Here is a 121,896-nt window from a genome sequence, read left to right as displayed (position 1 = left end):
AGAAGCAAACATCTGTCAAAAGTAAAAGAAAAACAACTTTTCCATGAAGCTTTCCATGAAGTTTTTTTTTTTTTTTTTTACTGTTGAAAAGGACCATCAGGGTTTAACTGGCTGAAATGATCATAGGACCTTCCACTGCTGCGATCAAAGATGTAGCTCAGAATCAAGCATCAACATCCAGGGCTGAAAACTGAAGCCAACATGGAAGTGCCATAACCTGCAGTTCCTCTATTTGCCACTAGAGTCTGGCTCCAACAGTGAGTCAGTCCCCATAGACTCCCATGTTAAAATGTCCAACTTTACAGCAGAAATAAACATGTTTACAGCCTGGTACAAAAACAGTTTTGGTCTTTAAAGCTAATTTCCTCCTTCATGACAACTGTTTATATAACTCACCTGTTTTATTTTATTTTTATTAAGGCTTAAAGTTGTGTATAATTGAGGCCATGGCCTTTGAGTGACAGGTGGCTGAGCATATGCTCGCCATAAACCGGTGTCACCGAAGTCTCAACGTCTCCTCACACGCCCCACCTGTTTGCCCATTTTTGGATGAGCTGGGAGTTCAAGGCTCACTCTGAGCTTCAAAACCACTCTTAAGAAACCTGTGGGTTACATGACGGAGTCAACGTCCATCTTTATTTACAGTCATAGGATCAGAATATGTTGTTTTCATTTCATATTGAAGATGTTCACCCTCAAACATTTTCAGGGCATTTCCAAAGAAGGATCAGATCTTTCAGCTACTCAGGGATGGATATCAAATATTTTTCTGTAACAAGTGAAATGTGTCCATAACATCAAACACTGAAACTGAAAGGAGAATTCAATTAATAAAAATCCTCCATGTTTACTATTTTTCATTTAATAAAAAAAAAAACTCACTTATTGTTTGGAATGCAAAACTTTGGCTGCTGTTAAGGATAAAAAAAAATATCAAAACATGTAAAAATGATATTGGGTTTTCAACATTAGATGAACATGTACATGTATCAGAATGTAACATTGATATTTACACCATTTCCTTTATTTTCAGGATATAAGATGATGGTGTCAGAAATTAGCAGAAGCTAAATGTTAGCAAATGTTGTCAGTGTCTTGTAGCTTTAATGACTCTTTCAGTAAACTGGGACAGGAAACACAAAGTTAAATAAAGCTCCAGCTCATTGAAAAAGCCTTACTGCTTCTTAACACTGAGTCTGGCTCAGGATCTTTTCCTACCTGCAGTATCAGGAGTTTCAAAGCGTTCACGCTACTAGCGACAGAGAACAGACACCTCTGTCCTAAACATTATTTCTCAGTCTTATATGAGTGGGGGGACATCGGGGTCGTCCACGAACCCTTCAGAGGAGCTGCCGTGGCCTGAGGAGGCAGGTGGAGCCGTTCTGGATGCTTCCAGCGGGCCTTCGTTGGTGCTCTGGCGTGGCACGATGTTGGCGAGGTCCAGGGCCATGTGCTTGCTGTGGTCAACCTCCAGTCGCTCAGGAAGGTTATTTCTCCTGCAGAGTGAGCGAATGAAAGACATCAGAGGTAAATAAGTGACCATGTCTATGTGAGGACAAATGACATTAACATTTGAATTCATTTTAATCAACGTTAAAATTCTGGTCAGTTTAAGCCTCAGTCTGCTGGTTCCTTGTTGAGGTTTTCAGTAGCAGAGTTGTGTTGTGTTTCATGCTCGTACAGCACACACATGAGCACAGTGATGAATCCAACATGTGCATTATGCTGGGGTCACTCTGTGTGTGTGTGGCGTGAGCGTGGCGGCTGACATCGCTGAGCTGCTGCGGAGAATAACGCGTGTGTGTTCACACCAGTTACTCCTCTGCTGCTGCAGCTCTATCTCTCTACATTGAGTTTACAGGCTACTGGAATGTTGGATTTCTCCTCATTAAAAATTAATTTCTGATTTATTTTTGACAGAAGACGTCAGTAAAATGTTTCTGTCTCCACATGCAGCTACTAAAATGGTCAAAAAAAAATAATTTATAGATTTTAGATATTTATATTTTTAATGTTTGTGTCATATTCAGATTCAGCCTTGACAGAAAGACAGAGTCAGAAACTACTACGCTCACACCACTCACTCATCCAGTGTGGCCCAGGGCCGGGAAGAACACTGGGTGCGTCATGTGTCAGTGGTGGCAGCAGAATGAGTTCTAGTGGTCATTAAAGGAACTGCCTTTTTTTTCAGCACTTTAGTGTCGGCTTTATGTTTCAGGAGGTTGCTGCTTGGCTGGGAACCACTGGTCCGTGGTATGACTGGCAGGTAATCTTGAGTTCTGGTTCTTGGTGTATGATTGTTGTATGTTGCAGGTTGTTTCAGTAGCTTTGGTATAAAAACTAGAAATCTGTTTGCAAATCCACAGACTACCTGTATGTACCTCTGTATCTCCACACAGGAATATTTACTCTGCTTATAGTCACTTCTCTTCTAATTGAATTTAACCAGCAGTTGCTCATCATCAGAGTGACGCTAAGGTTGAGCACAGGGTCAGTAAATCTGCTGTCATCTGCTAATGTTGGCGCCAGATGCCACAGTTTTCCAGATTTAATGTGACTGTACCAGGTCAATATGGGACCTGATGTATAAGTGATATATGTTACGAAGGCAGAGCGGTGCAGGATGTGCAGTTAAACCCCCCCCACACTATAAATATGTCTGTGTATACGAGCGTTCCAGTTTATGTGCTATATCACCTGAGGCCTCGTACCTGCAGATAGCGGGATGCTCTAATAAACAAAGAGATACATTCAGATGTTATGAGAACACGTCAGAAAGAAACGTGATCTTAGTTCGTGTTCAAACTTTTACTAGATCACTGCGTACTGAGTAAATTTATCTGTAGCATCAAAGAATCAGATAAATAATCTGGTTTACTAATTCTCTGATCAGATACTTCCTTATTTTAATTTATACTTTTTTACGTTGATAGGTTTTAGATCGGATTTTAATTAGACAACGTTCTTGTCCAGCTGCTTGTGTTTCATTATTTAACATTTGACAATTTGAGATCTTTTACATCATAAAAAAACTTTTTAGAAAAAAAACATTTACATTTACAAGGTTACATTTTTTACCTTTAAATCACATGACTACTGAAAATGACCAAAACAGATTTATAAGAAGAGCCCAGTCAAAAGATCTCACTTAATTCTTTAATATTAAAACTTGATACAAACGTGGTCCGCAGCTGTGTTCAATGTGACCTGGAGAAAAGAGCGTCTATAAACTCATCTCCAGGGAGATGATGCTCCAACAATCTGTAACCATTAAAGCAAATTGATTCCTCTCGTCCTCCGAACTCATCACTTCTGTACGACAACAATGAGCGATCAGTCCATTTACAATGAATCCGTTTATAATGTTTAAACTGCTGTGAGCAGAAAATGATTGTAAAATCATCTCTGGGGACCTGGTCTGATTACTAAATGTGTGTGTGTGTGTGTGTGTGTGTGTGTGTGTGTGCATCTGAACCACTGAGAGATCGAAATCCCCTGATGAACACGTGATTCATTTTTCAAAATAAAAGATCTGAAAGATAAAGGTAGAAATCCCCCCCCCCCTCTTATTCACAATCTTAAGGATGAAAATGTTTTCATCAAACTTCTTTTGACTCTTGACGGTGACTGTAAGAACAAGGAAGTCACTTGATAAATGTGTCTTATTGCTCACACTCAGACAGCAGCTGTTTTACTTTGAACCTGGTACTTTACTGTCACTCCTACAGGTCTGAGAAATAGACTGTAAAAAACACTCTTCACTTCAGGTATAATAACATATTAGAAAAATCGTGGTATATGACTGAGGTAGTTGGCATCAAAGTGTAAATCAAGTTCAGGAAATGTCATGTAAAGTGATTTTATATGATGAGAATGAAGCTCTCAGCTTGTTGTTGGTCAGATGTACAAACACACATTATTGTTATGATGTTATCCCATGTTTATTTATAGGATATTATCTAATGATGGAATATGATGACGACACTGAATTCACTGGTTTTTAGAAGTTAGATCACTGAGGTCAAAAAAGTTAGTTTGTCACTAGTATGTGCAGTTAGTAAGATAGTGGACTTCATGGGAATTAATCAATGAATTAATTAAATTACATTAAATGAAATAAGTAGATTAAATTATAATACTTTATGAGGCAAAATGTTTGTTCCACTGTCTTCTAAAAAGAAAACAAAAAGTGATATTGGAAGAGCTTCACTGTACTATTGTACTATATATGTGGAAATCAGGGGCACATTGTCAGGAGAGGCAAACCAGACAAACGCTTGGGGCCTCAAAGGGTAGAAGTGGCCCCTGATGGCCTCTCATATTGAAATATTTTGCAAAGACAACTATAAACCCCTTTAAACCTCCCATAACGACACTATACAGTCCACTGCTGCTGCCCCAAACACCCCTTGTACTGTGTACTGTACCCAGCATTCACCTATTGCCTACCTGTGAGGCATTCAGGGAACATCTGTAAATTGTAGTGTCTACGATCGTCTGTATCCAAGTAAATTATTCACCTGCAAGTAAGTGGAAAACTCAATATGACAGATAAATGTAGTGGAGTAAAAAGTGCTGAATAAAGAAGCATGAAGAAAATAGTCATGCTAGTTATGTTCCACAGCTTCCTCTGTATCTGACATGTGACATTTACTTCATTACTCAAACTGTAATTAAAAATACATCAATGTTTATTTTAATTGCCTAATTAATTATTGCAACAGCACAAACAGGCTGTGACCTTTCACCTTTCCACAATAATAATTTTAATGCCAATGACGCCTCCTTTAATATTCGTTGAGTAGCGTCAGTCTAGCGTGCAGCAGCCGACAATAAACAGCAGCAGGGAGCAGGAGGAGGAGGAGGAGCCTCTTCATCACTCTGCATTCTGCTACTTGGTTAGTGAGAGAGCAATAAAGCACCAGAGGACGTATACTGTACACGCTGAGCTCTGTGATATACAAGCAAATCCTCAAATTGAGAGACTTTTTGCTTAAAGTTTCACAAAACTGATTAAATAACGGTCTCAGAACTTTTCTCTCAATGTTCCCTGTAAGTAGAACCAGATTCCATACAGTGGTCCTTTAGAGGAGAGTAGTTATTATTAATTATTAGGTCATTACAGGCATGTAAAATCAAGAAATATTTGATTTCCCAGTAAATAAACCATTACTTTATTTATTGGATCTAAAGGTGGTTTAATTCAGTGCCAATACTGTGCCTAAAATACTGGAAATATAAACTAGAAAATACCAAAAATGTTCACAGGTCGTCTAGATTGTTTAAGAATCCAGCAGCTGTTAAATCCACCAGGTTTAATTATTTCAACTTCGTTTCTGAGAAATCATTCTTTTTCCGTCAGTTTGAGTGGGTTAGAAGCTCTAAATACTACAATACACACGAGCCTCTCTTCAACAACCCAGTCAGGGATGTAAATTAGAATAGTAGCAAACTCAAAACAGTTTGTTGTTGTTTGCCAAATTCATCCAACACTGACCAGGAATGTGAAGGTGAATCAGTTAAAGCTGCCGACTGTAAAAAGCTGTTTTCATATCAGTTTTTAGATGCCAGAATACCAGAATCTTAATATCTGTGACTGGATGTTTCTTTTTGAAATGTATCTTGGGAGTTGCAGTTGACCTCAGCTGAGCCTCAGTTTCTATGTCCACAGTCTTGTACCTTTTGTCTTTTAATGAAAGAACCAGTTATTTTCTAACACACTTGTTCATCTTCTTAGCTGATGGTTCGACCTGGGTGATGCATGTGTAGAAGTTCTCCAGCTGTCAGATACCTAACACTGTCTATAGAGAAAACCAGGCACCTGAAACAACTCCGCCCACTCTGCAACTATCATGTTTTTACCTGTAGAATATAAAGAAGTGAACTCACTTCTAATGCAAGAGCAGGCCTCGTGGATATCTGATAACTGTGACTAAGCCCCTGTAGGGTTATCACTCTCGGTTCAGTGATGGGGATGTAATTGAATATGTAATCAGCTGCTGTAACAACATCAGCAGCTTCTGTTCAGTGTCTGCAGCCACCGATCCACAGAGGATCGGGGTTGGAGTGGATGTGACATGATGCCACAGGTCTGATCTTAATCCCATCTGCTCACATTGAGATAAGAACCAGACTAAACAAGTCACATGGACTCAGGAAAGGTTGATGTCATGTTTAGCACTGATGGAGAGATGAAGAGGTTGATGTCATGATACGGAACTGCTTCCTGTTTATCAGCTGAAGCTCCACCCTGCTGCTATGACGACGTGTACTTTTGGATTTCCATCTGAGAGTCAGAAGCAAAAGAAAGAAATGTATTTAAAATGTATGTAAATTGGCGATTCAAATCTATATCAGTACTGAATCTGCTTTTTGCATGTGGGCTCAAGAGAGTGCTACAGGAATGAGACCTAAAACCTGGACATTAGTTAGCATTTTAGCATTTCCAGTCCCCTGTACCTAAAGCCTCTGGGTTGACTGAAATAAGGTCTGTGGTTAACAAAAGCTCAAGACATTTTCACATTTTACTCTACAACATAAAATACCTCAGCAAATACCTGTCCTGATTTCTTTAAGCTTTTATTCGGGTTGACGTGTTTTATGTTGTAGAATAAAAGGTGAAAATGTATTGAGCTTGTTTTAACCACAGACCTTATTTGAGCCATCTAACCAAACCCATTCAAACCAGAATCACCTCCTGGTGTTTGTCTGCCTCCTCCCCTCAGACTAGTTTCAGGTTACATCCCTGTTTATCCATAGTCAGAGAAAATATGAACCATTTGTGTGAAATTTTGTCATAATTGCTGTGAAGTCTTGACTTATGGCTAAGAAGTGTTTTCTGAGGTCACACTGATCTTGACCATTAACCTTTAGCCACCAAAATCTAATAAATTCATCCTTGAGCCCAGGTCATTAGACGGACAGACAGAAGGACAACCCGAAAAGTACTACGAGGGAACGGGAAGTGTTAAAATGCTAATGAATTCCAGGTTTTAGGACACTCTATAAAAAAATGTTGTAAAATATTTTGTTTTTGAAATTGAAAAGTTTCACCAAAGGTTTGGCTGATAGGGAAAAAAATATAAGGAAGTTAAATGTATGTAAATTATGTTAATGATGAGGAGATTTACGACATCTCGGAGCCCGGTCTATATTTAGCTCTGACACTTATCGTGGTAAACCTGATGGTCAGCACTTCCCTATGCGAGATGGATGAAGTCGTTAGTCCAGGGCTCTTCTCCTCACACCTTCCCTGGTTAGGAAGTCCAAAATGGCTCCCTGTAATAGGTCACCCAAGGCAAAGGCCCGCTGGTCATCATATCTCACAGATAATGAGGTCTGTGAACAGTCAACAGAGGAGCAGACCTTCTTATCAGACAGAGAGCGGGTTGTAATGAGAAAGCTGCAGACTGATGTAACTGCAGAAGGTGCAATATTGATAAAATCATTTATTGTAAAGTTTGCAGTCTGCAGAGGGTCAGAGGGGGGCGGGGGAGAAGGGTGGGGGTCAGGGGTTGGACGGTGAACACAGCATTTTTTTTTCTTTTGTAAACAACAATAATCAGATCAGTCCTGAGGGACAAGATCACCGGGTCAGTTAATTATGAGCAGACTGGAGGACGTAACACAGAGGTTGTAGGACTCGTCTTCATGATGGACAAAGTTAAGAGGTGAGATCTGGGAACACAGTGATATTAATAAACAGAAGGCAACTGTTTTGATTAATTGTTTGAGTCATCGAGTAGAGATGTTGGTTCTAGTGTCTGAAATGTGAGAATTTGCAGCTTTTCTTTGTCACTTGTGACAGTTACATGAAAGCTTTGGAGTTTCGGGCCTGTTGGTTAGTTGTTTGAAGAAGTCATCTGGTGCTATGGGAAACTGTGATAAGCATTTTTTTTTTTACTATTTTCTGAGTGAATGGTTGATCATGAGTAGATGAGTTGACGAAGCCTGACGGGTCAAGAAACAGATCAAACTTCTCTGTGAGAGAGAAAGAAGATGAGCAGTAAAATTACAGCTATTCACTGTAAACATCCATCACACTGGATCAGCTGTTGGCTCGTCTCCAGCCCGCCTGATCGTCTGACTGCTTCTGTTTCTCCGGGTGTAGGAGTTCTTTTCAGTGATGCCATTGTGCTCCAGAACGAAACTCTGTAAATTATCACCCTTATAGCCCTATTCTCAGGTCATTTATACCAAGCAGCAACCTCCTTTAGCACTAGTGCTAAAACTGGTAGTTCCTCTAATGACCACTAGAGTCTCTCTCCAACACTGAGTCAATCCCCATAGACTCCCATGTTAAAATGTCCAACTTTACAGCAGAAATAAACATGTTTACAGCCTGGTACAAAAACAGTTTTGGCCTCAAGAGCTAATTTCCTCCTTCATGACACCTCTTTATATAACTCACCTGTTTACATTTTATTAAGGCTTAAATATCTGCATTATTGAGGGCGTGGCCTCTTTGAGTGACAGGTGGGTGGGCGTATGCTTGCCACAAACCAGCATGCAGCAAAGTCTCGTCTCCACACTCCCCACCTCTTTAATCCATTTTTGGATTAGCTGGGAGTTAGAAAGCAGAGTCAGGCACTGCCAAGATGGCGATGGTGGATCAGCTCACTCTGAGCTTCAAAACTGCTCTTCAGAAACCTGTGGGTGACGTCATGGAGGCTACTATGTCCATCTTTATTTACAGTCTATTGTTTGTACATACACACATACTTGAATTTTTTTTGTTTCTAATTTGTTGTTTGTTTTGAAAAGTTTTGACATCATTAGTCGATGGTTGATAAACAAAAAATTAATTGCCAAATATTCTCTAGTTTCAGCTTCTAAAATATCAGGATTTGCTGTTTTTCTAAGTTTTTTTTATAAACTGAATCTTTTTGGGTTTTACACTGTTGGCCAGATAAAACTGAAATCTGATAGTATCTCCTTGAGTTCTTTGAACTTTTAAAGGATATTTCTCAGTATTTTCTGAAATGATCTAAACAGAGTAATCATAATGACAATAATTCTTAGTGCAGCCCTGGTTCTGAAGCATTTGAACTTCAAGCTGCAGGAAATATAAGAACACAGATGTTGCTTTGCAGTTAACCCTGAAATCTGACCTTAAAACACCACTGGCTTTGGGTTTAGATAATGTTTGATATTCCATTTCATGACGCTATTCAGACATTGCTCTGCCGTGTGTCATCAAGAAAATACATTTTAGACCCGATTACGGCCTTCAGATCCATTTCCACCCACGCCAGAGGCTGAATGTAGAATCTGTGGGTAAGCCTGGGGTCAAAGGTCGGCCCTAATCATGTCCAAATGATGCAGTAACTCAGCAGCCAGCGGCGCTGCTCACCTGTCACCTTGCCGTGGTGCAGAAGCAGCTTAGCATTTATATCGAATGTTTAATTTGAGGATGCAGGATCGCACTGGGGCTCTTCAATGTGTTTGATGGGGCCAGCTGAAGGACAAGAAGCAGGTCCCAGTCATAAAATGGTAATGATGACGGTGCGGTGACGAGCGCACCCCCAGGCAAGGAGAGGAAACGGAGCTCAGTCAAACAGCACTGCAGACTAATATGGTCATTAAGAGGCGAAGCTGCTCCGCTCTGAGCGATCCTGAACCAACCCTCACTGAGCCAGTCATCGCACTTTAGTCTGCTCCACAGACACAGAGGGACTGCAGTCATCACATCTGAAAACATGTCCCACAGTATCTGTGTTCATTTGGATCATTTCACATGTTTCAAAAGCTGAAAACATCTTTAACGTCAAAATCTGTGGAGCTGAGACATGGACTACTTTTGTTGCACAAAATAACTTCAAATGTTTTCTTTAAGGAAAAACGTTAAGGCATTTGCAGCAATGAAAGAGATTTTTAAAATTTTTTAAATTCTCTAGTTTCAATGGAGTTACCAGTTAACATCTCACCTATATCATCTCACAACGTTGGCCAGAAGAGAAACATGGCAGAAGAAAGAAGGCAAGAAAACCAAATATCTCAGAGGAGGAAAAGGCAAAACACATCCTTAAAAGTAAATTTGATCCACAAATAACATCCAATCATTAACTGTAGAGGAGCTGGAAGAGCACAGCTGAGGAAAGTGGAGTGATCAGCTCAAAATGATCTGACAAATCATAAAGTGACTGCCGATTAAATCTATAGAGCAAAATCAATTCCTCTGTGTTAAGGGTGCATCAGGTTCTTCTGATCGTGGAAAACTCTTGTTGGGATGTTCATCCTCTTCATTTATCACCATAAACCCAGACATGATGAGGTTAAGAAACAATCAGAGGTAACTAAAGTTTTTTTTTTGCTTAGTTTGGTCGCTAAGTTCTTTTGTACAACGGCTTAACTGACTTTAAGTGATTCCTTAAGTATAAGAGTTAGATAAGGAGGAAACCTTAAATACTTAAATAAAAATTTTATGGAAGCCTTAATTTGGACTTTAAGGAAAATCTTAACATAAAATGCTTTTTAGAAACTGGCCCCAGAGCCTTGATCTGAAACAAGCTTACATTAGTGACAGGTCTTCTGTTGGAATTTCCTGTTTTATACATAACGTTTTCCGTTGTTGAAATGTGGTAAAGTGTTGAATTACTGGCTTAATTCGAAAAACTTCAAAGACTGTGAGGTGCAGGTGAAAGCTCCAGAAGAAGCAGGTAAGAGGGCCTTGAGTTGTGATTCTTTTGTTAAACTACCATTTCAAAAGTAAAGACTGAACTTTCATCCTCAATATGTTCCCTGATGGGAAAGTACGGGATTAAACTTTTTTACCTGATGACAGTCACCAAAGTTATTAGGAGACATCATCTGGAGACCATGAACGTTCGGAAAATGTCATGACAGACCAATCAGTAGTTAAGATATTTTACTCTGGACCAAAGTGGTGAACCAGACTCTACAGTTGACATTCACAGAGATAAAGTTGAGCTACTTTGGAAAATCATCGGCTGTCAGTTAAGTATACATAATTTGTAAAAAGTGTGCAACTACAACTTGTAAAAACAAATAGCATGATCCTTGAGTCCTGATTCGTGTTCTGTTGTTTTTTGATCAGTGTCAAGAGTAAACAGCTCCAGATGCTGAAGCAGGTGACTGAATGTAACCTTAGTTCAGAACAACTCTGAGCAGTGATTGGACGACGAATGCTGAACAAGAATGTGAAGAAAACCAAACAGTAATGTAAGTTTTGGCTGCAGTGAATCGGCCTGATCTACTTTTCTTCATCACAGTCTGTTGGTATCAATATGGGTCACATTCAAAAATAGAAATGAATCCTCATCCAAAAAAAAAGAAGAAAAAATCAGATAACAGCAGCTTCTGTGTTCGCTGGTTTGAGCCTGAAGCTAAATGTGAACAGTGGTGTAGAAGACTTGTTCAGCTGAGGATCTGACTGTGGTGAGTTATCCTCCCTGTGCGATGCTGCAGCTCTGGTCAAGGTTATCTATGTCCACTACACAGCAGGGAGAAAGCTACCATCAACATGGCTGATAAAATGAATCATCGCCAGCGTTTCATATACAACAGGTATCTGTAATTAGGACAACAGGGACCTGATAAGCCAGGGGCAATTTGAATATGTTTGTATTCAACTCAAGGCCAGACAAAGAACCAACACCACAGCCAACTGCAACCAACACTTGACTCTGACAAATTCCCACAAACACACAGAACATGCAGCTGCCTGCAGGCTACAGCAGTGCTGCTGGTTACAAACACGTTATTTCTTACTTTGTTATTGTCTGTTACAACAATCAGCTGCTATAAATATAGAATCTGTAATATCTGATGAAATGTCAGGTCAGTTGGTTTGAATGAAACCAAGAGGAGGAACAGGTAACTCACTCATGGGACAGTTGTAGTTACATCATCCTGCATCAAAAAAGAAACTGACTCTGCTGTCACAAAGTCACCTCAGACAGTCAGAAACAGTCAAAATATATGTCTGTTATCCAATCTGTAATGTATATTACAAAAAAAACCAAATTCAATATAGATCAAACTGCCTCTGTTCATTTTTGTTTATATATGTTTATAGAAATATGGTGATATCTGTATGAAGCAGAGCTATTGTACTGTAATTAACACATGCAGCTCAAACTGGCAGCAACAAATATTATGTTTCAATTTTGAGACCAAATGTCATCCAGAGTCTCAAACGCTGCATATCACATTTAAGAGGCAGAATTTAGTTATATAAACAGAAGACTGAGGAAATGTATTATGTAAAACTAAATACAGTATATTCAGTTCACACCTGAACTTGTTTAACAGATAGAAAAAGCACAACAACTTCTTCAACCTGAACAACGCTGTGACACGGCCCATAGGAGTTTCTCCTGAAATAGCGCCCCTATGGCGGCAGGCGTACTGCACTTTGGTTGTCATGGTTACAATAATAAACACACTGATTATACCAAGAGCGGTGTGCCTACCTTCGTCGCCATGGTTACTATAATAAACGATTGTGGCTTGGTTAGGTTTAGGAAAAGATGCTGATTTGAGTTAAAATAAGTGCTTCCTCAACATTAGACGATCTTTGTTGTCATGGTTACAATAATAACAACGATGTAGAAACAACATAAACATGCTCTCCTGTGTCATATGCATCCATCTACCACAACCTCCTCCCGACGTGGACTTTGTTTCTCTTTATACTACGTCACCAACACTTTTCCTTTTGCTCCTGTCATCATTACTACAACCACTAGATGTTGCCTAGCAACAAAACCTAACTATGAGTCATAATAACTTGCTGCACAGACGACCTATGGACTTTTTTTTCAGGAGGGCAAGTTCAAAATGCATGTCACAGTAAGCAAATTTGTACCATTGTATTCTGTGCTATTTTTTCAGCATCGTTGTTTTTTTTGTAAAAATCTTGTTCAGTTTTGTTTTTATCATATTTCCACCTTCGAGTTCTGTTGCTTACATTGTCAGATATCATATAACCAGAGGTGGACAAAGGTGGACACAGCTCCATCACTTGAGTCAGAGTACAGATCAGACATGACTCCAATACAGGTGAAAGTCACACTTTTACGTGATTAAAGTACTGACAGTACCTCACATTAAAAATACAAAAAGTACATTTTAGCATTTTTGTCAACGCATTGTTATATTGTTCCACATTTACAGAACCTGATGACTCTGAAACAACCTGCTGAATGACTGACTGCAAAACCTGTAGAATAAAATGCTACAAACGTTAAAGAAATGGCCATAAAGTACAATAGTATCAATAGGACATCCATTGTTGGTTTCATATTTAAGTCTTTTGTAGGCAGTGCTGAAGTTGGGTCGTGGTAAACACAGCAAACATTTAAAACAAAAGGAATCTTTCTTTATTTCTAAAATTTCAAACATTTTTAGAACTGGCAAAGTTCAAACTGAGTTGTTTAAGAATGCAAATGCAGCAGCCCAACATGACTGACAGTGGAGGAGTTGGCTGTTATTGGTTTTTCCTCTGTGATGAACACAGTGTATGGTATATCACATTTTCAAAATAAAAGAACATAAATTCCACTGACTAAAAGCACTGATTCAAAGTAGGAGTACTTCATAGAACTGCAGTGGAGTAAGAAGTACAATATTTGTCATTAAGTGTAGTGGAGTACAAGTCGGAAGTTTCCAAATGAAATAATACTCAAGTTAGGACAGATACTCGGAAGATAAACTGAAGTACCGTTCTCAAGTAACAAGTAAATGTTCTTTGTTACTGTCCACCCCTGCATATTACCCAGTCAGCAGTAAATTGAATTAAAAAGTCAGAGTAATGACTTAAATGACAGGCTGAGGAGAAAATATAAAACTGTCTTTTTTAGGATGTGATTCAGAAGCTGGGGATGAGCGTGTCTGAAGCAAACATGTTTAATTTTCCTTCCTGTCCACACATTATAAGAACCCGTATTATCAGCTCTGCAGCTGCAGTGGGTGTAATGAAAATCTTTACCTCGTATTGTCGTGTGACGAGCTGCCGTGTGTGTTCTGACACGCTCTGGGTGGACGTGGGACGGTCTTTGTCACTTTGATTTCACCTGCAGCCTGAAAGACACATCAGAGGGGGAAAAAAACCTGTTTATTCAGATTCTTTGTAAAAAAAAAAAAAAAAAAAGCTTGTGCACTTTTACTAATTTATTTGCGAACTGTTTATTGGTGCTCTGGTGCAGGATGCATCAGGAGCCATACGGAGGATTAATAGCAGCAGCTCTGACTCTGCAGTATCAGCACCTGTGTCTCTTTATAGACACTATAAAAAGTTCCTTCATTAAACCTCAGAGAGAGAATAACAGAAAACAGTTAACAGCCTGAAGTACATCAGTGAAGGCGTAATTTAACAGAACTAATGACATTTCTCCAAAGTTTTTATTTAAAAAGATGTTTTTAGGAGTTGGTGTCAAACTTCTGGATCATATTTCATCGTGTGATTTGGTTTTCTTCTCTGATGTCGCCACCTACAGGACATCATGAATGCACAGAAAAACCTTTTTTTGGACACACACAGTACATGGGCAGGACGAGAGGGTTTTACAAATTGGTTTACATGACTGGTAGTAATTTTATCTTTAAGCGTGTTTTAATTGACAGAGTGTTTAGACGCGACACAGATCTCAGAGCCTGGAGATAATCTTCTGTCGTATTCAGCTCAAATTGAGCTCAATTGACGGGTAAATTGGGGTTAAATGCCTCACTAAGAGCTGCAGTTACAATATTCACTTTATAATTCAAACACCAGAAAACCAGATTAGGGTTTTTCACTGTTGTTTAGTTTCCATTTACGTAACTGTGTGGAAACGTGTTTCCACAGCAGATTTCAGGTAAACACCGCAAAAGCTGCAAAAGAATATGACAAATGAGAATACTGAATACAGTTATGACTTTTATTGAAATTGAAAAAGAGGCGAGAAGTAGGCAATGCAATAACAAACAAACTCCATCAAACAACCCACTAAAGGTCAAACGTGAGCTGGAACAGTAAAGACAACTTGACAACTTATCATGTTAGGCAATTTCTCATTTCTAATCAAATACAAGCACCATCTGTTTCTCATGACAAAAGCCGAAGCTCAGCAGCCTTCTTCAGTTTCACTATCTAGGACTGGCAACTGCTCACTCTTTTCCTTTGCTCGTCTCCTTAGTGTGTTTGATTTTGTTATTGTTGTTGCCGTTTTGGTCCCTTCAGTATTTTCTGCTTGTTCTGCAAAGTTGTCTGCATCTTTGTGGAGACTGTCGCACACATCTTATGGAGATTTTCACCTCTTCTTCAGTTCTTCCAGGGTTTCCTCAGCAGTCTCTCTCTTAAGCTTTTGCTCATCACTTTCTTTTTTGCCTTTTTCATGGTCAAGGTAAGCTCAATACCTAGTGCATGCAGTTGCACTGTAGCTCAGCATCTCTTTTGAGTGCTATGTTGCATGTTTCCTTTGTTTACAGAGAACCCCCCTTTGACTTCTGCTTGCCCGTGGGACAAGAGCAGCAACTTTCTGCAAAAACCGGCAAAGTTTACATCGTGCCTCACATGGATCTTTGGATGGTTTCAGCCAGCCTCCACATTTTTCATCCTCCAACCACTTCCTCGTTGAATTTGCATTTACTCATTGCTTGCTCGTAGCTTCGTGTTCATTCTGTTCTCGATCTTCCCCCTGGTTTTTTTGTTTTCCTTGCCACCCTCAACTCCTCACCGTCTCCACCAATTTCTTCCTTCTCCGTTCTTGTTATCCACTACTAAGTTTAGTTCTTTGTTTCCTTCTTCCCGCCACAGCCCTTACAGTCGGAAATTTTTTCTTCTTCTACTAGGTTAAAATGCCATAGCCACACAAGGCGCCACGACCACTACCTACCTAGGTAAGATTAAACACGGAGGACATTCCAGAAATGATCATTTTTCTCGGATATAAAATACCAAAACACACACACAAGAAAATATAAAATAACATAAACTGAACTAATATAATTACACTCATTCACTCTGCCCCGGCTGAAATCAAATTTAATGATTTAACTCCTACAATTTTCTACCTTGAATATCAAAAACTAAATTTAAGACATTTTAAGACTTTTTGAGGATCCACGGGGACTCTGTTAATATTCACTGTACATTTAAGGCTGATTGGAATTTGAGGCTAGACGTACCCGATGATAGCGCCAGTGTTTAAAAGTATGTTCTGGGCTTCTTCAGCCTTTACTGCAGTGGGCCAACAGGAAATGAAAGTTGGCATCTTAACCTCTGAGCCTCAGGGACGCCTGAGGTGTCGAGTTGAAAGTGTGATCTGATGCCAGAGGAAAAGTCAAAGGATTGCTGAAGTGACAAGGCTGCATCCTCTGTGGAACACGAATCTCTGCAGCACAAACAATAAAACTAACAGTTTGTGTCTGATGTTGCTAGTGTGGCTAAAAGTTCAGTTTGTATTTGTAAAAAAAAAAAAAAAAAGCTCAAACAAACCTTCGACTGGAAAAACTCATTCACAGAGATATCCTGACATAAAGAAAGAAGTACTCTGGCTCCGGAAAGTTTGACATGAGCACCTGTCTTGCACACCCACCAGCTTTTAAACTCAGGTGACTCAGGTGTATGTGCGTTTGATTGGATGTGTGACTGTACGTACCCTGGGCATGGTGAGGACCAAGTGTCCGGTGGTTTGGGACCTCTGAGCTGTCGAGCTGTCGGGCTTCACTTCGGCGGGCAGAACCATCTGAAATATCTGCAGAGTAAATTATTCATAACTTTAATTAGCAAGATTAATGCGCTGATCTGGCACTGACGCTGTCCCAGTGTGTCAAATGACTTTAATCATTAGTGGGTCTTTTTATAGGTACACTTTCCAGAAAAGACTTTGGGAGAGTGACCAGAATAGGTCTGACTGAGAGCAGCGGCAATCAATCACTGGAACGAAATCCTACGAAAACCAGAATGATCCATGTGGAAGGACAATTTATGCCCACAAAATGGGCATAAAATTAGACTTCATTTTTCAATCTACTTTTATTTGATAGTGAGGGGAACTTTAGGGGAAACCGTGCGAGCAGGAGGTAGAGGGGAAGGAAAACTCCAAAACTGGAGCTGACTCCTGCTCAGGCCCTGCAGCTGTCAGATGTAGCTCTTGTGATATACACACCTCACAGATGACTCCTCCAGTCAGTTCCCCCTGCTACTCTGAATGACTTCATATTAAGGAGGAATTTTAAAGGCCTGAGTTGATGTATCACTGCGTAAATCACCCCACCCGTCCAATCAGGCTAACCACTGGCATAAAACAACCATCCATAAACACGCTAACGGCTTGAAGCAGAGCCATGAAATTCAGGACTCTGGCAGCAAAGGCTGAAGAACTCTGAACTCTGAACCAGCAGGGCTCTGTATTTATCGTTTGTATACCGGAGGGTAAAAAACAGTGACAGGAATAAAAAACATTACACTTCTTGAATTTATGTGTGGCCAAACATCTGTTTAATCAGGCTTAAAGGTCGCTGCAGTCTGTTCGTGGGAGATTAAATCCTCCACACGTTTCCCCGGTGCTGCTGAGGGAAATATGGCAGACTGGACACACGGACGTAATTAACTCTGCGGTAACGATGACATGCAGAACTGTGCCTCCCTTCACAATAAACCACAGTCAGACTTCAGGAGATCTCACGCAGGGCGGGAAATGAACACCTGACAGGAGATAAATACGGTTTGTTTCTGCTGACACTGAATCTTCCTCTTTTGGCAGGAAGCTCAGCTGATTCCACTTTGTTGATAAATGTCAGGATTTACCAGAGAGAGAGAGAGAAAGTGTCCGTCCTGTCCCGGACAGCTGCCGTTCTGTTAAAAAAAAAAAGTCTCAGGTTCACAGGCGGGAAATGACTCCACAGCCGGTGTAATAAACTCTCTCCATAAACGTATCAGAGTATCAGAGTCAGACACAGGTCTGATGATTCAGCTGCTTCTGACGGCCTTTTATTTGCTCTAAATCTGACTCTTCATCCATCACACGTCAGTCTGCTCCCAACTCACCAGCAAGCATCATCTTCATCATTTCACAGCAGCCTGTAATCAGGAGACTCACTCCATACTGGTGACAGATCATGATACAGGCTGTTACAGGAGTGTGTGGAAACTGTGAAGAAAGTGAGAAGAGTCTGAGAGTTCAGACTGAACGCAAGGCTAATATGAGATCACCGATATACACACTGTAAAGACATGAGGACAGCACAAACTGAGCTGAAGATGTTTTAACTAACTAACAAAAGATTCATGATGATCCCAAAGCAGTTCGACTTAAGCTGCGTCACAGTGGCGCAACAGACTTTCTCATTTCAAAGGCTCCTTCAAATGTGTCTTTCTTTTCCTGGACAACGAAGGCTCCAACAGGTGGATCCTTCGTGGCCCAACACCAACGGAGAGCCTGAGGATTAAACTGTTAAATGTAAGTGTTGGGGTTCAGCTCAGTTCAACAGCTAACAGTACAACTGTTAAAGTTTTTGTGAAAAAAATGTAGGTGTTCTCAAGGTTGCAAGGGGACAGGAGCCACGCTTTGTGACTCAGTAGTGACGCAAAGTGGAAATCCTACGTAGGACAAACCGTCTCATTTTGTTACGGCCTTCGTGGTCTACGACGGCTACTAAGGACTACATCTTCGTAGACTGCGCCCTCCGTAGGATGGGACACAACTAAAGTCATCACATTTTCACATTTCATCATTTTATCCTTTCTTGTAAAACTGTGTCATAATTAGCCAATTAACCAATTTCTAATCAGTTCATCATTTCACATCATCCTTGAGTGAATGTTTGTGCCAGATGATTTCCCTCTTACTGATATATCGCATTCTCAAGAACATGAGGTCACCGTGACCTTTACCTTTGACCACCAAATTCTAATCAGTTCATCTTTCAGTTCCAGTGAACGTTTGTGCCACATTTGAAGGAATTCCCTCAGGGTGTTGCAGAGATACGGGCACTCTGCTGAGTGTGATGTGTACACTGGGTTGTGAGGCTGCTGTGGCTCTGGCTGAGTGCCCGTTGTTGCCGCCACCTTCAGTCTGGGAGAGAGAAGATCTTTGACTCGTCAGCTGCGTCAACACCTCGCAGGAAGAAACCAGAGCTGCAGTGTAGCAGCTGTACTGCATGTGAAGTGTTCCTGCAGGCGTCTGTAGAGTCACACAAACTCCCCTACAAACTGTAAATGTCGCCTCAGCTCAGCTAAATATATGAAATATAACTTTAACCCATTAATGTTTGTGCTGGTGGAGGATGAAGGTCATGAGTAAGAAATGTTTCCTTGACATCTACTGCCGCATTGCCCTTGAGCAAGCACCTTCGCTGGCTGACAGCAGCGGTCTGTGGTTAAACTGGACAGCTTCCAGTGTGAATGTGTCGGGAGTCAGAGCGAGGCTGCAGCTCTGAGGACCTGAATATAACACCTCTCTAAACCGTGGGAGAATGTTTATATGATTTTCTGTTTAACTGAAGTCATCTATAGACTGAATTAAGTTTAAGGCAGCACTGATGTTTCCCTGGTTTAATATATTATTAGATTCTCTGGAGGTTTTCATCAGGAATGAATCAGCACAAACTGTAAATATCACCATTGTGTAAAAAGTTGCTGAGCAACAGCCGGTCCTTTAAACCTTAGAAGTCGACAAAGATTTAAGAAGTGTGTAAATCACTGCTGCTGCCCTTTAAAAATCCTGAATTGATGTATTTGCTGGAAAATGCAGCGTGTGCAGCCAGAACAGTATTGAAACACTTAAAATCATGTGTCACCTAATCCTAAGAGTTATCATTTCACCTCAGTTTTAGCTTCACTCCACTGGCTCCCAGTATCTTTTAGAATAGATTTTAAGGTCCTTTTACTTGTTTTTAAAGCTCTTCATGGTTTGGGGCCTACACTGCAGATTCTCTGTCTCTGTCTCCGTCTTATAATCCTTCACAAGTTCTCAGATCTGCTACTACCAGGATTTTGAATACACACAATTTTAAACACAAGAAAATAGGCAGTGCAGCTTTTTTAACTATACTTCAAAACTATGGATAGCCCTGCAGAGCTATAAGAGATACTCAGTAAACATCTTTAAAGGACAGCTGAAAACCTATTTCTTGGCTTTTAATTCATTCTCTCATATTTTGCTATTCTCACTGGTTTCTGTTTTTATTTTCATTTACATATTTTATCATCTGCTGTCTTTCTAATTGTCTATTTTCATTGTCCTTCAATCCTCATTTATTTTATTGTACAATTTGATTTTTTTTATTGTAAAGCAGAATCCAACCTGCTTCATCTCTTGTATGAAAAGTGCTCTATAAATAACGTTTATAATTATCATTATTATTATTATTATTATTATTATTATTATCAACTGTTCCGACTCTTAGCTCCACAGCGTACCTTTCCTTTGACGGTGACTCGGGCGTATGTTGGCTGAACATCCACATCTATCAGGGAGGTGTCCATGTGTCTGAGGAGAGTGAGGCGGAGGTACAGGTCAGTTTATATGAAGAGACACAGGTAGAGTTGTGTTTGAGCCATGAAGCTGAGCTGGAGAGCAGCAGTCTGACCGTATCAGGACTGTAAACATTTCAATGTTCATTTAGATCAATTAGATTTGATGAGACTACAGCTTCACATCAAGTTAATATTTCATTATCAGGATCAAGTCAGTGGGTCAAGTTTGCTGACATGTAGAGACACTTCGACCCTGGTTCTCAGTAGCTGTCACTGTGCAGACAACAAACACACAAACAGGAAACCAACACTGACAACAAGCTGAACAAAAATAACAAAAGAGCACAAGGTTAATCATGTGTTCTTCAGGTAAACTTGATGAGTGTGATGTCTTTCCAGCATTAAATGAAGAGCCCAAATATCTGTAGAAATGTATAAAATATTGTATTTATATTATATGATAAACAAACAAGCCAGGCTGCTTAATATCAATTAAAAATCCCAGTAAATATTTATTAAAATCATACTTCTATAAATTGAGCTGCTGAGTTTGGGCTCGTTGTTCCTACCTGTACACTGCCAAGTCTAAGACAATGGTGTTGTTTTCTTCATCCTCAGTCAAAGAGAAATCCAGCCTGTAAAGAGCAAAGGGCAGAAGCACTCACACAACTGGTCAAACTGTAGAGCAGCTAACACTGTTCTTTAAATATTTAGATAAAATTAACACAGAAACAACTGCTGTCAGTGCCTCCATACCAACAGAAACTTCCACTGTTCGCAGTGCAAACACCAAATACCAAATACCATACACTGATAATCTCATGGTTTTAATCTTTAGCTGACACTTGATTTGATTTTACTTTTCCACTGACACATCAGCTGTTTACAGAGAGTTGAAGCGTGACTTTGACTGACACTTCAACTACTTTCAGTGCTTACATACAAACTATTAGACAATTTACCTACACACAGGGTGTGAACTTGAAACTAAAATATAAAACTCTCTGATTGAATATTTACAGTTGAACTGACACCTACTCCTCTCAATGATTCCCAGACAAATCCTCATTCATGTAACTCGCATTTTAAGACACTTTTCAGCATAAACACACACCATTAAAATGTCTTTGGAAAATACTTTACCTTTTGTGGTTAACACATAAAAGTCTCAACATCACACCACTCTGTCTTATAGAAACTGAGCTTTGCTGAACTGGAATGATTTGCTTTTCTTACACTCTTGCATAAAAATACAGTAAAATGTAAACACCCATGTATGTAATGTAATTATACAATATACTGTCATATTTTGTCAGTTGATTCATTCTGTAAATACCTTTTCTAATAAGAAATATTGTGTTATTGTAGCATCAATCTACAGAGCATGACTTTCCAAGGCGTTCATGAGAGGACAGAAAAAACATTACTGATGTGTTTTGACTGTTATCACCAGGCTAGAGTGAAGCACAGCGTCCTGTCTCCCTGCTCATGTAAAGTGATATTTCATATAAAGGATTCATTCCTGACCTGAGTGTGTCCTCAGCTCAGATTACAAATGAAATCAGCCATGTTTTAAGGCCTCGACCCCGTGGCCTTGCTCTGGTTACAAACCTATGGCTAATGGAGGGAGCCCAGGGTGGCCCACAGCTATCAGATTGCCCCCCCTCCCACCTCCCTTGTAGCTCTCTGACGGCAGGAGAGCCAATACAGCACCAGAGATCAAAACCTGAAGGCTGCTAATATAGCAATCACACAGCTCCCGCCTCGCTGTCTGAACAGTTGGACCGAGCGCAGAACAAGCTAATGGAGGGTCTCTAAGAAAAAAACATTATAGATATGAAAGACTGTGATTGGAAGCTGAAAGACTGTGATCCAAAGTAAGATTGAAGCAGTTGATTGGTTGTGTTTTGTTGCTCCGACTGAACAAAACTAGAACCAATTATGTTGCTTTCTGCTGCATTCGCTGTTGTAGCCGAGTGGAACGGTCAATCTCCCTCACAGTCAATCACAGCTGGTGATACTGTACCGCTGCTATTACAAAGCTGCTGAGATGGTGGAGTCTCAGTCTTCTGTACCCAAAAACCTGCTTCAGTCCACATGCAGGTCTTGTAGAGACCCTGTGTGCTGTGTGTGTACTACTTAAAGGTCCCATACAGTATGAGTGAAGATGTCATGTGTTGTTTGATTGTAAAGCAGGTCTAGGTTCTATATTAATACTGTGAAAGTATCAAAGCCTCAGTCCACAGAAAAATGCACACAGCCTGTATTCAGAAACTGAGCCTTAAAACCAGCCGTCAGGACTTCTGGAACTTTGTGATGTCACAACAAAACAGTCACCGCTCTCAGCCATGTCCCAAGCCCCGCCCACCTGGACCCACCATCCAGACTTGCAGAATTTGGTTTCTCTGAGTGTTTACCTGAAATCTGCTATATTTTTATTGGATCACTCAGAAAACAGTCAGCCAATCAGAAGAGTCAGCCAATCAGAAGAGAGGAGGCTCTGAGCCTCTTTTCTGATTGGCTGACTGTTTTCTGAGTGATCCAATTACCGACCTGTTGTTACTAAAGCTCCAGAGAGAAGCCTGAGAGAAGAGATGTATAGCTACATTGAGATGGTTTTTGGTTCTTAAAACCACAAATATATCTTCTTATGGATCAACACTTCAAATAAAACACAGGGGAAGTCAAATAATAACATTTTTAAGGGGGAAACTGTTAGATCAATTAATGGATTATAACATATTAAGGTGATATCAGTTTTCAGAGGAGAAAGAAAAATGACGATCAAACATTAAAGTCACTCCTGAATTTGTACTTCATGTCAAATTTAACGCCCCGGGAAGCTACAAATGTTTTTTCATATACTTTAAATTGTTACATGTTAATGGCTTAATGATGGGTGCTTAACTATTTTAATTTGTTGTCTTTGTGGTTTTTGGGGTTTTAAGGGAGAAAAAATATGAAAAATGACCAAATAAAGCAATTACAGCTGTTACAGATATTTTGGGAAAATGAACAACATAAATTAATCAATTATATGAACCAAAACCAAAATTAAAGTTACCACTGAATCTCAGCCTGAATTAACAATCACTCATTAAGGGATAATTTTATGGCTTCAGTGTTTATAATCACATGTTCGGGTAATTTATTTTTAGCCTGATTTAAGGGGTTTTAAGGAGAAGAGGAAAATATAGAGCTTTAAAGGACCACAATTCAACCACACACTCAGATTATCCAAAATACTTGGAGTTACAGGAATTGTGTGACATGTTGGGAAAAAGCAGTTTTTGCTTTTTTCCAGAGACCAATCTCATGAGATCAGTCTCATATCTGTGTTGAGTCAGGATGTAGTTAGCCTAGTTTAGCATAAAGCCAGGATGCAGGGAGAAAAAAGCTTGCCTGGTTCTACCCACCCACCTCTGCAGCTCATTAGGGAACTCTGTGTATCTCACTGTGTGTTGTAACTGACAAACAAGAGATGAGCACAGTTACTTCCTGAAATCATCCTGTCACCATAACGTTGCCAGGTTTGGTACCTGCACAGAGATCAACACATGCTACAGCCGGAGATGCTTGGCAGAGGTAATTCAAATAAATGTTAAGAATAATTGAGTTTAAGTGAGGTCTTTGTGTTGTTGTGTGAGTGGCTGTTGTGTTTGATATGTTTTACAGAGTCTCCACATCAGCAGATCTCAGCAGTAGAGTCAGGAATGGTGGTAAAATCTACAAGATTAAACGTAGGTTGTAAAAAATTAGCTTTTGTTTAACTACTTTAAAGTTGTGCAGGTTCATACTTGGCCTCATTGACGTTCATGACTCGTCCATCAGCAGTGATCAGGGTCCTCGAGGCCTTCGGTTTCTTCTTCTCTTTCTCTCTGCAGTAAAACAGCACAGCATGAGTGGAGTACAGCATCTGCATGTGTGTGTGTGTGTGTGAAGGCTGGACTGACAGACGACAGTAACAGAGTTATGGGGTCTGAGGGGTGAAGGAGAGAACCACCTCTCCCTCCAGGAGCATCCATAAGGTTAATGTGCAATGGACGGTGTTACTGTAGGACACACACAAACACACAGACACACACAGACGCAAGCAAACACACACACACACACACACACACACACACACACACACACACACACACACACACACATACAAACAATGTAAACCCACATACACTGGAATCCGCCTTTCAAATAGATTTCTTTCCAACATTTCCAACCAAACATTTTAAATAAAACCAAGTTTTGATTGGACATGAGGAAAAGAAAAAAAAAAATTGGATCTAAGCCATTTCATTAAACTTCGTACAGAATATGTGATAGTCGTATAGAAGTCGTCTCTGCTCAGGTGCTCACATCATCTATACAAACAAATCCCCAGTAGATCCCAGTAGAAAATAAAGTGGTTATTCTTCCAGCTCAGTGAACGTGTGTGATGATTTTTTTAAGAAGAACCTCTGTGTGCCCCTTCGCTTTGAGCCATGACACATTAATGCCGCACAACATTAAGGACTATTTCTTATTTCAAATCAAAGACATTAATTCAAAAGAAATGTGCAGATTTACAAACTGTTACTTGGCACAGAAAAGATTCTCCTCAAAGCTCTGATTGGTTGATTGTTTGGGACGTGGGTGCAGACTGAGAGGTCTGGAACCAGGTCACAGTCATTTATTAGCAGCTACAGTTGTTACCTAAACCAGTGACCCATTACACAATGAAGTCTAACATGCCACACACGAAAACAAACATCATTTTAATTGAAAAAATATGTATCTCTTATAATATCTCTTTAATCATCTGGTACCACCTCGGTGTTGGAACCACTTGCCCAAACTGAGTGTACCTGTAATGGGCTACAAGAAGAGGATCACGATGTTAAGTATTTATAAAACAGCTGTTGATGCAGCTGAATTACTCAGATTGTGTGTATTTTTAAACTGAAACCACTCGGAGCATTTTCCTACATTTACTCTGCTCCCAACACCATCTGCTGTACAACCGGTCACTCCATTAGCCACATTAAGCAGGCCGTGACACCAGCACAGGCAGGGAAACACATGCTGCATGTACATGCATCTATTAGGCCCACTGGGCAGCAGACGAATGAGTCGGCGGGCGAGTGTTTAACGCTCAGTGGAGGGTCCGCCATCGCGTCCTCTGCCGCCATACATCAGCCGCAGAGAGGACGAGTGTGACAGCGTGTTTCAGGAGCCTTCAATCTGCTGAAATTAAGGATGTTAAGTTCATGTTTTTATTAGAGTGGTGGCCTGCAGAGAGCCCCGTAATGAGTTTAAGTGGTGCTGTGGAGCCGAGCGGTCAGACGAGGCACTAACATACAATTACGTTAACAGTGTGGTCATCCACGTTAGACTCATACAGTCAGTGAGTGAAGGGGAAGCAGGACTATGTCTTCTTTCTAATTTTTCTAATGATGCTGTAGTGAGACATATATCACTCAGAACAAGAGCTCCAGTTCAGCACACATCTCTCTTCAGTATGACCAATAATTAGTCAGCTGTTTGGGTTCCTTTGGGATAGCAAGGGAGGATTATTGACATATTGGCATTTACAGGGTTTTTTTATTACTGGACAAAATCGAGTGCTGTAAGTTAAATTTAAAGTAAACACTAGAATAACTGCCTTGTTGTAGTTTCACATAACATCCCTGTTTATCCAGTAATGAGTTTAATATAAAATATTAACCATTAGTGTGAAATTTTGTCATTATTGCTTGAGTAATGACTAAAAGTGTTCTGTGAGGTCACACTGACCTTGACCTTTGACCACTAAAACTGAATCAGTTCGTCCTCAAGTCTAAGTGAATGTTTGTACCAAATTTTAAGGCATTTCTTTGAAGAGTTCTGGAGATACTGTGTTCACAGGGCCAAAACCATGTTTTGTGAGGTCACCACAAACTTGACCTTTGACCTTTAGCCACCAAAATCAGTGTAGCCTCGAGGTTAAGTGGAAATTTGTGCCAAATTTGAAGAAGTTTCTTCAAGGCATTACTGAGATATCGTGTCCATGATAATGGGACAGACAACCCGAAAACAATATGTCTCCAGCTCTGACTGTCGCAGAGGAATGATTAGAGCCAATAGGCCTCCACTTAATATTTACATTCTTTAAAATAAACAACAAACATGTTAACATTGCTGTTGTTTTCCTTGCTGTACTGAAAATGAACTGAAATGTGACTAAAGACTCTGGTTTATCTGGTAAATATGCAGAATTTCAGGTTTAGGTTACTGTCAATAACACTTTGTTGTGTGTGAGGACTTAGATAGTTAGATAAGATTAGAATCTTTATCTTTATTATCTTATCTGGTACAGTTTCCTTATTGGTCTGAAACTATAATACCCAGTGGTAATTCTGGAGTCAGGTGGGGCTAAAACAGTTGTGTTAGATTCAGATGCACATTGCGGAGCTGCTTGAAAAAAAAAAGCTAATTATATAAGTAGTAACAGTCAGTTCAATTTAATTGTCTTTAGATTGAAAATAATAATAATAATAATAATAATCTTGTATGTATGTAGTTGGCAACACTGCTTCTTAGATGTTGCAAATCGTTGAGGGAACATAGGGCCCCTTTAGGAATTTATTGTAAATCATCCATTGGTTGTTTAAGGGGGAGGGAGCAGCATTTTGAGACATTGCTGTGGAGTTAAGTTCGTCAGACCTCGGCAGGGTGGCCCCTACCAGCCTGTATCCCTGAGCAGTTGCCTGCCTTGCCTGTTCACAAGCTGCAACCTCTGATAATACCGATAATAATACCGCTACTGCAGCAGTCAGTACTGCTATAGAGTCATTAGAATCAGTACCTGAACCTGATTCATTCATTCAACACTCCACATTTACAGTTTGCATACAGTTAAATTAACTTTTTCACAATGTGTTTCTACACACTGACCATGGATGAGTACATCACGGTTGTGTTTATATTCTATGAACTGCATACAGGTTAGAAGAGAAGGCTAACTGTGTCCAGGTGAGGGGGTAACACTGCACCAAATTGGACAATACGCCATAAATTTGTGGTGTTTTGGATTTTTATGAGATTTGCCCAGCTGAACATCAGCACATGTTAGACAGCTCTCTCTATCACCATCATCAAAACACTAGATGAGGAAATATGTTTTAGAAGAAAGGTGTTCATCCCTATAGTAGATTTTCCTACAATTAGAGAATCCATGACACCGTGCTAACACACTTTATGTTGACGTGTCCTTTATTTTGTCGCCCACCTGTGCTTCACTACTTCTAGATAAAGAAACATAACTATTGTGTGTGTGCGTGCGTGCGTGTGTGTGCACGCGCACGTGTGTGTGTGTGTGTTGTTGGGGAAGAGTCGGGGTGAGATGGAGGACAAGTATCCACTTCAAAAGATCAAAGTGAAAGAAGCATCTCCATCACTATGCCAGTTCAAACAGCAGCTTTCATCTCATTCTATGCCATATACAGTTGACTTGCCAAGGTCACAGTGTGGCTCTCCGCACTATAAAATCCTGTTCTGTTGCTTTTTTTTTTTTTTAAGGGGGTGTGATGGGGCGTCTATCAAACAGCTGAGTCATGGAGACATCAGTGGTGACAGCTCCATTGCTGGTTTCTGTGGAGTCCAGAGGTGAGGACGATCTGTTCAGACAGCTTTCAGTTAGCCATGTTCACATTTAAGTCAGTGGAGAGAGAGAGAAGTCTTTATCTGTGCTGGGTTTAAATACAGAGCTACAATCACTGCACAGAGGAGGTTCGTGTAGCAGGGCACCTGTGATTGTAGCTAGATTGTACCTTCTGCAAAGCCTCTGTCTGCTGGTGTATAACAGTGATATAATCTTTGAAGTTATCTTTTGGGTTAACAAATACCAAATATTTTCTGGTTCCAGGAAAATTCATTTATTTTACATTTCATTTATTTTAAAAAAGCTATTTGCAAGTTCTGACGTTGCTACATAGCTAACATTATAATTAACAGCTGTTGACATACTAGTCTAGAAGAAACGTTGTGAGCTCAGCATCAATCATTTCATTCCTTTACTCACCAACAGCTGTCTCCAGAGGTGGAAAGAAACCCTCTTGCTTCTATTTCTATCACTTCTTTTCTTCTACTGAAGCTAGCATGCTAACTAGCTAGCTCTATCGGCCTGTCTTGTCACTTTCCGATAGCGAGTCACTGTAGCGTCTCAGAGGGGTCTATTATGACCTCTTATATTTTAAACGCAACAATGGCTGAATCTCTTGGCAACACTGGTACGTAAACAGCTGCTAATGCTAACGTTGGCTAAGTAGCAATAGCAAAACTTACAAATGGCTCCTTTAAGCTACAACAGGCTCTATTTAGCTATGTGATGATGAGATTAGAACAGGTGTTTAGCAGAGACTTGTATCATATGGTACATGTTATTAGGATCGGACGTATTCAGGAGCCGGGGTGGTTGAGTTGCATCCTCCTGCCACCCAATCAAAATACAGAACAGTGATATCATCAGGCGATAGATACAATTTTTGTATTTATTTAGAGTTGTTTCACACAAATATGTGAAAACAATGTGAATCTCTACTGCAGTTGTGTTAATCCATCAAAAAATATCTTATATTATCTACATCCAAGGAAATATTTTAGACTTTGCATAAATAATGTATCATCAATCATGTTTAAACAGCCGGTGTCACTTTATAAAGCGTCCGTCTCATTTTAAACCAACACGTCTTTTTCTATGAACTATCATCAACACACCACGTTATCTCATGTAGACAACCCTTTATGCAACCCCCCCCCCCCATCCATTTCATCCACGTCAATTAACTGCATCCATTTATCAGCCTGCCGTTTCTCCTCGACCTGAAGGCTCGACCGTGTGTTTAAGTTCAGGCCTGCAGACTGCAGGTTAGATCTGCTGTTCGTCTGGTGTTTTCCCTTCTCTCAAGAGGAACAGAGCAGCCATTAAACACAGAGCCGTCTCCTGGCTGACCTTATCACACAATCCACCTCAGGAGCAGGAAATTCATCTTTCCTGACAATCCAGTGACGGCACGACTGCATGCATCAAGTCAGCGCACTCTGACAGCCGCGCAAAGGGAAACGATAAAAACGGCAACACCATATCACCCCGATTTTATGCTTGGACAGCATGCAGGCCTGGGATGTTTTTGTAATATGGATTAGGAAGCGAACTGTCACCGGTTGGCGTCTCAGCCATCACACTTGGTTTCTTCAAATCAAGCTTATCTGGGGTATAACCTGACTTCTTATCAATAGAAAAGAGCTTTTATTGTGGTTCTTAGTGAGTCATTTCTGCCATTTCACATCAAATAGAGAATCCTGGTTCATTTTAAATGAAGTATTTCCTGTGAATGTTCACCACAAAACTCCCATACAGGGATTCATGGACAGATGTGCCACATGCAACATGATAAATGGAGTGTTACAAATGGAGCATCCTTTTGCAGAGTGCAGGGATAGACATCCAGCAGCAGATGACAGATGGCTGATTAAACTAATCTCACAAAAACACAAACACTGAGGTACCTTCGGGCTAATGTAAAGAGTTTCCTGTGGGCAGGAGATTAAGCACTAAAACAACAAAGCGTCACACACTGCTCAGCTATTTGTGACAATGTGGCTTGAGGTGGTATGAAGACTAAATGCTGTGAGTCAGCGCTGTGTCCACAGGTCAGTTGGGTGAGGGGGGGGGGGGGGGGGGGGGGGGGGGGGGGTAAGAAATCAAAGAGTAGCATAGATCTGCCACCTCACTTTACAAACAACGTGTACGCCGTACAAAAAAACAAACAATAATAACAACAGACCAACTACTGCAGTCTGTTTCAAAACATAGCTACTGAGCTACAAAGCCACATGCATTTCCAGGTAAACCTCTGCCCTCTCCTCCAGCAGCCTGACCCACAGTGACCAGAAGGCTGATGGTTTAATAGCTGGAGAGTTTATCCCCCTGGATGTTGATCTCACAGAGTCCACTTCCACTGTCAGAGTGCCCCTTGGACATAGCTGAACACTGGACCGACGCTGAAGTCTCAGAGGAGCTGGATGAATGTAGGAGGCTTCGTGTGATTATTATTCTGAAGATGTATTACATATCAGGTTTATTTGTATGGTCTTTAATCATGGTTACAGTCACGGCTTCACAACGCCCACATCACGGAACGACAGAGGAAGGCATGAAGTGAAAATAAAAAAACACACTCGTAAAACTCAATGACAACAACAAAAACTTCTACAGAGAAAAAGGAGGGAACCTTTATGGTGAGGAATCCCCCTTCAAAGATACTGCAGTCAGGCTGAGAAAGATTAACAGCTCAAAACTAGACTTATCGCATCAAATGTTTTGTTAAAATACATAATAAAATTAAACTTAAATTACGGCATTTTAAGCCTGCAGTTTCCCTTGGAAAAATCAAAATAACATCACACCATGATGAGCCGGCACAGCTGCCAAGGTGCACATTATGCCAACTGAGTTGAACTATTGTAGCCAAAAACAACATGTGTGCAGGCGCACGAGTAGAAACACTTCTCGAATAATGACTTCAACAACAAGTACTCGAATACTTGAGTACTCGTACCCATCCCTAATGACAAGTCTTGAGTAATGGCTAAAAAGTGTTTTGTGAGGTCACACTGACCTTGCTCTTTGACCTCTGACCACCTAAATCTAATCAGTTCATCATTGTATGAAGTGAATGTATGTCAAATGTAAAGAAGTTCCGTCAAGGTGTTACTAAGATATTGTGTCCCTGAGACAGGCATACAACCTGAAAACAATATGCCTCCGGCTCTGACTGTTGCTGAGGCATAAAAATGATCATAACTATAATCCACACAGGAAACAGCAAGATGCCTGTCACACCTAAACTGTAGCATGGAGCAATACTGAGCACGTGTCTGTTGAAATCAGACGACTGGTCAGAGATAAAAAAACAACAGTTTGACAGCAGATGCTCGTGGCCAATAGAGACGACCCGGGACAACTTCATAAGATTTCTAATCTTGCAACAACTTACATGTACAGTCACGCTCAAACACGTTTTACAATTTGAGGGTGAGATGCTTCCACTGATCAGTGAGCTTATATTCAGGAGAGGAAATTAACTTGTCAACTGGCCGCCTAACAGCTTTTCATTAGCCACTTTTTAAAGTTATTTTCTTTTTGGGCTTTTTGTCTTTATTACAGTGACAGTGAGAGAGATTGAAAGTTGGCCACAAGCCAGACTCAACCCAGGCCGCTGCGGTAAAGACTACATCTACATGGTATGCACTCTAACAGGTGAGTTGGGTGCACCAGTCACTTTTCAATGCATACATATGATCTGAAATACAAAATTAATATTGTTTTCTTTTCTTTTCTTTTTTTTTAATATGAAAATTCAATATAAAAACTACAAACATGGAGGTGGAGTCTGGACTGTAAAAAAATTGTTTTTACGATTTATTAATTTTTTTTCTGTTGACTTAAAAGGCAGCCAATCTGCAGCCTCACCAGTATTTCTTAAAGCATTTTCCTTTTTTATTTTTTAATCAGTGGAAGCACATTTAGTTCTGTGTTCACCAGTAGCAGCTTGTTCACAGTAAAGTGATCTGAGCAGTAACTTGTGACAACAAGTAGTGCATTTTGTATTTTTTATGCCTGGAAACATCAAATATGAAATTTGTTGATGAGTATTGGTTATAAAAAAAGGAACAATAAACCATATAAACACTTGAACCTCTGATGCCCAGTGGTTCATAAAGGTTTTTTTTTTTTGTGTTCATGTGTCAATTGTAACTTACTGCTAACTCATTACAGCTAATCAGTGTGTTGTGTGGGTCTGTTGTCCTCATCAGTCCATTGGCTGCTCTGACTGAGCGAAACCTCACAGCTGCCAACTGACATCACTGTCCTGACAGAGAGAGGCGAGGTGTGTGTGAGTGTTGGTGTGTTACAGAGAGAACAGAAGCACAGTGAGAAGTGGACGTGCAACACACACACCCAATTAACACCCCAGCAAGAGGGTCACCTTAAGGGCGAGCACTAATTAGTGCTGGCATGGCAAATGGTTTGCAGACATTGCCATTTGATTAGTGCACAAACACGGCTGACTTACATGTAATTGGCTCAAGAGGGTGCCAGGCATCACCAAATCTTTAAAGAAGCATTGAGATTGTCCTCCTGTAAAAACGAGTCCATAGGTAAACTGTGCAGCAAGTTATTATGATCCATAGTTTTGTTTTGTTGCTAGGAGACATCTAGTGGTTGTAATAATTGTGACAGTAGCAAAGGGAAAAGTGCAGTGACGTAGTTTAAAGAGAGACAAAGTCCACGTCAGGAGGAGGTTGTGGTGGATGGATGAATATGACACAGGAGAGCGCTGTTCCATTCCCATGTAGAGGTAGCAGTTTATGTTGTTTCTATTAACCATGACTGTTGTTATTATTGCAACAAAGATTGTCTATTGTTGAGGAAGTACTTATTTTAACTCAAATCACAATCTTTCCCTAAACTTTACCATGCCATGACCGTTACTAAAGTAACCATGGTGACAAAGGTAGGTACGCCATTCTCAGTACAGTCTGCGTGTTTGTAATTGTTTATAATTGACAACCAAGGTCTTGTAAGCCTGCCGTCGTAGGGATGCTATTTCAGGAGACACTCCTATGGGTTGTATCGGAGGGTTGGCGGTTGCTCAGGTTGGAGTAGTTGTTATTTGTATAGAACCTCTCAGCAACAAGCTCATACAAAGTGTTTTACGACATAAGAGGCATTAAGACAAATAAACGTCCATAGATTCAGATCAACATGATGTGGAGACGTCTCGTGTCCACCTGATCAATCTAAATCCAGTGTTCCCTCTTTGAGCTCTGTGTTTAGTCTCCACCAGCTCCTAATGGAAACATCTGGCTTTTTAGCTGCTAAATGCTCCACTATGTTCACCAGCTGCTCTCTACCTGTGTCTCTCTGCTGTTTGCTGCTGGGCCAATTGTGGACAGTGGCTTTATCAGAGCTTGTTTAATGAAAACAGCTGCTGCTGCTGCTGCAAACACTGACACTGAACTAGACAGAAAATGTGGTGCAAAATTGAGAGTTAAACAAGGCAAAGAAATGTATCAGAGCTGTAGAGTTGATGGGAATTAACCATACCCTGTAAATAAAGATGGACGTAGCCTACATAGTGGACATAGTGACATCACCCACAGGTTTCTGAAGAGCAGTTTTGAAGCTCAGAGTGAGCTGCTCCACTGTCGCCATCTTGGCTGTACCTGACTCCGCCACTAACTTCCAGCTAATCCAAAAATGGGCAAAGAGGAGGGGCATGTGTGGAGCTAAGACTTTGGTACATACTGGTTTTTGGCAAGCATATGCTCAGCCACCTGTCACTCAAAGAGGCCATGCACTCAATACACAACTTTAAGCCTTAATAAAATGTAAACAGATGAGTTGTATAAACAGTTGTCATGAAGGAGGAAATTAATTATAGAGACCAAAACAGTTTTTTGTACCAGGCTGTAAACGTTTATTTCTGCTGTAAAGTTGGACATTTTAACATGAGAGTCTATGGAGATTGACTCACTGTTGGAGCTCTAGTGATCATTAGAGGAACTGCAGTTTTTGGTACTTCAGTGTTGGCTTCATGTTTCAGCTCCGGATATTGATGCTTGGAATTAATTACAAGACTGACTCATTGTTAATATATTAACAGTGAGTTTAAATATAGTTTGTTTTAATAAAGACAAGAACATGAGGTGAAGCATTCACACTCTTAACCTCTTCTGTCCTAAATTGCTGCTTTTTGACTCACAGACAAATACAAATAAAATGCACAGTTTCACATCCGTGATGACACTCTCTGACTTCTTCTGCCAAACGTGTTTAAGGAGAATTAACATGGCACACTACACAACAGTTCTTGACAATGTCTACCATGAAAAAACATGAACATGTCAGTAACAATTTTGCCCTGAAACACTTCTGTGGAAAGTGCTCCATTTATGTCCTGTCAGTGTCATATGTGTGGTAGCTGCACACAGTTTAACCTTCATTGTGTCATGTCCAGCTCTTATGTAGCTCTAGTCTACATCACTGCTTTTATGACACTGTTCATAAAGATTCAGCCTCAATGACTCTATGCTTTTAAACATTTTGATATGGATCCGTTTCATTTGTTAATTTAAAGACACAAGACTCAGATGTTTGTGTTTATGGAGTGAGATATTTTACAGTGTAACTTGACAGTGTTCTCTGGAGGACAAACCAGGTAACTATGGAAACACTAAATCATCTCAAACATATCTTTGGCATTTTTCTACTGTAATTTGTTATTTCCTATCGGCCCACATACAAACTGACACAGACATACAGATAAATCTGCAGTAACTATGCTCCACTGGAAACCAGTTCACTCAGTCACTTCTTACTATGAGCAATGGGCTCCAATTGGTCCTTTCTGGTTATTTATGTATTGTGGTAGAGCAGTTAACTTAATGTTTCTCATGTTAATGAAAAAAAGTCATCAATCTAACACTAACACTCATGAGTGTAGCTACAGAAGCTGTGTAGAAAGATACCTCATCTACAAATCTCTGAGTGGCTCATTTGTTTTTCCAACTTCAATCACTGAACAAATCAGAGAGGTGGCTGGTGATTCAGAGGTCATTTACACAGTCCAGATGAAGCAGAGTAGCTGAGATCTTAAGTCTTACAACGCTTCATAAATGATAATTTTATCTAACTTTGATCTTTGCATATTTAATCATATTAATTGCTATGAAGATAAAGTTAAAACGTTTTAAATCCAGTAAGGGAGACCGGGGATGGTTATAACATGGGTCAGTTGTAACATTTCCAATTTCTCCAATCAGGAACAAGTTACGAATCACCTGTGAGGAAGTAGCTCCCTGTGATAGACACAAAATATTATAGACGGAAAAAAATAATTTTGAGGTAAGAAAGTTTTTGTTTTGTACTTAATCTATTTTGTCTGCTCTGTAGTTAAACAGTCTATGTAGATATTGTTCATGCTAGTTGTCAGTGCTAATGTTTTAGCTGTTAGGTGTAAGTTAAGCTAAAGTTCAAGCTAGTTCATGGCTAAAAGAGTCTGGGTTAAGTAATACAATAATAACATAACATTACACACACACACACACACACACACACACACACACACACACACACACACACACAAATGTTCAATTATTGAAGCTTGTGAACAGTGGTTCAGTTTTATTATTATGTTCAAATGTCATTACCATGACTGACAGTAACTAACCAACTAACATATTTGGCTCACACTCACACTCACACACACACACACACACACATCATGATGTTACACTGGGGGTATATGTTCCAAATAACCCGGACTAAACCAGACTAAACCATTCATTTCCTGTTTGTGTTGCAGAGGTAACACCTACACCATTCAATAGCAGACACATGGAATTAGTTTGTATCACATTTTGAACACACTGGCTTAAAAGATCTCCAAGACACAGACAGAAATGTCAAAGATGTTACAACCCAGGGCCCCAATGGGGGGAGGGCCCTCGAAAAGCCTGGGTTGAAAAGTTGTTTTGTGTTTGCAATTTTCTTTTTCTAAGTCATTAATGTCTTTAGTAACTTTGAATTGGCTGAATAAAATGTTTGAGTGACTGAACTTTATATACAAAAAAAAATAGTGGAGGCTCACTGTACCTAGCAAAGCTTAACATCATGAAACACAGTGCCCTCAGTTTCAGAAACAGCCACAGACAGTGGAGCAGCGGCAGGTCCCTCATCATCTCCTGATGTTACTGAGGATGTGAGACAAGGTGAGCTCATATAGTGACATATCACAGATTATTATTACTTGTTTAAATGGGGTATGAACAGTTCATTAGTGACTATCCTAATAACCACTGCAGATCCATGTGTGTCACCCAATTATTTGTAAAAGATTTTTTTTAAAGATACGTGAGATACATGGATCAAGAGAGGAAGAGGGCCCAGAGACTGATTTTGCATAGGGCTTAGAGTTTTGTGCTGCACCCCTGGTCACTGAAGTATTCTGTGCGCCTCAGTTCTGACACCTGATAACACTGTCTGTAAATCATTCAGGACTATTGGCACCCTCCAGCTGATTCATTAGTCACAAAGGTATGAGTGAGACTTCAGAACTAAATCCTCTATGACCCTGTGAACTGGCTCTCGGCTCCTCCAGCCTTCAGCACTAGCTCCTCGCAGAGAACAGCTTGTTCCTACTGCAGCGATGTGGCCTCATCTGTCCTGCTAATCGCTGTGTCAAACGTAATATTTATGTCGCATTTCTGCTGTTCAACTGAAAACAAATTGTACCGACCTCAGCCGGTCATTAAAGTGATTGACTGATCTATTCCCCTGGTGATTGGCTGAGAAGGCAGCACATGTCTTCACCTGTGGCCTCAGCACATTTCAGAGTCAATATCACTGAAAAATGGTTCAAAGCCTAAATTCAGCTACTGGGTCACTTTACACTACATGGCCAAAAGAATGTGGACAGCTCTTATATTTCAGACACATAGTGTTTGTCTCTCTGTTTCACCTCCAGAAAGAAACAGTTTTCTCAGTTTGTTGTGGAATATAGCTGCAACAAATGATTGTTTTCATTATCAGTTAATCTGCAGATAATTTTCTTGATTAATCGATTAACCTTTATTTCTAATGTCAGAAAGTAATTTACTTATTTATAGGCGCCTTTCAAGGTACCCAAGGACACCTTACAATGCACAGTAAAAGATAAAAAACTAGTACAAGGCATAAAATACAGAATAAATTGAAATAAATGTAATTGTATGAAATAAATATGATTAAGCACTGGTGCTGGAGTTAAAGAGAGTAAGCAAGTTTGAAGAGGTGTGTTTTGAGGTGGGATTTGAAAACAGGAAGAGAATCAATATTACGGATGTCTTGTGGAAGAGAGTTCCAGAGTCGAGGGGCAACAAGGCTGAAGGCTCTGTACCCCATGGTAGTAAGACAGGCAGGACGTACAGAGAGATTAGTGGAGGAGGAAGATCTAAGAGCACGGGCAGATGTGTACGTTTGGAGTAGATTGGAGAGATACGGAGGTGCTAGGTTGTGAAGTGACTTAAAAGTGAGCAGCAGAATCTTGAAGTCAATGGAGTGTTTAACAGGAAGCCGGTGAAGTTGCTGAAGAACAGGAGTAATATGCTCTATTGAGGGGGTTCTGGTAATGATATGAGCTGCTACATTCTGAGCCAGATGGAGTTTATGGAGTAGTAAAAAAGTGCCTGCTATGATCTCCCAAAGCCTAAGATGAAATACATAAAATAATTGCTTGTTTTATTCCAACAGTCCAAAACTGTATTATTAAAAAATATTACGTTCACAATCAGATCTGACAAAGAAAAGCAGCAAATCATTACATTTGATAAGCTTTATCCAGATGTTTGTAAACTCTGGTTGAAAAATGTCTAAAACGATGAATCGATTATCAAAATAGATGCAGCCTCAGACCAGTCATTGTGGTCAATAGTGTGGAAGAACTTGACTTTTTGGGTTTTTCTGGGGAGAGTTTTTCCTCACTTGAATTGAGCATCTAATGATTTAAATATTGGGCTTTTTTGTAAATTCAGAAATTTTTTGTACATTTTTTTTTAACAATTTCATGTAATAATGTAAATAAAAGTGAAAGAAATACTTCACTCATATAAATAAATTAAGAACTAGAATCACCTCCTGGTGGTTGTCTGCCTCCTCCACTCAGACTAGTTTCAGGTTACATCCCTGTTTATCCAGAGTCAGAGAAAATATGAACCATCTGTGTGACATTTTGCCATACTTGCTGTGAAGTCTTGAGCTATAGCTAAAAAGTGTTTTGTGAGGTCACACTGACCTTGACCTTTATCCTTTGGCCACCAAAATCTAATCAGTTCATCCTTGAGTCCAAGTGAATGTTTGTGTCAAATTTGAAGAATTCCAAGGCGTTACTGAGACATGGTGTTCTTAAGAATGGGATGGACAGACGGACAACCCAAAAAGAAAAAGGTTTGTTATATCACACACACACACACACACTGGAATCTGACATACAGATGGCCATGAACAACCTAATCTACAAATAAAATAAAGAGCAACACACTTATTGACTATGTTGTTGTCAAAAACTCATTTTTAAAGCACTTTTCTAGTCTTATTGACCACTCAAAGTGCTTTACAATACATCCATACATTCATACATCCCATACACACACTCACACACTGATGGAGCAGCCGTCAGGGGCAAATTGGGGTTCAGTATCTTGCCCAAGGACCTTCTGATTGGTGGACAACCTCCTGAGCTACAGTCACATATATAAGCCATGCATCAGTCAGAACCACCACCCTCAGCCAGGACAGACCAGCATGCAGTCCCTAAAGCTTCCTCATCCGTCACATATGGGTGGAATATCCAGGTGTCCACATGATTTTGGGCACGAGGTGTGTGTCAGCAGATAATGACCAGTTTATAGCCATGTTGTATGTGAAAGATTTGCTCTGTTTAAGTGTGAGGAGAAACTGAGCCTTTCCCCTGAATGTGAGTCAGTGTGAGTCAGAGAGGACAGCGCGCTGTGCTGCATCAATGCTTGATGTTATTGTGACACCCAGTGGCTCAGATAGTGAACTGCAGTCAAATAGTCTAAGACCCCAAAAATTGTTTTCTATTTTTTTAAGCTCATAAAATAAAAAGTGACTGTTAACATCTGGAGAAAGGCTCATTTAATGCCTGTGGCAGGGGTTGTATTTACTAAATTTTTTATTGTATTTATTTTTATTTTTATAGAGCACATGTACAGAACAGCCTACATTGACATTACATTGTATATTGTTATTGTACATAGTATTTCTAATTATCTATTCTTATTTTATTTCTTATTACATTTTTCCCCTTGCTCTGCTATTCTTTCGTGCTGCTGTGTCATTTTGAATTTCCTCTAAGTGGGGGTCAATAAAGGTACATCTTATCTTAACTTATCTTACCTTCACTTCAAAAATCAACAATTAACAATCAATAATCGGTAGAGGTTGAGTTTTAAACAGCAAAGTTAAATTGTGTGTTTTGTCCAACTCATCAGTGCTGACACTGAGGACATAGTTCAGGCCTTTCTGTTCAGGGAATCTTCCGTCTTCAAGTAGTGGATGGGCTTTTGTTTACTGCTCAGGCTGAAGACGAGTCATGGTGAGAGTTTGCTTCACTAAACACCACGTACTTTTAAGCGGGGACGTCTAAAAGGTTACATCACCTATATGTGGTAACCATGGGTGTGTGGGGCTTTAATGAGATCAATCAAACTCAATTTAAGGGACAAAATAAAACATGGGGTGAAAGTCAAAAACACTTACTTCTCCTTCGCCCTCCTCTTCTCCTCCAGGTGGCGGTGAGCCTCTAGACGAGATTCAGGGGTGAAAGAACATGGTGTGTGCCAGAACTCCCTCTCCTGTTGCTCCTCGTCTAACTCAGAGCTCCTGAGCGGCAGCTTTGTGTTCTCCTCCATCTCTTGGTTCTCCTTATTCTCCTCTGACCCTGGACTACAGAGATGGAAAAGATCCAGCAACTTCAGGTTGACTGTAACATTTCGGATCATCATGATTTAACTTGAATCTTTCAGGTCAGTGCAGAGCTCAATGCTTTAGGGGCAGTTCAATAAAAGAATCACTTCCTGCTCTAGTTGTTTACTTTAGTTTCTGTACCTGAATAGTTCTGTTTTTGAAACATTCTACTTTTCCTCACTTTATTTCAGAGGTTATCAGGTCAGGTCAGTTTTATTAATGCAGCCCAAAATCATTAATTCCTCAACCTGCTTTAAGATCTTTACAACATGGGACACCTTCTGTTCTTAGAGCCTCGAGGGAAATATGTTTTTACTCTGGATAAATATGGATGCTGTCTACAAACAGCTTTTTATTCAACTCAATCACACAATAATCTTTACATAATCATGTAAAATTTGTTAACTTAGACAGGCTGCTGTGGAATAATCAGATTTGTTGATCACAAAAATATTGACAAACACTCTACAGCAGCAGGAAGTTGGCTGTACTATGAAGCTGTTTGGACTCACACTGTGCTGCTGATGTCACTGTCAAAGCCTTCTTTCTTCTCATTGTTTCCTGTCTCCTCTCCTGCAGCCTTCCTCTGCGCCTCCTCTTTCTCCTCAGCTCTCCTCTTCAGGTATTCCCTCTCCTGCTCCGAGACCTGCCTCTTCACCTCCTCCAGTCCCTGAGCAGCTCGAATCCTCTCTGAGCGGCTGATCTCTGTCCCGTCCAGCCACTGAGAACATGGACAAACAGCTCGTTGAAGATTTCTATGCAATAGTTAATTCAAGTCTATCACCAGTAAAGTCTCATCTTGTAGTTTTGGCTGCTCTTTCTAGTATTTATTGAACACTGTACTCCCCGCTCGTGTTTTTTGTCCTGTTAAACTTTTGAAGTTATTGACTTGGTGAGTTCAATGTTATGGTCAAAACTAAAAAAGCAATTAGGATATTTAACTGTTTCAAAACCTGCTGGGCCAAAAATATGAGTGAACTGGTATTCTGACTGGAAGACTGACAGGCAAACTGTTCTCTCTGCTCTTTCTTTCATTTTTTATTGTCAATTTATGAAATAAAAAACTATAACATAAAAGTGTTGTAATCCATACTGAAAATGTATATGCTACATTTTCTCATTGTCTTTATCATTTTGGTTCAACAGAAAAACTCTGTTGTATCTGCAGATTAATTGCAACTAAAAATTATTTTCATCTTTGATGTATCTGCAATTTATTTTATTAATCTGTCAGTTATTTGGTCTAAAAACTGGTCAAATTCACATTTTCTCAGAGCTGACGATGACGTCTTCAAACTCCTTGTTTTGTCAAACCAACAGAACAAAACTCAGATATTTAGTTTACAATGATATGAAAATAAGAAAAATCAGCAAATCCTCACATTTCTGCACATTTTTGTCAGTTTCTCTTGATAATTCGTTTAAACAGTTTGACAATTGTGTAAACTGATAATCGTTTCATCTTTAAATTGTCATTACATCCTCCCAGTCTCTGATTTTCTAGACTTCAGGGGCAGGAACAGACAAGTTACCTTGAGTTGGGGCAGAGAGGCCACCACATACTGCCTGTAGCCCTCAAACTCAGTGCAGGGGTTCCCCACGAGGAACAGCTCTCTGAGGTGGATGTTGTGCTTCAGAGACTCAACGCTGCTCAGACGACCAACGAAGTTCACCGTCAGGTCCAACTTCTGGAGACTCTCGCAGCCTGAGGATGCGAGACAGTCATAATTGTAACTGAAACATTTGGTTAATCAACAGGAAATTACATAATTAATACCTAATTCTACAACTGACTAGAAATTGATGTAATGTATAGATTATATTCATCATGATATTAAACATTGATGAATTATCTGTAGAAATTAGCATAATAAACAGTAAATTGTCAGAATGCTTTAAAATGATAAAGGTTAAAAGGAAAGGAAGATTCATTCAGCTAAATCTCACTTTAAAAAATAACCTCATTCATCTCCAGCAATGTGGAACCAAATACACCGAAACACCACTGTCTGTGTTTTACATACTGACCTTCAAGGTTTTCAATGACTTCAATGTTGTTCAAGGCCAGATTCAAATACTCCAGTTTCTTCAGGCGACCAAGATTCTCTGCATGAACAAATAAGATATTAAAGAAAAGACAGAACACAATCATGTCAGTGGAAAAGACGTCCGTTAAAACTAGGTGAATATAACTGAATTTAATGTCTAATGGTTACATACAGCTGTTGGTTCAATATCATTTGAATGAGTCCATTTCAACACGTGGTTAAGACCAGTGTTAGATTAAAATACAGTAATTTAAATATACAGCTTTATGTAACCTAGACGTCCAAAATCTTCAATTTTTCAATTAAATTTTACCCAGAAATCTTTGGACCTGAGCCACAGTCTGATGTCTCACCTATCCTGGGGACGAGGTTGTTTTGCAAGTAGAGGATCCTCAGGTCCCTGCACCACCTGTCCAGGTGTTCGATCCTCTCGATGTCCTGCTGATGCAGAGAAACTTCCTCCAAGGAGAAGATCTCACACTCGTTGTGCTCAGCTCGCCGACGGACCATGTCCTCTGTGACTGGACGACAAAAAAAAACAAAAAACACACAATTCATGCATAAGGTCAACACACAACACAACACACAACAAAACATCAGCAGGGACAGAGGTGTCACTGTGTTTCTGAGGTTGCATTATTACTGCTATTATATCACTATTGCTGTCATCATTAGGGCAGCAGGAAGTGCTGTTATTTTTAAAAGCAAATTTAAGACCTTCCTTTGTAGACTATTGAATTTTATTTATCTATATTCCTATTTATGTATATATTTTAAGCTGTTTTAATAGTTTGTACTTTTATTATTTTTTATTTTCTGGATTATTTCCCATAATACCCTACTTTTATTTTTGGTTATTTATTTTATTTCTACTTTCATTTCTGGTTTTACTCGCTCCCAAACATTGTTTTAGCATTTTATTATTTCATCTTTACTATTTTGTCTTCATTTTCATTTGATTTTTATTTCTGGTTTGACTCACTTCTTTATCTTTGTTTTCCAGAGTAGTCAGTGTTTCCTCAGTTCCTGTCTTATTTTTATTGTTTTTTATTATCAGTAATTTATTGTTTTGTGCGTAAAAAGGAGTGTGTGTGAATGTGTGTGTGTGTGTGTGTGGGGGGGGGGGGTAACACTTTGTGTTACATTGTTTGTATGAAAAATGCTATACAAATAAATGCTGATTGATTGACTGATTGGTTGATTGATTGATTGATTGATTGATTGATACTGATGCTTCTGGATTCCTTTTGCTACAGATATTCAACTATATCTAAAACTACTTTTGGCTGAAATCCATATTAAGTAATATTTCAGTAACTCATGGGGCATTTTCAATAATTAGTGTTACCCTTATCCAAAGAAGAAAGACTACAAGTCAGTGCTCACTTGAAAACACTGATGTTAAAGACCACAAAAACCAAGCCAGAAACATTGGTGTCAATAATTTTAACATGGTTTGTTTAATCTCCACATAGAGAGGCATCATTCAATTTATACCACACGTCATGCACACAAACTACTAGATTAGAGATTTGCTCCAACTCTGTTTAATACAACAACATCTTGGGCTGTCTATTCATATATATCACTGCACTGTCACTATTGTATTTAAAAGTGTCTTATGAAGTTGATATTAAAGTCGTGTTTTTAGCGTGTTTTAATGAAGTATTCGTGGTTTTAATTGCATTTTAAAATGATCTATTATTGTAATGTACTGTATTTTATTTGTAATGTTTTGTACTTGAAAACCATGAAGCTTTGTGAGTTATCTTTCCCATTATTTCAAATTTAAAAGCACTTTAAGCTGCGTTTTTGTATGAATTGTGCTTCAAAAAAAAAGATTATTATGATGATTATTATCATTAATATTATTTTGAGTGTCTAGCCTTAAATCATTTTGAATTAACCTGCTGCTAACAGGTGATGTCAAAATAAACTTGCCTTTCCATCTATATTTAATAAAGATAGTCAACTTTCAAATCGAGATTATTATTGGTAGTGCAGTAAAACAGGAGCGTTAGTAGTTGCAGTAACTAGTGTGTTAAATGTAATGGTGACTGGCAGTAGTGGTGGTTCCAGGTTAAGTTAGCAGCAGTAACAGCGATAGTAAAACAAATATAACTAACAGCCAATAAGACCTACATTATAGATAACCAACAAATGTTACTAGCGTTTGTTAAGCTGGCACATTAACTGTCGTTAACGTTAACGGCTATGAAGAAATTAAGCCAAGAGTGCTAGCTAACTGACCGACTCTCCGCTCAGAACGGTAACTGCGGCTCCGAAATTCCCAAACTACAAACTTCACTACCAGGAAAAAACTGACAAGAAAGGTGTTTAATTCACATTGATTAACAGTAAACACGTAGTAAAAATATTATGTTTTTAGGAGGAGTTTTTATGTTGTTTTTTAAACTTACTGTAAACCATCTTCGTCTGTTGTCAGTCGTTGCTGTAGAAACCGACCTGGTGCTGCGTTCCGGTGCTGTGGGAAACTACTACATAGCTAACAGGTGACCGACAAGAACAAAAACACAGCGATTATTTTTGCACGTAATTAGCGTGGTACATTTCAATTTATCATTGGGAAACGTTTCCTTTCCTCCAAAGCTATACGTCACAAAGGTCATGATCCCAGTATTATTCTTTTCTGGTCTTTTCTGAGACTGAGAATTTGGAGTTGGAATGCATTTGTGTTCTGCATTTTTAAAAGGCTGATTTAAATACTTTTACCCCCAGAATATTTAGGCTGAGGTTCTGGATCTGACCTGATCTCTGTCAGATCAGGTCTACCTTTTTGTCTGTTTAGGATCAGTTTCAAACATTTTGAGGGAATCCTGTGATCTCAACATCATCTGGGTTGATTCCGTCATATTTAGGTTTGTTAATAACACTCCAATATGTCACAGAATAGTAAAATGTATCAGACTTTGTTCTTAGTTTCTAACTGAAATTATGAGGCAAAAGTTTTTCTTTTAACAGAGTGGAAATGATGGAATCCAAATATCAGAGAGAAAATATTGCTTATACTATCAAAAATAATAATATTAAATATAATAAATACTCATCTCTATATAATCTATTGTTTTGTGGTGTTGCTTTTTATTTGCTTATTTTTAAAAATCGAAACTGTAGTTTACAAGGAACACAAGAAGGCACCACTCGCGGTTTTAGCATAGTTTTTACTCTGACCTTTTATTTTGAAAGTAGCTTTACGGAAGTTGCTCAACGACACGCGGAGGAGGGGACAACCGACTAACAACAAACAACAACGGGTAACTGCAGCATCCATCCGCGTCTCGCAGGCGGACCAGACACTCACTGCTCGGTCTAAACAAGGACTAATTCACCGCGAGCAGCACAGCGGACGCTGATCTCCTCTTTGCACGCGCCGTGTTTTGCTGATGTTGATTTAATTCACGTTCCGGGCGATTGTTGACTTTACACATCGGCTCAAGATGACGAGTTACAAGGCGTTCCATGCTCAGTTGACGTCCATCATGGAGGCACTGGCCAAAGCGGCCGTGGCGGAGATCTGCGAGCTGGTGGATGAGAGCTACGCCGTGTTGCAGCTGGAGATCAACCGGAGCCACAAGGAGAACGAGGCGCTGAGGAGGAAGCTGGAGATGATCGAGACCATCATCGCCCGGGGACACCGGGGCAGCATCGCGATGCTGGATTACGGCGAGCCGGTGGTAGAGGCCGGCGGGGGGCTGATGGATTTCACTGTCGGTGAGTTCCCGCCGGAGGAGATTCACTCAGGTTCACCCATCGGTGATGGTGGCAGGATGTGCACTGTGATGAATGGAGTCCTCATCGCTGCCGTTGTTCCGTACACACAGAGCGCACACAATCCCCACAGGAAAACTGTTGAAAAACGTTTCTACTCAGCAGTGGTGTCAAGAATAGGGATATGTTATTCTCAGCATCACATAATTGCTCATTTGCAGGGTCATTTACAAATTCGGCTGCACCCATTGTCAACTTTTTCAACCGTTTTATCTGTTCATTACCGCTGTCTTCTGATCCACGCAAAGCATACAACAGTAGAGACAGTCAGCAGTTATCCAAGTTACTAATTTTATTGAACAAATTGTTTCCCCCTATATGATGACTGCCGAATTGAAGACTTGATCTGAAATATTCAGAAAACGCATCGAGACAGTTAATTTATTCCGAGCATATGATGTAGAAAATTAAAACAGTTTAACAGTAAGAGTACTGAACCTAGTCTGTTATTTCCCACTATAAAGAATATGAATATGCTCAAATAATTCACCTACACAATACAACATGAACCATCTCTCAAGAGGTGACCAGAGGTGGAAAGTAACCAAGATTTAGTCAAGTACAATTTGGAAATACTTGAGCTTTACTTGAGTATTTCCATTTTCTGCTAGTTTACACTTCTACTCCAAAACATACATACATATTGTGCATTTTTTGGAGTATTACTCAGAGTAATTATACAAAACATAAACAACAATTAAATAATGTATTATTACAAGTTAAGGGGAGACCATTGTTGATCCCTGGGGAGAAATTCACACATCACCCAACAGTATAGTAATTAAACTTACCAGCTGAAAGTTAAGTGATTGGTACTGTAATTTTGCAGTTTTTCTTTCTTTGCACTGCCACTCTGCTGGAATACTGCTAATTTCCCCACTGTGTTACTAATATAGGAATATCTTATCTTCATAATCCAATAAAATAACAAACACTATTCCGAAATAGCTGCTGTGCAATATGAGTACTTTTTACTTTTGGTACTCTAACTATATTTTGATGCTAATACTTTTTAATTTTTAATGCAGAACTTTTACTTGTAACAATCCCTATGGGATAAATAAAGTATCTGTCTATCTATCTATCTATCTATCTATTTCTTCATGGTGGTATTAATATTTTTTAGTAAAATGTCTGGGTACTTCTTCTAGCAATGAAAATGAACATATAAGAAAATTTGTACTTATGCCCAGCAGTAAACTACACTGACACCTGGAACTACAACAGTCAGCCACACTCATCCCTCTGGGATCAGTCACACTCACCTAGAACCCCTTCAAAGATGCTCAGTGCTCCCCCGCATTTAATTTGATGAACCAGTATAATAAGTGTCTTTTGTTTTTCTCACCCAGAATGTGCCTTACCAACTGCAGGGGCTGTCAAACAGCCGAAAGCCTCGGGTCTCAAAAGGCATGGACGGGTTCCCGCTTTAGAGGCGGCGACAGACGTGAAACCTGTGACTAAAGAGGTGAGAGCAAGTCAACACAGCACAGGTCCAACATGAGGCTTCCTAACGTTTCCTCTCAGCTTTGACAACCTCTCTCCTCATGGGTATCATCTCTGATTGACAGCCCAGATGACTACTCACCAAACCATGGTGAAAATGTCACAATACTTCATGTATTACAGCTGAAGCTTTTGTTAAATCTTAGAGAGGTTGGGGCATAAAATCCCTAAGTTAAAGTTAAAGTTAAATTTCCAGAGAGATTTTTCAGCTCACTGTAATGTAGCTTTAAGTCCATTACAAGAAAACTATTAAAGGTCCCCTATAGTATAAAGGCAGGTGTCCATGTATTGTTTGATTATAAAGCAGGTCTAGGTTCTATATTAATACTGTGAAAGTATCAAAGCCTCAGTCCACAGAGAAATGCACACAGCCTGTATTCAGAAACTGAGCCTTAAAACCAGCCGTCAGGACTTCTGCAACTTTGTGATGTCACAACAAAGCAGTCACTGCCCTCAGCCAAGTCCCACCCACCTGGACCCACCATTCAGCCTTGCAGGATTTGGTTTCTCTGAGTGTGTACCTGGAAACTACATTGAGATTGTTTTTGGTTCTTAAAACCACAAATATATCTTCTTATGGATCAACACTTCAGCTAATCTCTCATCATAAACTAGATTCAAATATTATATAGTGTATTTGACTGTAGTTTTCTCCACTCAGGACACTGTGACAGCTGCCCAGGAGGCAAATGATCAGGATGTAGTTCTGATAAAGGATGAAATGGCAAAAGAGGAGGTGAATGACAATGACGCCACAAACGAGCTGCTTCTCAATGAGGACGGTAAGAGAGGAAACGTTAATAATCCAGCAACAGACACATTATTCAATGCCACACTCATAAATCAGACTACAAAATAAAAGTATGTTCACAGGTATCGCAATATGGTATATTTTGCATATGGTGCAGCCCTATTTCTAAACTCAGTGTTTATTGGTGTGTTTGTGTGAAGGGACAGAAGTGCAACCGTCAGAGGAGGGGCCCTCTGGGATCATGATCTCCCCCTCAGCGGCTGACATGAGGCTGTGGGATCAGAGCAGCGACGGACTGTCGGAGCGAGTCGAGCATCAAGACTCCCACAGTGCACCGGGGTCCCCGGGTCATGTGGGGACCGCTGAGAGCAGCTCGTCAGATGTCATGTTTGATTTGGCGTCAGAGTCGGACTGTGAAGCTCCGTCCTCAGCCCCCATGAGAAAGCAGTTCCTCCTGGGGTCTGGGGGAAGTCCGACCTCCCTGCCGGGGACCTCTGAGCTGAAGCGGGGAGTGTCTCTGATCAGCTCCCTCCCCTACGACACAGATCTGGATCTCTGTTCCTCATGGACCACTCAGGGTCTGCCCAGCATGGTGCCCGTGCCTCAACGGCCGTATCTCAAACCGGACCACCGGCCATCGCTCCTGGACAAGGTCTCCGACTTGAACGCTGCAGGTTTCCCCTTGGCGCTGGGCCTCGGCGGCTCCAGACTAGACCCTCATGAACTGAACAGATACTGCAGGGACAGGCGCTTCGTCTGCAGCTACTGCGGGAAATGTTTCACATCGTCTCGGAGCCTGGAGACACACGTGCGCGTGCACACGGGCGAGCGGCCGTACAGCTGCGCTCAATGCGGGAAGCGCTTCACGCAGTCGGGTCACCTGAAGACGCACCAGAGCGTCCACACCGGGGAGCGGCCGTTCGCCTGCGAGCACTGTGGGAAGAGATTCGCCGGGAAGCAGAACCTGAGGATCCATCAGCAGAAACACCACCCGGCCGAGCAGGGAGCAGGAAGCTCCACACACGAACACTGACTGGAAACATCATGGTACTGTGAGGTACCAAGGACACTTGATCTCTAAACTGTGACGTCCTGCTGTTACTGTTACTTGACTGCTCATTTAAACCAATCGGTTTAGGGTAAAGGTCTTTTAACGAGGTTTTAGAGGAACTTGTACTTTTACATAGGAAAAGTGATCAGTAGCTCTTACTGTTTCAATTTCAGGCCTTACTTATTTTGAACTGTGAACTGCCTCTGCACAGAAGCAAAGTGGGACTACAACCTCATCCAGATCCATTCTTACCTCAAAAACAAGGTGGCCCTTTTGGAGTCCACATCAGTACTTTACAGGAATCGAGCAACAGCTGCCCGGTGAGAACAGATTCCTGCAGCGCCTACACCTGTAAGAAGCATGAGAATGTTCACTGGTTGGTGTATATCTGGAATTAAACACGTGCAATTGATGAAGAGTTTGCTTCGTTCAGTGTCACAGGTTTTGCTGTGGGAGGGGGGCGGGGCCTGACATCTGGTTGTAGAGTGTAAAAAGTCCCTTTCAGACACAGGCCACCAGGGGCCGGTCGAACAAAACACATCAAGTTAAGATTTTTGGAGAACGCACCACTTTTGTAAACAGCATCGAATCCATTATTCTTTCATTTGTATTTGTTTATTTCTCAGTGTTTTTATTATTGCTGCGGGATGTTGCGCATTCGTTTTCACCTGCACAGACAACCAATCGCTGTGGTTTCTGCAAGCAAGCTCGTCCATTAAAATTGACGTCAGCCATAGTAACAGAGTCTTAGCGACAGACTCTTAACTTAGGAGTTTTTACTTTTCCTTAGTAAAAGTTGGTCTCAGCAGCTTTGTGAAGAGGACTTAGGAGGAAACTTTTAGCCTGACTAAGGAGTACTAGTGATAAGATAAAACGCTTTGTGAATACTGGCCCAGAACTATCCCTTTAAGATCTCCTTAAAATGTACATTTAAGTATTTAGGGATTTCTCCTTATCTTAAGGGATCACTTAAAGTCAGTTAAACCGTTGCCCAGAAGACCTTAGCAAGCAAAGTAAAGCAAGAAACTAAAGGTACGTCTGATCTGTCTTAACTGCAACATGAGCTGAGTTTATAGTGATCAATAAACTCATCCCAAGGAGAGTGTTCCTCGACCAGGAGAAACCCTTAACGATGCAGTAGAGTTTTACTGCTGTAAAATCTTTCACTGCTGCAAATGCCTTAACTTTTTTTCTTAACTAAGGAAACCGTTTTAGAAATTATGTGCAACAACCTTAAGTAACTCCCTCAGCTAAGGAGAAATTAAAAAGAAAACTTAAGGTGTTTTGTGCAACCAGCCCCAGACATTTGAAGACATTAGGCTGTGGGAAATAATATCAGGCATATTTTCTACACTTTCTGACATTTTAGGGATTAAATGAATAATTAATCAGGAAATTAATTGATGATGACAATGACTCCATATGTTTATATTTATATGTGGTAACATTTGAAATCTTTCTTTGAAAAATTTTGATTAATTTCTCAATCAATTATCAACAATTTTGATAATAATTTCAGTTATTTAACGAGTGAAAAAGGTGAAATTTTGTGCTTTCAGCTTCTCTCAAAAATGAAATATCACTGTAAGCTACGGTGTATAATTATATAATTGAAAACTCCAGAACAGCCATTAAATGGATCTTGTGGTGAGACTGTTTCGTTTGCTCCAGAGATTTCTGTATTTTGAAATTTGAAGATTACTGGTGCAAAGATAACGACACGAAGATGACTCTAAAGTGCCCATAGGTGTGAATGTGTGCGCAAGTGGTTGGTTGTCTCTACATATGTCAGTCCTGTGAAAGACTGGGGTGTGTCCAGGGTGTATCCCGCCCTCGCCCAATGTCAGCTGGGATTGGCTCCAGCCCCCCGTGACCCCTAACCCTACAAGGATAAGCGGTATAGATGATGCATGGATGGTGCAAAGATGTTTTCTGACAGTTTTTTTCTTGTTCATTCAGTAAAAAGCCTCTTACCAAGTGACACATGAAAAGTCATTAACTGATGAACCTGAAAAAATGCAGCTACAGTGCCTTCACTTAAGTGCTGAGTGCATCTCTCTACCAGTTAAGTTAGTTTCATCAGTCACTTCAAAGTTAACAAAGTCCAAAAAATCAGTATTGTTGCTATGGTTACCTGCAGGTTAATAAAGTGAATTGATTTTTGACAGCCAATCAGACGTGAGGATTTTCTGTTGCCAGTGAGAAAGTCAGACATGGTAAAAGGTCGATTCTGAGCCCATTTATCGTGAAGTGAGTAGTATGGCTCCACCTTTGTCTTCTGTTTGTTTCCCATTTACAGTCTAAACAATAGCAGCACACATGAGCTGCTGCTCGCCATTCAGACAGGAGAGAAACAGCTTTTCACTCTGCAGACAAAAGAATCTATTTACAAAACACACACACAGGCCACGGGCCTGCTGACTGCTTCACCAAGCCTGCTGGAGTCAGTGTGGAAGAAGCAGGAAATCATTGTTCTCTCAGACAGGTTTTACAGGCCAACTGCAAAAATGAACTCCGTTGAATTAAGTGCTGATCCTGGAGGAGGCTGTAGTTATAATAAACATGAGAATATATGGATATATATATATCTGTGTTTCACAAACACTGTGGCTACAGAGTACTGTGCCTTCAAACATTCAGCCTCCTCAAGTGAACATTGAAAATACAATTTTTTATGATTTTGGGGATCAAAAGTATTATAATATTAAACAATTTTTTCCCACTTTTACTCTATTTCTTCTTATAGATTGTCTGCAATTTTTTCCACCAATTTATTTAATTCATTTAGATCTATTTAATTTAATAATTTCTTAAACTACTTATCTGCTCTATATATTTTGATCTTTTTATATCTTTTTAATCTATTTAGTCGTTTTTTTTAACCTAACTATTTTAAGATTCTAGCATTCTTTAAATGTACCTACTTATTTTTTTAACCTATTTGTTAACCTACTTTTATTCTATTTTTTTAAAATATTTTTCCCTTTCTATTTTTTTTATTCTTAATGCATTCATTTACTAGAATTTGTATTTACTCTTTTTTACTGTAGTTTAGTTTATTTACTTTAGTTCATTTTACTTTACAACAGCAGGCTCTTATTTTGAAGTCAGCGGTGTTTTCCCGGAAGTGCGAGTCGGGCGGAAACAGAAAAACATAATTGCTCATCCTTTGTAGTCGCAGACGGGCAGCATTAATGTCCAAACAGATTTAGTCTGCGGCTCCTTCATCGACGTCGCCGCGTGTGTTACAGGCTGTCGGAGCCCCGTGCGGTCCGTTAGGAGGAGTCTGAGCCCGGCCCGGTTTCCTCTCGAGCAGCGGGAATGGCCGTTTTGACCAGCAAGGCGCTCCACGAGCAGCTGTCTATCATCATGGGCGCGCTGACCAAAGCGGCGGTGGCGGAGATCTGCGAGGTGGTGGACGAGGGCTACGCGGTCCTGCAGATGGAGATCACCCGGAGCCACAAGGAGAACGAGGACCTGAAGAAGAAGCTGCACCTCATTGAGTCCATCGTAGTCCGGGGGAGCGGCGGGGGAAAGGCCGAGCTGGAGGTCGTAGTGGCTGCACAGCAAGCGGAACTCCCGCAGCAGCAGCAGGAGGAGGGGGACGGTGACGGAGGAGACGGAGGAGCTGCGGTGGTGGTGCGGGAGGAGGTAAACACACGGCGGTCTGGCTTCATTATCTCATGTCTTAACGGTTCTTATCCACACCCCTTGATTAAGTTGTATTGTCACACTGTCAAAATACTCCATTAAAAGATAAAGTCAAAGGAAAATGTACTTGAAGTAGTAAAAGTATCATGTCCCTGTGGCTGTCGTGTCATTAGGTCGATGTTACTCATGCACTAATGTGTCAGGGCTGTAGGTTTGCTCCATATCATGTCTGTCCGCATAATCTGAGTAACAGCGAATTATAATACAAAATCTATAGAAGTGTAATACATTGATGTACGAAAAACAAATCTTCTCAGTTTTCCTGAATTAACAAGATCATTATTTCAGGATTCTGATATAATCAAGTGGATGCGTTACACTTCCATAAATATCAACTATCACATCCTCCATCTTGTGGTTGTGGTCCTGACTGTGGTGGCAGTTTCTGTCATTTTTGTCCCAGTTTTACACGTTTCACTCAGGTGCATCTAATCAAGTTGTGACATCTCTGAGCAATAGATGTTGACAAGAAAACACAGGAGAATCACAACTCCATATTTGGTAAAGGGCCTTGAAAGGCTACAGGAAGAACTCTACTGGGTTCTGGGAGAGGCCTGTAGAAAGTCACTTTCCAATCTAGTATTTTTTCCAAATGTAGTTTTAAGCTTTTGTTTGGAGGCAGAGAAAGTCCGTACTTGCTAATGTATTTTTTTTCCCATTATCTCAACAAAGCTCGCTATCCCAATAACGATTTTGTAAAATGTTTTTGTTATCTCAAGATAATGAGATATTATCAGGAGAAAATGACATTTTGTTATCTCGAGATAACGAGATATCATCAGGAGAAAACGTTTTTTTGTTATAGCGAGATAATTATCCTGTCATCTTGAGATAACAAAGCTTGTTTTCTTATTATTATGACTTGGATCATCAGAGATCAGATGGAAACTTCTAGAGCTGTAAACTGAAAATGTCACGATGATGCATTGATCAACATCAGAGAATATTTCAATCAAGGGCAGAAATCACACCGTGTCTTTTCATACAGCTAACGAGTTACTAAGGAGTGTATGAGGTTCAGTCTAAATGGTTTTATCTAATATCTCGTATTCTCGGGATAAGGAGCTCTGTTATTTTGAGATAACGCGATAAAAAAATATTTATATGTATGTCCTTTCTCTGCTTCCATAGTATTGAGGACTTTGGCAGGTGTTTATAGTGTTTAGATCGTCTGCGATAGCGTCACAACACTTTACAGATGTGTAGTTGAGCTCAAAATGAAGTCATGTGACTTCAAGGACGGCTGTGGCCTAACCCATGAGTCCTCAGTCGGAATGTCAACATGCTGACGGCGTCGCAGCTGCTGTATCATATCTAGTTTTATGTAGTTGAATCTATAACAATGCATTACTCATTGCTTTTTGTGTAGTTAACTACTGAAACTACAAATCTAAGGACAGGAATCATTTTTCCTTTTTACATTATCATTGCTCCTCTACTGTAACTGAACCTCCTCTGACCAGCCCCGGAGGCTGTGAAGACATGTCCGGACAATGCATTCATCAGACAGTCACCACCACACGCTTGACCTTTGTGTGGCGCTGTGCAAAAGCCGAGGGCTGGCGGCGCTCAGTGGTCACACAGCGATGATGTCATCATGTATAAGCCTCCTGAATCTCAGGCGGAGGCAGAATCACTGTGACCATACTGAGGCAGTTACTGTTCAACAAAACCAAACCTGGCCTCCCAGCACTTTCCCATGAATAGTGGAGTATTTTACCTGTTTGGTTTTTGTTAGAACCTGTGAACAAGTCGACACTTTTTGTATTAAACTCAACTGATTGGCTTTTTTTTTTCGCTTTTTTTTTTGTGACTTTTTGTTCTTATATTTTGTTATAATTCCGTATATTCCGATATGCAGTTCAAGTAGTTAACAGCTTTCGTTAACTAAACTTGATGTCTCTTGATAGCTCTGCTGGGCGGCACGGTGGTGCAGTGGTTAGCGCTGTCGCCTCACAGCAAGAAGGTTCCGGGTTCGAGTCCCGGCTCGGACGCGGGGTCTTTCTGTGTGGAGTGTGCATGTTCTCCCCTTCTCTTGTGTGGGTTCTCTCCGGGTACTCCGGCTTCCTCCCACAGTCCAAAGACATGCAAATGGGGTCTAGGCTGATTGGTTACTCCAAATTGACCATAGGTATGAATGTGAGAGTGAATGGTTGTTTGTCTCTGTCTGCCCTGTGATGGACTGGCGACCTGTCCAGGGTGCACCCCGCCTCTCGCCCGAAAGGATGCTGGGATAGGCTCCAGCCCCCCCGCGACCCTACTAGAGGATAAGCGGTAGAAAATGGATGGATGGATAGCTCTGCTGTTGTTCAGCTTCTTCAACTGTGAAGTAACTGGTGGCTGCAAAGCTGTGCTTTCCAAGTAGCTTCCTACGGTGGCTCAATGTGCTGCAACTTAAGGAAACACATGCAAACAGACAAACACAAACAACTTCAGAAACTCACAACAACTTCAGGTTAGGACTACACCTTCATGGTACGCACTGTACCAGGTGAGCCACCAGGGTCACCTGGAAACACTTCCGTCGTGTTGTGAGTATTTGCAGCACATGTTTTGTCAAATCGATGTTTTCTGAATCTGTTTGTGTTTCTTCCGTTTGCATGTGTTTTCTGAAGTTGAGTTGAGCTCTCTGGCTTCCCCAACACGGCAGCTGACACAAGACAAAACAAAAACCTCTCATCACCTACAGCAACACCCAAGGACAGTATTAATTATACTAAATAATTAAAACAAGTGTATGTACACTGTACATGTATATCATATCATTATATTATAATACTCAAGATAATCAGGCTGTAATTTGAAGTTAAAAGAAAAGGGAACTTATGTGTGAAGAAGATCTAATCTTTTTGGAAATTAGTTCATACAAGCATTGCTTTCACACTGTTATAATTTTAGATCATCATCGATTAATCTGCTGTTTTTTTTTTTTTTCAATTGAAACTGACAATATTCAGTTTACTGTCATCAAACCCTCTCATTACTTTACTTAAGAAATGACAAACGATTACGTGTGTATCAGAGTAGTTGGAGATTCATTTCCTGTTGATCATTTTTATTGATTAACTGATTAATAATTGAAGCTCTGTATGGTTTATTCTCACAGTATAAAGCTGTTCATTATTCCCACGTTTACTACAGCACTGTGTTTTCTCAGTAAAAACATCTGATCATGTTGACCTTAGTGCTTCCCCATAGTTTTTTTTTATTTTTGCTTTAGTAATAATATTGATAATATAGGAGCAGGCACAAGTCATTGCATCTTTTCTTTTAAAAATACACATTAGCTGCCGTTGTGCCCAGAGCAGACGTGGATGCAATTATATTTTTAATCCCATATAATCTCCAGATCAGCAGTTAATTATGTCCTTATCTCTGCTGTCACAGTGATGTTGATCCTTTATCTCAAGATAAATGTTTTTTATTTATTTTCATCTCAGGCTCGTTACCTCAAGATGAAAGCTGGATTTTGGTGATAATGTGTTAATTATCTCGTTATCTCATGAAACCAAAAGGTCGTTCTTGAGATAATGTGTTAGTTAACTTTGAGGTAATGGGATTAAATCAGAATCAGTAACTGTGCATTGATATGTAGACTTACTGTTGGTCCCTCAGTGTTGTTAACAATTGTATAGTATTAGTGAATCATTGGCTGGAGCTTGATCTTGGTTTGAACAATTGTTGGATCTTAATCCCTGATTTCATCTTTTTAATTAGTTTCTCATTAAAATTTAAATTAACTGTAAAGACGAGTCAGCCAATCAGGACTCAAGGGACATTTTATCTTGATTAATTAGCTGTTTTTAAAAAAATTTGTCTCGTATGTAGAGATAAAACTCGTATGACTGTTCGTCTGCTGCAGCTTCCTGAGGTGGTGCTGATCAAAGATGAAGACTCGGACAGTAATGACACCTTTGAGGAAGGTGAGTGGAAACCACACACTCACAGCCAGGGCTTCTCAACCTCTGGCTCAGGGCCTCAAATAGGGTCACTGGTTAGATAAATGGGTACACGTGCACAGCATGAAAAGCATGAAAAATGATGATGATGATGATTACTGTGTTGGTTCTGTGAGGGACCCACTGCAAAGGACCTCAGCAAAATAAGTTAAGAAATATCAAAGTGTTTCTTTCCACTGAAACATTAGAGGGCTTTAAATTTGAAACAGTTACAGGAAGTGTTGAGTTTGTATTGGCGCGTAATGTACTGACTTGAGAACAAATCAGTGTTCAGGTTCATAACAGCCTGGTTTAGATGGACATTTTCAGGACTGGAGACTGTTGTTTTTTTTTTACCTTGGTGAGGATGTACTCTTGTCTTTTCTTTCAGATCACCAAACCTCTGCTGATGGAGGGACGGCTGCAGCCAGAGAGACCGTCACGTCTCCCATCAGCCGGAGTATGAAGAGACACTGGCCGGGAAACGATGAGGCTGAGAAGAAGTCGTCCTCCGAGCAGGTCATGCTGAAAACATCCAAGCTGACCACAGGGACGCAGAAGAAGAGCGTGTCCGTCTACACTCTGGACTCTCCTCGCAGCGAGCCGGGCTGCTCCGCTCAGCTCGGTGGCAGCGATGAGGTGGAGGCCAGCGAGTCGGTTTGTTCCTACTCCTCACAGCTGGACCCAGACATCCATCTGGTCCACCAGGATTGCTCGCTGGTTTCTCCGAACAGACAGACTTACTTTGGCGCCAGCTCTCTGATGGAGTCTCAGTCTCCTTCAAACAGAGCAGAAATGGATCTCAGTCTCACATGGACCAAACAGTCAAAAAGTCAGATGTCTTTTGCTCAGTTTCACCAAAACGAAAACATGGACGGTGACGCTTTCGGGCTCAAGCTGATCAGCGTGTCGGGCTCGACCTCCACGGACTGCCAGCTGTCCGAGAGCAGCAACTCGGCGTTTGAGTACGAGGACGCCGACATGATGAACTTCGCCCTCTACAGGGACCAGTCGGGCCGGTCTCAGCTCTGTAACGGGCAGCCGGGCGCCGGCGCCCGAGGGAAACGCTTCATATGCTCCATCTGCAACAAGACGTATGCCACATCTCAGAACCTTGATGTTCACATGCGGATCCACACGGGCGAGAGGCCGTTCAGCTGCAGCCAGTGTGGCAAGAAGTTCACCCAGTCGGCTCACCTGAAGTCGCACCTGAGCGTGCACTCCGGAGAACGGCCGTACGCCTGCACGCTCTGCTCCAGGAGCTTCATCGTCAAATACAGCCTCAAGTTACACATGAAGAAATGTCACCCAAACATCTGAGGGAACGAGTGTGTTTATGTTCTGTAAATATCCGGTTTTAAAAAGAAGAAATGTCACTTAAAATTCTCAAGTACAATTTTTTTTAAATGGTGCATAAAGCAAATTGAGCCCCAATGTTTGTTTTAAAAAATATTGAACAGTTCAAGTTTTATGTTTAAACATTAGCCCAGAGATCAGTTAATTTATATAATTTAATAATTTAATTATCATTTTAGTCTTTTACAAGATAATTTCCAGCTTCTTATATGTGATAATTTGTCTTTTAACATGACAGTAAACTGAATATCTTTGGTTCTTGTTTTTTGGTCACAGAAAGCAAGACATTTGAAGATGTCACCATGGCATTTTTCTGTTTTTTTGCCTGTTTTTGTTGATGAAACCTCAAATTTTCCAGATTTCTGTTGAGTTCTGTCTCTCCTTTTTAAAGTCTTGTGTATAGATCAAAAATCATTTCATATGAAAGGTTGATGGTTGTGTAAAAAGTAAAACACTATAAATGAAACCCAGTTTATGTGCCCTTCTTGTTAATAAAACAAATTCTCTAATTGTTTTGTATCAGTTATTGCCTTTGTGAATATAGATTTGTGTTTGTACACTCAGGATTAAAATTTCACACAAGGAATTGAAATGTATTTAAATACAAAGTTGAAGGGAAAATGTTGATGAGTATAGTCGCTGGAGCAGTAATGTTTTTTTATGCTGTTTTCATATGAGAATGTTTTCCAGAGAATTCAAAGAATTGTTTACATGACATAAGACAATATTTGACCTAGAGTTGGGTTTTTTTATGATGATATAATTAGCTTGTTCTAAAAAATAAATTCAAGATTGTTTTTTACAGATAAGATTATTTAGTTGTGGTGTAGCTAACGTTTATAATGAAGCCACATTAAGGCACACAGCAGAAATCACCATGAAGTAAACATTCAAAACTAGCTAGAGCTGAACTTTAGACCTCGTTTTCACACAACATGAAGACTGTGGATTTTGTCCTCCATCTCTTACTCTTTGTGTTGGGAAGGGATCAAAAGACGAGCTTGAATTGATGTGAACATATCCTTTAACTATCATTTAACTATCATCTGGCCATTCAACATGATTCTCATTGTAAGAAAGGACGAAAAACAGCATGGTTCAAGTGATAAAAGGAAGGACAACAACCACAAAACAACTACAAAGAGACGCACAGCGGCGAAAGAGATGCAAAACAGCCACAAAACGACAAAAACACTAAGTGATTAGTAATGATAATGATGATAACATTAATAATAATTATAATAACGTCATCATTATATAATAACAATAATAATACTTATTATGACTATTATTATTATTATAAAAAGAAAAAAAACTATCCAAATCATTGAGCGTCTTCATATTTGCATGTTTTCATCTGTAATAGCGAACTGAAATCTTTGGGGTTGGTTGCACAGAAAATAGCGATGTGAATACGTTACTGAGGTCATTAGTTGTAACTCTGAATGCAAATCAAACTTGTCTGACGTCACATTTTCAGTTACAAGATCTAAAATTTTAAACACGTCTGTTTTTTGGGTGAGTGAATGTTTTCAGGTTTTCATAAATGGAATGTTTTTGGAAACTTGCACATGCGCACTTTGGGTTGTGTCTAGTCGTTTTTCGCTCCTCTCATCACTTCCTGGTTTGTGTCGGGACTGTTTACGCCAGGTAGGATCACACATTCAAAAACGCGCAGCGGGCGCGCTGCGGTTCCGCCTTTATTACCTGCCTAGAGCTGGTGATTTGGGTTCTGTTCAAACAAAGAGGCGCGCGGTGGATTGAAAATGTCCCCGGCCGCTGCCTTTCACGCTCAGCTGGCCTCCATAATGGAGGTGCTGGCCAACACGGCGGTGGCGGAGATTTGTGAGCTCGTGGACAGCGGATACTCGGTGCTGCAGCTGGAGATCTCGCGGAGCCGCAAAGAGAACGAGGTCCTGCGAAGAAAACTGCGGCTCATGGAGCTCCGCGCCGCTCGCGCCACCGCACTGCGAGCCGCGGCCACAGGCAGCGGCACCGCGCTGCTGCATGCGAGCGGCCGGGCTCGAGCTCAGCTGCCCGCTCATCACCCGGGCAACGACCCGAGGAGGAATCGAACACCTGCAGGTAACCGTTAAAAGAGTTTAATTTATGGAGAGTAAAGAACGCAACAAGTAGAACATTTTTCTGGAACGTGAGTTGTGTTTACTTGCCCTCCGTAAAACTGCGCATCTTGCGTCTTGATTATCGCAAAAATACACCAAATGAAAAAAAAACAGTATTAGGAAGTTTATTCTGCGTTTTCGCACGTAACGGAGTGACCCAACAAATTCCGCTAACATTTTAAGGTTCAAAGCCACCAGAGAATAATGGTCAAAAGTGGGAAAATAATCCCCAAATTGTGAAATAAAAGGACAAAATGTTCCTTTAATAGAGTTGGAAAGCTCACTCTTATAGTTACAAGTAAGTAACTAAGATATCAACTCAGTTTATACTTACTAGCTTCTGTCAGAGCTGTCAACCTTATGTTTTGCTCAGTTTTTCAGTTGACATGGAAACTGTTCTTGGTCTTCCTCAGCATTACTTTCAAACTTCATCTGCTGAGGAAGATCAGGAGATGCAGTTGAAAGCTCTAGACTCTACACAATAATAACAGGCGTCACAATGAATCATGTCTTCTAGGTGAGCCGGTGCTGTCCAGAGTGCCCCTCCAGGAGCTGCCTCAGTGCGTAGACCCCAAGCCGCCCTCTGACTCTGTACCAGAAACAACACAGGTAACGGTAGGTAGGAGAATGAGTGAATACAGCGTTCCTTCTTTAACTCCTCCAGTCCTGGTGTTGTCCCTCACTCAGTGTTCCTTTTCTGCTGTGATTACAGCCTGCTGCAGGTGAGTCAGCCAACCTGACAACCACAGTGATCAAAGTGGAGGACGATGACGAGTCCTGGTCCCAGTCTGAGCAGGACAGTAAGTACAGGTTTAGTGAAAAAAACAGGGCACATACACTTTATTAAAACATACTGACTGAAAACTGTCCAAAACTGCAACATGTGGGCTAGAGGCATTTGTGGGTTAACTGGGTGACTACCATCTGAGAAGCAACCCTCAGACCTAGTCCATCTGCTGCCCCCGACTCAAGACCTGCTGTATTACTGCAGATCTTAAATCAGGGTGTGTAATACCTGAGAGGATCCGAGGTGACTCGAGAGAAAATCTGTTTTTGAGGCAAACAGAGAGGGAGGTGAAAGAAATTCTGTCCAGGTCCAACACATTCTGGATCAGGTCTACTTATCCTTGTGTCTGTTCAGAGCCAGTCTTGCTGTCCTCGGGTTCTTTTTGGGTTGGGTCTCTGTTTTTCTTTTACTTAAAATACGTACTTTGGGTTTGGGTAGGTTTTCCTCAGGTGTGGTTTGGTTCCGGTCCAAACATTTGGACCTGTGAAAACCTTGAATGTGGCCCAGGTAATGTGAGACCATTATAATTAGTTAATTTCTTTTTGTGAGTTAATTGTAGCTGATGTCCATGATGTCGTGAGGACTCTCAGTGGTCCAGGTCATGGTATTTCTAAGAGCTATACAAAGGCATCTGGACTTGCTTGAGGTTCTTGAAGTTCGTTCACAAATGTTTGTATGTCGTAAATGGCTTCTCTCACTCCTCTCTGAAACCGTCAGTCTTCTCTGGACACAGTAAACCATAAGAAAGTCCAATTGCTTTCATACAGCAATTAGACCCACGTCCACAGTATGGCTCAAACAGGCGGCCAGGAGTTGACTGACAAAGGTCCATCAGTGCATGTTGCGTATGGACCTGACCAATATGATGAAAATGATAATGTTAATGTTAATTATTGAATATTTCTGATTTAAATTTTCCACATACATCACTGTAGTTTAAGTGAACCTGTGGAAATTTGTACACTTGTGTAAAAGGTGTGATATTCTGCTTTTCTTTCTCTCCAGAGAGTTTCTCTCGTGTTGTTGAAGGACAGACGACTGAGACAGAAGCTCCACCCACGGTGACCAAACAGGAAACAGTAGATGAAGGCGGCGATTCATCACGATCCTGGATGAGTGGGGAAGTCAGTTCCACTTCTGTGTCCGTCCACAAAACCCTGAACACCAGCCAGAGGTCGGACACCAGCAGTTACGAATGTCTGATGTATGAGCCGCAGCTCCAGCACGGTTCCCTCCCTACCCAGAATCCTCTGAGCGATGATCCCTGCTGCTCGTACGTGTTGAATGCCAGTGTGTTAAGTGTTTCAGCTGATTCAGGCAGCAGCAACAGCAGCAGCAGCTTCCCTTTCACCGTCAGTGAGGTGAGTCTGTCTGCAGCAGAGCACCAGCAGCCTGCAACGTTCACAGACAACCAGCAGAGGGCGCCACCTGCTCCAGATGAGCCTCAGCATCCAGTGAGGAAAGAGGTGACAGGAAGACAAAATGCTTTCACCAGGAGGGACGGGTGGAGACATCAGGATGGAGTCAACAGAGCCGCCAACCACAGCAGAGAGGATGGCGGCGGGAAATCGTTTGTCTGTAACTGTTGCGGCAAAACTCTGGCCTGCCTGAAGAACCTGAAGACCCACATGAGGGTTCACACGGGCGAGAAGCCGTTCGTCTGCGTGCTCTGTGGCAAACGCTTCTCCGACTCCAGCAACCTGAAACGCCACCAGAGCGTCCACACCGGGGAGAAACGCTACGGCTGTGTGCACTGCGGCAAACGCTTCGCCCAGTCAGGATCCCTGAAGGTCCACATGACAGTCCACACGGACTGTAAACAGTTCAGGTGTTCATACTGTGGCAAGACGTTTATATCAGGCAGCCACCTGCGGCGGCACATCACAGTCCACGCAGCGGAGAAACGATTCACTCCCACTGTACAGTGACAGTGCCGACAAAGCTTCAGGGGTCAGATCCCACCAGCTGAACAGCTGTTGACTTTCTCCTGCACTTTATTCAGTTCTGCCTCTAAAAAAAAAATATCACTGCAATGTTTTTTGTTGAAGTCTCCTCACGCGATCATGTTGGTGATTTAAAATCTTAATAACTTAGAAGAGTCATCATGAAACCATGGTTATAAATTAACTCGCCAAACTTGAGATTTGGAGGACTGGACTACCAACCAGACCAGGTCCCAGTTGGTTTTAGTATTTTCATTACCTTGAGCTAATTTTGTGGCCCTGTGACCAAATAAGGGAGAAGATGAGTGAATGATGAATGAAAGGATGTTTTCTGTCTTTTCATCTTAATCTAATACACTAATCAACCATTGAGTTCACTGAGCAGCTCAGAGGAGTGACTCCAGAAGTTCTATTCACAACACAACAAACAGCTTCATAACAATCAGCTGATTACAGTATGTGTGTGTGCGCATGTTGCAAGCGTCAGTAATATGTGATTATATACATTATTAAACTGGCAGGCAAATTAAATTTAGTATTAATTTAATAATACAAATAATAAGTTACTACATAAAGGGGAAAAATAGTCAGATATCATCTTGACATTTGCAAAGACATGAGCAACCGGCAATGGTTCTGATGATCGTCCATCACTGTTATCATCATCCATTGGCACAACCCTAGTTGCAGTTGCCTTTAATTTAGTTTATGTTGTGCTAACTTGTTGCATAATTGTGATTAATCAAAATACCACACAGTAACCTGGGGGTAGGACCTTCAGTCAGAGTCTCTGGGATAATAATGAAGCTGCCATGTGTCGCCTGCTGTGTGCACCAGACTCATTGAACGGGAACTTCAAGTAATTTATTATTTTTAATCAACTGATTATGAAAATAAATGTAGTCTGTGAAATGTCAAACACCAGAAATGATCAGTTTACTTTAATTTAATATAAACGGGAGAAAAGCAGAAGCTCTTCACATTTAACAACCTGGAAGCAGCAAATATTTGTCAATGTCCTTGATTAAACGAAAATGTATTTTCTGTCAGTCGACTGTTTGATGAACTGACAAATTGTTTCAGTTCTGACACGATGCTCAGAAAGTAGCATCGTGTTAGGGCCCCAATAACAAAGGGCCCTTTAAATGTTACATGAGTATATTTATGGATAGGAGACATAAAACAGCCCAAGGGATAAAATGTTAAAGTGAAAATTTCAGTATGGTTCCAAAATGTTAAAAGACTAAAACACAAGACATGTAAATAAACAATAAAATACAAAAATACAAATTCAACAAGAGAAACAGTAAAGAACAGAGAAGGTTTGATGGCTGAAGTAAAGTGTTATTATAAATATTCATTAACATGTCGGCGGGGAAGACACGAGGCAGCTTGTATGAGTGCTGCTGTTTTCCTGAATCAGTTTTAGGGGGAAACGAACACAAAACAACAAACTTGACTTTTTTGTCGGTGTGGATTCAGTCACTTAAATTGTTATTTGTTGTTTCATTGAGGAAATGTCCTGTGAAGTGATTTTAAGTCACATTCCCTTTTACTAATGCTGTTTTTCATGTTTTGTTTTGTTTTTTTGGCTTTTTTTTTCTCTCTGCCATGTGACATCATTTCAGTCTCTGTTTATTTGCCATAGAAACTTTCAAAAGTGGCAAATTGTCTGGATTCACAGACTTGATTGTTCTGTGCTATTTTATTTATAATTTTTTATACATAATGTTAACCAGACAGTGATGCTACAGTTATAACCACCTTCACTGACAAAAATGAAATCCAGTTTTTGACATTTCTAAACCACAGATAATTATTTTCATTACCAATAAATCTGTTGATTATTTTCTCATTGTTTTTTTTTTGCATAAAATGTCAGAAAATAGCGAAAATACCTGTTTATAATTTCCAACATCCTTTGAATGTGGTGTTTTGTCCGACCAACAGTTAAAACCTAAAAACATTCATATTATTATCATGTACAACAAAGAAAATCGTCTGTCAATCGACTGACTGTTGTTGACTGTTTCTGTTTTAGCAGTTCCTCTGTGTTAGAAAATAAATCTGCATGTTTGTCTTAAACAGTTAAATCTGCAACTCTTCTCCATGAATAACCAACAGCTGTTTGTTCAGTATTTATCAGTTTTGATTTTTTTTATCGCGGGATGAGTGAAGATGAAGCACAGTTGTCATGTTTGCATTTTGTGATACTGTCACTGACTGTTTTTTTTTGTGATCATGTAATTTTGTAATAAAAACAGCTGCTGTCTCTGTTCTCTGATCTTGAGTTTCACAAAGAATAAATAGATCTTTTTCATTGTTAAAAACTGTTGTATTCTATTCAAAGACAGGTTGTGATCTGTTTCTGATGCATTTGGTGGATTTTTAAAGATCCAAGGATCCAGGATTTTCAAGCACAGGTGAAAGACGTACTGTAAAAGTAGTGTTACACCACGCCAGTGTAGCACAGAAGCCAGATTTCTGAGATAATGATCTCGGTAATTCAGAAAAGCAGAGCAGATTTCTTTTTCTCAAGTGAATGCATTACACTGCTGTAGTGTAAATACTCGGTTGCAAATAAAAGTATTAGCAGCAAATATATGCTAAAAGTGTCAAAAGTAAAAGTTGATTCTGCAGAATGGCCCATTTTAGAAGAATCTATATTCAATTCTAATTATTGATGCACGAATGAATAAACATCAATTTAAGAGATGGAGCTAAGTTAAAGTCTTAACCTGTAGTGACACAGTTACTTTGCTTAGTAAGACAAGACAGTATGTTTTCCACAGGACCGGGACCCTCCCTGTTTGTAGACTTAAGTTAAAGATCCTCTGGAGAGGCTCAGCCAGCTGGGCTGCACAGTCCTTTAACAGCCTCGGACACACACCTTCCAGGCCTGCTGCTTTTCCAGGATGTAGCCTCTTGAGCTCTGCCCTCACCTCCTCCGCTGTAAAGGACAGAAGACTTGACCCCAGTGTGGAGGGAGTTGCAGCTGCAGTGTCAGGTTGTGGAGGAGATGCTGTAGGAGAAGCTGCAGCTGAAGCAGTGGGAGAGAGAACAGGTGAGGCTGTGTCAAACCTGTTGTAGAACAGGTTGACCTCATTGACCTTGTCCACATCACCTGATGTTGCCTGGCTGTTCTTCTCTTTATAGCCAGTGATGGTCCTCATCCCCTTCCACACCTCTCTGGTGTTGTTGTGCTGCAGCTTCCTCTCTACTTTCTTATACAGAAGTATTTCAGTAACTTAAAGTGGAAACTGTGTCATTGTGGATTCTGAACAGTTTACATTTTTTGTCTTTTAGTCATTCCTTCAGTGTATTTCTACCTTTTAATTCGTCGTCACCTCCATCAGCTTGTTTCCACCTTCAGGCCCCTCTTCAGTCAACTTCACCTGAAAACTGATTCCAAACCCTAACCCTTCTGGAGAAGTGCAAGTCACAGTGAAAAAGACAGAAACATGCAGGTTACACTGAACACAAATACACTGTTGGTCTTTATAACAGGGTTTAATGGACGATAAACATTCACTTAAAGTTTCACTCTGTCAATATGCCAAATACTGTAAAAATTAAATCTTAAACACAGCGCCACCAAAAGGCCGAAACGGGAAACTACCCATCATCCAAATCACTGAATTTCTTTTTGTTCATTTAGAGTAGACCATTTTACTGACGGAGACTCAGCGATCCACACTGCTCTTTCAAGTGTCGTTTTGGAAGCAAATACATCAGATTTATTAATATAAAATTTGAAATCTGGTTGGCATCTCATTTAAGGCTTAATTTTGCAGTTTTCAGAACAGCTGTTGAACCAGACTTTAAGGACATGAATACAGTACAGGACAGATAAGTGCTGTCACAAGCAGAGTATCACATTTCCACTTTTGGAAACAAGTGCAGTCAATGATAAATAAAAAAAATCTATGTACAACATCATTAACACCATGTACAGTAACTGCTTCACACACAACAGGAGCATATCTAAAGGTGCGATTCATGTTAAATGTTGATTTTTATCAAAGGAACTTCCTCTTATTTGTATTTTGCATTAAATTCAATATTTTACAACATCTCAAGAAAAGTTTTTAATGTAAAAAAAAAAAAGGCCAAACTTGATCCACGTTTAACTTTGATCATTTAAAGCTGCATTTTCTTGGCTTTTGGCCACCAGGGGGCAGCACGAGCTACCAATAACATGTTAGCAGCTACAGAGCAACATGACCATTCATCTGGAGTCATGTTTGTGTCACCTGTCCAGTACTCCCTCAGTTTTTGGTCTCCACCAGCTCCTGTGAAAATATACTTGGCTCATATTTTGGCTGTAAAACCAAAACTAAGAGCTAAAAGAGGCTAAAAAGTTTTTCGGTGTTGATTCTGAGTGGGTTCAAAACTATGAGCAACACCTTTCACATTACACAGAGTAATTTGATCTGTCGTTAATATAAATATATTTATAGGTGCAGCTTTAAATGCAAAGTAATACAAAGTCATGCAGAGCAGTATTAAAAATATTAGTAATATAGATTTATATGTGTTCATTGATGAAGTATTGGTGACGTAACTTTTCCTGAATCATCAGATTTCAAAACATTTGGCACTTTAAGTGAATAAACACGATTCAGAAAGTCTTGATTTACACAGAAAGAGAGAAATTTCTGTTTTAAAAGCTCAGTCACACCAGAATTTATTATGTCAAATTTTTACAGCAAAGTCAATTCATTTTTAGTGGAATTACGTTTTGCACCAAGATGAAATATAAAATATGAAATATAAAGAAGCTTGGTGCTACCGTGTTCCTGGGTTGCTAGCATGTTAGCAATTTGCCGCATCACTTCTGGTGTGACCTCAACCTTTAACCCTTCATGTTCTATATCATATGCTGTGTTCATGTCACAGGAGACGGAAAAGTTTATGACTTTCAGGGATTCACATCAACAGAAAATTCGCAGTTGAGTGACGGCAGAGTTGGTCGTGTAAAAATATTCTTTTGTCGTTATTCTTTCGTGTAACGACAGATTTCGATTGATGAGGCGTCCGTGTTTGTTTGACTTATCAAGCACTTCTGTATTATTAAGCCCAAAATTGCTAACAGAAAAATCGAATTTTCCTGGCTGTAATTAAAAATACTTGACTTGTTGATGAACAGTAGTTAAGTATTTATTTAAGTTTGGATCTGGTACTTTAGATTCATTTCCATACGACATAAACATAGCATGATTATCACAACTGTTTGAACAGACACATTTGTACTTATTCTAATCCCTTCAGACAATCTGGAACATGAAGACTTATATGGTCAAAGTTTGTTACACAAAAACACATGAAAACATTTAAGTTTCACACAGGAAGAGTTGATTTGTGCCGTCGCTAAAAACAACACAGCTCATCTCTTTGTTTTTCAAAGTTCGCTAAAAGTCTTGGCGTAGTTTGAGGCCCAAACATGATTGAATTTTAACAACTTTATAAAGTCAAAACCTTATAAAGCCGTAACAGTACAAGATTTTCTTTACATTTGTTTAGTCCAGCTTCCTGCAACACTTCTATTTTCTTTGTTCCTCCTTCAGGAGTCACAGAGTGGTAACATAATCTATACAAACTGTTCAAACCAAGTTAAACTCCCTGATTTTGTTACAGAAATCCTAAATGTTCTCCCATGAAACTCAACTGTCTGGTTTCCTTTATTTTATTGCTCCTTCAGAAATCCCTGTAAAATGTGTGAAGAAGAGTTAACCTTCACACAGAAGCAGACCTGACTTATACAGGAGCTGTGAATAGGTGATGGTATTTCTTCCTGCCTGTGATGCCAGCTGGGTGGAGGCTGTTTTCACACGTGGATTTTAAAACCGCCACAGATGCACGAACAAAGACAGCGAGATCCTGGAGAAACTGTGCAGTCAGAGGCTGAGAAAAGTTCAACATGGGCTGAGAAGTAGATGGGATCATATCAGACAGCATGGGGTTTCACTTCTCCCATAGAGCCCTGTTCCTCTGCAGGGTACCGGCTCAACTCACTTTCTTTGGTTTTCCATCAGGCAAAACTTGTGGATAGAATCTGGTACCTGCTACTTTTTTTTGGTATCACCTCCACTGAGGTTCCAGGCAAGCTGAGGTAAAAACACCGCAGACTACTGATTGGTCAGACAGAATCGTCATTACGGAGTCATCATTGTACGAGATGAGACGTTCTGCCTGTTACTGTTCTATCCCTTTAGTAAAGCACCCAAAACCACGCCATGGTCAATGAGAAAGTGGAAACGTTTGGGTTCCCTTCTATATCCTCTATTGTTCATGTGTGTGTCGCGTTGAGGATGATGTCATAATACGTTTGCGCACTGTCACTATAGTTACAAAGAACAACCTGGTACCAAACAAGGAAGAACCTGGTACCAAAAGCAAGTAGAGTCTGTACCATGTCGTGGAAAAATGGGAATAGACAGTGAATGGTCTAAGTGCATTGGACCCACAGACAGCAAATAAAGATGGACATAGCCTCTGTGACATCACCCATAGGTTTCTGAAGCTCAGAGTGAGCTGCTCCACCATCACCATCTTGGCAGTGCCTGACTCCGCCCTTAACTCCCAGCTAACCCAAAAATCCCAAAGAGGTGGGGCATGCGTAGATCTGAGACGTTGGTTGTGTGGCATCCTGAAGTCTCCATAACTTTAAGTCTTCATGAAATGTAAACAGGTGAGTTATATAAACATTTGTCATGAAGGAGGAAATTAGCTCTAGAGACCAAAACTGTTTTTGTACTAGGCTGTAAACATGTTTATTTCTGCTGTAAAGTTGGACATTTTAACATGGGAGTCTATGGGGATTGACTCACTGTTGGAGCCAGACTCTAGTGGTCATTAGAGGAACTGCAGTTTTTAGCATTCAGTCCCAAAGGTTGATGCTTGGTTGGACCCATTTTAACACGGTGATGGAGTCAATTCACTTCAAACTATAACAACACAAAGTCCCAGAGAGCATTGCTCCAAGAAACAGCCAGCCAGGGAGCTTTAGATTCTTTAGAATCAAAGAGAAACCAGTCACATGTCATGTGTCTGTTCTTATTAAAACTCCTTTTCAGTCTGTTTTTATAAAACCAGCCACTGACTTCTCCACAGTCCACTGTATTTGAAAATGTATTTCCTCTGACATACTAACTCCACCCAGCTGCTCCAGTAGGCAGATGAAATCAAATATCCCCATTAATCACTGCAGCTGGTCTGTTTAATGTTTCAGCAGCATTTCAGGTTCAAATCTAACACTTCCCTGTATTATTCTGTATTATTAGGCACTTAACAGAGTTTTACCACAAAACGCTGCAGAGAACGAGTCGATCTAAGATTTACATGATACTGTTAAAGCTGCACAAGGGAACATTAGAAAAACTAAGTCTTATATTTTTCTTCATGACTCAAATCGTATGCTTTATGTTTTCCTGCTAATGTTATTTCTGACATTTCAAGCTGTTTTAAGATTAAAGGACATAAAACTCAAACATGAAAATCGGGAGAACAGCTGATACTGAAGCACATGTGACGCTTTAACTGACGAGATTAACGATACCTAATCAGTTTTAACTATCAGTATGAATTCATCAGAGTGAACGAAACAACGACATGTGTCTCTGCAGACTGCAACATGGATGTAACTGAGTCCAGCAGTCAGAAGTCATCCTTCCCTCTCTGGTCAAAGTCGCATTAAAATCTGACCCGGTGCAGCTTTAATGTACCAACACCAACATTATTTTTTAAAAAATATCTTGTGTTGTGTCTGTTTTTTATTGTGTCTGTCATTTTGGTGTAAAACTCTTCATTCAGTTTCCTCAGGAAAAAAATGGCACTTAACTCCTGCAATTAGAGATGCCAGGTAGATCAATGTGAACTTCAGGTGTTTTGTGCATTTGGTTTGTTTTTTGAGAAAAAGTCACAGCTGTTATTTAAATTTTTTTTTTTTTTTTTGCTGCTGGACCTGAATTTGTTCTCAGACGCTGAACATCAGACGTTTGGTCACTGTGGACAGCTCAAAAAAAGCCAAGTTCAGCTACTAACCAGAAGATACACTTAGTCTTTTAAATATATGTCACATATATTTGGATGTTTTGTATTTGATATGGAAATTATTCATCTTTCATGGCTAAACTACGGTAACTTGTGTCACCATGTTAAAGAGTTCCTTCAGCATTTTATCAGAAACAAACTGTTTTCTTCGCTGGGAAAATCCAAACATGATGCTGGTGAAAAGCTGTGTTCACAACAAGACACAAAGTCAGATTAGTCACTGTGTTAAATCTGGAATATTTCTGTACAGTTCTCAGTTTGAAAAGCTTGAGTGCTGTGTTGACATAAAATACAAAAGTTTGTTTGGATGCAACACCATGCTGGATTTTCCCAGAACTTTTTTCTTTAGATTTAAAAGTCAAATATACAAAATGTGTTTAAATTCATTTCAATCAGAATGAGAAGTGCAGCCCTTCAGCTCAGAGAACAAAACACACAAAGATTTACATTCAAATTCGAAGTTTTGCAGTCAAACAGGTGCAGCTGTAAAATGTTTTCCGGAGCTCAGTATAACTTGGTCCTTTAAGTGCAACTTACATGCAAACGGTTGGTGAAATGTAAAATATTTCCGCTGAATTTCCATCAGACTTTTTCCTCTTTCTCTCCTCCAGTTGCTCATGTCACTCATCTTCTCTTCTTTTACTCATTTCTTGATGTGATGTCCTGAAAAAACAGAAACATTAGAAACTGTTAAAGTTCTATATAGTATACGGGTAAATGTCCATGTGTTGTTGGATTATAAAGCAGGTCTAGGTTCTATATTATTACTGTGAAAAGCCGTATTTCTTCAGGGACTAAAAGGTTCTCTGTGGCCCATTGTTGTCTGTTTCCACCGCAGACTTAAGTCCCGGGAAGATTATGCAAAATTATTACTTGACATTACATTATTCACAGCACTTTGAGGACATAACATGAACGAAAATACGGGACCAATTGCATCCCGTATATATTCAATAGCCTACAGGACGCAGCATTTTATTTTCAAATACGGGACGATCCCATATTACACGTGGCGGGTGGCAACCCTCGCCACTCCGGTTGTTGTGGTTCTTTATTATTTTGAAGTCCTGTTTCAATTTTTTACCTTCTCCCGGATCTGTTTCGCGCTGCGGAAAATGTGTTCGCTCGGTGCAGACTTTTAAACATGGCGGGTGAAATAAAATGCAGCGAGTGCTCAACCAGTCAGAAATGTTCAGCACTGCAGACCACACCCCTCAAGGTTCCTGAACCTTTGGAGAGTACTACCCCCTGACCAGGTACCTTTTTGGGGGTCGATCAATTACCCTGGATCTAAATTTAGACCCTGGATCCTGGGGTCAAAACGCGCATAGTTCCTCAAAAGGTTCCTGGTTCCAGCGGAAAGTTCCTGCGGTTGAAACGCGGCTAAAGTATCAAAGCACTCAGTCCACAGAGAAATGTGGACTTGAGCTGAACACGCTAATATTAGTATTCACTTAAAACCACAAATATTTCTTCTTATGGATCAACACTTCAAATATAACACAAGAAAAGTGTAAAATACGGGACCTTTAACGTTACTTCTTTGCTGCCAAAATTAAGTGAAATGTGTTGACGTGATTTTCGACTCACCTCCGTCTTCGCCCTCCTCCACTCGCCCATTGGCCCCGACTTTGTCAGGACTGAAAAGAGACAGAACTGCTTAGCTTTTTAATCCTCAAATCTTTGAAGGTGTAAAGTTTGCAGGTTTTTAAAAAACTGATGTTGATTTTAAAAAATCAGTTTTGAAACTGAAGACAAGCTGCTACAGGGTCCAGACCTTCAGAATTCTCTTTTTCTCTGAATTTATCTTGTAACAGTAGAGGTCACGTAAACATCGCTGCTTTAAAATTAATACTAATTTATATAATCAAAGAAGGGATGCCCTGATTTTTTTTTTCCCACCGATACCAGTATCGATCATCTATGAGGGCGATCGGCCGATCCACAGCCAATACCGATCCTTTTTGGCAGGAGTTAAAATGACACATGGTCGTTGCATGATCATTATTCATTAGGCTGTTCTGCATGTATCGCGTTGTTGAAAGTATTTTTTTTTCCTTCACTGGCTCAGTCGGTCTGACGACCTGACCTTTCATCAGAATGCAGGTGCAGACAGGGACAGACAGAGACACTGGGCTAACTCAGTACCCGTGGTTACGGTACGAGGGCAACGTTGTGTGTAGTGAAACGATGTGGCCGGTTCATTGCAGACAACTCTAAACTTGTTACCAAGTCAATGCAATTTAAGCTTAAACTCCTGAAAGCACAAAACCTGCCGGGCCTGAGCCCCTCCCCTCTTCTTTTCACAGGGAAGAACGAAATGCTGACCGGATTAAACTCTGCCTATACCAGAGTGGGCCAAGGCTCCCTCCCCTTCCATATCATATCATCATATCACACTAATGTTTTCTAAATCTTCCAGTAAACCTAAGAGCGTGTGAGTAGCATACACAGTCTGTTTACAGTCAGTAAAATCATTTTGCTCCGTGGTGAGTTTAAGGTCACTGCGTGATAAGACGCTGACAGAGAGAGACAAGAAAGAGAAACAGTGAGTTCTTCAGATCATCAGAGCAAAGTGAGAAATATCCATAAATCTGATATTGTCATTTATTCTCATTCTGCTGCTCTGCTGCTAATAAAGAAGAGGAAGCCTCAGAGAGTCCCTCATGAAGAAATAGGCTGTATTTAGAAAAGGTGTGACCAAATCATGTCTGTAACCAGTGATAAAGTTAGTCAAGTTAGTCTGGAGCCCCGCATTGCAGATGGTGTATGTTGTATCAGTCTCACACGCTTTATAAAAGTTCCACACGGCCGACATGTTTGGTTTTGATGGCCTGTGCGCAACAACAAGGTGGGAGGCAGGACTACACTACACAGAACACAGTGCTTCTCTCAGCCGCAGACACCAGTACAGAAGAGGATTAGATGTAGCCCTAATCTTCTTCCGTACACCAGAGTATTAACCACAGGTGATCGGTGACTTGAAGCATTTATCTTATTATCGTATTTTTAATGAAAATCTGCCTATCTTGATTGGCGGTCGATCAATCGAGGCATCCCTAAATCATATACATGAATTAATTTTGCACACAAAATGAATAGCCTACTCTGTTACAGATTTTCTGTCACGGTAGAAAAGCTTCGTCATATCAGGGAATATTTCATCAGCAGATCCATGAGACTGACCTGATGCATGAGTCTAATCTTATATGTTACTTACACATAAATGTTGACATCATCATGAACACAATGGATGTCACAGTCGAGCTCCACCACAGACACCTGCAGAGAGGAGGAGGTACAGAAAACATGACACACAAATGATTCAAGTTTAAAGATTCTCCACTCAAACGTGAACTTGACTTAAAAACTGGATAAAAAATGAGGACTTCTGTAACTTTGTGATGTCATAACAAAGCAGTCACCACTTTCAGCCACACCCCAAGCCCCGCCCACCTGGACCCACCATCCAACCTCGCAGGATTTGGTTTCTCTGAGTGTTTTCCTCAAATCTGCTATATTTTTATTGGATCACTTAGAAAGCAGTCAGCCAGAGAGAGGCTCAGAGCCTCCTCTCTTCTGATTGGCTCACTGACCTGTTGTTACTAGAGCTCCAGAGAGAAGCCTGAGAGAGGAGATGTAAAACTACACTGAGATGGTTTTTGGTTCTTAAAACAACAAACATATCTTCTTATGGATCAACACTTCAAATAAAACACAGAAGAAGAGAAAAAGATGGAGCTTAAGTTGATGGTTTAAACCAGTGGAAAAAAATGGTTGCCATTAAAGAGAAATAAAAATAAAGTTTTACCCTGAGTAAAGAGCCGAGAAGATGAAGATGGTGAAGATCAAAAGGAGAAAGGCCTTCATCGTTAACCCTGAAACAAAAACACAAACAAATACACATCAGAGCTGATGAGAACAACAACAATACAAATGAAATACATTACATTTACATTAGTTACTGATGTGAAGATTTTGGGCTGTGAGCTAATGAGCTAACGTCTCAGTTATCATCTGCGGTGTCTTTTTGTTGCACTGTAAAACCAGAATTTCAGTTTGATGATGAAGTTTAAGAGTAGAAAAGAAAAAAAAAAAACAGCTGTTCTAACCTCGAACCCCGCCCACTGGTTTCAACACAGGACAAACTGCAGCTGCTGGTTGTCGTAAAAAAAAAAAAAAAGTAATTAACTCCTGTTATGTTGCTGTCTCTGAAGCAGCTGGTACACACACAATAATAATGATGATGATGATGATGTTGATGTTGATGATGATGATAATGTTGCAGCTGACCTGTGTGCTCAGGTGAGGCCTGACAGCAGCAGGTGTTGGTGTAGAAAGGAGAGGGAGGCGGGACTTCTGAGAGTCCACCCAGTGACTGGGTGAACCGCTCCTTTGACTGACAGATCTCAGAGCAAATCTCTTCCTGGATCAGCATCTTTGGAGGCGGGGACACTTTGTCAGGAGGGGGCGGGATCTCTGTTGGGTCTGAAAGAGAAAAAACAAAACCATTCTTTTAGGGGGGTTTGGATTTATTTTTAATTTCCTTTTCTCATCTGCATGCAGCATCGTGGATTTTAGAACCACATCAGATCCAGAATCAGGCTGAACTTAACCTCCAGCTGTTACCCACCATAGGTGAAGCTGCGGCTGTCCTCCAGCTCGGTGCTGCAGAGTCCAGACCAGGAGGACTCGTCCAGCGGGGCCCGGTGCTGCTGACTGCTCTTCACCCAAACATTATCCCTCTCATATTCTCTGTCCAGGTCCTTATCCTGGTCCTTGTCCTGGTCCTGGTCTCGGTCCCAGTTGTGGTGCTTTCCCGTCCTGAACACGCCCCTGAAGACTTTCTCATCCAGCCACGACTGGCAGGTCTCTGTGACATCGCTCAGGAGGCGAGCTAGGGAGCTGCGAGGCCTCCGCCTGCGCCGGAAAACCCTGAGAGAAGAAGAGAATCATTAAAAAGGATCCTGCTTTCTCCTTGTTGCTGAATGTCTGTTAATTTTGTCTTTATTTGAAGGTTTTCCTCTTTTTTCTCTCCCCATTTTCCTGCAAAATCAAGTTGTTTTTTTTAAAGTTTTGTTTTATAAATGAAGAGCAGAAACTTTTTCCTCTCATTAATGATGCATTGACTCATCTGCTGAGCTCTGTGTTGATTAAATGACTCGTCTTTTTATCTAGAAAATAGTGAATCAATTTCAAGAATTCAAGAATCAGTTTGAAGAGATGACATCTTAAAGTTTATTTTATCATATAAGACAAGGATCAGCGGGAAATCTTCACATCTGAAAAGCATTTTATCTTAGGCATCAAAATGGTTGCTGATTAATTTTACAATAATCGACTAATTAATTGATCAACAGCTAGTTCTATGTGTCTCTGAAAATCTCCAGGTGAGTGTTTTCGAGGGTCTGAAGGCTCCAGAGGTTTGTGGCTCAGATGCTTCACCAGATGTGTTTGATTCCCGATCCAGCTGCAGAGCAAAGGAACACGAGTCTGTTTGGTTCACGTGTGTGACAACATGTACAATGTATGTGTGAGGGATTAATACAGGCCGAAAGGCTGAAGGTAAAAAGCCTCTGCAGACTCGATCTGTTACGTAAACAGAACAAAGAAACTCTTCTCATGTCGACAACGAGGGCTTCAATAACACGCAAGTCTCCTAGCAACAGTGACAGATGACATCATGCTCTGGCTCCTGAGGGCAGCAGATGTCACAAGTGAAGAATTTACAGCTTTTAAACCTGTTTAACGGCTCGCTCTGATTGGCTGCACCGGATGACCTCAGCACTATAAAGAGGTGTTTGAAGATGGAGTGAGTGTGTTGATGTGTGTGTGTGTGTGTGTGTGTGTGTGTGTGTGTGTGTGTGTGTGTGTGTGTGTGTGTGTGTCACAGTTGTGACTTTTAAGGCTGTTCCGTATGACAACATGTGGGTTTGGTGTCTGTTACTGATGTGACTTCATCCTTCAGGCTGAACTGGACTAAAACCCTCTACAGCAGCAAACATGTACATGCCACTGAAAATAGTCCCCAGTAAATGCAATACTTCCTCCGGTTTGTTTGATAAAAAACTACAGTGAGCAGCTGAAATTACTGAGACTTATTAAAAATGAAACTTTATGTTTTATGTTTATGCTTTTAAAGATTTATATTTTCAGCAGGAACCAATGAGCGCAGAGCTGAGAGCCACAGACAGAGGAGGGACGTTATCAGTGCAACACATTGTTGGTTTGGATCTTTTCATGGGATAAGTGGTCAATAAAACTGAATATCACCAAACTGATCCTTTAAATTTCATTAATTCACCCAGTTTCTGTAATTTGAGTATCTGAGTAGTCTGGCTGCACATCAGGAACTTTTTCCATGTCTGCTAATTTTCCATGATTGTGGGGAAAATGAAGATCATTTCTCCAGAATGTCTTGTTGCCAGCCTTTATTAGCCACAGGCTAATACAGCTGCTGGCTAATAAAGCTGCTTGCCAGATAAACACACTTTTATTTCCAACAGATCTCTCACGTCACAATGTTAAATCTGTTCCTCCACTTTCGTGGCAAATTTACAATTTGATTGTAACAATTAAACTAATGGAACTTCTTCATTATCAGGAAAAATATCATTAGAAAATATGATGTTTCAACAGTTTCTAAAATGTTTTAATATGAATAAAATAAACAGTCAGTGTAGCTGATATGTTCTGTATTATAACGTTCCATGTGGCTGTTACAGAACATGTCGACTCTGTACTACTGTATAAATAAAGTATATTATCATGTGCTGCTCTCACCTGACCAGGTTCTCCTTGTATGACACGTTGGTCTTGCAGGGCGTCAGCGACACATTTCCATCGTCGTCCCAGGTGAAGCTGTCCTCGGTGACGCTGTAGTACCCGTTGGTGAGGAGGCGCGGCGAGCGCCGGCAGCAGCTGGGGTCACCGCCATCCACCGACGAGTAGCAGACGTAGGAGGAGTCAGGGGAGAGGAGAGACAGGTCGAGGCTGAGAGAGACACAGACAGGAGGAGGTCAGCATGTGGGATACCAGTCTAAAACTAAAACCAGTAAGTGGTCTGGGAGTCCAGCAGACCAATGCAGAGTCAAATACAGGTCAAAGATCAGCTTCAGGTCAGGAATCAGACTGTACTTTATTCCCAACATGGCGAGTTACTATACCTGATGTTAACACGTTAACATGCTATCTGCAACTTATTTCTTTAAAGGTCCCATACAGTCTAAAGGTAGATGTCCATGTGTTGGTTGATTATAGATCAGGTCTAGGTTCTATATTAATACTGTGAAAGTATCAAAGCCTCAGTCCACAGAGAAATGCACACAGCCTGTATTCAGAAACTGAGCCTTAAAACCAGCCGTCAGGACTTCTGGAACTTTGTGATGTCACAACAAAGCAGTCACGGCTCTCAGCCATGCCCCAAGCCCCGCCCACCTGGACCCACCATCCAACCTTGCAGGATTTGGTTGATCTGAGTGTTTACCTGAAAACTGCTATATTTTTATTGGATCACTCAGAAAACAGTCAGCCAATCAGAGGAGAGGCTCAGAGCCTCCTCTGTTCTGAGAGCTCCAGAGAGAAGCCTGAGAGAGGAGATGTAAAACTACACTGAGATGGTTTTTGGTTCTTAAAACCACAAATATATCTTCTGATGGATCAACGCTTCAAATAAAACACAGAAGAAGAGGAGAATATGGAGCTTTAAGACCCGATTGAACCAGATTGGTTCTGAGCCCTGAACCAACCAGATCACAGCGTACGTACTTGAAACACATGACAGCATTATTTTGAAATAAATGACAGATGATTTGGTAAATATTACATGCAACACTATCAGGATGTGAACTAGCATGTTAATGTGCTACTTTAACTCAACTGTGCTTTCAGCTAAACATGCTCACATTAGCATTCAGCGAGTCTGATACAGAGCTAAAATGCTCATCCGGACGGAGATCCTTAGTGTGGACATACCCTATTATTTCAGAGGGTAAAGTTCAGTCGGACTGTTGAATGAATGGATGGTGGTGTTTTGTGTGACTGCCACATGAAACTAGACAAAAGTCTATCAGTCTCTCCACAGCACAGAATACATTTAGTCAAGAAAAGGAAAAAGAAGCTGAAGTTTTTACCTCTGACAGGAGTGATTTGCCCGCAACCTCCGTTTTATGGGTGAACCTGAACAACAGACATTAGAAAAGACTGGATGAGTTCCATTAACAAACAGGTAAAAGACTGGAGACACACGCTGGTCACACAGGTCGTTCTAAATACAGAGGCCTCCTGTTATCAGCATGAAGAGCCAGATAGCATTCCTGAGGCCGGCCTGGGAAACCACTTGAGTAAATTTACTCTTGATGATGAAGACTGTGTAGGAATGTGACGCACAGCTTATTGTCCTGTGTTTTCAAGCTCATTCAAATACATTCACAGCAGCAAAGACATTTCCTGTTTGTTCTGTTGACAATCTACAGAACAATGTTTAGAGTTTTAGTGTTACAGCAGAACCTTCAAATAAAGTGCATCAGTGTTACATCAAACAGTTCACCTATATGAACCAGAATCGCCTCTTCATGGTTGTATCCCTCCGCCAATCTGCCAACCTGCAGGAAATATGGTCACAGTCTCTCCTTCTTGTGTTGAATAATGGGCAGAAGTGTTTTAGGAGAACATTATGATGTCACTGTGAAGTTGACCATTTGAGTTAAATTGTCTCATAATTAGTGTATGAATTTGTGAGTTATGGCCAAGAACCTGTTTTGTGAGGTCACCACGCCCTTGACCTTTCACCTTTAGCCCAGAAAAATCTAATCAGTTCATCCCTAAAGCCAAATGAATGTTTGTACCAAATCTGAAGCTCCGTCACTGCATTACTGAGATATGGCGGTCACTTGGACTCAAGGACGAACCGATTTGATGATGAAAGGTCAAAGGTCAGTGTGACCTCACAAAACACTTTTTAGCCATTACTCACAGCAACTATGACAAAATTTCACACAGATGGTTCATATTTTCTCTGACTGTGGATAAACAGGGATGTAACCTGGAACTAGTCTGAGTGGAGGAGGCAGACAAACACCAGGAGGTGATTCTAGTTGTCATATCTTATTGTGAAAGTTTTTGTTTGTTTGTGTTGATGCTGAACTTTGCTTCCTCATGTGCGTCCACTAAATCCATAAAATGTAAAATTAGTTTTTATATTAGTCCACTGCTGATGCAGATGTGTTGTGAGTACAGATGTTCGTGCTGCTGTAGCAGACGTACTTGTAACGGCTCCGGAGAAGAACAGCGCCATGTTTTGTCTGCAGCCGAGTCTCGTCTGGTGATCTGTGAAATACGTTAAGACATCCAGCAGCTGGAGGTGAGAAACATTCAGCCGACAGAACAAAAATACAAACAGCTCACACACATTTCAGCTTCACTGTTAAAGCCCTAAAATCAACAGCAAAGAGGAAAATGAACAATTTACAAATGAGATTCTGCAGAAAGTTTAGGTCTTTTTAAGGTCAGATTTAAACCGAACAGACATAGAGACCTACACTGATGTTTTGGTCGTGGATTAGTTTAGAAAATGTTAAATGTCTTGTCTTTATTTAATCCCAATATGATACAGTTTCCCTATAGACAAAAAACCAGACAAGTTATAAGACTCATAACAAAATGTATATTTTTAAGAGTTAAAACATCATCATTTTGGGGACCCACAAAATCTGGTTATTGAGTCTGTGAAAAAAACATAGTTGAGAAAAGATAGTTAAATTTATAATAATAATAATAATAATAATAATAATAATTATTATTATTATTATTATTATTGTTCATCATTATATAATAATAATAATAATAATAATAATAATAATTATTATTATTATTATTATTATTGTTCATCATTATATAATAATAATAATAATAATAATAATAATAATTATTATTATTATTATTATTATTATTATTATTATTATTATTATTATTATTATTATTATTATAAATGGTAAAAACATGTAAAACCTGAATTTACTGATAAACTTATTCATTTGGTTAAAGCAACGCTCAAAGATTCAGTTTATTTGTCAAATATTTGTATTTTTTCTTCAACATTTCATTTATGTTCTTGTTATTTTTATCTTTATGTATTTATTCACACATGGATTGATCCGTTTATCGATGTGTTTCTTTTTCTTTCACTCAAATCTACAAGCCAATGGAAAACAAACCAATTTAAAGTTCATTTTAATTGTATTTGAACTGACCTGTTGTCAAATTAAATAAATACACAGATGTGACAGCTAAATTCAAAGGAGTAGTATACTCTTCTCTCATATCTCTCAGTGTGTTCATTCTTCTCTCAGTACATCCCGTCTTCCCTCCTCTTTCTGTGGCTCTCAGCTCTGAACCCACTGGTTCCTACTGAACACGTAAATCCTTGAAACACTTCATTAATATAAAGTAATATATATATATATATAGTTTACTTGACTTAATTAATTTAGGCTCAGTAATTTCCTACAACAGCAGCTCACTGCAGATATGTGAAGCATTTGTTGGGGACTATTTTCAGCAGCGGATTAATCCACATTTGGTGCTGTAGTGAGTATTTGTGGCAGCAGGATGTGTAACAGTAAGACTCACTGATGTGTTTTAATAGTTAAGAAGATATCAGGCAGGAGAAAGTGGAGCAGTCTGGTTTTTATAGAAACATTTTTTTCAGTGATTTCAGCTCTTTAAAAAGCTGCCGCCGCTCCTGATCTGCTCTCCAGTAACTTGTCAGTTCAGTTAATCCCTGCAGAGCTGATCAGAGGAGTCCTCCTCTCTCTCGTCTGAGCGCTTCAGGGATTAATTGAATCAACATTCAGCAGGCTAATATAAATCTAATCCACACTGATCAGACTACAAAATAAGAGCAGGTTATTTAAAGACTCATGGCAGCAGTCTTACCTTTAAACTTGTTCCTGCTCAGATCTCTGTGTCGCTGTGTGAGAGTTTTCTGTTGTGCTTCTCTCACATCCTGCAGAAGACCGAGCAGCAGCCTGAGAAAAAAATGCAAGAAAAACAGAGGGGCTGTGACTCTGAGCTCATGTTTCCTGTTAACCCCGCATCTGCCGGAGGGACTTTAACTCTTGACAGTCACACTGAGGGGACGAGTCCAGGCTCAGTCACACATGTTGTTACCTGTGACCTCGTGTTTACATTCTCTACAGTCTGATCTGTAAAACATCAGCTTATCAGATTTCTGACTGACAGCCTGCGACAGGTTCACTGCATTTAGACCGGTCCCTGCGCTCTAATCTAACAAGAGTCCGAACTATAAAAGTAGAGTAAACACCTCAGGGGCCAGTTGCACAAAGCATCTTAAGTTAAGATTTTTTTCAAAGTCCAAAATAAAAACTGTTGCACAAAACAACCTTAAGTCTTCTCTTTAAGGTTTCCATAAAATGTTCTCTTAAGTAGTTAAGGTTTGCTCCTTATCTTGGCCTTATACTTAAGGAATCACTGAAACTCAGTTAAGCCGTTGCACCGAAGACTTTAGCGACCAAACTAAGGAAAAAAACTGAAGTTATCTCTGATTGTATCTTATCAGCAAAATGTCTGAGTCTACGGTAATGAATGAAGAGGATGAACATCCCAACAAGAGTTTTCCACGATCAGAAGAACCTGATGGACCCTTGACAACGAGGAATTGAATTTACTCTATAGATTTGATTGGCAGTCACTTTATGATTTGTTTGTCTAGAGCTGATCACTCCACTTTCCTCAGCTGTGCTCTTCCAGCTCCTCTGCAGCTAATGATGCTCAGTGGTTAATTATTGGTGAAGTATTTCGTGTCCATGGATCAGCTGTGTGCCGTGTCATTCACCGAGTGTCAGACGCTCTGACCGTCTGGCGTCTGCTGAACACTGGAGAAGGGTCAGGAGGATGAGAGAGCGCAGCACTTCTTTAATCTTCCTCTGGGCCAACTTTGTGAGACAATACAGGTGAGATGTTAATGGTCTCCATGGAAACTGTTGAATTTAACCGCTGTAAAATCTCTTTCAGTGCTGCAAATGCCTTAATGTTTTTCCTTAACAAAGAAAACTTTTAAGTTATTCTGTGCAACAACCTTAAGTAAGTCCCTCGGTTAAGGAGAAATTCAACCTTAAGTGTCAGACTTAAGTAGAAAACCTAAGATGTTTAGTGCAACTGGCCCCTAATTCTTAATAGATGCAGCTGTAGTTGCTTCTCTGTCCTGCCAGAATGTTGTGGAGAGGATGGTTGGTATTGTCCAAGATGGCCTCCATCTGACATTGCACGCGTCTCTCCACAACAGTCCAGAGTGAGTCCAGACTCCTGCCGAATGTTTTAATGTTTTAACCATGAAAATTTGAAATAAATTCACAAACCAAACTAAAGACTTTGAACTAAAGATGAAAACTCTAATAAACTGTCATAATGAAGTCGTGCAATATATGTATAGTGTTTTTATTTATCTATTTACTTTTCTTTTAATTCTCCGTGTTTTAATCTGACTGTTGTCTCACTATGTAAATGTGCTCCGTAAATTCTGTGGTTGCCAACATGTGGAAATGACATACAGACAGTACTGAAGCACCATGAACATTAATGTTTCAGCTGTGTAGCAGTAGTCCCGGGAGTCACAGCCAAGTTTCAGACCTGTTGTGATTTGAGTTTTTCTTTGGATTTGACAGATTGTACCTTCAAAGCTTTAAAGAGTCAGGGCATGGTTAACCAACGTTAGCATAAAGAGGCTAACCGCGGCAGCTCTCTGAAAGATGTTCTAACAGGAAGAACCACCTCTCTCTCTGCTATTGTCTTACTCTGCTGAATGAAAGCTAAACAGCAAAGTGGATGATGAACTGGGTCAGTGACTGTTGCTGGGCGACTAACAGAGACTCTCTGTGTTACAGTGAATGCCAAGGGGGGCGGGGGTGTGGGGGTGGTTTCCTTTCTCATCTTCCTCTGTTCCAACTGTAAAATGCTTCTTGTGATTTTAAAACACAACAGTCTGGAGCCCCGCTGCCGCCCCCTGGAACTACCAACAAACTGACTGAGCAGCTGGTGAAGTTACAACCGTTCGTTCATCCTTGTCAATGAGGCTGAATAAAATCTAAAGGCTGCGTCCTCTGAGGAGCAGGAATACGATCCTGTGTAAACGCTCAGTAACGGTCTGTGTAACAACCTGACCATTATTTTAATACACATTCAAAACTTTTCCAAGCTTGTTTTCCAGGTTTTTCCAGGCCACCTCATACATCTGACTACACTGACCAGTCCAGACCAGATAATGAACATGATGCCAGAGAAAATGGCTGAACAGCCTGGGTCTGTCTTCATGCAGAAATGTCTTAAGTCTATCAGTCTGTGAGTGTTTGGAGAATAAAAACAAACCTCCACATTTCCTGACTAAAAGCCTGTAAATAGAAGTTCCTCTTCACTGCTCAGGATGGAACTGCATAAAAATAACTGTGACACAGATTTGTGTAAAACATATTTTGTGTCCACAGACAAAGATGAGAGCAAACATGTGGTTTTAGTGGCTTCCAGCCTGTTCAGTTCAGACCAGGGCCCGAAAACAAAGACTCTTCTGTTTTTGAACAACTGTGCGTTCAAGACTACAATCTGTATTTGTGTGTATACATCACAGATACATTCAGTATGTACGTTACACAGAGTGAAGTTAGTCACATTTTTGTCCATGACATTCAGAAACCTGCAGAGTAAAATGATGAAAGATGAGTGTAAGCCCCAGAGCTGCAACAATTAGTCATTTAATCCATTAGCTGATTGGAAGAAAATTAATCAACAACTATTTTAATAGTTGATTAATCATTTAAATCATTTTTTTAAGCAAAAATACATTTGATGTTCCCTGGTTCTCAGTTGTGAGGATTTAAAATTTAAGCTTATGTTGACCAAACAAAAGAAGACATTTTAACATTTTATAGAAAAAATGAATAATCGACTAATCAAGGAATAATGGCAGATTAATTGAGAAGGAAATAATCATTTGTTGGAGCCCAGGTTCAATACTACAGTCTGTATCCCTATATGTTGAATTTTAGTTTCTATCATTGACCATATTCATTAAAAAGGGTGAAATCTGTTTTTTTTTTTTTTAAATCTTCTATATACAAGACATTCAAAAGCTCGCAGTAAATGAACAAACAGAAAATGATGAAAAAATGTGAATTTACAGAATAGAAGCTAAGCTTATTAGTGAGGTTAACATAGTAAGGTATTTCATTCATTTAAGGATTTTAATATCATTAAAATAATCCTTTAAGTCTTAAAATGTCTGTGTTGCTCAGAAATGTGACTCATCTGTTTCAGACATTCAATTTGAAATTATATCTCTAAGATAATAGAAAATAATGTCATTGATTCTCAGTATCTTCAATCATTCATAATAGGATTACCTTTATTTATTTATTTATTTAATTTCCCCCCATATGTCTCATGTTGGACTCTTCCCAACCTCCCAGCATGCCTTGCAGCAGCAGCAGCAGTGTGTTCTGTGTTGGAGCTGCTGATGTTGGAGGAAAACGCGTAGCAGGAAACACAAAGATGGACCAAACCATTTCACCATCAGCAGCTCCAGCTTCACGCACACACAGCCACACTGAGCTGAACCTGCCGGAGAGTCTCTGTCACATTTCTGTTCTGTTTAAATACAGACGTTTGCAGCAGGTTCAAAGTGAACACGGCTGAAGTTGTAAAGCCTTTAATACAATTTGAGGCCTTTATTTTGTTTTCTCCCCTTTGATATCACTTTAGTGCCTCTTATTACAAGCTTTACAGTGTTGTCATTGTTATTCTAATATTGTTGCTGTATTGTACCTTTTAAATAAACAATAAAATAATATCCCTATACAGAGTTAATGATGCTCTAATTTAGTTTCTGCAGTTTTCTGATGATGGTTTACTCCTGTAGTTCTGCTGTAACGCCTCATAGTGTCATATTATCTCATATATAAATATATCTCATATTGTGTATATTGTCTTTACTGTAGTAGTAAAATTTGAATCAACATCCCTTTAATACTTTGATAATGTCTCATATACATTTCCAATAGTGGCTTCACGCTATTTCTAGTTGCACCATTCGTGTAATATTTCCACCATAACTGTGAAGCATGTGTGGCATTTACGTTGACATAATCATATGGTTGTAAGTAATATAGTATATATATGTATATATAAAATTCAAATACACATTACACCTGAAGGGAATAACAAAGCTTGAATTTATCTTCTTTTTTTTTTAAAGGAAGGAATTTATAACAATTTACATTAGTTGACAAAAATAAATCAAACTATTACAAAACTATTCCTATTTTTTTTTTTTTTATGTTATTGTTTTTGTTTTATACTTTCTTTATATGTTTTAAGTCTTAGGAGACTTTACTGCACAAATCCAGACAAAGAAATAACGGGATTGAACTGAACTCACCGGGTTGTTTTTCCGCTTTCTTCCCCTACTGAAAGTTTAAAAATAAAATCTTCTTTCACAGGAGTGATCAAACTTTTTCTTCTTCTTCTCTTCTTTTTTCTGGACTTTGGTTTAAAATCGATTTCTTTCTTTTTTCCTCCGTGTGAATAAAAACAAACAGAGGAAGCTCGGAGCTCCGCGGCAGCTGTCACTGAGCCTCGCCCACTCACAGGAAACACCAGCGGCTGGCAAGTTAAAACACAAAACAATACAGGTTCCGGTCAGCGTTTTCAAAGTAAAAGCTTCGATCGCTTAAAGACCCCCTCCGAGGAAAAAAAATCAACCTTGTCAACATGTCCATATGATGTATTTTATAATACAAGACATATCATGACCGAACTAGACAGTCACCGCCACAAGGTAGTATTTCCGCCTTACTGCAGTAAATCAATGAGATTCTGAAAAACACGGCTTCAGACAGCCAATACTTGTTAATTTCACATGTCCTAAGGACCAATCATATCAACTTGAGGGGCGGAGCTTTACACATCATTAATATAAGACAACCGGAAAGTAGGGTTGTCGGACAAGCCAGGTGTAGCAAATTAGCTTATCTATGTCCCTACATAGGTTCCACAATTTTATCAGTCATGGCAGAGGCATGTTCGTTTTTTACTTCTTAGAAGTAAGTTTTATTTTCTTGTGTTTTATGTGTTGACTGTGTCCAAACAAATCTGCAGTAATATAGATGTTATAGTGAAAAATAGCATCAGGATAGGTCCATATGTTGTACAATGGAACGTCTGGACGGTTATAACAATTGTCAAAAATGGTCAGCCAACAGGACATTTTATATGGCCCGGGCATAATGAAGAAAGACTGGGAAAATGTTACTCCAAATAGTTAGGTTAACGTTAGAACATTTAATGTTAGCACGTTAGCACGATAGGTTAACGCTAGCACATTCATCCCTGTTCACCAGTGATGAACGTGCTAACGTTGGGTAGGCCTTTGCTGGGATTTTGTCACGATTCAGGTGGTATGGAGCATCATCATTTTCATTTATAGAACACTGCATGGATGATTGCGTTCGGACTGCACTTTTGTATGCATATATTTTCAAATGCACAAATTGTATATAGGCCCCTGCAATTCAGAAAATGTGCAAGATTGCAGCTGTTAATTGTTGAAGAGCTCAAGAAAAATCCTAATTATGGTAAGAATAGAATATTTATTTAGATAAAAATGTAGCAGCAGCTCAAACCACCAGTCACATAGGTAGCCTACTGTATATACGTAAATAACCTATTAGTACTATGTCACAAAATGTAAAAATGTCTTTGTATAAAAAGCGTGTTTTTTTTTTGTTTTTTTTTTTTAATAAAATCCACAGAATATGTGCAGAAGATGTTTAGAACTTGGCTGTTTTCACCAGTGTCCACACATTTACTGCAGAGCTGGCGCCGTTTCCATCCCACCACCACTCGGTGCTGACATGGAAAGGCCAGATACCTGCTCTGCCCAGAAATTAACATTTTTCAAATTTGTTGAAATGGTATGAGAAAATAAGTAAATGGTTTTGGCTTTGTTGCCCCAAATCTTGTCTTTTATGAATCTGTTCTTCTATTTATTTGATATATTTTAGTTTTGCAGTGATTTTTTTTTTTTTTTTTCCTCCAAGTTTTTAGTAGAAATAGCCAACAAACAATCTGTATATTAACCATATTGACATTGTTTGCATTGAACAATTTATAGTTGTAAATAAATTCATGTATATAGACTCTAATTACAATGTGTGCGAATTTATTGTGAACATTTGTTTCAATAAATACATTTTTGGTCATGAACAATCTGCATTCTATACAACATTTTAGGATTCATTTTAAAATTCTTTTATTTGCTTTTAAAGCCTTGAATGGCCTTGCCCCACCTTACCTCTCTGAGCTGCTGCACCACTACACTCCCAGCCACTCTCTCAGGTCAGCTGACCAGCTGCTCCTGATAGTGCCTAAAGCTAGGCTTAAGCTCAGAGGTAAACGAGCGTTTGCCGTTGCAGCTCCAAAAGTGTGGAATGGATTGCCGCTGCACATTAGACAGGCCTCCTCACTGTCACATTTTAAATCTCTTCTTAAAACCCACCTCTTCTCTCTGGCTTTTGACACCATGTAGCGTGTTGCATCTTGTGTGAGCAGTGCACTTTATTTTATTCTGTTTGTTTTATTTGTTTTTATCTGATTTTATCTTTTATTTTAATTATCTTATTTTTATCAGATTTTTCTTATTTTATTACTTTTATCCTATTGTGTCCTTCATCGTTTTATTGTGTTCTGTTGTGCTATTTATTGTGTTTTTATCTTGCTGTGCAGCACTTTGGAAACCTTGTGTTTGTTAAAATCATGCTCTATAAATAAAGTGGATTGGATTGGATATTGCTTATTCACAAGCGTTGTCAAGTGGTTCATCCTACACAACTGGCACCTAGATGTACAGTACATGTCTCTTTTTTTTACATTACTGAAGTTTCCATAACCAGTAACTTGATGCATAGCCCTGTGAGGGGCCCTATAAATGTTGAGGGCATAGGAATTCATACACCGGCTCCATACCTGGGTGTAGAGTCATGCAGGTGGGGGCCTGCGGTATTTCCCTTAGTCTCCTTTCAACCTACAGCACAAAGTACAGACGTGTTCTTGCTCTGTGGGCATTGTAACACAGTGACCACACGAACACCTGTCGGGGTGGGGGGGAAATACAGTGTGTATATGTATAGTATGATATTGTATAGTATACATAGTACTGTGCTTGTGATGACCTCGCTTCAGAGACCTCATTTATAACCGATGCATGCACACAAAATGGGGCCTGAAAGATACGTACGTCACTTCCCGGGCAAAGGTTGGGATCTAAAAAATCAAACTTGATGGGAGAATGTACGCAAACTCTGACCCATGTGTACGAACATTTTGGAGACGGGAAAATGGCGATGTAGATTGTGAGAAAAAAATAAATTAAATGTGAGAGCCCTTATGTATTTAAATAACACACATATACGTACATATTTAATTAACTGTGCGTATATCAGCACGTACGGTTTTAGTATTCATATTGATTTGTGTGTAAAATCGCTGCAGTGAACACAAGTGTGCTGTCAAGCTCACCAAGCCACTGGAGACCCCACTTAAAGAAATAAATTGTGTTCACCAAATTTCACGTCTAATCTTATCCCAGGGTGTGGGAGGGGCTACCACTGAATGTTGCAATCAATTGGGCAAGGTGTGAATCAATCAGCCTGATGGCTGTAAACTGTAATATAAATACCAGGGTGACACTCATACACATAATGATGGATGCACTGGCTCTGCTACAGGACTCTGTGAACGTGAAGAGTCACAAGGGAACAAATGTTCAGGGGCCACAATGATGATCTATGTGTTGAACTGGGTCCTGCATTAGACAGACCAACCAGCCAGAGCCCCCCATCCCAGTACAAATACAAGAGCTTACCACTGTGGGGTTTCTGGAAACCACCTGTTAGCAACAGGAATTAGCAGACAGGTTCAGTGTGCCTTGCCCCTTTTAGGAATAATAGAATTCTGCTTAATTGTCTGGTAGGCCTGGGATATCGCAGCGTCCCTGAGTGTGATAATACCTGCAGTTCTGGATGGGATTATTAAAATGAGTTGCTGATTCATCAAGTTCCCGTTCACTGTGAGAGAACAGGCCCACATCAAAAGGCAATTTGCAGCAATGTCCAGTTTCCCAAATGGATTCACTGCAGTCATGCTGCAATAAGGGTTCCACCTGAAAACCATTTTATGCAAATAGAAAGCCCGTGCATTTAATAAATGTCCAAGTCATATGTGACTCTGACAGATGTGGTAGCAGCTGGCTCAACACATGACTCTTATCCTGGCACACAGCAGTGTAGGGAACAGACTACAAGCAGGCGCTGTGCGTGATGGCTGTTAATAAAACAACATATTATAGTAATTCTAATTCAAGCCTCATGGTGTTAAGACTGTTAACCTGCAGGTGACAGTGCCTGCTCCCATACAGTTGCCTGTAAAACAAAAAGTAGCAGAGTTTTTATGTACATGACGAGCAGAGCAGAGTTGCAGGTGACCAGCTTAGTGATGGGTGGGGTTAGAGGTCAATTTGCATATTCATGCCTCTGCGCATAGTAAATGAGGCAAAAGTATAGTGTTTTATGGAAAAAAAACTTAAGTTTTTAACTTAATCATAACTCACCTTTTTCTCTCTCATAGATCCGATTTTTATTTTGAAGGGTAAATACCAAGACTTGTGGGACAGGCTTGATTTACTTAACAAGGTTAAAATGAAATGAAACCAAAATCCCCTCAATTAAAATATCCCTGGTGGTGTTTTGGGGGGTTTCTAGTCTCTCTGATAAGTGCTGTCTGCTCTGAAAATTTAACTCTTATTAACAGACATGTAGACATTTAAAATGTCAGTTTTTCAATTAAAATGAATCCTCACACCTGCTGGTGACCTCTGGTGGCCACTGAACTCTGATTAAATCATTTCATTATTATTTAGCCTCAGAAAGATTTCAAATGGAGAAGATGTTGATTATAAATTGGTATCAAAATTTATTTTATGTTCATATACACAAAAATGGCTCTAAATATTATCAATACAAAAAGAAGCTACAAAATAAATAAGGACAAAGAGTGAAATCAATGAACTGTTCAACTACAAATGTTTTATGTTTTATGAGCTAACAGCTGCTGGGCCGAGGCAGAGAGAATCTTTTAAAAGTATAAAAAATATTTTCTCAGAGATTACTTTTCTGGCTTTAAATGAAATTCTAGGACGTTTTAAAGATCCAACGTCATGAGACTCAACATTTCAGCCTCAGTTCAGGTCAGAGAAACAGGAGAGGAGCATTGAGTGCTGTAATCAGACTAAGTGAAGGGCCCAGCAGCGGACTCAGGGATGTTGGTGGCGTGCATGTCGCGCGTCATGTTGGACTTCTCTTTGAGTTTGGCCTGCAGCAAGGTGTGCTGCACAACGCCGATCCTTACGTCCATCTGAACGATCTCCTGCTTCAGCTTCGTCAGACTCTGCTTGATCTTCACCACCGGAGCTGAGGGATGAGCACAGAGACAGGCGGTCAGGTTGCTTAGCAACATGGAAAACTCAATAATAACTTGAGAACCAAATCAAGACAGTTAATTTCTTCAAACAGACTAAACAGCTTCACCTCCATCAGACATGCTGCTGCCTTTCTCCTCCATCTCCTGCTTCACCTTCTCCAGCTCCTCACTGATCTGAAACACAGACACTATCATGAACAGTCTCTGTCTGCAGGTGATAAAGCAGTGAATCACTTCCTGTAAAACAGGAAGGAGTTGTCATGGTTTTAAATGAATCGCATCTCCTGCTTATGACACTGACTTTATTCTGATTGTTCTTTATTCCTCTCTGTTCCTCTTGCCTTGATTTAATAATCCTCCATTTACATGTTTTATCATGTTACTGCTCTTCTCATGATTTTTGTTTATCATGTTCACAGTGAAGCAGTACTTCCCTTATAATTTAAAGACATTCATTTGACCATAAATATATATTTAAAGGCCTAGTTAACACATTTTTGTCACTGATTAGATAAAACTTGCAGTTATATTCACACATACATAGTATAACTAAATAAAGAATCTGTTGTCTGTGTAAACGAAAATAATGAATAAATAACTTTTATCACAAGCTCCACTGAATGAAAACAGTCAAGTGTAGATAGATAGATAGATAGATAGATAGATAGATAGATAGATAGATAGATAGATAGATAGATAGATAGATAGATAGATAGATAGATAGATAGATACTTTATTTATCCCCTAGGGGAAATTCATGTGTCCATTAGCTCATTGTTGATGATAATAATAATAATAATAATAAAAACAGTTAATAACAAATGAACAATAATAATTAGATAAGTCATGTGTCTCTAGCATGTTACATTAAAAATATAATTAATATATCTAAGACCGAGCTTGAATCCTCCAGGTGAGTGTGCGACTGTTAAGTGAAGATCTGTAAATATTCATATATTAATGTAAATCCTATCAGAGAGAGAAAGTAACTATATTGTCTTACAGAATGATTATCTATGTGTATTAATCATCTTTATCAATCATGTCTTAACGTGATTTATAAAAGACATTTTTGATCCTGGTTAAAGTCAGACTGTTGGCCATATGATTTACTTATTTATTTGCAGTTCATTCATTAGTGTTTAAGTTTCATTTGATTATGGTTTTCTTTTAGACTGAATTGTTTTATTGAGACCGAGCTTGTATCCTCCAGATCTTGTAGTGCTTGTAAGCAATTACAAAAGAAGTCACTGAATCAACATTGGAGCTGTCTGTGTCTCTTTGTTGGAGTCAACCAGTCAACTGCCAGCCGTTACTTCAACATGATCTTCTATACAACACAGAGACTGGAACTGTCATGTGGAAAAAGAGATTTACGGGGTATTTCAGGAACAGACTGAACCCCGTTACACAAGCAGGACAGGACAGTGTGGTGATGTGTTTTTATCACAAGATGGCGCCTACTGATCTGATCAGGAATCAACAGAAACTGACTCCATTCTTGCATCTTCCATAACATGTCTGACAAAACATCTAAAAGGCCACAGTTAAAGACATAAGACAGAAGCTCTGGACGTTTACCTGCCGAATGACGACAGGTCAGAAGGTGAAGAACAACAGGAAGTCTAGAGACTAGACTCAAATTAACAGCATTCACTTTAACGTCAGACACTGCAATTATTACTTAGTAAAACACGGCAGCAACGTTATCAACAAATTGATAAATATATATATATATATAGAATATTATAATATAGAATATTAAGAGTAGCAGCACTTAAGTAAGTAAGTAAGTATTTGTGTGTATATATATATAATATACAGTACACACACACACACACACACACACACACACACACACACACACACACACACACACACACACACACACACACACACACACACACACACACACACACACACACACACACGTTTTTGGGTGGGGGGACATATGCTGTAGATGATGTAGTTGTTAACTCTGTTCTGTTGAGAAATAACCACTGTAAGGGAATGCAATCTAACAAATAAAGAGTATAAAAAACATCACACAGTCTCAAAGTATGACGATGTTTCTACTTGTAGATCGTTATTCACACAGACACGACTGTTGAGTGATTAAAATGCAGCTGGGCGATGTGTTCACTGACCTCAGCCAGGACTCTGGTTCTCTCTGTCACTCCTCCGCTGGCCTGCTGGTATCGCTCCTTGGCCTGGTGGAGTAAAGATGTTTGAGATCAGGTTTCTGATGAACGTCCAACACATTTATATTTTCATTTATGTTACATGAATTGTGTTCGCCACATGTGAATGACAGCTACAATATCAAATCTAAAGCTACATGTACATGTACTGTACACACACACACATATACACACACACACACACACATTTATATACTGTATATATATATATATGATGACAGACCAATTTGTACATGTTTCCTGTGTTTTCCTTGATCATCACATGGAATTATTAGTTAATTAATACTGTGAAAGTATCAAAGCCTCAGTCCACAGAGAAATGCACACAGCCTGTATTCAGAAACTGAGCCTTAAAACCAGCCGTCAGGACTTCTGGAACTTTGTGATGTCATACCAAAGCAGTTACTGCCCTCAACCAAGCCCCAAGCCCCACCCAGTGTTTACCTGAAATCTGCTATATTTTTATTGGATCCCTCAGAAAACAGTCAGCCAATCAGAAGAGAGGCCCAGAGCCTCCTCTCTTCTGATTGGCTCACCGACCTGTTGTTACAAGATCTCCAGAGAGAAGCCTGAGAGAGGAGATGTAAAACTACACTGAGATGGTTTTTGGTTCTTAAAACCACAAATATATATTCCTATGGATCAACACTTTGGAAAGTTTGTATTTTTGATGATAAAAACAAAACTGCACCAGCTTTGTGGTGTTGCTGTGCAAAATCTAAATAACTATCAAATAAAACACAAAGGTGTTTAACAGCCTGCTCGAGCACACAGGTGTGTGTGCTGCAGGTTTCAGGTACAGATGTGAGTTCCAGGTGTTTTCAGCTGCAGGTGTGTGTCTGGTGTTTACCTCGCTGAGTTTGGCCTGAGCACTGCGGTACTCCTGGATCAGATGTTCCAGCTGGTTGTTGATGTATTTCTCCCGGCTGCTCACCTTCTCCAGAGTCTTCCCGATGTCCTCCTGCAGTTTGTCCAGGTAGCTCTACAGAGACAACAGAGGACATTAAAGATGTCTCCTCCTGAGTCCCCCTGCCACTTTTAACTTTCAGTCCATAACCTTATTTCTATGTGGAAGACAAAACTGCTCCAAACTAACATCAAACGTGTCTTATTTCTTAGAGGAGACTGCAGGGATTACTTCTTATGTGGGTGTCAGGTGATTGACGGGAGGCTCAGTGTAACATTATGCAAAGTTTATAAGAAAATACACGACTCAGCAACAAATAAGTAAACACTTCTGCCACAGAGGAGCTCACATCTCGTCACACTAACAAATTAAGAAAAATCTAATTATCATAGCGTGGGGATCCAGTGCAGGCTGACAGGTGTGGTGGTGTAACATCAGCTGTTTCCCCCAGAGATCAGGCTGAAGACAAATGAGCTGACTGTTCACATTCACTGTCTCACCTGTGTAATTTGTTTTCCTGAGCTCTCACAGCTCCCGCTGGCTGCAGCATCAGTGTTGGAAATATAAAAACCCACCTTATTGACTTGCCTCTATAATCTGAGTTTTCTTGCTTTGCTCTGTTTCTCTTCCTCACTGTCAGTTTCCTTGAATTCAAGCTTTACTTGTTATTTCAAACAAAAGAATGCAGCTCAATAAAAAATCGTTTCTATGAAGTGATTTCTTTTGCCAGGATCATTTGTCTAAGATTTGTAGCCAAGAGAAGGAACAGTAATGGTAGATCACTTGTTAACACAGATTATATGTACCTTGTGTTTAGAGTGCATGGAGAAAGAAACCTGGAATGCTTTTATACAGATATAGAATGGGGTAGTGTTGCACTTAACACAACACGCATGTGGCTTAAATAAGTATTACATAAGCAAAAAAATCTCAAAAAATCACAATTTTTTTTACGTGTAAAAACAACCTCTGAATATGGAAGCACTGAAAGGCAATTGATATGTTTTTTTTCATCTGTATAAACACCGCTGAGAGGCAAGTGACCTGGGGGAAAACGCTTTTTGTCTTTCTTTCTTCCCAGAAAGACTCACTTGCTTCTTGGAGCTAGTTTTCACAGATGGAAAAAAACAACTTAGAAAAATAGTCCTGGCAAAAAATACATTTTCAGATGCCTTTCAGGGCTTCTGTACATTTTTAACAGGACATATGCAAAAACATAAACAGGCGGAGATCATTCAGAGCATCTGTATGATGAAAACATTAATACTAGGTACGGAGTAATGACGGTTTGTAGTGACGATGAACCCAGTAATTAAAATAAGACACAGAGGAAAGTGTTGATACAGTCCAGCAGGTGGCACTCAAGACAGACATACAGGCAGTCTCAGCTGCTGCATTATCAAACCAGGTCAGTGAACTCACCTTGGCCTCTTTGAGTGAGGACTTGATCCCGTCTCTATGTTGATGCATCTGGTCCACATGGATCCTCCAGTCCTGCAGACCCACACACAGACTAGAGACTAGTCAAAAAACAACTGAAACAAGCGGGAATATGGCGGGAAACCACAGTGACATCTGAGTCCTAGCCTTCAAATCATTAACACTCATTTATATACAAAAGATTTTCCATCAAATAAATATCACATAATTTATAATCTGATTCATAATGTTTATTCTCACTATATTCACACATATTTATCTATCATAATCTAATTCACTTATCTTTTTCTCACCTTTTGTTGCTGATATTAGGAGCCATTTTTATTTTTAAAGGAAAATACCATAACATCTGTATGTATCTGCAGCTGATGAAACATCCCACAACAATTCAAATATTCCCACAGTATAATTTAGAGTTTATGTTTGTGAATGTGTCTCAGAACATTTTACACATGTAAATAAATACATTTATATGCATACTGTATATATTTTCAAAGTTAAGGGTTTGATGGGAATCCACTATCACCTGTAATCTCCAGTAAGCAGGTGGTGCTCAGGTGAGCCTGTACCTTGTTGTCTGTCCTGATGGTGACTTTGAGCTGAGGCAGGACTCTCTCCACCTCCAGGTTCCACTCTGCTGCATCAACTGTCGACTCCAGGATCTCGTCTGGTTTGGAGGACGGTTCTGCTTCCTGTCAAAAGAACAGAAAACAGGATATACCATATGTCTGGCAGAATTCAAAGTGACAAAAGTGAAAGGGAGCCTCATGTTCCAGTTTGCTGAAAAAGAAGCTGTCAATAAAATGTGCAGTAATTCAAATTTAAGGGTGATCCCCAAGTTAAGGGGGGCCCTCATTTACAATGACACCAACATGTAAATTACAAATATAAAAGATCAGCTAGAATTACCACCTTGCGGTTATATGCCTCCGCCAAAACACTGTTTTGTGTTCTCCAGATATCATATTCACAAGGCCAAAATCATGATTTGCGAGGTCATCGTGACCTTGACCTTTGACCACCAAAATCTAATCAGTTCATCCTTGAGTCCAAGTGAAAGTTTGTGCCAAATTTGAAGAAGTTCAGTCAAGGTGTTAATGAGATACTATGTCCACAAGAATGAGACGGACAGACAACGAACCAAAAAATATGGCTCCTGCTCCGACTGTCGCTGTCAAACAACATCAGAAGTAGTTACCATGGGAGATACAATCATACAAATCCAACAACCATAGACAGTTATTAAGTAGATTCCTGAGCTGTCCAAGAGGTTTAAGAGTTTTCAGTTTTACATTGCAGGAGAATCTATGATTCCTTCAAAGGTCAGTCTTGGAGAACCAGCCAATCACTGGAGTGAGTTAGAAGTGGACCAGGTTTCCAATGCAGCACAGATGTGATTTATGATACTTTAAAGATATACAGACACCAATGCTGACCAAGCTTATCATAGAGGATATAGGCAGCGGGGGCAGCAGCATGTCTGTAAATTATATCACCATAGACAAGAACCAGGAGGAAAACTGGTTCAACAACCCCCTCTTCCTGCAAATCAAATGAACCTGATTTCGTTTCTGTTTATAATTTTGTTGTAGTTTGACAACAAGGTCCCTGACGTGGTGTTTGAATGTAAATTTGTCATTAAACCAGATGCCAAGATACTCATCTTCTGTTACCCTTTTGATATTTAAACAGTAGTTGATTACAGCATTCTGTTTTGAAATTTTGAGAAAAACATACATTTTGTTTTATTTGCATTAGGGCTGCACAATATGCAAAAACGTGATGTGTGATTTTTGTTGAGTCTTGTACCAAACAATCATATTCCTTTACATCTGGAGAATACGATTTGTAGTCCGGGGCGTCTGTAGCACCACAACACTTATGGTGCTAACAATGCACAACAATGTGACACATTGGATTATATTTCGGTTAATTGTATTATCAGTCCTAATATGCATCAAATGTCAGTTTAAGATAACAAGTGTTATTATTAAAGCATGAAAGGAAAGTTGTAGATTCTCGGTGGCTGATTGACCAGAGTCAGAAACACAGCACAAAATAGTCTCGTCTATGTAAAGATGAGTTCGTAGGAAAGAGACAATTTCATTAATGTAAATGGTCAGGACAGGGCCCAGAATGGATCCCTGTGGCACACCTGTTGTGACCAGCAGGAATCCAGACCTGGACCTTCATCCCAACACCCCCCCCAATGGCCTGTAGTGCTTCCAGAACAAGATCAATGGAGAAAAGCTGAATCATTAATACTGGAGGGGGTTCCTATGGATCCGTCCTCAGATAAATGTGCAGGAGAGACAGAATGTTTACTGAAACCTGAACAGACATTGTTCGGTTCTGATACTAAAGGTGAACTCACAGTGTGAGTGGTCCGTAACTTCAGAGCCTCCAGATCCATCACGTTCTCCTCCTCCTCATCAGGCTCCTCCTGAGTTTACACACAAACACAAGACATGTTAATGAGCTGACGTGTCCTCAGAATAATGACATCCAGTCCTTACCAATGCTTCTTATCATGATGCATTTATTTTCCGGGGTCTTCAACCTGCAGGGTCCATAATGTCCAATAAGACTTGTACACAAAGTTGAACAAAAAACAGCCACAAAGTTGTCCGAGAACAGTCGAAAACTGTTTGCTTCTTTACAATGAGCAACACCTGTGATTGCTGCCTTGGGGCTTAGATTTTCTGTGGACAGCCTCTGCCTTACATCACCCCTGTGTGCTCAGAGGAATATCACAAATCACATACATGGCTCCTATAGAGAAAAATCTTCTGATAGAATGTGATGCATCACAGTTTTAGGTGTAAAATTTTAACTGGCACTCAACTCTGGTCATGATGTTAAACACAGGTAATAAAATACACAAATCTTTTTGGGGCTAAAAAAGGTAAAAATCATAAGAGTAACTGCTAAACATTTAGGATGAAGAGTGCAACAAAGAAGAAAAAAGAAGTTCATACAGCTGAGACACCTACTATCATCTCCTCCTCGACTTTGCTGAGTGTGAGCTCTGCGTCGTCCTCAATCACAGACTCTTCTTCTGTGGTTTCGGTTGGGTACTTTGGTCTGAAAGAAAGAAACAAGCCACGAGGTCAAAGCACAAGAAGTTTGCAACATCCTTTCAGGTAAACACAGATCTCCTCTTGTGCACTGTTTAGTCTGATACTTGTTGTGCTGCACTCACTGTGAGACCCTGAGGATTACAGTTAAATATCAGAATCTGATCTGAAAATATCAAAATCAAAACCAGAAGTAACAAGCAGCTGGATAAAAGGAGGTTAAAGGTCAAGGTCCTGGTGCACAGACTGATAATCCTGCGACTCTAAAACCATGATACAGGAACATGTCCATAAACAGAATGAGACAGGAATGATTTGGCTAGAGCAGAACATGTCTGAGTACCTTCTAAAGGAGAACCCCTTCCTCCTCAGAGCCTCCTCAGCCAGTCGGTCCAGCACCAAGCAAACGTACTCGCCTGAGCCTGACTTCAGTTTGGAGGGCGGGAAGTCCACCTTGACACCCTGATGGACGCAGTGATGAGTCAGACAAGTCTCCTACACTCTCACATCCCTGAGTCCTTATAGTAAAACAGCAGATGACAACAAGGAGCCGGAGTCGACTTGAGATTGAGGTCAGGATCAAAAGCACAGCGACATATTTTATTCATGGTTACATATTTCATTCATCTGTTTCATTCACTATTCATCTGTCAAGTTACAGAGCGTCTGCAACTTTCATCAGGGGTAAATGTGAGATCTGTGACCTTTTTAAGACCTTTTCACTCTGAGTTACATGGAGCAGATGCTCAATTTTAAAAGAGGAAAATGAAAACGGACTGTGAAGCTGTAAGGAGACAGGATGGTGCCTTGGGGCTGAGTAGTGAACGTCAGTATTTAGTGTAAACCAAAATGTGTCAGAGTAAATAAAACTGTCACTGAGCCTTGGTAATCAAATAATCTATAAGTAGGATTAGATGTTGTTTATTTGATACTTATGTGTGAGTATGAGTTTCAATACGGAGACCAAAACAACACGTTTTTCCTGAAACATCAGAATTAGACATTTAATAATGTTTTAGTTTGTTGATTTAAATCAGGAATTCTTTCATCTAAAATTAACTCAACAAGATTATGAAACTCGTCAGACTTTTAATGACTTTTTTTTTTTTTCAACAGAAAGGAAAATATGTTAAGCATTGCAATTCAATATCCAGCCTTGATTCATAGTTATAGTCTTCCTCACTTTTATTTGATCAAAATTCTTTCAATTTTTTCACAGTTAATATAAGAATATAAAATTTGAAATTTCAGCATAAAAAAAACATGCTGTATGTTTTTCTTTAGACAACATTTAACATTTGACAACTTTTGCCTCTTTACTGGCTTTTGTTGGAAAAGAAGGATATATATTTATATATTTATATATTTATTTTTAAAGTAAGATAATCAGAACTGAATCTCTGGATTAATCTTTTTAATGCTTTTTTCTCTGTTCATTTTGTCTGTCCTTTAAGTTACAGCTTCATCTCCAAGTGTCAACAAATGAGATTTTTACAACCTTTTTAATGGCAGTGAGAATGAAATAAAGACAAATTTGCCACCTCTAAAACTAAATCCAACATATTAAAAGATTGATTTCACTTTATTCAAAATTTTTTACAGCCTTGATTTTAAACAGGAGTTTTGTTTTCATGTCAGGACCTGCAGACACTTTTAGAACGGCGACTCTGACTATATCAGTGAAGGATGTTTCTGTGTTTTATTGCTCACTCAGAGCTGAACATCACTTACAAACGCCCTGAGCTCTGCCAGGATGTTGGACACGGTGGCGTTGGGTTCGTCGTACTCCTGAGGCTCGGTGAACGGCCTCCCTGCCATGTTGATGAGCCACGCTGCGATGATGGTGAACATGTAGAACTGCTCGCCGGGGTTGGATCCCAGATATGGACTGGAGACAAAATAATGTCTGACGAGGGAAAACAGAGATCATGAGAAGAAATGAGCCAGGAAGATTCTCCCTCCTCTAAACTTAATGGGTTATTCTTTTTAGACTCTTTCTATTACTTAGTGTCACCTTTATGGTTCCCATCATTCCCATCTTTTATTTTTCTATGTTGTTTTATTGTTCTGGCAGATGTCTATGTGCTACACAAATACAGATTATTTTATCATTATTATCAATCAAAAACAAAACATTCAAAAACACTTAGATGTGGTTGTTAATACTGACACTGGCCTGTAATATTCAACATCTGATTTACTATTCTCCTTAAACAGTGGAGTAACTCCAGGCCTTTTCATATCACATGTTGATTTACCCTGTCATATGGTCATAGTGTGGGGAAATTCATTTACATTTCAACATTGAATAATTTTCATTTTGTACTCTACATTTGTGATGTTCGCAGCAGTAACAAAACCATAATTGTGATTAGGACATTATGGTAAATTATTTTCAGCCCTGCACAATATATGTTTCACACAGTACATGTTTCACTCATTTCTGGTGAAGCAATAGGAAATTAAACAATAACTGGTATGGCTGGGGACATCTGAAGGACTTTGTTGCCCAGTTAACTTTACTAAAACATCAATTAGTCACCTGTGAGATTTAAAAAGCTTTAACTAACTATCCAGTGAAGGTCCTCTCACCTGGACAGGTTCTTCATATTGTGTTTGGCCAGAACCTCCTCCTCATAATTTAACACCTTCAGTTTTTCCAGTAAACACTCCATCACCACAAACACCTGGTGAGCTGCTCCGGGACCGCGGTCATCTTCATCTCCCCGTCTACCGTCATCCGCCATGTCTCCACTTCACCGGCTGCTTTAAATATTAAAAGGAAAAGACCAGACCCAATGAGTTCTTCTTGGACTCTCTCGACCAGCTGGCGTGTGCTAGCCTGTGCTAGCCCGGTTTGTTTGGCTTCCCCCTCCGTTGTCAGGCAACCGAGAGCTAACGCTAGCTGGCTAGGTAGTTAACGTTAGCCGCTAGCAAAATCATGCTACAAACTGTGGTTCAAATCCGTAACTCAAAAGTACCTGTCAGTCTGCAGGATATAAACACATCAGCAAGTCAGAAAGTTTACGACTATGGACATTAAAGTACTGAAATCCTCTACAGTGAATCGCTGGAAGTCACTGTTGGCTAAACTGTCAATATCAGCGTCAGGTCCTTCTTCACCTTCCGGTTTGTGTTTCGCAAACAACGAATTGGCGCATTACTGCTACCTACTGGTATGGAGTGTGGATGTCTGCTCTTTATATTATTCAAAAAATAAAACAAAATAAAATAAAATATTCTCAATCAAATTAGTTAATCAAAGATTCTGACGTAGGATTTTATAAAACTAATTTCTTGAGTTCTTTTGTAGAATATCTTTACTTTTATCTTTTTGAGGCTTTAAATCATTTGCCTTCTTTCTGCCTCTTATTTCTGACAATGTAGTTAGTATAACACTGTGCAACAGTGTAGTCACATCTACCTGTATTTATTATTATTATTATTATTGTTATTATTATTATTATTATTATTATTATTATTATTATTATTATTATATAGGGAGTTAGAGATGTTGGTGGTGGGAATGTGATTTGTCATTTGTGCTTCGTTTACTTTGTGTTACAGATAACCCGAGAGGTGACTGCACTGATAAACACTCATATCTTTGTCACACTCATCTCTTCCATACATTATATAAATTCAACCTCAACACAACCTTATCCAGTGAAGCATGATACACACAGTTTCAGTCTACCAATACACACACAGTGTATATAAGTGTATGAGTCTATTTGTATGTGTGTTAGTGAATAATTCATATCTCCACCCTCCCCTGTGGAGAAGCAGGAAGTGTTGGAAGAGAGGGGTGTGTTTGTTTCATCTGGATGCTGCTCCCTGCCTGTCGAACACACAGGTGGAGCTCCCTGGTGACTGTGATTGATTGACGGGCGTGCTGACCGCCTGCTGCATCGCTGATGACGCTCAGCAAGCCGCGTCCCCCCCGCTTCAGCGACGGCCCTAACTCACCACCAGCTCAGCTGAACTGAGACATGTAATCACACAGACACAGCATGGGGGTGGAGGGGAGTGACACAGACACGTTAAAGGAATGTTCAGACATTTTGTAAAATAAGATAAGTCGGGCAGATGAGAAGAGGGATCTCTGCATATGCAGCTCAGGGAGAAATCCGAGCTAGGTTTATCCTAGCTTAGGACGAGGACTGGCAGGGGGAACTGTTAGCCTAGCTCCATTAAAAGAGAAAAAACAAAACTTCCAACAACCAAAGAGGTGTGTTATTTACATGTTGTATTTTATTTATTGATTAAGTGCAGACAGATATGTTAAAAAAGGAGACATTGCGATGTTAGCAGCATTTAGCATTGTTAATCAACAACAGCATCTCAAATACCTGAGCTCATAACTGTGTGTGTGTGTGGGGGGGGGGGGGATCAGTTTATCAAATTAACGCCCAAGCAAGCTAGCTCTAGTTAACAAGCCTCTCCAGACATGTTGACTTGTCACAGCAGAAAAAGCACTAACGTTAACATTGGCTCAGTTCCATCACGTATCCCAGTAAACTATCCAGTGAGCCAACATTCACAGCCTCTTTTAATACACCTGCTCATTTCTTATAAAGACAACGATGGCTGAAGCTCTTGATAAGTAAACAGCTTTTAATGCTAACACTTGCTTTGTAGCAATAGCAAAACTTACAAATAGCTCCTTTAAACCCAAGATAAAATTCCTTTTGGAGGATAAGTTTCGGTTTCAGAGTTGAAATCAAATTATTGTTGCTGCCAAATTAGTTATGGTTCATGGGTCAGTCCATTTGCGATTTCCAAGGGGTGTTGTTAGTTGGGTGTTCTTCTGTCAGTCATCGTATAACACCTGTTTTGAGTATATGGTTTTGATTGGCCAGACCTGTTTCAAGGCAGATAGAAATATTTTCAATGTGCAGGGGGTTGGGTTATCTGTCATAGTGAATAAATATGAGCTTGTCTGGTTTCCAGGCTAGTGAGCTAACCACATCCAGATCTCCAGATCCTATCTCTGTCCTGGATGCACAGCAATTTTACTTTACTTTATTTTACAAAATAAAATAAATACTAATAATACTACAACTACTACTACTACTACTACTACTACTACTAATAATAATAATAATATTAATAAAGAAAAGTAAAAGAAAAATTTTATAAATTAAAAGAATTCATTGGCAGAATGTGAACAGATTTTTTTTTAGAAGTAAACAAAACAACAAATGTTTGAACATTTTTATGCTATTTCAGGCATTATTGAGATATAGGCTATCCATAGGCAGAGATTATCTTGGCTAATGTTTTCACAGTGAGTGATTTGAATCATTGTTAATATGTAGAGTATCACCTAATAGTCCACCATCACACAGACATCCTGCTTTATCGCAACATGTGCCGCAGCAGCTGTTAATGAATCTCCTCCAGACGCCTACAAATGAACCTCAGTCCTGAGCAACTCTTATCACCACAACCTGCAGAGAAAGGAAGCTTTGTCTCTGTTCTGGTGTGATTACAGACTGGGTGCAGCCAGACAGTGTGTCAGCCTGTGGCCTGGCCTCCTTTCCTAGGCTTGCCAGGCATTCGATGGAGAGGTAATTGGGAGGAGAAGCAGAGGTGGATCCACGGCTTAACCTGAACAAGGTGGTAATGAGTGGCGGCTGCAAGGAGGCCTTGCCTCAGGGCCAGCAGGAAGCTTATCAGCCCACTGGGTGTCATTCAAAGGCTATTTATGCCTTTTTGCACAAAAATAACTGCTATCTGAGAGTCATTATTTCACTGGATGTTTCTTAATAGTGGCGATAGGACCTATCTGAGCTTGCTACCATATGATACACCAGTTTCTTTTATTTCTCAGACATATTTTGTGTTTACTTTAGGCTTTATATTCGCCTGCCTAAAATTCAAACCCCATTGTCTCTCGTATTTCTGAACCCACAGAGAACTGTCACCATGACTGCAGCTCTAAGGAGCTTTTTTAGGCCTTTTCATTATGATTCCTGTCTAGTTCAGTCTCAGCATTTGCAACATCAAACAAGTTCTGATAAACCCACAGTCCACGACCTGCCCAGCAGCAAACAGCAGACAGATGCAGTTAGAGACAAGCTGGTGAAGAAAATTAAGCAAGAAGTTTTTTTTAAAATTTGGATCCAAACCAAAACAGACCTGTGAAAGATCTACCTGAAACCAGCGAGCATAAATGAACATGAACATGAATGAAATAAGGCACCATTTATAAAGAGTTTATAAACGGCAATTAATGACTTTATTAAAGACTTTTTGGTTCGTTGAGCACCTAAAGTGCCAGATGTTTTCCTCAGGAAGTGATGGAGCCTCCCCACCTCCCAAAAAAAAAAAAAAAAAAAAAAAACAGCTAAAAGAAATGGATTCATCACTTAGATTTATCAGCTGGACACAAACACCACTCTAATGAATGATCATGTGGCTGTACATGGAAATAGGCAGCTGTTTGCAGGTTAAAGGTGATGTAATGTCAGCGTTGTGTTTGCAACTTGTCTCTTCTGAAAACAAGTGGCCAGAAAGAATCCAGCTTCTGCAGGTTTAAAGAGACAGATTTCATGCTGTCAATAGCCACTGTTGTGTTAGCCCAGATGTGAGATGGCTCACAGCTTCATTAGTATTCCACTTCCTCTGCCGGTGTGTCAGCGCTCATTTCCCTAACAGAAGGTGTCAGTCCTTTCAAACACTGGATTTGTCATTTTGGAAAGAAAAACACTCTCTTTTTCACAGCTTGATGAGTCATTACGTTCCAGGAAAACCGACTGACAGGCGAAGCGATTAGCTCCCACCCACTGAAAAGCTCCATTCACACACTCTGCATTGGCAAGGTTTCCATGTTCAGACAGTTCATAAGTCTGGAGAGGATGTTTTCTGAGCAGGGAGCAGTGTGTTGATCGAGTAAAAATCTAACGGCGCGCTCAGATTCTTTTTGTTTCTTTTTTGGAGACACACATTGTGATGCTCGGGATCGGAAGCCAAGAGCTGCCAAAGTTGGAACCATAATCTTGCTCTTGAGAAAGCTAAAGGTTGTTTTAAATGTAAAATACCCCATATAATATATAAATAAGTTAACAATGTGAACAACTTTGATATCCCAGAGTAAAAAAGAATAACAGCACAGACAAATTGCAAAAAAAAAAAAAAGATTGTAAAGCTGAAATGATTAGTTAATTAATCAGTCAATGGAATGAAAAGTAATCGGCAACTATTTTGATAATCTTTTAAATAAAATTTGTTGGTTTCTTTGTTCTGGAATTTGAGAATTCACTGCTTTTCTTTATATTTTTTGAGTTTTGGACTGGTGGGCCGGCAGAACAAGACTTTAAATGATGTCAAATTGTCTATCTATCTATCTATCTATCTATCTATCTATCTATCTATCTATCTATCTATCTATCTATCTATCTATGCTTATTGAGTTAATATCAGATATCTGGAAACAGTGACAAAAAACTTCAAACATCAGACAAGATAGAAACAAGCTGAGCAGTATGACAAACCTTTCAGATGTGCTCACTTCAGTCCAAAGTGAAAAAGTGCTTAGCTCATCTGGATAAAAAACAACTTCTGTTCAACTGAAAAAACAAACATGTTATGAAACTATGATAAATGATTCATAATATGGACGATTCAGACAATTTAAACATTTCCACCTGCTGCTTTTGTGTTGAGGCCAAATTGATGCTGTGGAGAAAAAAAAAAAAAAACCTCAGTAAACAAACAGAGCTGTAAATGTTGTGTTTATTGTCAGTCTGTGGTGTAAATGGTTCATCTGTTCACTTATTTGTTCCTCCTGTTGAGAAAGCTGTTGTTGAAGCTGAAACAAAGTTGTTAAAATCCTTCAGGGCGGGATCAGTCCAGAGAGGTGTTGTGTTTCTGCATGATGCTGCTGTTGCAAATCACTTGTATGTAAATGTAATTTGGAGACAGGGTTGATTTTTTTTTTTTTTCCAGCAAAACTTTCTCACTTACAGTACATCTGCAGCACTTTGACTTCTTCTCTTGCCAGCTGATTGCTCTTCTTCTGTGGTTTTGTAGCTGCCACCCTGGACAAAGAGAAACATCGGCAGACAGTGACAGAAAATTTTAAGGAACACGTTTCCGGGATTGCATCTGGAGAGTTTGGCTTTTTTAGGTGATACATCTCGTGAAAAAAAAACAGAAAACATCCCCGAGTGCTGGTGCAGCTCTCAGCTCCACATTCACAGAATGTAAATGTGAATCCCACCTGTTAAAGACTTAATGCATCTTACACCACTGACGGAGCAGATTTGACAAGTCAATCTCAGAGGGAAAATATCTGCAGGTTGTTGGAGTGTCTCTGGCTCAGAAGAAGAAGCGTTCACAGTCTGAAGGAGGAGATGAAAACGTCGTAATGGAGCCATGGATCAGCAGACGGCGCTCCTCGTTCCCTTCTCTGCACTTGAATCACCCAAGGCCATTTCTCTTCAACAGATTGCTTGAAGAGCTCAATTGTGCACAGCTAATGCATAACAAACAGATGGAGCTGAATGCAATCACTCCAGAGTAGCGTCTCTATCTCCTTCTCTCTGCCTCTCTCTCATAAGCGTTGAAATAAATCAAAACTATGGTTTTGGCGGCGGCGGCGGCGGCTCTGCAGGAGGAGAGATGCTGCACAGCAATACGGTCATCATGTGGCTCAGAGTCTCAGATCTGCCTCAATGAGGGGAAATTAATTAACGTCATTTTGCTCCGCTTCTCCCAAGCTTTGATGGATACAGTTGCCGTGGCAACCTGGTAACAGTGAAGCACAGGTGCCCGCCGGCAGTGACCGATATTTCTGGAAGGAGGTACAGACGGCGGAGGTGTCATCTTTCTAAGTTTGTCAAGGTTATAAAAGGCAGCGGTGCTGAAATTAGACGGAGCAGCTGACAACCTGCACAGAGCAGAGTCTGCAGCTCATTCACACATGCACAGAGATTCATGATCACACTCAACACACTGACTCAAAGGCAGTTCAGGCTTTTACCCAAAGCTCCTCTTTACAGAATCTACCTGATGATTCAGAGGTTTTTTCTCAGCAATCAAACCTCAGGGATCTGTGTGGAGTTTGCAAGTTCCTCCTGTGTCTGCGTGGGTTCTCTGTGGGTACTCCGGCTTCCTCCCTCAGTCCAAACACATACAGGTTCATTGGTGAATCCAAATTGCCCATGAGTGTGAATGGTCGGTTGGCTGGTAGACTGGCCACCTGCCCAGGGTGTACTCCACCCTTGCTCCATGTCAGCTGGGATTGGTTCCAGCCTCCCTGCGACTCTACAAAGATACGTGGTATGGATAATGATTGGATGTACAGGCGAGACCGCCCACCCCTAAGATACTACCCTATAGGTCGTCTGCTCAAAGCAGCTTAATACAACCAATAGTTATGTCATCTCAAGCAGCTGTAGTAATTACGACAGGAAAGAAGGAGGAAGTCAGGTGATGTAGCACTATGGACACATAGTTGTTTTCATTTGTACTCCGTTTGGAGGATGCGTTCCATACTTGAGAAATAGATCGTGGTCTACATATTCTGCGCTTGTGCCTTCTCTTCGTCTTCTTGTAGGTGATGGTAGCAACGGACCTTTTCAACTTATAGCATTGTAACTACTTGTTGTATCTGAGGGTAGGGACAAGTGACCTAATGGCCGTTGAGGTCGGAGGACTTGTTGGTGCCATGTCAGATATTAATTTGGGCTCTGTTCACTCAGTAATCATGTCTCTTATTCCATGAGCCATGTTTGATTTGTCCTGTTCGGTATAACGGCTGCATGAAAGGAGCATTTTCCCTCCAAAAAGATTGTCTTTGAGACTTCTGCAGGTCCATATCTTTCTTTTTCTTTTCTTCTTGCTTTCTGTTTAAAGATTCATCACAAAGATGTGTGTGTTGGCTGTATAGAAAAGATAATTATAATGTGTAGTGTGAGTTATTGCAACATAAAAGATTAATACGTTTGTAGATTGCTGCATTCACTTGTAGTTTAGTATACCTTAAACACTGGCATATAGTTTGACCAGAACTATGTTGAAAGTAGCCACATTTCAGCAGACACTAACTGGACATGTTACTAATGAAATTATGCTGGTTCCTTTTCAGAATAAAGCTCTGGACCAGCAGACGTGTCTGTTTGATGACTCTTCCTCATTTTTACTGCATGTTGCAGCTGGCTGGTTTCATTGGAGTCTTTGAGGAACGGAGGGCCCCAGTGTTTGTTTTAGAGCCAATAAATTCACACTTGACAAACTGCTGCTGCGACCTCCGGCCACACAGAGACGAGTCGAACTGTAAATTCCCTCCAGAATGATTGGCATTTCATTTAGAGGCCGACACCGGCGGAGAGTGCAAATCTGCAGGGCTCTGCTGACTCAGTTGAGTGATCGTGTTTTGCTCAAGCAGACATCGAGTTAGTGATTTAATCCGAGCCGCAGATAGAAGAGATCAGTGAAGATAGAGTCAGAGAGGAGAGATGATCTGAGCCTCTGTCGCTGCTGCTAAACCAATGTTACTGATAAAATCACATGTCTGTGAAACAATTACCAAATATTCCTGCATGGACTGATAGAGTGTCTGTCATATTGAGTGGTGACTGAACAATATTAAACTATAAATTTGATAAAATTCATATTTGACTGGATAAAATCACTGTTAGCTGAAATGAATGGGAAATTGGGTAAAATTAAAAAAGAAATCAAAGATATTCAGCACAATGCCATTTAGCTGCGGATATTTAATTATAATCATTTCTCCAATCCTTTTTTTTTTAAAAAAAAAGCCATCAATGCTTTTTATTTTGTCTTGATTTTTAATGAGAAGACAGATGAGCCTTAAATAAAATCCTCCAAACTTGAGAAAAAACAATTCCACCTCACCCCAAATTATGCTAAATATTATACTAATAAAATACTGAAGCCTGATCACCTTATGAGCAACACACACCGGTAAACTCCAGTAGCATCTCGACCTATGACATTGTTTGTTAATGGTCGTCAGATCATCAGATTGGCCCATCACAGCTACTGTACCTCTTCTGTCTCTATGATGTGGCTCATGTCTAGTTGTGTTCACTGTCAGTGACACCATAAAGCATCCTGGTAAAAATTCATTTGCATGTCTTTGTGATTAGGTGGCGCTGGAAGTCACAACTCCTGTAGCTGAGGAGCTAACCTCTAAGTAGTACGGTAGTACTAACTGTTAGCACAAAGCAAAGCTGCGTGGCTAGCTCCTTTGCCAACTGGACTAAAAGTTTAAAGTTTATTTGTATTTGAGCCATCGACTCATTTGCAGAGCAGATTTATATAAAGTTGGAGGATGACAGTGTCAACAGTGCAAATTAGCATGTTGAACGTCAGAATCAAAACATCGTACGACGAACAAATCCGTTAATTCCACTGATTCAGCTGCAGTGAAATTCAGGGATTTTTGAAATGTAAAAGAAAAAGTCCCCCAAAAAAGCCCAATATTTTTCCACACATTGTCCTTGAAAAGGTGTTATTTTTTTTCATAATGTTGCTACATACTCGTTGAGGTTTCATGAGAACTTTATTTATACAAAAACAAAACATCATGATTAATATCTGGTACTGCTCGTACAGCACAGGCCCAAACAACACACAGGTCTTCAATCAATCAGCTGATTTTCACGTGAAAGATGACTGTATAAACAAAACACAACCTGGAACCTGAGCTGTGACCCAAAATGAAAAAAAAGTGAAACATGAGTAAGAAATGAGACCTTGTTCAAAATGTTCAAACCAAATACTATAAACCTAATTGCATCAAATCCACTCCGCAGCAGCAATACAGCAATATGAATACAGTCATGAGTTTAAAGCTATACAGGAAGTATACCTTTCAGAATAAGACGCTGTACTACTGTATAATGGCAGCGCTAGAAAAGCAAAGCTTCTACAGACAATAGCAGGATCTGACTGAAACTGCTGTGACCCTGATAAAAGCTGTGATCTCACTAATCACTACTCTAGAATAAATAAATAAATAAATGAAACTCTGAATATCAAGCGGCAAAACTGGAAAAAAAAAACATTCATACACTAAAAAGCAGCAGTGCAGAAAAAACTTTAAAGCCACTAACAGCAGAGCTCAGACCACCTTAAATCCACTACACTATCACCACTAGGAGTAATTAGTTTGTCTGATGTCTACAATAGAGCAAACAAAGATCAGCTTTGTGCCTCCATTAGTTGTGTTACTGTTTGATAGGTTTTATAACTGGTTAAATACATGTGCTGCTCAGTTCGACTTAAAGTTGCACTGGACAAAGATTTTTTTATCAAATGTTGATGTTAAAACACAAAACTCTATTTAAAATTCTTCTGGAGATCCTCAAGTTAAAAAACAAACAAACAGATATTTCAGGATGAAGTTTGGTGAAATGAGTCATATGATGTTTTGATATTGAATATTTCACTATAGAGCTGGGATGTGATGATAGAAAATAAATATGTGACGTTAAATGTTTGTCAGGAATTTAAAAAATCTATGTAAATTTTTAAGACATTTTATGCCTTTAGTAGATTCATTCATTCTTGTCATTGCAAGGTTATTTATTATCTTATCTTATTCTATCTTTGATTTTATTTTACTAATTTTTATGCCTCAGAGTTGGTGCCACTCAGAGCTGGTGCCACTCAGAGCTGGTGCCACTCAGAGTTGGTGCCATATAGTTTTTGGGTTGTCCATATGTCCATCTCATTCTTGTAGACACGATATCTTGTAAATGCCTTGATGGAATTTCTTCAAATGTGGCACAAATGTCCACTTCAATGTGGAGGATGATGACGAACTGAATAGATTTTGATGGTCAAAGGTCGAGGTGCAATTTTGTCCTTGTGTACGTTATACCTCCGTAACGCACTGAAGGAATTTCTTCAAATTTGGACTCAAATTAGATTTTAGGGGGCAAAGGTCAAAGGTCAAGGTCAGTTTGACCTCACAAAACAGTTTTTAGCCATTACCCAAGACTTCACAGCAATTATGACAAAGTTTCACACAAATGGTTCATATTTTCTCTGACTCTGGATAAACAGGGATGTAACCTGAAACTAGTCTGAGTGGAGGAGGCAGACAACCATGAGGAGGTGATTCTAGTTATTCTTTCTCTGGCCTTGATGGTCCTACTTCAGTTGTGTTTTGTTCTGTACCGGACTACCCCCGATAAATCCTACATTGTTTGAAAGCTTTAAGTCTCCTGATTCCATCTGTGCAAAGCGTTTTAGGATTTTTCGATATCACTGCAACAGCCCAGTTGGTTCAGACTTGTGGCTCCTCCTGTCGTACTGCCACAGTTCAGCTCGTCAGTGTTTATTTATCCCACATGACATGAACTCATTACATTTTACTGATGTTGGATATCCAGTGAAATCTCTTTACCTGGTGCAGTTAACGTGTCCCTCAGCCATCACCACAGAGTTCACTCTAACTTCAGCTCCTTCTACTCCTACTGCTTTGGCGTACAGAAACCAGTCTGACGTTGAATCCGTGTTATTTTCTTCTTCTCTCCTCACCAGGCTTCTCAGAGACCAGCTGAGGCCTGCACGGACCACTTTCACCTCCCTGCTTTTTGGCAGTATGTACGACATTATATGTACATCCAGATAAAAGATCAAGACACAGACTTCACATCAACATTCATCAGCCTTTTGCCGTCTTCCTTCTTGTGCCATCTTGTGCAAATTAACCTCATCTGGTTACTAATAACAACACAACTTGTTAACAATCTCACATCTCTTGAAATTTGGACTCACAAATTAGTCAAACTCCTTTTTATCTAAAACCCTGAACCTCAATTCTTCTTAGTGCATCACAAATAAAGTTTCTCACATTTGTGTCTGAGTTTGTATCAGATCAAGAGGTTTGAATTATGTAACTGTTAAAAACTGTCACACGTAACATTTAATGGAGTAACCTGATTTAATAAATATCATGTATTAATTTACCCATCTCAATAACTTCTTCTGTTTTAAAACATTCAAACCAATTAAAATGTGCATCCTTGTTGTCGACCAATCACAGACCTTCTCTCTAAATCTTCCAAAAGTGTCCCGCCTTCTCTTCATATCAGCGCTGTCCTATCACATTCGATCTACTTCCTGTAATCCTCCTATCCTATCCGGGTGGCACTGGACTCCTCCACGGGCCCCTCCCTCTTGGTTTCCAGGCCGACCTCGGTGTAGGTGACCCCCGGGGACGGCACCGGTGACTCCTCGGCCTGACCGTGGGTGTGGAGCTCGGGGTCGGCCTCAGCGCCCTCCTGGCCTTCGCCGACGGCTCTCTCCTTCTTCAGCTTGATGCGGAAGGTCTCTTTGTTCGGAGCCTTCTTGGCGATGTTCTCCTTCAGCCGTTCGCCGGACTGCTTCAGCCGCTCACCGGCCTGGTGCATCTTCTCCCTCCGCTCGGGCGGCATCACCTTCTCACCAAGGTGGTGGAACTTGGTGCCCAGGTTGTCTTTGGTTTTGCTCATGTTCTCCTTGGAGAATGCGGCCTTCAGGGTCTCCGTGCTCTTCACGACCGATTTCTTGAGGCGAGCGGCTCGTGAGGAGTCGGTCTCCTCCACGCTCAGGTACTCTTCATCTGAGGAGAGGTCGGCGGGGATGTCGTAGGAGTCTGGATCAATCTCCAGTCCGTCCAAGCCGGTTCCTTTAGGAGACTTGGTGACGGCCACTGATGGGATCTCCGTCTCACCCTACAGATGAGAAAACAGATTGAACAGCAGTTTTAGTAACTGTTGTTTCCAGGTATCCATGGAAGAGCCGACTGGGAAATCAGGACTTCCAAAAACAAGGTCAGAAAGAAACAACAAAGGCCTCAGAGCATGGATGGACAGTAAAACCTACCCTCAGACTGTTAACCATTTACTGTTTATACCATTTACATCTCTGAGCCTTAAAACCAGCCGTCAGGACTTCTGGAGCTTTGTGATGTCACAACAAAACAGTCACCACCCTCAGCCATGCCCCAAGCCCCGCCCACCGGGACCTACCATCCAACCTTGCAGGATTTGGTTTCTCTGAGTGTTTACCTGCTACATTTTTATTGGATCACTCAGAAAACGTCAGAAAGTCAGCTCAACTCAGAGCCTCCTCTCTTCTGATTGGCTCACTGACCTGTTGTTACAAGAGCTCCAGAGAGAAGCCTGAAAGAGGAGATGTAAAACTACATTGAGATGGTTTTTGGTTCTTAAAACCACAAATATATCTTCTTATGGATCAACACTTCAAGTAAAACACAGGAGAAGAGGGAAATGTGGAGTTTTAATTGCAGGATTAGCCTAAAACAGAAATTTGCATTTATAAAGTTTGACGATAGATTTTACTACAGTAGATATTTTTTCCAATATGTCTTGCAATATGCGAAAATCCCTTGCACTTAATGCATGAACCATGACCAGAGGCGTCTTTTTAGGCTTCAAATCTGTTTTCTTATGTCTTAACGGGGAGAACACATTATTTCAAGGTTGTTAGCTCTGGCGCTAATTGTGGTCACAGCAGATACACAGCTCCAATGAGCTTCTTTTGTTGTGTTACAGATTTGAAGCAGAAACCAGATACAAACAAACAGCTGCTATAAAATGAGCTGAAGTGTAAATACTGGATTTAATGTGGATGTAACTTTGGCCAGCGTTGGTGAATTTGCAGCCATCAGTTTGTTGACTCGTCTGTGGGTCTTTTCATCAACCAGGACGCATCCTAGAATTACAAAGTTGGAGGCCAACATGAATGATTTTTCCCACTCAGCTGCTCCTAATTACGATTTAAAGGATATGACGTGAATGTAGTGTAAGTGCAGAGCTGTATTGATTTGGTATTGAGCCGTGAGCACTGCCAAAACGTGTCTGAGCCAGATGCATTGTTGCTGAACGTGTCCTGTTAAGACACTGACAGAGGACTGAAGAAGCTGCTGCTGCTGCTGTGGAGCCTAGACAACACATTGGACTTAAAGGCCTTGCACACCTGTAGTCCAGGTGTTTCCACTCCTTCACTACGTTAAAGCTGCTGACCTAATATCATTTCGGTCAGGCAAGTTATCTGAAAACACCTGGACATGCAGAGCCATTCATTTCACCCCTTAAAGGAATACTCTGACATTTAGGACAGCTTCCTCCCTCCTTTACTTTTAATATTAAGCTAGGCTAAACACGTACTGGACCTGTATCTGTACTGGACACATGAAGATGAAACTGATATCCATCTGAAACAGATCTGACTCTGGAGAAGATCAAGATCAAGAGAACAGGATCTTCCCATTAAATACGTTTTTTGCTGGATTTCTAATCGTTCTAATCTAAGCTCTGAATCTGAATCCTCTTGCTTCTTGTTTGCTCTTTAAAGATTTTGCGGCTGCACTTGCACAAAACCTCCCAGACCTAGAAAACCAATACCACCATCTTCTCATCTGTCTCTTCTGTGCATTAGGAATAAAAAACTATGCTTCTTGTTGAGATGATGGAAGCTGAGATGGAAAACATGATATTCCTTTGAGATGCTCGGTCAGACCCGACCTGCGAACACACCAGCCATCTTAATGAGATCAAGTTGTTCTATTTTGGGGACAAGTAACTGAGACTCATTCAGACAGGAAGCCACTGGCAGCAACGACACCTGTAACTCAAGACAGGTGGTATAATAATAATAATAACTAGAAAATTCCAGGGAAATTTTGAGTGCCACGGGGGCTACTGCCGGGATGAGTACATGATTTATTTCCAGTGTTCAAAAGTCACCCTGATCATATTCTGGTTTTGAGAAATATCTTGATATAAAAGACTCTGATATAAAACAATGTCACATCCCTCCATCATGTATTATGTGGGAAATATCTCATATTCTGTGTTGTTTTTTTTAATAAAACAAGAGGAAACATGTCTTCAAACTGGCATTTAAAGGGTTAAAATCCTGAAAACTAATAAACATTTGGTAGGTTTGAGCAGAACTGAAGTGGTTTAAGAGATGTATGCAAAAAAAAGCAGAAAAAAATATTGATATATGATGATTTTATAGCATTTTCTTTGTGTGTCCTTTTTTGGACGTGAGGAACCCCAGAGGGTACAAAATGTGTTACCAGTGTATAATAGACCTGTAACAGTAACTGACATTAGATTTTAAAAATATGTCAAAAAAGACACTTTCTTGCAGAAATCCATACCTTCAGCTGTAACACAGCCAAAATGATCAGCAAATCAAAAAAGAAAAGTGAAGAAAATGTCCAAAAAAGGACAGAGGGACCCCTGAGGGTTAATAAATCCCATGAACCGCTATTTAAATTACCACTATTATGTTTTTTTCGGTGCTAAATTTAACATTACTGGGGAGGAGAGCAACGCGACTAGAAGTGACAGCGAGAGAGGGCTAGTAGCTTCTCCTCTCCTCTGTCTCAGCGGAGACCGTCACAACTTCATTCACTCATTTAACAAAACAAAAAGAAAAGCAACAAAGGAAGCAGTAAATGGACTTACATATTTAAGACCTAACTAAATGTAATTTAAGACCTAACATGCGGCTAATGTAAAGCTAGCGGAGCTTGGAGAGTTGGTTATCTGGTTGCTAGGCACGCACACACGCACACAGGTCAGGAGCTGCCGTTGCCATGGCAATGTGAAAATCTGCCCAGAATTTGGCTTCTACATGGCTTAAAACAATTGCAAATTATGAGAAAACCGTTACTTCTTTTCAAAAACCGAAAACACCGTGACAGACACTGAAGCCAGAAGTTTCTTACAGTCTCTATTTTATTCAGATATTCCTTAAAATGAGTGAGTAAGCTCAGTGCGAAGACAGAGTGAGATTCTTTTGAAAAAAAAGACGATTACATTAGGTGTCAATGAGAGTGAGACAGGTATTGCTGCCGGACTCGGCACCCCTGTTTAAATTTTGTGCAGACCCTGCCTGTCAAAGTTACATTTTATGAATCCCAACAACTATGTCTACATTTTCAGAAAGAATTATTTGTCTCCTTTTTACGGTTTGGCCGTGAGCTCGAGTTAAAAATAAAAATAAAGGTTATTTTTTACTGCTTCACGCACTCTAGCCAACTGACGCTGTCACTCTAACTTTGAAGAAAAAGTGATTTCCACTCCTCCTTTGAGTGCTCATAGTTTGAAAAGTTTACATGTTATGTAAAAACAGTTGTTGTGTTTTGGAGAGAGCAGAAGTTTTCCTCCGTTTTATAGTTTGAATCTCATTTCTACGTGCAGGTATGAGAGAGCTGGGTGACTCAGAAAAAAGGTGAAATTTTGTAGAAAAAAGGTGAAATTTTGTGGGTTTCTAAAGAAAATTCCAATGCATTCCTAATGCATTATTTATTCCCAGTATTTTTGGAATAACTTTGGGAAAAATTGGAATTTTAACACCAAAAGTCATAGCACCTCTTTCGGGATCAAGACGCACATTTTGATGTATATATTACCGGGGGTTTCTCAAAGCTGCCAAAATTTGGCGGAAGAATAATAATAAGCCCGAAGGCACTCCTCTCAGCTATTCTAGCTGTAGAGGAGTGCCTCGGAGCTGAGCCCCCGTGGCACTAATAATAATGGCATCGTCTGGTTTTAGCAGCGGGGGTCGTGATGATCTGGCCACCACTTTGTTTAGACTGAAATATCTCAACAGCTATTGGCTTGATTGTGAGGAAATGTGGTTCGTGCATTTACAGATTAGCTGGTGCATTTATATGTCTGAGTCTTGGAATACACATACACATTTATATATATATATATATATATATATATATATGTGTGTGTGTGTGTGTGTGTGTGTGTGTGTATACACACATTTTGAAAGATGAGATTGCATTTTGTCTTTTATAAAATACACCAAACCTTTATTTTATCATTTCAAAAATGCAGGACTGTCATACGTTCCCTGACGACCAACAGAAACAAACCAGCTCCAGGAGGAACCTGCTCCACCTGCTGCGCCCTACAGGTGACTTTGGATGTGAAAGCCAATTAATCCTAATTAAGCTGCGGCCACCTGCAACGATCACACTCATTAATCAGGGAGGAGTCATCAGAGCACGTCCAGACACTGTGAATGACACAATAATTACAGCGGCAGCGAATGTGGGTCGATGCCTGTATTAATAACCTCGGGGGGTGGTGGTGATGCAGGGGGAGAGAGAGAGAGAGAGAGAGGCTCAAGACCTGAACTATCATCATATGTACGACACTGAGATCTGAAACTAATTCAGTAATTATGTTAATACACACACACATGAACCATCCCAGAGTTTTCAAAGGTTCCACATACTGCAGTGATACTGAGGTTCATTTTTACTAGCTAAGTAAGTTTTAAAGGAACTTTTAAAGGAACTTTTGATATATTGGTTAAAAAAAATTAGTTTTCTTGTTGAGGAGTAGATGGTTGGATTCTACCATTCTCATGTTTGGGTGTGGCTACAGCCAGCAACTAGTTAGCTTAGTTTAGCACAAAGACTGGAAACAGTGGGAAACAGCTAGCCTGGGTCTGGGTAAATGTAACATAATTCATTGTTCCACCGCGTCCTATTAACACACCTGAGAAAATATTTAGTGAGAACCACTTCACTTTTGGGAATTATGTTTTTAATTTATCATATAAAACTGTAATGTGAAATGTAAAGCCCGCAGTAATTCTTTACAGTCACAGCAGAAAATATTCAAGTAGCTGTATGGTTTTCTCAGGTTTTTTTTATTTTTTTTATCATACTAAGACTAAATAGTTGGCTTTTTTTGTCTGTTCGTTGGATTAAAAAAATTAATTTAAGAATACATTTAAATATTAATTAATTATCATTATTATTCATTATTAATTTAAAGAGAGAGGTCTAAGATATGGAACATGACTCAGACACACTTGTTCAATGCCCAATTGTGACTTTTGAAGTTAAAGGCATTGATTAAGTGCGTCCCAGCCAGGTTCATCACTTTTTAGTGTCCCCTGGAAACACTTCATGTTGTGTTGTGTTGTGAGTATTTGCAGCACATGTGTTGTCAAATTGATGAAGATGTTTTCTGAATTTGTTTGTGTTTTGTCTGTTTGCATGTGTTTTTAGTTGCAGTGCTTTGAGCGCTCAGGGCCACCGTACAACTGGGTCTAAACTATATGATTAACTGATCAAAAAAAATGTAGTTAACACATCAAATCATTAACTACAATCAAAAGGTATGAACTGATGTGTTCATATGAAGGGAGTAAAAAGTTGGATAAAACTTTAGTTCAAGAAGTTTTGTTTTGTCTTTCTAGGAACCTGATGGAAACCGACGTCTGTTTTTGAACTATTTTTCACTTCGGCCTTTCTCCATCTTTTTTAGAATTAGAACCAAACTGCATAGACCTTTCCTTTCACAGTAATTTACAGCTAAATTAAATGACCAGCTAATTTTTAGGAAATTATGAAGGAATTTCCAGTTAATTATCTGGAAAATACAGGACCATGAAATAAAGTTTATCCATATTAAAAATCAAACAATGCCTCTGACATGTTTCTACAGGGATGCAGGTTGTTGTCCAGTGTTACAGCAATGTTCTCTGGTTGACCTCTTGTTTTAATCGTGTGTTTGCCTGCAGACATTTGAAGTCATAACTTGTCATTGCTCAGCCTCCCTCGTTGCCACACAGCAAAAATATAATAAACTAAAACCCATTAACTTCTCTAAAATTGCACATTGTCCTCTGATGTCTGGTGTTTAGAACAACAGCGGAGGTGGAGTGGCCCTGGGAGTGTGAACCAGCAGCCATTTATCTTTTTCTTATTACTGCCCAACTGTCCCAGCCTTCATTATTCAGCCGTTGGCGACGACTGTCTCTAACAAACCGCTTGTTGCTTCCTGTTAAACGACTGCAGCTGAAGCTCTATATTAGGAGATGAACGGAGGCCTCAGAATAACCGACAGCACATCAGTCATAAGGAAACTCAACACCGCAACTGTCTCCTCTGCAGGCAGGACAGAGAGAAAGCCAGAGCCGCCCGGGACCAGACTCAACTAAACCTGGACACTGTAAAGTGTGGACCAGCAGACACAGGGAGTATCTACTGTGCACATACATAAGAAACATTTTAAGAAGCAAAAATCTTTTAGACGATGGATATCAGTTATACGTCTGTGTCCAGTGTGAAGGGAGATCCAGGATGTGTTTAGCCTAAGGTGACCAGACCTGAAATGAAAACCGGAGACAACCGGGGTCAATATAACATTAAAATATCCAATGTTTTTAATAAAGGGGGATTGTCCCGGTTTCGCGTATTTTGTTGCACTGTAATAAACTAAGGTGAAAGCTGACTGATAAAATGATGACTCCCTACCTTTGAAGGAGTCGTGAAGTCCTATTGTCTATCTGTTGCTCAATTATTTGTATTCCTTTAGTTTGTAAGGGTCCAAAGGTCAAAAGAATCAAAAGCATTTTAATAAGAGGTTGTGATATTGTTGTGTGAACTCCATTATAGACAGTCAGGGGACATCTTCACTTTTTCCACTTTCCACTTTTAAACATTTTCTTTTTCAAGTTCTGGCTGAGGGGCTTTGAGTATGTTTGTTTTTGTTAGTTTACTGCCCAGTTATGAACTCCTAACCAATGAGTGAGCCAGCTAACCTTTTCTCTGCCAAGAGACAACAACAAAAAAAAGATGGTCTTAGCTTCACTTCTGACCAAAAGAAGTGCAACGCTAGACGTTTGGTTTTAATTCACAGTTTAAAATAGGGATAGGAAAATCATGGCTTATTTTGTTAAGTCAGCGTTCCATTACTTTGGCTCATTGGATTCCCTGCTCAGTAACCATGGTAACTGATACGACTGAACTAGCCTGCTCCGCAGCTGGCTAACTGTCAATCTTAACTGTTTCAATGTATTTCCAATGGCCAGAAACAGAATCCCAAAAGACTGTTCCAACAAGTATCTTTTTGCACTCACATCCCTTTTTTCATGTCTGTGTTCGGAAACTAGGGTCAATGGATGGATTATTAGCATGATCAATCTGGTGATTATTGCCTTGTTACCTACATTGGTTAATGTATAATATAGGCTAACATAGATTATAATATAGACTGCAGTTGGCAATATACAATTAATTAAATACTTATTGCCTTTATTCTGATTGCAACAGTGAGAGAAAGAATGACGTGAAAGAAGTGCCACGGGGCGGACTCAAACCCGTGGTTATGAGTTAACACTGATAATATGCACTCTGCCAGGTGAGCCATCATAGCGCTGTACAACTGACTTTACCTGAAAAAGGTGAGCATACAGTGTATTTTCTCAAACAGAGCAGATCAGTTACTGCTCACTGACGAACTTATATTTGATCTTCTCCAATTCTACTCATCGTAAGATTCATCTCATCGTAATAGACACGGACATTTTGCAGGACATAGACCAAGGGGTCTCCTTAGGGGGGTGCTGCAGAGTTGAATGGGAAACAATGGGGGTCCATAGTCCAGTCATATCTTAACATATAGCCCTGAAACATATGTTGATTTAAGTGTGGCTTACTCTTCATTATGTCTGATGTCCACCTAGTTATTATCCATATCAGAACTTGCCTAAGAATCTTCATGTTTTTAAGTTTTCAGTTTCAGTATCACATTCATCCAGTGACAGCTTTCTGTACATCGTTGGCTACACCGCAAACAGGAGTTGCTAACAGCTAATTCAGCTCAGTGACAAAAGACCACAGAGCGTTTTAGCCTCTTTTAGCTTATAGTTTCTGTTTGG

At 40.0% G+C, this 121,896-nt stretch overlaps 5 protein-coding genes across 7 annotated transcripts in view; 1 reads left to right on the top strand and 4 right to left on the bottom strand.

Annotated features, from left to right (window-relative positions):
• Window positions 1–1,300: 1,300 nt before the first annotated feature.
• Window positions 1,301–44,474, bottom strand: lrrc6 (leucine rich repeat containing 6). Its single transcript, XM_022761744.1, has 13 exons — window positions 44,443–44,474; window positions 42,376–42,543; window positions 42,003–42,080; window positions 41,507–41,679; window positions 40,487–40,695; window positions 39,768–39,953; window positions 29,452–29,458; window positions 24,220–24,296; window positions 20,992–21,057; window positions 20,366–20,435; window positions 16,602–16,697; window positions 13,952–14,043; window positions 1,301–1,496 (listed from the first exon to the last, which is right to left on the bottom strand). Exons 1-13 carry the CDS (start codon window positions 44,450–44,452, stop codon window positions 1,301–1,303), a joined length of 1,428 nt encoding a protein of 475 aa, XP_022617465.1. The 5' UTR covers window positions 44,453–44,474.
• A 772-nt stretch (window positions 44,475–45,246) lies between these two features.
• On the top strand, window positions 45,247–62,990 carry LOC111233838. The gene is made up of 11 exons (XM_022761743.1): window positions 45,247–45,754; window positions 47,164–47,279; window positions 47,979–48,099; window positions 48,269–49,098; window positions 52,399–52,770; window positions 56,693–56,753; window positions 57,160–58,082; window positions 59,921–60,209; window positions 60,765–60,856; window positions 60,960–61,047; window positions 62,040–62,990. Exons 1-11 carry the CDS (start codon window positions 45,481–45,483, stop codon window positions 62,960–62,962), a joined length of 4,089 nt encoding a protein of 1,362 aa, XP_022617464.1. The 5' UTR covers window positions 45,247–45,480; the 3' UTR covers window positions 62,963–62,990.
• Window positions 62,991–69,810: 6,820 nt separating this feature from the next.
• On the bottom strand, window positions 69,811–86,663 carry tmem71 (transmembrane protein 71). Of its 2 annotated transcripts, XM_022761834.1 has the most exons (12): window positions 86,475–86,663; window positions 81,965–82,056; window positions 80,294–80,356; window positions 79,162–79,207; window positions 77,813–78,022; window positions 75,663–75,964; window positions 75,323–75,517; window positions 75,142–75,186; window positions 74,841–74,907; window positions 74,250–74,311; window positions 72,620–72,669; window positions 69,811–71,692 (listed from the first exon to the last, which is right to left on the bottom strand). In XM_022761834.1, the coding sequence occupies exons 3-12, from the start codon at window positions 80,322–80,324 to the stop codon at window positions 71,669–71,671; spliced, it is 1,032 nt and encodes a 343-aa protein (XP_022617555.1). In that variant the 5' UTR covers window positions 80,325–80,356; window positions 81,965–82,056; window positions 86,475–86,663; the 3' UTR covers window positions 69,811–71,668. The 2 variants fall into 2 exon arrangements, with proteins under 2 accessions (XP_022617555.1, XP_022617556.1); XM_022761835.1 differs by lacking the exon at window positions 75,142–75,186.
• A 4,400-nt stretch (window positions 86,664–91,063) lies between these two features.
• ift57 (intraflagellar transport 57) lies at window positions 91,064–102,294 on the bottom strand. Of its 2 annotated transcripts, XM_022761825.1 has the most exons (12): window positions 102,177–102,294; window positions 101,788–101,961; window positions 100,927–101,101; window positions 99,539–99,657; window positions 99,097–99,202; window positions 98,493–98,561; window positions 96,688–96,810; window positions 96,101–96,172; window positions 94,622–94,753; window positions 93,718–93,780; window positions 91,678–91,744; window positions 91,064–91,560 (listed from the first exon to the last, which is right to left on the bottom strand). In XM_022761825.1, exons 2-12 carry the CDS (start codon window positions 101,940–101,942, stop codon window positions 91,379–91,381), a joined length of 1,263 nt encoding a protein of 420 aa, XP_022617546.1. In that variant the 5' UTR covers window positions 101,943–101,961; window positions 102,177–102,294; the 3' UTR covers window positions 91,064–91,378. The 2 variants fall into 2 exon arrangements, with proteins under 2 accessions (XP_022617546.1, XP_022617547.1); XM_022761826.1 differs by having other exon boundaries at window positions 99,112–99,202; window positions 101,788–102,294.
• Window positions 102,295–113,315: 11,021 nt separating this feature from the next.
• Window positions 113,316–121,896, bottom strand: part of LOC111233837 (caveolae-associated protein 4a-like) — a 12,737-nt gene continuing 4,156 nt past the window's right edge. Inside the window, exon 2 of the mRNA XM_022761742.1 lies at window positions 113,316–113,897. Coding sequence (XP_022617463.1) covers window positions 113,316–113,897 — 582 coding nt within the window. The remainder of the gene's footprint in view (window positions 113,898–121,896) is intronic.

This window comes from Seriola dumerili, unplaced genomic scaffold (assembly GCF_002260705.1).
Source record: "Seriola dumerili isolate Sdu_G_001 unplaced genomic scaffold, Sdu_1.0 BDQW01000432.1, whole genome shotgun sequence".
Lineage (NCBI taxonomy): Eukaryota > Metazoa > Chordata > Actinopteri > Carangiformes > Carangidae > Seriola > Seriola dumerili.
This window is presented reverse-complemented; position numbering and strand designations above follow the sequence as displayed.

Bases quoted from the DNA above. Each gene is read 5' to 3' on its own strand.
- lrrc6 (XM_022761744.1), bottom strand. The intron at 41,680-42,002 runs GTCAGTATGTAA...TCGCATCCTCAG, and splicing joins AGTCATTGAAAACCTTGAAG to GCTGCGAGAGTCTCCAGAAG. The intron at 16,698-20,365 runs GTACGCTGTGGA...TTTACTCTGCAG, and splicing joins GAGTCACCGTCAAAGGAAAG to ATATTTCAGATGGTTCTGCC.
- LOC111233838 (XM_022761743.1), top strand. From the start codon at position 45,481: ATGACGAGTTACAAGGCGTTCCATGCTCAGTTGACGTCCATCATGGAG. The intron at 52,771-56,692 runs GTAAACACACGG...CGTCTGCTGCAG, and splicing joins CGGTGGTGGTGCGGGAGGAG to CTTCCTGAGGTGGTGCTGAT. The intron at 60,857-60,959 runs GTAACGGTAGGT...CTGTGATTACAG, and splicing joins CTGTACCAGAAACAACACAG to CCTGCTGCAGGTGAGTCAGC.
- tmem71 (XM_022761834.1), bottom strand. From the start codon at position 80,324: ATGGCGCTGTTCTTCTCCGGAGCCGTTACAA. The intron at 75,965-77,812 runs GTGAGAGCAGCA...TTCTTCTCTCAG, and splicing joins TACAAGGAGAACCTGGTCAG to GGTTTTCCGGCGCAGGCGGA. The intron at 74,908-75,141 runs GTTAGAACAGCT...TTTTTGTTTCAG, and splicing joins ACCAGTGGGCGGGGTTCGAG to GGTTAACGATGAAGGCCTTT.
- ift57 (XM_022761825.1), bottom strand. From the start codon at position 101,942: ATGGCGGATGACGGTAGACGGGGAGATGAAGATGACCGCGGTCCCGGA. The intron at 101,102-101,787 runs GTGAGAGGACCT...TTCCCTCGTCAG, and splicing joins AATATGAAGAACCTGTCCAG to ACATTATTTTGTCTCCAGTC. The intron at 99,658-100,926 runs GTAAGTGATGTT...TGCGTCCATCAG, and splicing joins TGGCAGAGCTCAGGGCGTTT to GGTGTCAAGGTGGACTTCCC.